This window comes from Lontra canadensis, unplaced genomic scaffold, assembly GCF_010015895.1.
Source record: "Lontra canadensis isolate GAN:19392208 unplaced genomic scaffold, GSC_riverotter_1.0 scaffold137, whole genome shotgun sequence".
In the NCBI taxonomy this organism is placed as follows: Eukaryota; Metazoa; Chordata; class Mammalia; order Carnivora; family Mustelidae; genus Lontra; species Lontra canadensis.
In genome coordinates, this window is record NW_022631131.1 from 2875082 (window position 1) to 2978354 (window position 103273).

The window sequence follows — 103273 nt, forward strand, 5'->3', positions numbered from 1 at the left end:
AAGAGAAGTATTTGCAAACCTTGAACAAGCTGGAAATAGTCTTAAAACAAAAAGGAAATATCATTAAGTTACTATGTCGTTCCTCAGCAAGGGCTGGAAAGAATGTGGGTATGAATGAGTTAGCCTCTGTCTCACACCCAGACACGCATCTGTGCTGGTGTGAAGCACACAGGTCATTCACTCCCAGTCCTTACCCCACCCTGGCTGGCAGTTGCTGGTCTGCCAGAGAATCTTCAGGCCACGCATGTAGCCTGAGCACCACCTCACCCTGGAGCCCCCGAGGGCCCCCGAGCAGAGTACCAGGAACAGGAAGCCAGCGCACCCCAGAGTGAATGATCTCGGGAGCTAGTAGAGTGGCTCAGGGACGCGTTAGTAGTCTGGAGGAGCATGCCAAGGTAGCAACAGCTGCACTGCAGTCCTGTTCACCATTACAATCTGGCTCCACACAGATTGTAAAGAAGAACTCTGAGCTTTGGGATTTTGAAACACAGGTGAGGATAAGGAATGCATTTAGAGGAGAAGGAAAATCTTTTATATACTATGTTATGAGGTGTTAGATATTTTCTCTACATTATTTCCTTATCCTTACAAATAATCCCATGAGGGGCACCTGGGTGGCTCAGCGGGTTAAGCCTCTGCCTTTGGCTCAGGTCATGATCCCAGGGTCCTCAGATCGAGCCCCGCATCAGGTTCTCTGCTCCTTGGGGAACCTGCTTCCTCCTTTCTTTCTCTCTCTGCCTATCTCTCTGACTACTTGTGACCTCTGTCTGTCAAATAAATAGATAAAATCTTAAAAAAAAAACCAAATAACCCCATGAGTGGAATGATCTGAGCCTCTCATCCGTGAGGAAGAAGGCTCCGAGATGAATTGCCAAGGATGTGGTCAATTATTACTACAATGTGGTAGAGCCTGCTTTTAGATCCAGATATGAGTGGTTCCAAAACCCCCTCTTTTTTCCTATACTACACTACCTCCAAAAAGAAAAATTAGGATGTGCATTGTCTGTCAATTGCATTGCAGTCAACGAATGTACTCGCTACTCTCCCAACTTGGGAAGCGCTGAGAGTATTAGGGCCTTAGGAACAGACACTGGAGGGTTTCCGAACACTTGTTTAGTGACTTGTTACAGGATCTTGATTAAAAGGAGACTAAGAGCTTGAAAGACCTGAATCAATTATGCAGCCTTTCTCTGCCAAGTTAATTAGACAGTCCCTAAAATACTGGCTATGGGTCTTGGATCCCTCCGGAAACTGAGAGATGAAGAGGGACCTGTAAAGTGGGTTGCGCAGCTGCTGGGATCTGTGCTATGGAAAGTCACTGATGATCCGGCAATCTGTGCCTAGTTCAAGCTGATCCCACTCTAAGGTGTGTGTCCCCCTATTTTTTTTTCTTCTTCATTGAGCTTCACTTTCTCAGTCTCCCAAAATCCCAGGGTTCACAAATATTCCCTCCACTACACCAATACACTGTACAATAGTATCACCCCAAAGTCCTCAAGCACCCCCAGCCTGTAGGAAGAAATGAAATTACATCTGAATGGCAGCCTGGGCTGGTAGTCCTTAAAGGCAATAAGAACGTAGTGTTCCATTATAGCCACACCACCAATACTATTCACAAAATATCAATTGGGACTTCAGAAAATCAGAAATCTCAAAAAGTGGCCAGCCTCTCCATTTAGGAATGCAATGTGAGTGGGGGGAGAGGAGTTGGGAGCAGGAGAGGCTGGAGAGAAGAAAGAGATCAAACTCACTTGTCGAAAGGGGTGTGTGTGACTACTTAGAACTCATATTACATTAATTAGCTGCAACAACAGATAAACCCCCAAGTTTTACTGGCTTCACTCAGTTGAGGGTCACTCCTTCCTGCTGTGAAATCCAGAATGTGTCATCTTGAACAGCGGACAGCTTTTTTCCAGTTGGTAATTTGAGGACCAGGTGCCTTCCATCTTGATTCACCAATTTCAGTACTTGGCTCCCTGAATTAATTGTCTGTGTGCTTCAGGCTAGCAGGTGGAAGGGAGGAATGCAGGGTTGCATGTGGTGGGGAGGGGGTGATCAGGGGCCTCTCCCCAGAAGTGGTGCTTGTCACTTCTGCTCACATTGGGTTGCCTAGAACTCAGTCACATGGCCATAGCTCACTGCGGGGGAAGCTGGGAACTGTAATGTAAGTTCTCAAGGAGACATGGGTCCGCCTGCTACCCCTAGGGAGGCTGACCTCACTGACTGTGGCCAAGGCTGCATAGTACTCAGACCTTCCACAGAGCCTCCCTTGCAAGATGAGTGTTCTTCCAAACAGCTTTGCAAAAGGAAGACTGAAAACTTCTACATAAAAGCCAGGTCAGTGTTTCTGAGAAGATGAAATAAAAAGAAGGCTCAAAAAATTAAAAAAGAAAGAAAGAAAGAAAGAAAGAAAGAAAGAAAGAAAGAAAGAAAGAAAGAAAGAAAACCTTGAGGATTCTATATAAGGTGGAAGGAAGGAAAAAGTTGTGATACTCAGATATGGGGTTTTTTCTTGCACCTGAATGTGGCTTGAGGCTTATTTACCCAAGGAAATCTCTACTTGTTAGCATTTTGGGCAGCGTGACCGGATGAGGAATTCTTAGTTCTGCAGAGACTGGGGGAGAAGTGAGAGGTTGCCAGTCCCCATTCCTAGACCAGGTTCTAAGCCCTGCAATATTTATATTTGGATCTAAAATCTAGTGAATGGGAATGTGTAAGGAAAAGGTGTGAACTCTGTGTGTGTGTGGAGGAGAGAGCTTGGGATTTCGATCAGGAGGACCTGAATCATTAGGAAGTGAGTGGGGAGTGACTTCTCTCCTTGTGTGTATTGGAGATAAACTCTGAGAGTACTTTTTGCTTTTAAAGGGGATGGAGATAGCATACACATATCTACCAGTTTAAAGATCAATTTATATATACTACTTAAAAATATGTATCTATAAGATCCAATTTCTATATGTGTATGTTTGTAAAATCTGGCACACAGAGGTGCTCATCCCCTTTCCCTCCGCCATTCAAAGTGGCCTCTGTTCTGGGGCACCTGGCTGGCTCAGTCAGAAGAGGATACATGCCACTCATGCTCTTGGGTCATGAGTTCCAGCCTCCCGTGGGGTATAGTTTATTTACTTAAGTAAATAAAACTCAGAAGAATAGAGACCTCTGTTCTTTAGCAGTCTTGATTATTAGGCAGAAGAAACTATTTTACTTGGCTTCAGAGAGCTTATTTGAAGATACGCCATTATTCAATATTAAACACGGATCTGTATAATCCAGAAAGGTCAGCTGCCCATATCAGGGCTTAAGCTTCCAAATACCCTTGCCTCCACCCAGGTCCCACACCCTGGCCCAGCTCAGTCGCCAGAAGTGCATGAATGTCAGGTCATCTCTGCCCATCGGCACTGTCACCCAAGGAAACGCCACACAGCAACGTGGCATGGGGGTGTCCTCCTCCTTGCAGCCCTCCCCACTCTCCACATAGAGCTGCAGGGGCTGCTCTCCAAACCGGTGGTGAGGAGGTTGGCAGGTCCGTCAGCCACCACTTGCCTGTGTTAGGACAAGGAGCTGGATAGAAGGATGATACAACGATGAGCAGGAGGGAAGAGAGTGGGGAAGGCAGGGCCATAAGACATTGTATCTGAAGAGGAAGCCCAGGGTGGCATCTCAGCACCTGTCCTCTTTTCCAGAGCCCCTTCCCACGGGCCTCTTCTGCTCTGGCATTCTCAAGAGCACCGGAAATACAGAACTCACTTCATTTAAAGGAGAAGCATACGCCACTGTCCTTGTAAAGCAGAAGTGCTCACATCAGTGGGGTTTCAAACTGGGGGGGAGGGGGGCGGGGGTACTTGTGAGCTTCCTGCTCTAGCAACAGCTCTTAGCAATGAGGACCCTTGCGTCCCACAACCACAGCATGACTTATCCAAGGTCACACAGTCTGAGGCTTAAATATGGGTGCACTCAGTTATAAGCAAGAATTCCTTTTTGAATAATACTATCATGGATCCTGGAAACGGCAACCATTATGGGGTGCTTGCTGTCTTCCAGACATGGTGCTGAATTATGAACATAATTATCTCGTTGCATTCTCACCCCTGACACTGTGAGGCAGGTACTATTCTTATAAACTGAGCCTCCCAGGGGTTGAGTAACTTGTCCACGGTTGGTCGCACAGCTATGGAGTTGGGATCTGACCCAGGTGGCCAGGCTCCTGAGCACAGACTCCTGCCTGTTACGTGATCAAGATTTGACACAGCACAGAGATCTAGGCAGGAGGACACATGCTTAATATTCTCCTGGGGACCAGATGTTATCCTCTCGAGATGACCTCACCCTCAGTCTCATGCTCCAATTGAAGAACCCAGGGAGAGGCAGAGCTGGGATTTGGAGCAGATCAGTGTTCACGAGGCAGTGCTGGTAAGTAGTTTTTGTTTGGAGCAGGGACTCTTGAATGGGGACAATCCCTTCTAGACGATTGCTGTGCTCTTTAGCACTTTGAGGAGAAATGGTATTGGATTGTGACGTCATTGATCCTCGTTGGACAAAACTTGGTTCCATGCTAGGTTTCCTGACCTCCAGATGGGAATCCTGAGCCCACATAAAGTTGTTGAGCTGACAACTTCATGGCGTTGATGGTTCAGCTGATAATTCCCAGTAGAATAAAATATGGGTAGGTTCTGATTCCCCTTTCTCTTGTGATATTTCCTTGGGGAACTGATACATTTTTGCACGGGCTGTCTGTACGTGCCCTGCTATTGGGAAGAGAAAGACATACATTCCCTTTTGTAGAAATTAATGATAATAATAGCTGCTTTTTTTGTTGTTTTGAGGACTCTTCCAGGAATAGATATGTGTCCGTATGTGTTCATTTAATCTGCCCAGCAGGCCGATGCAATAGGAATTAAAACGCCCACTTTACAGATGAGGAAGTGAGGCTCAGAAAGAGCAATTAATTTTCACAAGGTACACAGCTGCCAAGCAGCAGAGCCAGAGGCAAACTGGATCTGTCACACCCCAGAGTCCTCAGTCTTAAGCGCTGGGCAGTGCTTGCATTGGTCTTAGTGAACAGCCAGAAATAAGGGCCCTATTGCTGTACCTCAACTCTCTTAAAATCACAGTGACAGTTTTTTTCTTTTTTTTTAGATTTTGTGTATTTATTTGAATGAGAGAGAATGTGCAGTTGGGGAGGGGGGTTAAAGGGAGAGAGAGAGAGAGAGTGAGCAGACTCCCAGCTGAACAAGGATCCTGATGCAGGGCTCCATCCCAGGACCCTGAGAGCAAGACCCGAGCTGAAGGCAGATGCTTAACCCACTGAGCCACCCAGGCGCCCCCACAGTGACGCCTATGTGGGTGAGCCCTACCTTTAAGGAATGGGCATCAGAATCTGCTGTAGGAAACAGCTTAGCCCAAAGCGGTTGTGTTCTGTGTATGAAATCTTAGCACCAGGCCTGTTGCTGTGTCCTCACAAACCTATTTATCTGTGTCCCAGAGAGAAGTCAAAGTTATCTTCTAGGCAGTTGGACTGAGCCTGACAGTAATGTGTCCCAGTTAAGTACAGTCTTTGGAGTTTGACCTTAGTTCTGACATATTATTTTGGTATATTACTAAACCTCTCCAGGATTCCATTTCCTCCTCTGTAAAATGGCAGTAATAGTGTCTGTCTGTGTTGGAAACCATGTGCGGGAGCTTGCTGCTTACAATGGCTCCCTTAACATTCCCCCCCAAACACACACCAGGGCCCTCAGCAACTTTGTTTATATTATCAGCAATTGGAAGATCCATTTCTCTCCTGCAGCATTCCAAATTTGCAACTGAGAAAATCTAGCCTTTTTGGATTGATTTTGAACTTAGGGTTCTGGAATGGTCACATTTCCTCCATCCTATAGTTTGAGAAACAGGAAGAACCGTAACTGGGAAACCCTTTGAAGGTTGCTGGTTTTTTCGGGGGTGGGGTGTGGCAGAGTGGCAGCACAGTCAAGTTTAAATGCAAATGGCACTCCCCTTCGTAGGCCTGGGGAAGCCAGATGACATTGGCTTAAAATTCGCTTCTATGAACAGACTATTTTCATTGTTTTATACCAGCCGGGGTACTGTAGAATGTTTACCTCCTCCTCTGTAAGAGGAAGTCCACCTTGCTCACACCCCATTTAGTACCCAGCACTTAGTACCCAGAATTTAGTACCCAGCATGGGACACAATCAGAGATCAATAAGGCTTTTTCCAAGAACTGAATGCAGTTTTTTCATTCATTAATATTTGCCCACGCACACACCCAGGAGATGGCCACATGGAAGGATTCAATGGAAGTTTATCCAGCTTCAACACCGTGCCCTTCCTGCCATTGGTGCCTTTATGGGACTTCCATTCTGGCAACTAAAGGATGCATTTCGTGTCCTGTTCAGACCCATTCTCCATCACATGCTCCAAAACCCCTTCTGCTTTCCCGCTCTTCTCTCTGTCCTCATCCTTTAACCAAAACTCCCATTCATTTATCACTGCCTGTATTATGGGTTCATCTAATAATTACTGAACTCAGCAAATGCTTATCACTGGAAGACAAAAGATACATAAGACCACTCCCTCATCCTCACCATCAGGATATTCTCAGGAGAAAAATGTGAAAATAATAATAGATAATTGTAAATATAATGTACAAAGTGTTATGACCAAACAAGTATAAAGTTACCTCTCCCGGGAGTGGAGGTTGAGGAGGGTTTTGGCAGTGAGGTTTGTGCTGAGCCTGGTGAGATGTGGTGGGGAAAGAAAGGGGAAAAGTGTTCCAAGTTCAAGGAACAGCTTGAGCAGGAGTGTGATGTACCAGGCAAGGGGCATCAATCAAAGCAGTCCAGAGGGCCAGGGCCAAGAGGAAGGGAGGCAGGCTTGGACCCCATTGCCAAGGCTCTGAAAGCCCTGCTTGGCTCTGAGTGACCCCAGGGACAAACAAAGCATGTGTTTAGGACACTGGCAAAACAGGGCCCCCAAAATAAAATCAGGAAAAAAGAACATCTAAAAAGAAACTAGTTTTAATTTCAACATACCTTTGAGTTTTGTTAAAATTTCAAAATTATTTCAAAATAGATTTTTATTTCCAGTTGAAACATTTTTTAAAATTTGGAATTACATGGGGGAGAACATCACTATCATTTTTTCAGCGTTTAGGATCTCTCAAATATCTCTGTCTGGCTCTGACTCTGTTACAGAAATTGGACACCAACCGACTTCAGCACTGGGATAGGCAGGATCAGTTGAAGCAGTATGCGAAATTGCTTTATGAATAGCCTATAACTGGCCCCTTAACCTACCCACAGGTATTAGCAGTTTATGATGTCAGGTTTTTTCCAAAGGACCTCTCACTGGTGGCATTTCAGGAACTGTGACAAAGGAAGCATGATAGGGAGGGTCTCTTTCCATAGCCCTAGAATTAGGAAGCAGGGCCCCTGGTGAAAATCAAGGACTCTACTTTCCAAAGAGAAGTCAGCCCTCTCCCCAGAGGTGTAAGAATCTGCAAACTGGTCCTACCATTCCCAAGTAGCCCAGTCATCCTTATCCCATGTTACCAATAAGACATCTTATGGGACATGATGCTCAAGGCCAGAAGTTACACATGCCTTCCTCTGCCCCCACTGCCTCTGGGGAGGGAGGGAGGGAGGGTGTATTCTTCCAAAAAACCAATGGGAGTATAGGTTTCAGGAAATCATTGGTTTAGCTTAGGAGTGCTTACAAGAAGGAGGAAATGAAATCTCCCTCCCCAGCTGGCTGGTTACAGCCGCCACCCTGTCCCCGCCCTCCCGCCCCTGTGCTGCCTGATGAGAAACATTCTGGAAGAAACTAGCATGTGTGTTGAGAGTTAGGGTTCTCAGAAAAGAAGGTGGGCAAGATGAAGGGAAACTCTAGGCCGTAAAAGGATGTACTTCATATAGGCAAAGACCCCCGCAACCGCCTAAATCAGACCTAGACAGGAGACTAAGAAGGCGGTGGGGGGGCTCCTTCCCAGCAGCCCGTGACCTAGGAGCACCCCTGCTGGCTCTCCTGACTCTCGGTGTCCTCAATACCAGAGCTCTAGGGCCCAGAGCAGGGAGTGGAGAAGTGAGACAGGCGGCTGCGCCCTGGCTAATGCCCAGTTCCTAGGTTGGAATTTCTATAAGGCTGTATCTGTGCCTAGCCGGTGCCTGGCCCAGAGGAGACATTTGCTTGTGTTGCAAAAGGAACACGTGGATCAAGCACATAATAAAAGTTAGTGCCCCTCCACACCCCACTCCACCCTTTTCTCTGCCACTCACGGCTTTCCTGCTTTGGGAGAGTCTTACTCATCTGCCAGAGGAGGGCGTTCCTTTGGCTAGGACTGGCTTGGGCAACAAGGCCTTCCTCAGAAGACCTACGGGGGGGAGTTCTTCAGACATAGTTTCAGGTCAGGGCTCAGGCTCTCATGTGCCTAGTCCCACCCCTGGGCTTGCGTTCTAGCTCAGTGGGCGGGAGAGCATAAATTGCAGCTGTCCTCAGCCTTGCTGCATTTTTACCGAAGACTTCCGACAGCAACATGAAGTTGGGGGGTTTTCTCCTCCTGGCGATGCTCCTCACCCTCAGCTCGGAGGTACAGGAGCTCCAGGCTGCGGTGAGACCACGGCAACTTCTGGGTAAGTCTAGGCAAAAGGCAGCCCTTTCTCTGCATGAAGGAGCTGGAAAGTGGGCTGGCAGGGACTGGTGTGTGCTGGGGGTGGGGTGGGGGGAAGGAAGGCAAGAAGGACAGATCTTCTAGTCCAGGAGCCACCTTGACGGCAGCACCTCTCTCCTTCTGCCTCCACTCTTCCCTCCTCCTTTCCTTGGGTCTTTCTTCCCACTCTTCCCTCTTGCTGCCCCATCAGCCCCCCGCCATCTTCCCCAGCATCTCTCTCCCCCATGGGTTTCTTGGTCTCTTGCTACAAATAGATCAGGTCACAAGAGAACATAGTTTCCTGATCATGCTCTTGGTCTCTTGCTACAAATAGATCAGGTCACAAGAGAACATAGTTTCCTGATCATAGTTTCCTGATCATTCCTGATCTTAATTTCTGCTTTTCCTTTTACCCGCAACATTCTCAAAGGAGCAATCTTAACTCTCTCCCCGAACTTCCCCACAACTCCTTCCTTTGCCTCCTAAAGGTGATTGCCATTCCTGTCCCCGTCAGTCTCCAGAAACTTCGCTCCCAGGATCTGCTGACATCTCTTGACCCTCCTCAACAGCAAAAGTCTGTAACCTCTGCAGCACTTGGCGTTGTTTGCCACTCCATCAGTCCTCAGATTTTTCTTCTCTCCTGGATTATGGTCACTGGAGCTCTTACTTATCCCTAAAGATTCTTGGCTTCAGCTCTTAATCCTCTCTCTGCTGTGCTGTCCTCTCCCACATTAAACCAGTTGCCAAATATCGTCCATTCTTTGTAATTGTCTCTAGTGTGTGCTCCTTCCTTTCCACTCCCCATTGCCACATGGCCCATCTGGCCCTGACTACCCCTTGCTTGGGACAGTGCCGTGTGGTTTCCTGACAGCACTTCCTGACACTGGATTGCTTCTGAGGTTTGCTTACTCACGGAACCCTGGTCAATTCTATACCCTCATGCCACAATAATTTTCTTAAGTGAACTACAGTCCTATCCCTCCCTTGGTCTAGCAAGTGAAACCCAAACTCCTCAGGTCCTCAAGATCTGGCCCCATAACTTTACCCCCCACCTACTTTTCCTGCCTGACTTCCAATTGCCCCCTTCTACTTCCCAAGCCTTGCATTTATTTGCCAGTCTTCCCGTATTCCTTGTATTTCAGCCAAGGAGTGAGGAGACGAGGCACCCAGGGTGCCGTATTTAAGGAGATGTTCACTCTCAGGGCTGTGCAAGTGCCCCTTAAACTTTGTGCTCCTGGAGCCTTGCATGCCTCTTCCTATGCCAGGCCCAGTTACATTTCTCCCCTTGTGAACTCTTACCAGTAATTCTCTTCTCTTCCATCAGACTCTACCACCCCCCTCAATTCTGCCTTTAAAAGATTCCTCTACTTCAAGACTCACCTTTTCTAGTCAATCTAACTGGAAGTGATGTCCTCTCTCCTCTGAACCCCTTTTCCTTTGGATATACCTCTTCTCAGGACACTTGTCCGCACTGCCTTGTTTCTTGTGCCTTCAACACAAGACTTACTTACCTCCATCGTTAGACTCTATGCTGCTTTAAGGTAATGACTCTATATCTTTATATTTTCTGAATAACTTAGCTCTATGCTTTGCACCTTGTAAGAAATCAACAGATTTACGGAATGACCAAACAGCTATGAGTGGAGACAAAGTCTTGAACCTTCTCACCATAAATCAACAACAGTGGATAGAAGCATGGAGGGATCACACTGACTTTCTCTGAGGGCTGCAAGTATATGGAAGACACCCCACCGGGCCCGTTCTTACAGTCTTACAGTGCTAAACAGCATTCTCTTCCTTCCGAGCCTCGTGCTTGGTGCCAGCCCCAGCCCTCTCAGCAGGTGGTGCCAGCCCTCTCAACACAGCATCAGAGAGTCATCTTTTTTTATTATTATTATTTGACAGAGCGAAATCACAAGTAGGCAGAGAGGCAGGCAGAGAGAGAGGGGGGAAGCAGGCTCCCTGCTGAGCAGAGAGCCCGATGTGGGGCTCGATCCCAGGACCCTGAGATCATAACCTGAGCCGAAGGCAGAGGCTTAACCCACTGAGCCACCCAGGCGCCCCCAGAGAGTCACCTTTATGGATCAGGACTGACACTGGAAAATGAACTTCATTTTCCCTGCTCAATCCAAGAGCTCCATTTTACCCATGAGGAAACAAAGGCCCAAAGAAGTCTAGACACAGAAACAGGTAGAGAAACTCCTGATAATCGCTGAGCAGAAGCAAAACCATGGCACATATTCATCCAGAGCTCTGCATACATTTACCTAGAAGCTTCTGTAGGGTCTTCACCAGCTTCTGGGACCTACTTCATTGGTTCTGAAAGACTAACTCTGAGGCTCTGGGAACCTGGGGGTGGGGCTCCACTCAGGCCAGGAGTGACTCCTTGAAATTTGGAGATGTGCTCATCTTGTCAAGATCTACTTCACCATGTGGGATGGCAGAGGGAGCGTGGCCCAGGGGCCAGGCAGGTGTCAGCTGAATTCCACTTCTGTACCTACTAGTGGGCAGTTTACCTCTGTGCACCCCAGCTGTCACACCTGTAAGGTGAGAGTAGTCAGACTCACCGCGCAGGGTGACTGCAAGTCACCACTGATGGCATTTGGTAGGTGTGAGTCTCCTCTTTTCTGCCCATTTCCCTGCAGAGTAGGGAAGTGGGGACATCTGAGGGGACTTCTTTGTACTTCTCTTCCGCAAACACAGTTACGCTCTTCGTTAAAGTGGGCCTTACTTTATTGTGGTCATGTGAATGCATCATTTTAAACTGTAATATATAAGATGTTAATGAGTTGTTGTTCTGTGAGTAACTATTTACAAATTCCCTTTTTATTCAACTGGAAGACAAAAATGGAACGGATTCTTTCAATCGGTCAAGGGCTGTCCTCTCTGACACTTGTGCTTAAAGCAGGGTGGTTTTCAGCCGGTCTGTTCTAATATAGGCACCTGCATTGAGCTCTGCAGCGGTGACTGGGATTGTGACGTAGGGGAGAGCTGCGTCAGCAATGGGTGTGGCCACGTCTGTGCTGCAGTTTAAGGACAGGTAAAAACAGCAGCCCCTCCCTGCTTCCTCAAACCTTGTCCCAGCTAGGCTGGCTGGCTCTGATGGGACTTTCCAGAAGTGGGTGGGATAGAAACCTGTCTCTCTGTGGCCTTTCCCTCTTCACACCCTTCCCAAGAAGTATCTATGACAGGATGGTGCCTTCCAAACCTTTAAAATAATTTTACTCTCCTAGCTCATCATATATCTAGGAGAGAAATCAGATTATTTATTTGAACAAAAAGAACATAAAAACCAGTCACATTATCTCCCATCCCCAAATGATACCTGCTTAATACTCTGGTGCATATTTTAAACACACACACAGACACATAACATATATATTGAAATGAGATAATCGTATGTCTAGTTTGACTTCTTAACTATTTCACTTAGAAATACCTAATGAACAACTTTGAACAACATCAGTCTTCTTTAACAGCCTTGTAGAAGTCCACCATATATACTCATATATTTAGTAACCCCCATTAATACACATTTAATATGTTCATTGTTTATTAATATGGTTATAATGAATATTAAATGTGTGCATATGCCCTTATTAATTTCCTTGGGATAAATTCTAAGAATTATAATTTATGACCAAAGAGTATGTTCATTTTCCGCCTCTGATGCACACTGCCAGACTGACCTATGAGAACCCCTTTCCTGTAGAAATATCTCAGGGTCCTCACATGATCGTTTCTTTATTTTCAATATCCATCAAATGAAAACGCATAATGAGAAGCTACCATGATTCAGCCTTGATTATAAACTAAGCTGTATTCATTAGTCCATATAATAACTAACACAATAGAATCAACATAAACTTTACAAGTAACCCATTTGTGTTCAGAATATAATATCTGTCCAATTCACCCACATCCTTGGGATGCTTTTGGCCTTGTTGGTTCTTTCAGGTGCTTATTGATTCCCGAAACTGAGAACTGTCCCCTCTCGATTGCATTCTGTCATTCCAGGTCCCCAAAACAGCAGGTCTCACGTATAATTTTTTGGTCCATTTTTCAGATGAAGACTCATCTTGAAGGTCATCCTTCCCCAATAATTTCTCAACACTTCCTGTCTTCAAAGATACAACTGGAACTCCTTCACCGGGAAGACAGATGAAAATGGGTGTCTGTGGGTAGAGATTACAAGAGATGTGGGGAAGGGGAAAGAGTCATTTCTTTTAATAAATCATTGTCAACAGTACCCACGCTGTTTGGGTTATTTGGTTAAGGGTGATGATGAGGTGGACAGGGTGGGAGACAGGTAACATTTGCGGAGCACTTGATATGCAACTGTGTTATATTCTCCATAAGCATCATCTAATTTATCCTTACAACCACCTTGTGACTATGCTTATTATTTATATATAAGGATGCTGAGGTTTGGAGAGATTAAGTAATTTGCTCAAAATCACATGGCAGGTAAGTGACAGGGTCTTACCTCTAATCCCATTCCAGCTCCAGAGCCTATGCATTATAGTGAGGTAGTTAGGAATTCTGATTCTGAATTTCAAACCCAGGTCTGCCACATAACTGTGTGACCTTCAGCAAGTGTCCTAACCTTTCTGTGCTTCAGTTTCCTGATCTGTATGACAATATACACGTCATAGAGCTCCAAGGACAAAAGAAGTTAGTTCATGTAAAGTACTTGGCACACAAAACATTCAATTATGTTAACTACAATTGTTATGATTATCAAATAGATGGGATGATGGCATTTAGTACTAATTTTCAAGGAATCTAGAACAGAAGCCTAGGACAATCCTCCTTCCTAGCCTATCCTAGCTCATCTGGATCCTGAAAGCCAGCCCCTCTCTTCTGGTTTTCCCCATTACAAAAGATGGGAGGTAAAAATAGACTTACAATTTTTTGTCCATGTTCTTCATTATTGCAACTGGCCTGGTCTGTGGTCTGATTTCAGCCAATTTACTGCCTGTGTGGGCCTTGACAAACCATTTGAACCCTTTAAATTGTCTTTCTCTAAGCCATTTAAACTTTTTTATCTGTAAAAAGGGAAAATAACAGTATCTACCTCACTTGGATGCTAAGATTTATAGAACATTATAGTTTACAAAGTATCACAAAGATCCCATTTGATTTTCACAACAACCAACCTAAGGGAAATAGGAGGCGCTGAATAGTGAATTTATTCATTCCACCAGTAAGTACTGGGAGGTGTCTACCATGACTCAGGTGCCATGCTAGTGTTAGGGATAAAATAGTGAATCAGACAGACAGAATGTATGCCTTAACAAATCTCACTTCCTAGAGGAAGAAACAGGTAATATAACAATAAAGAAGATTGTTACACATTATGGTCAATGTTCTGAAGGAAGTAAACAAGGATGTGAATTAGAAGGGGTAAGGAGTAAAGTCTACTTCAGTTAGAATGATCCAGACTCTAATGAGATGATAAAAATTAAGTCTTGACAGATTTCCAAAATATGAAAGAGGTGATATTCCAGAGTAAGGGTTCCAGATCACCTTATGCGGAATTTATAAAGGGAAATGGCTGTGAACATGCTTAGCATCTTCAAGGCCCCAAGGTTCTGTAAGTTTAAAAAATACTGAGAGTGAGGAGGAGTAAGGATGTGTGAGGAGATTTTCTTGGGAGAACTTTTGCCAAGCTCTAAGTTCCACAGTTTGGGGGTTATCACCTAAACACAAGACAAGGAAGGGGGCCCTCAAGTCCTCCCTGAGAGTTTGATGTATGTTTTCTTCAGTTAGTGATCACTAAAAGGTAGGAATGTTCATTTCCTTGTAGAAATCATACTGCCATCCGCAAGGGCATATTCCATCAGAGCTTAAAAGACCGGTATTGGCCGTATCTGCACACTTCGCAATTCCTGGGTCATTCAGTCCTGAATATTAATATGGATCATCCATGTTACAACCTAAGATGAGCCACATTGAACCCAGATCCTTTCCAGTCTAGGTCACCACCTCCACTGTGGTGATGACCAGGCTTCATGTGCTTCTAGCCCAGTGTTGGGTATCTCTTGTGCATTCCTTCAAATACTCCTGGCCTTACACTCTTGTTTTAATCATCGCTATGGCAAGCAGTTTCTGTCAGGCATCTACTAGTTTAGTACAAGGTAATCAGAGACTTGCCTTGGACTTGTACCCCAGTACCCCATACCTCTCACTTTTGCCTCAGGGCTTTTTTGTACAACAAGAAACTCCTGCAGGAACCACTACCCATTGACATGCTCAAATGAGAAGCATTGGAGAATTGATACCTGGTGAGGGTAAGGCCTGACAACAGAATTCAAAGGCTGACAGTTATATGCTTCCATCTTCCATTCCTTGACGGGGGTCAGGGGGGTGTCTGAGAACATTCCATAAGGCTTCTCAGAAAATCTTGAGGATTGAGCACTCACCCTTTGCAATGGCCAATTTGATAGTACATAGGTGTACTGATTCTCCTTTCTTCCCTATTCATTCCTGAATAAGTCAGTCACATAAACCTCATCTAAGGCTCTGCTTTGGGAGAAATCAGACTAACACTTCCGTGACTAGGTCTCAACTCCTGATCTTCTGTGAGCAAATGCTTGAATATCACAAACACACACAAATACATAACACACACATACACACATCCCAAGAATAAGCAATAATATACAAACACAATGACATCTAAATTCAAACAAAAAATTAGTATTTCTTCCCCAAACCCAAAGTCTTCAGAAAACAAGCTCTTCTAAAGCATGTCCCCAATTGTTATTGCTAAACACAAGTGTTTTAGTCTCAGGATTAAACGTGTACATTCGTGTGACTTCGAGGTTTTCCTAAGAACCACTGATGAGCATCTGCTCTATATTTGCATAATTCAAAAACCCAAGACATGACCAAATGTAAATTTCATGCCTTCACCTCTTGGGTGACTAAAAACTGTTTACAGCATTTAAAATGGCTATTTTCTTTCCCAGCTTCTTGCTTTTAAGGCTACAGGAAATCTTGGGGTGTCCAATCTCAACCAGGTCACCCGTAGGCAGTTTATATTTTACATGGCTCAGTTTGAACTTCCAAATTTCTTTTCTTGTGTAATGGAGCGCGAGTTTCTCAGAAGGATGCACAGCCAAATGCAAGGAATACTGGGACTTATACCCTCTATTTACAGGGTGGTTTTGTGCCTGGGTAAGAATCAAAGGCTCTCACACGATGTAAGAAGAATCCAAGGATGTCGTAGAACCAGCAGTTTCTGCCGTTGCCACCACCAACAGCCCCTCTCCAACTACAGGCCGCCTGGTGAAACGCTAGTACTAAATAGCCATGTCAACCCTGCCCAGGAACACACTTTCTAGGAGGACAAATAGAGTCCCACTTTTCAGTCAGGACTCAAAGACAAGTGGGAGGTAAAACTACAACAACAGCAAAAACAAAACAAGAAAAACACCAAGTTAATTTCTGACAAATATTCGCAAAACACTCCGAGGACCGACGGGGTCTAAAGAAGTATTTCCGGAACTGGCGCGCGGAGCCGGGAATACCCCGGAAGTGTTTCTCTGTTGTCCTACGTAGGAAAGATGGCGGCGGTACAAGTCGCCGGCTCTGCTGGGCGCGAAGTGCCACGAGAGCCACCTCCAGAGCGCAGCAGTGGATTTCGCTGCTTGTCGGCCAGGCTCTGCGCCCTGCGCCCGGATGACAGCAGCTCCGCCCGGACCGAGATCCACCTGCTGTTCGACCAGCTCATCTCTGAGAACTACAGCGAGGGCGGCGGCGTGGCTCCGGAGGTAGGCGGCGTGCGGGGTGGGGAGGACTCGGGCCGCGCCTATTGGCCCCGGCCCCAGCCTCAGGGACCCAGCTGGTAGCTCCCGCCTGCCGCGCCCGGCTTTTCCCAGCTCCGCTAAGCATTACTTAGCTCTAGGCTCCCAGGCTCCCTCCGACCGCGGCAGTCTCTGCTCTCCTCCAGCTGAAGATCTGCAGTGCTTGGCAAACTCGCATCTTTAAAACCCCACTTGAGGGGCGCCTGAGTGGCTCAGTGGGTTAAGCCTCTGCCTTCGGCTCAGGTCATGGTCTCAGGGTCCTGGGATCGAGCCCCGCATCGGGCTCTCTGCTCAGCAGGGAGCCTGCTTCCCTTCCTCTCTCTCTCTGCCTGCCTCTCTGCCTACTTGTGATCTCTGTCTGTCAAATAACTAAATAAAATCTTAAAAAAAAAAAAACAAAACAAAACCCACTTGATGACTTCTGCTCTGATAACACTGCAGGTGTCATCTCTGGTCGCACCTTCCCGTCGCCCGGCTCCACTCCCTGCGTACAGAACACTTTGCATATAAAATTCACTTCTTCCATTTATTGAAGACCTGGTACTCAGACCATCATGTACGGTACTTTATGGTGTACGGTACTTTATGGTGTACGGTCCGAGGAATCTTACAACGTGGGTAGTATTAGATCTACTTTACTGATAAAAATACTGAGGCACGTAAAGATCCAGTGTCATATTGCTGGCAAAAGGCAGAGGTAGAGTTGGAGCAAAGGCTGTCACATGCTCCCTGCCATTTTATGTTGTTTCCTACTAGCTCTTCCCTATCTGCCTCCTGTTTAGAGTAATAATAATGTTTACACACATCAGGCCTTGGATACTACTTACTGAGCTCCCAGAACTCTTGACCCAGTCATACCACTGCCTCTGGTGCTCATAGGTGCCTCAAATTTGACAGTTCCTAAAAACGAAGTTACATTTTCTCTGGAGACAACTGTATCCACAGCCCATCCCATGCCCCAACTCACGAAAACATGCCCAGTCTGCCAGGTCACACTGGCACAAACACTGGTGCTTCCTCTTTCCTCCCAGATCTTACCCAATGCGGATTCTTCAGATTCCATCTCATATATATTTCTTATTCCCTTTTCTGTGCTCCCACTGCAGTGCCTTAAGCTCTCAGGCAAGATGACTCCTGAACTCTTCCACTGGTCTTCTCAAACTTCTCTTCAGCCTCCTGTCTAGCTCTTCTCCAAACCATTCTTTGTTCTACTACTAGAGTGGTCTTTTCTTTCATGGGAAAAAATCTGATTCGAAAGGCAAAGCTCTGATTTGGGCAGATCTTCCATACATATTGGTAGATGATCAGAGCAGGTTATGGAACAGTTCGTTGCAGTATGACATACAGAGTGAGGAGCGTGTCTAAGAAAATACATGCATTTATAGATGTAAAGAGTTCACAGCAACAAATGGAAGCGTTTACAATGAAATAATAGTGTATGTCCCCAGGGAGCAGAATGGAATTTAGGACCTTTTGCTTTATTATTATAATTTGATATTTTTTCATCAAAAATATGTGCCTTTCCAGTCTCCTGTCACTTCTCCTTTTGTGCCTTGTGTGCAGTCATTTAAAACCTGCTGTTCCTCAGCATCTACTAGTGTTTCACACCTACTGGTATTCTAGGTCTTTGCACACTCCATTCCCGTTGCTTGCTGTGTCTTTCTTTGCTTTGTCTGTCTGGCAGATTTTAGTCATCCTTCAGATCATTCCAGATTATGCTTAATAATCACCTCCGTGAGGGGCACCTGGGTGGCTCAGTTGGTTGCCTTTGGCTCAGGGCATGATCCTGGACTTCCGGGATCAAGTGCCACATTTGGCTCCCTGCTCAGTAAGGAGTCTGCTTCTCCCTCTGACCCCCTCCTCTCATTCTCTCTCAAGTAAATAGATGAAATCTAAAACAAAACAAAACAAAAAAATCCATCTCCCTGGGGCTCCTGAGTGGGGCAGTGGGCTAAGTGTCCTACTCTTGGTTTCCGCTTAGGTCATGATCTCAGGGTCCTGGGATCGAGCCCCACATCAGTCTCCACACTCAGCACAGAATCTTTTTAGGATTCTCAATCCTCCTCTCTCTGCCCCCCCACCCCCACTTGTGCTTTCTCTCTCTCTAAAATAAATCTTTTAAAAAAATCACCTCCATAAGACCTCCCTAATTACCATTTCCCCGTGGAGTTTGCAGTTAATTCTTTCAGCATTTAATTCGCTTTAATTATTTATGAGTATTTCTGTCTTCCTCACCATGAGCTCTTTTTAAAGTTCAGGAACATGTTCATCTTTGGAGCCCAAAGATCTAGTACACTACCTAGCACATAGTAGGTGCTCCAAACCTTTCAATTCAATAAACATCAGTGGATAAATGAATAGTGTGATTTGCAAATAGATTGCCCTCTTTTTTTTTTTTTTTTTTTGGAAGAATTACCTTATTTTACAATAAATTGATCCAGGTGTCATTTCTCATTTTCCCAGTGGCATTGAAAATATGATTTGTTTACTTTCTTTTCTTTTTTAAGATGGGAATGAATGAGTTCTATTTTTTTTATTTAAAAATATTTTTAATTCCCATATAGTTAACATACAGTGTTATATTAATTTCAGGTGTATAATACGGTGATTCAACAATTCCATACATCACCCAGTGCTCTTCACAAGTGCCTTCCTAAATCCCCATCACCTATTTCCCCCATCACCCCACCTGCCTCCCCTCTGGTAACCATCAACTTGTTCTATCTATAGTTAAGAGTCTATTTCTTTGGTTGTCTCTCTCTCTGTCTTTTTTGCCCTTTGCTTGTTTGTTTTGTTTCTTCAGTTCCACAGATGAGTGAAATCATATGGTGTTTGCCTTTCTCTGACTGACATTTCACTTAGCATAATATTCTACAGCTCCATCCACGTCATTGCAAATGCCAAGATTTCATTCTTCTTTATGGCTGAGTAATATTCCACTGTAGATATCTAAACCACATGTTTATCCATTTATCCATGGATGGACACTTGGGCTGCTTCCACATCTTGGCTGTTGTAAATAATGGTGCTATAAACAGCGGTGCATGTATCCTTTTAAATTAGTGTTTTTGTATCCTTTGGGTAAATACCCAGTAGTGCCATTGGGTAGTTCTATTTTTAACTTTTTGAAGAACCTCCATACTGTTTTCGACAGTGTCTGCACCAGTTTGCATTCCCACCAACAGTGCATGAGAGTTCCTTTTTCCACACATCCTTGCCAACATCTCTTGTTTCTTGTGTTTTGTGTTTAGCCATTCTGGCATTCTGATGGGTGTACAGTGATGTCTCATTGTAGTTTTGATTTGCATTTCCCTGATGATGAGTGGTGTTCAGCATCTTTTCATGTGTCTGTTTACTTTTTGGTGTTTTTAACTTCACTGTGTGCTTTTACATTCTGGAGGCCTTCCTTGGTTGTTTAATTGCACTGTCTCTACATATGTGGAGACTCTGGAGTCTTCAGCCTGACCAAAACCACATTGAGTCTTATACTTTTTTTAGGACATCATAGTTCTGTGATGTCATTTAATTTTTTTTTTCTGAGTTTCTACTTGAGATTTCATCTTTCCCCATTTTGAGTGTGAACATTCACTTTCATTTTTCTGTTTGGCTATATTTGGTGGGGGGTGGGGGTTGGTGGGTGGTGGTTCTTCACTTGACTAATAGGCATATTGCCTTTTCATTATCTTTTTTTTTTGGTAGGATGTCTGTACTCTTCTTGTCCAAGCTTGCCGACTGGTACCTTTTAATCAGAATCATCTTGTCAGCAAAGTGTCTCAACTTATCCACCATTTACTTAACAGATTACAGGTAATCATGTATATGACCTTAGAATTCATCATAAACTAAACCTTTGAAATGCTACATTTGTGTTAAGTGTGATAGGCTGATCTTTTGAGAAACTGCAAGAAGCAGTTCCTTACTAAGAATGATATTAAATATAATTCTGACCAAAAAAATTATGCTGCTCAGTTCTAGAAGTTTGTCTATGAGAGGTGTCCCTTTCTGTTTGGTTCAAGAAACCAATAGCACTGAGGCCTCCAGGTCTTAGAATTTTTCATGGAAGATGTATTTGACCAAGATATATCTAAGAAAAAGTTGAAACAATCCCCTGATTCTTTCCTGCCAATATTTATCCCCCTTTCCCAAAGCTACCATTTTTGCAGTCTACTTTGTTTATCATAAAACATAAGAAGTAGCTTGGGAGCAAGAGGACATTAGATGAAAAGACCCCTGTTATTTATATCAAGGTCTGTACTATGGTTCCCCTCTCTCCAGAACCTTCTTAACTTCCTAAATAAATCTCATATCTTTTTAGAAACAGTTCAGAAGTTGCGGCTGTTAGCTACCATAGGATACCACATGAGTACATGGATACAGTTAGCATAAAATTTACAATTAGCATTATGTAATCTAGGATTCTTTTGGCTGCAAGAAACAGAAGAACCAACCTAGAATAGCTAAAAAAATTTTTTTAATTATCTCATGTCACAACCACCAAGGGAGGAACTCCAAGGGGCACTTAATAAGAAGAAACGTATGGCATTTTTTTCATTCACTGTCTATATGGGTTTTCTGTATCTCTTACAGTCAAGATGGCGGCCTCAGTTCCAGGCCTCCCATGTGAAATAAATAAATAACATCCTGCAGAAGCAAAAGAATGATTTGTTTTGTGTTCCTTTGATTTAAGAACGAGGCTTCTTGTCCCCCACACTCTCCATCAGACCTCCCCTGCTATTTGGCTGGAGAGACCTAAGTCATATGAAAACCCCTCTACACCCCTCTGATCAGGGGAATGGTTTACCATGAGTGGCTTAAACCATGGGTCAACCTTGACTGCATATTAGAATCACCTGGAGGGCTTAAGCTCCCTAGATGATTACAATGTGCAGCTCAACTTTTATATCAAAGTTTCTTAATCTTGGCACTATTGATATTTTGGATTGGATGATTCTTAGTTGTGGGCGGCAGTCCTGTGCATTATAGGATTTTAGCAGCATCTCTCTTATCTTCTCCCTTAGAAGCTAGTAGCATCCCCCCAATTGTGAATGTCTATACTCACTGCCATAAAAAAAATCTTATTTCCCTGGGAAATAGGATTGCCCCCAGTAGAGGACCACTGTCTTAGCTAATTGGGATTTACCCTCAGGTCTCATGTGCAAGAGATGAGCCACCAAATAAAATCAGTACTCTGCCAGCAGGAGACAGGAGATGAATGCTGATAGGTAAGCAGTGTCTGCTACGTGTGACTTCCTAAATGAAATGAGCCTATTTTCAAGTTTAGAATTTTTCACACCGATACGGTATCTTCTGAATGTTTACTGGTGTCAGATATATTACCTTTGTAACTTAGGCAGTTGGAAAAATTCCTGATCACATATGGTACCTACAGCCCTTAGCCGACTTCCTAGTTTTTGATGACAGGTTATTTGAGTTATTCATGAATTGATACTTCGATTAACCAGCTTTGTCCCAACAAGATTATAAACTCCTTGAGGACAAAGATATGTCTTCCTGTCCTGTTTCCTCCATCAGAGTGAGCCATAGTAGCTATTTAGCAGACATACATACTCGCAGTGTATTTGTTGAGCATTTACTATGTAGAAGGCAATTTTAGTGGATTGAGTCTTACCCATATAAATGGATTATTAGCTGCCGGTGTCCAGAAAAATTTACAAGGACTTTGCCAGGTTCTCCTTTGTGTGGAGGGAATAAAGGGGGAGGTAATGAGCAAGGCCCTGGGGCAAGGAGAAGGCCTTGTCATGGTCAGACTTGCAGGGTCTTCAGAGCTGATCTATTTGACACCAGAAAGATGGGCACACGTGTTCTGTCTTTCACAGCTTGATTCAGGTGAGCATACATGTCCGAAAGGATAAAGATATTTTTTTACCAGTTAAATCATGCATATTTTTTCCTGTCTTGATAGGTCATTGTGGATGAACGGAACCTGGCTTTCCTGCTGGGGTATGCTATTTCTGCTCTTCAGCAGTGTAGTTCCTGGACACACGTGGAAATCCTTCAAGCCCTGGCAGCTCTGGTTTACTGCAATGGCTCAAAATGTCAAAAGGTAGTTTCAACTGTGTTCTGTCTTTCCTTCAAAAGGTTAGGAACACGGGCTCTGAAGCAACAGGCCCATTCTGAGGTTTTGGTCCTATCATTCATGGTACGTGTGACCTTGAGCAACTCTCAGTCAACCACTCTGAGCCTCGTGTCTTCATGTGTACAGTAGTTCCTCTGAGGATGAAGTGAGACAGTCCTCGTGAAGTGCTTGGCATTCAGTGAATGTCATTACCTTTATTATTAATCTCTGTTACTATTATCATTACCCTTCAGCTCTGTACCCATGACGGAAGAGCTTCAGCAACTACCTAGGCTGGGAGTGGTGATCCCCGCTGGTGTTTTGGGGCACACCTTTGCATGCCCATCTGGAAGATTTACCTAGCAGCTCGTCTTGTGGAACTTAACTGCCTTTTAGTTTAAAAACTGACATCTGTCTAAAGAGTAATATTTTCCTCGGAGCTTTCTTTGACCAACATCAGCTGTTATTTTGTTTTAGTACCTCCCAGACTTGCTGGGCAAGAGCGGGATTTTGATGACGTTGAGTGACTTGGCTCAGCCCGACCCTGAAGTCAGGAGAGCTGCCGTGCACTGTATGGCAAACTTGTGTCTCAGGTATGTGGATGCTCACGGCTCCCAGCTGCGGTAAGACAGGGCTTCTCGTGGGCCCTTTGTGGGTGGTTCAATCAGTCTGAAGCCAGAGCCAACTTAGAAAAATAATCTACTGTGTGATTCTCATGTTCCTTGCTAATAAGATCATCTTATATTGTTTATTTTTTATTTTAATATTGCTTATAGAAAAGATAAAGGAAAAACTAGACTAGGACCTTATCCCTAAAATAGGGTAAAAGAAGTCCATGTGCAGTATGCCAAGGCTTTGTTTTCCGTTGATATAAATTTTAACCATATTAAATCTTTTAGAATAGAGTCATAAGAATTTAAGCTTTGTTGAGGCCTGTGTCAAAGCCAGTTTCTTCTAAGAAATTGGCACCCATCCCGGCCACCCAGTTGTAGATGTCTGCAATGAAAAATGAGGAGCACAGACTCAATACCTATGCCCTTCATCCAAGGGCATAGTCCAACTCCGTTGGTCTGTATTACTGCTATTTTTAATTCTTACTCTTTTGCGAGTCCCGTTTCAAAGGAGACTGAGTTTGCATTGCTTTTTTATATGTGTTTTAGTGTGCCGGGACAGCCATACTTGGAGGAGCCCTACCCAAATATCTGCTTCCAGGCTTTCTTGACCACTTTACAGTCTCCAAAATCATCTGATATGGATGACATCACGTTTTGCATGGTAGGTGGGGCTACCACTGATCTTGTGGATGTTACAGATGTGTCTAGAAGCAGCAATAGAACAGAGGCTGTTACTAAAGAGTATAATTTGGTTGTCAAATTAGTTTTGTCGAGAGATAATAGGCATGCATGGAATGTTTGTAACTTAAAATGGACATCGTATCTTTCCGGTTTAAATTACAAAACAGTTTCTGTTTATTTTGTTTTGCAATTTTAAAGCTTTTTAAAGAAAAATATTTTTTTCTCTCCTGACTATAAAAGCAATACAATTTCAGACTAGTAACTGTCATTTTATTTATTTATTTTTAGTGAGAGAAAGAGAGTGAGAGAGAGAGTACAAGCAAGGGCAGGAGATACAGGGAGAGAGAATCCCAAGCAGGCTTCACATACCCATAATGGAGCATGACTTGGGGCTCGATTCACAACCCCAAGATCATGACCCGAGTAGAAATCGAGAGTTGGATGCCCAACCAACTGAGCCACCCAGGCACCCCTCATAAATATCTTCTAGATGGAAGAGAGTGGATTTCATCAGTATCTGCAATATTATTTCTTTTTTAAAAAAGCTGATAGAAATATGACAATTTGTTAACATTTTTTTTTAAGATTTTATTTATTTATTTGACAGACAGAGATCACAAGTAGGCAGAGAGGCAGGCAGAGAGAGAGGAAGGGAAGCAGGCTCGCTGCTGAGCAGAGAGCCCGATATGGGGCTCGATCCCAGGACCCTGGGATCATGACCTGAGCCAAAGGCAGAGGCTTTAACCCACTGAGCCACCCAGGTGCCCCTGTTAACATGTTTTAAATTGAGTGACACATATCAGAAATTACAGATCTGTGATGATGAAAGTTCTTCATAGTTCCTGCTCAGATATAACCACTTGGAACAGTTTGCTCTGTGAGCCCCCAGATATTATTTCTGTGTGTAAATGAGCATAACTTTATAATTTTCAAGTGGGTCATATTAAATATGCTGTTTTTCAACTTTATCTCCTTTTTTTGTTTTTTAGATTTTTCTTTATTTGACAGACAGAGATCACAAGCAGGCAGAGAGGCAGGCAGAGAGAGAGGAGGAAATAGGCTCCCCACTGTGCAGAGAGCCCGATGTGGGACTCAATCCCAGGACCCTGAGATCATGACCTGAGCCAAACAAAGGCAGAGGCTTAACTCACTGAGCCACCCACACGCCCTTTTACCTCCTTTTTATTTTTTTTATTGTTCTATTTTTTTTAAGATTTTATTTATTTATCAGAGAGAGAGAGAGAGAGAGAGCGTGCACAAGCAGGCAGAGGCAGAGAGAGAAGCAGGCTCCCTGCCAAGCAAGGAGCCGGTTTCGGGACTTGATCCCAGGACCCTGGAATCATGACCTGAGCTGAAGGCAGCAGCTTAACTGACTGAACCACCCAGGCATCCCCCTTTGTCTCCTTTTTAAAGTGAATATTTCTAGGGCAGCTCTTCAGTACCTGTTGATGTACCTCATGCATTCGGACTGCTGTCACTGGGAGACCTTGGCCCAGTTACTGAACTTCTTGAGCTGCCCTGTTCCTTCTGTCTGAAATGGGACAGGTGATGCAATTACCCTGTAGGGCCCTACGAGCAGTCTACGAAACACAGCATTGACAGTGCTTGGCAGACGCCTGCTTTACTTTGGGTGACTTTCCCATGCCACAGAGGGTCAGTTTCTGACCTTCTGAGGATGACACAGAACAGGGGGAAATGGAAGCTTCTTGAGTGTTTCCACTATTTCAGAAAAAGGCTATTGTCCACATTCTCTCTGTGGGGTTAGTAGTTCTTCAGGATGGTATTTCTTAATGAGAATGCTGGTCAGAAGATTAATCTGGATCAGACTTGCTCTCTGGAAACCTGCTCCCCACACATGCCTTTGCTTTTAAGAACTAGTGAGGTTGGTGCATCAGAGAGCTTCCCCGCTTCCCATCTCCGCTGCTACTTTTCCATCCCTATCACCTTCTTCCCACTACACACCTCTTCTTCTTTTTCTTTTTCTCGTGCTCACCATTTGTACATGCTAGCTTATAAACATATAGGATAAGACCATTCCTCCATGAGAGCACTCTATTCTTCTAGAAAATAATTAGTAGTAGTTCATCAGATCTCTCTCCTCTGGATCTTCATTTTTTTTTCTCCTTTTGAATTTTTTTTTCATCATCTAGAGACTTTTTCTCCTCTAGCCTCAGTGGTGCTAGAAAGTTGATCCCTGGATAACTACATTTCCTTTACCTTTAAACTTGTCCCTTCTTTCCCCTAGTTGTTACAAAATGCATTAAAAGGTATACAGTCTCTTCTAAATGGGGGCAAGATGAAACTAACACAGACTGAGGAACTTGGAGCTCTTCTGGCTGTGCTAAAGGTGAGGTGTTGCCTGTTTAAACCCAAGTCCTCATTATGGTGAGTATCTTTCCTCCTTAAACCCCAGGCGTAAGGACCACTTTGCATCATCACTCTAAGGCTAGCTTTAGGTTATTATATTTTAGGAAAGATCATTCAAATGTTCATATATAAGCATACTTAAGAACTGAAAACAATAAAACTTGCCTTAAGTAAATATATCAAAATTCTGCAACTTTACTTACGAATCTTAAGTTAGGAAAGGAATAGGTTATGATCTGTAGATAATTTAGTTTTAGATCATCTCAAACCTGTTTATACTTGAAAGAAGAACCAGGGCTTCCCTTTGGCTCTGGGCCCATGCAGTCGGCAGGCCAGTCAGGATCACATTAGGAGGATGCATCCTTTGGCTTCTGAGCCTGCCGGTCAGTGGGAAGTTCAGATCAGCTTCTCTGGGGACCCACCTTTCAGTTCAGCCAGGAAGTGGCCTCGGTTCAAAGCCATGTGTGATAACTTAGCTTGATAATCATAAAAACATCAAATCCTTCCCTTTCCCGTCACCCAAATAGACAAACAGCTGGGTGTAGACATGCGTAAGTGAAAAAAGAACAATAGATTGGTTAAAAAATTATGGATCAAAGGATTGGATAAAACAGATTGGAAAAATTTTAAAAATTAATAAAAAACATGATTAAATAAACTAAAATCAAGTCTAACCTAATCTGGCCAGGATAGATCTATCCAGATGAGATTAAATGCTTCTGTAACCCCTAAACCACCAAGGTATCAATTTTCTGTCCATTTTAATTTCCTTAATAAGCTTCTAGACATTAATCTGTTCATTGATGTGATCCAGAACATGGTGAATCATTGTTTTATGATTAGTTTTCTGTGTGTGTGTGTCTCCTTAATCATCATTATTAGAAATCTATGTTTCATGGACTCCCGGGACTAAACATAGAGCTGCCCACGGTGTTATACCCGACTCTACTTCCTCAGTACGACGGGCGACCACCTGTCAAACCACAGCAACCTGAATCCAGCACTTCCCGACCAACTCTGGTATGCCTTTGTCTGCTTCAGCTTAAGTTGTGGATTGCCTTTAATTGTTTGTTATATGTGTTTTATATGATTTGCATCACTACTTGTGCCAAAGGCTCACCTTGAATTTGATTTCAGTTTAGGGTTTTTAGCATAGTAAATTTAAATTCATCAGACTGCTGAAAACACCAGTTCAAGTCTCTTGTATTTCTAAGAGTTCTAGACAGCGTAATAGATGTAACAGTGGACGTTCACTTTATACCTGAAGCCGCACATCCTCATTCCCCAAATGCTCAAGACCAAAAGCCAACCAACTTTCTCTATAAAAGGCTGATTGGTAAATATCGTAGGTCTCTCTTGTGACGACCAAGTTTCCCAACCTGTTCATATAGCTGCCGTATCCCTTATACTCCCTTATGTTGAAGAACTGAGGACATATAGATACGTGAGCCAGAGTACTACATCTAGAAACGTATCAGGTGTTAATTACCAAATGCTTATAATGAGAAATTCTTTCACTCATTGACTTACACAATATTAACTGAACATCTGCTACATCCCAGACATTCTGTTAAGCATTAAGGATATAGACTCTGCTTCTTACAGTTTGGAGGAAAAGGGGAAGGTGGATAAACAAGCAACTACAATGCGGTATTGTGATTTCTTTCATCAGAATATTCACAGGGTGCTCTGGGATCGCATCAGAGTACCCAATCCAAATAGAGGGGTAAGAGGGGGCTTTTTATTTATTTATTTTTAAAAAAATTTTATTTATTTATTCGACTGAGAGAGACACAGCAAGAGAGGGAACACAAGCAGGGGGAGTGAGAGAGGGAGAGGCAGGCTTTCTGCAGAGTAGGGAGTCCGATGCGGGGCTTGATCCCAGGACCTTGGGATCATGCCCTGAGCCTAAGGCGGATGCCTAACGACTGACCCACCCAGGCGCCTCTAGAGGGAGCTTTTTAAAAAATGTGGTGGCCAAACTGAGACTTAAGAATGAGTAAAGTACAAAAAGGAAGGAAAGGGTTTTACTCAGAGGCAACAGAAGGTGCATAAGCATAGAGAACGAGAGCGTAGCCCATTTGGTAACTGGTAGGCTAGAATGTCAGGTGCGTGCAGAGGAAGGCTGGGACATGCCGGTAGCAGAGGCCACATCCTAAGAGTCTTATACAGTACGGTAAGGAGTTAGCTTTTATCTTACAGGTGGTAGAGATGAAGACTCACATAGGGGAGTGAGGTGATCAGATGCACGTCTTAGAAAATCGCTATGGTAGCAAGTAAAAGGGTGTGAGTCTGGAGCCACATTAATAATCCGAAATAGAAGGGACGAGGACCTTCCTTCCTCAAAGTCAGGGACCTTGAGAATGCAAAGGGTGGCACATATTCCAAAGACATTTGGAAAAAAGTAGGAGAAAGGGAGAAAACTGGCTTTTACTTCATACCTACAAAGCCCCAGTGCCCTAAAACATGCATTGTATGTGGTGGGCTAACATTTCTCTTCTACATCTGGAGTGGTGCTAGCTACGTGTCTTATCTGGGAGAACGGAGAAAATTGTCACCCAAGTCGTTTTCTGTAATCGCATTCCCTTGCGGTTGAATGCGTTCACAACTGTGCAGGGAAGGTGGCGTTACAGATGAGGAAGGTCGAACTAGTGGAAGGCAAAGTGATTTGCTTAGAGTCACGGGGGTAGAATATAAAGCTGGGCTCCAAGCGTGGCTCTGTTGCACACACTTCCTGCCTTGTTTCCCGTGGTCCAGTGGAGTGTGTGTAAGCCCTTAGCATAGCCCCAGACACCCAGAGTAGGAAGTGCCACTTTCTTCTCTTCTCTTTTCTTCTTTCCTCATACTACATTTTGGGGACATATTTAGTAATTATTAAATGAGAAGGGTACCAGTAGCCATCATATATACGTGTTCATTTGCTCCTACAATCAGAATAAAAAGAAAAAATCAAAAGTCAAATCGAAGAAAATCCAGCAAGAAGAAGAGGAAGAGGAAGAATCCAGTGGTGAAAGAGGGGTAGCCCCCGTCGCTGGCTCAGGCAGAGAGCTCCTGCGTGAGGGGAACACTCCCTCTTCCTCGACCCTGGGAGGCCAGAGTTTGCCCGTAGAGGGAGATGGCGCTGCAGGGAAAGACCTGTTCTCCCCGCCCATCCGTTCTGCCAGCTGGAAAAGGGTCAGCAGTAGTGAGTCTGACTACTCCGACGCAGAGGGAGGCATGCCGAGTAAAATGAGGTAGTAGTATTTTGTTATGTTGTTACGCCTTATAATCTCCATTGCTTGTAAATGTATAACTTTGCTTAAAAAGCTGACTGACAGACGGGATTGAACTTGAAGATTCATTTGTGCGGGCCTTTATACATGTGGTTCCTCTGCCTGGAATTTCCTCTCCCTCTGTCTGTCTCCTTGCCGTGTTAACCACTGCTCCTCTTCAGTACGAGCTCAGCAATCATGTCCTCTGAGAAGCCTTTTCTGATGCCCCCCCCCCCCCGAATTCTGGCTTAGGTCCCTACTTTGTGGGCTTATTCCCGCCTTAGGGTTGATCATGCTGTGTTGCAGTTATCTCCTTAACTGTCTGTCTCTGTCCCTCGTGAGCTTGTGGGGGGCACGGACGGGCTTCATGTCTGTCGGCCTCAGCCCAATGCCTGGCGCGTACTTATGTACTCTGGGTGAGTTTGCTGGATGAATGGATACTCTGCAGTGTTGCATATCTAACACCAGTTTCCTGATGTCAAACTGTTGCCCTTTTATTTTCTGTCTAGTTGTTTTATATTGTCAACTTTTTAACTTGTTATGTAAACAAATTGCTTTAACATGTTTTGATGGAAAAATATTTGTTTTAATATCACGTTGGCATCTTTACCTTAGGGTTTATTCAGAATGTTGAATATCATTTGAGTTGGCTAAAATAAACAGACTTTCATGTCTATATTTTTTTTAAAACTACTAAAAGACTTGGTCTTCCTTCTTTTGGATAGGTCTTACCAAGCCAAAGTTCGCCAAGGAGCATTAGCTTGTTTTCTTTCTACTATAAAATCTATAGAAAAAAAAGTTCTTTATGGCTACTGGTCAGCCTTTGTTCCCGATACACCTGAGCTTGGCAGCCCTCAGTCCGTGTCCTTGATGACTCTTACATTAAAAGATCCTTCTCCGAAGGTAAGAGCATTTAAATTCTCACGTGATGCCAGGAAGAAGAACTTTACACATCTTTATTGTTTTCTCTGCCTTACCTGATCTCATCTGAATACAGCTCTCACTAATACCAACCCAGGTTCCGACTTGCAAACCACTGGACAGGCAGGAGGATAGGAAGTGGCTTATGTGACTAACAGGTTGAGAAAGAGCACAGTGAGGTTGCCTGCTGCCCAGGGCTCGTTTCAAGCCTGAGCACAGTGAGGGTTAGAACTTCAGTGTCCCTTCTGAGCTGCACTGAAGCAGCTGTGCTTTCTTCCCTTTGGTGAAAATGTTGATTGCCATGGTATTTGTAATAAAAAGTAAAAGTGAGAAAATAAGAAAAATAAAAGGGCTTAAACACTCAGTGGAATATTTTGGTCCATAGTGGGGTTATGAAGGATGTGCAAAGCTTAGAAGAATGTTTATGATGAGAAAACTTCTAGGTGACCCTTCAAAAGCTCTTACAGGGTGAAGAAAAATAAATGGGCCTCAGTTATACACACAAAAAGTTGCAAACACCCGATATCTCGAACAGTTAAAAGCAGCAGTAATTTTTCAGATTGACTGAATCAGTAGCAAAGGAGAAGCTGGGAGGAAAATGGGAATGAATGGTGGCAAATAAGTGAGTAAGGAAGCCATTCTAGTATTTGAAAGGAAAACTACCATAAAGGATGAAAATACGGATATTGGAAGAGCCTCCGGCTGAGGAGAGCTGCTGGCAGTAGCCGAGGAGGAGATGGGGCTGTGGAGCAAGTAGCCGGCCAGATGTGCTTCAGAAAGCACAGCCTGTGTGTCTCCAGGCAGCACAGAGCAAATCAGCAGTGCAAATACCATGACTGATGTACAGATGTCTTCTATATAAATTGCTTGGGTGTTAAAAAGGTAGATTATTATCCAGACTTGATCTAAGGAACAAACTATGGGGTATACTTTCTTCTTGGTACATTGAGAATTATTCTGATTTTGAAATTCCATGATGTTCATTTATTTCTCTTTTGGAGAACTGTGAAATGTAGAAACGAATCAAACTCTAAAGTAATAGTTAGCGTACCTAGGAAAGAGAATAAACCCAGTATTTAACTATTACAGACTGGTAGGTTTTCCTTATAAGGCCAACCAAGATACAGATGACCTTGGCTTGGGTATCTCCAGATCTAGAGACCCTGACACTGTGTTCAAATGCCTCCACCCTAAAGGCAGCCAACTTTGGGAATGCAATCAAATAAAAGTAACCTTGACCAACTGTGCAGAATAATCAGTCCTGGGACAAAGCCAAAGAAGGGAACAGCCACGTGCATCGAAACCTCCCTGCTACCCACTCCCAGCAGTGACTTCTTTATCACCTTCCCAGAAAGATTTTGACCAAACAAACATAAAAAAAGGATATGTGGGGTTTAAGAAACAAGGCAGAGGATCATAGGGGAAGAGGAAAAAATGAAACAACATGAAACCAGAGAAGGAGACAAACCATAAGAGAAACAAACTTAAGAGAACTTTCACTTAAACTTAAACAAACTTAAGAGAACATAAGAGAATCAGGAAACAAACTGACGGTTGCTGGAGGCAAGAGGCCTGGGGGGATGCGGTAACAGGGTAAGACATTGGAGGCAGTATGTGTTGTAATGAGCACTGGGTATTATATCAGACTGATGAACCACAGACCTGTAACCCTGAAACAATCTACTATATGTTAATTAATTGAATTTAAATAAATAAATTTAATTAAAAAAAAAAAAGAAAACAGAAGGATTGATTGAGCTACCATAGCAAACATTTCTGCTGCATCTGTAGGTAGCAAGATAGGGAAAGGGCAGTATCATTACCTTTGAACAAGACTGCGTGTCCAAGGAAGTGAAACTGCCCACTGGTGAAACGGAGCACACTGATGCTTATCTGACTGAAAAGTCTTCATCCATCATTGTAAACACTCAGATAATAAAAAGTTAACAAAAGGAGTTCTCTGGAGAGCTGCACCTCTTACAGTTTGCTTGCACATCAGTAATTTCTGATGGAAGTGCTGATCAGAACTGGTCAACAGTTTATTAAATATTGATGTAAGAGTCAGTGATGCAGAACTTGAACAACTCAGTGTCATAAGTAGAATTTTTTAGCAACAAAGATATGTTAAGCGGGGTTTAAAGGAAATTAAATCAGAACTATGAGAAGTATAATTTGATATAGCATCAATTTTTTATACAGAGTTTATATCTCAGTGATATGTTTCAGTGACATTACTTTTGTTTTCATCTGTTGATGGTCATGGATACTTTTTCCCTTATAGGGTACCAAAGTTAATTGAGCTAAAATTTTTTAACTTTTGAACATCAGTTCATTGCTCTCCACAACTTGGTCTTTCATTATAGTTTGTTTGTGAGCTGTTGGAATCACGGTTTTTAATTACTATCTAAAGGAACAGAGGTTTAGCATAACATCTACATTTTTCAGTTCAGACCAGCCATCTACTCAGAGGTTGGCAAAGTATGTTTTTAGATGATGCATGAACTGAGAATAGTTTTATGCTTTAAAATTTTTTTTTATTTTAAATGATATTTCATGACTGTAAATACTAAATGAAATTCAGATTTTATTGTCTATAAGTAAAACTTTATTGGAACACATTCCTATTTAATCTTTAGTGTCTGTGCTGCTATGGCTGGGGGGTTGCAACAGAGACTCTTGGGCCTACAAAGTCTAAACTGTAAAGTGTGTGCTGCTGGGCCTTCGCAGAAAAAGTTTTCCAGCGCCTGATCTAGTTCTTTCTTGGATGAGCAGACTTGTGACGTGTGCATGAGTTCTTTCTCACGAGCGATCTCTCACACACACAGTTTCCTAATACACTGTCATCTTCCTAAATTCAGTGATTGTGTTTAATTCCAAAGACTCATATTGCTCTACTACACATTTATTTTCAAAGCAATAAATTTTCAGTTTTTTTTGTGAGTCCACTCTATATGAGGCATGCAAAAATGATTTATTCATTGTTACCCAGAGATGATACAGTTGCAGATTTTCTGGAAAACCTTTTCACACCAAACTCAGGTATACTTCATGATGAGCAAATACTTAGATTAGAATTATTATTTTTTTTAAGATTTTATTTATTTGAGAGGGAGAGAGAGTGAGAGAGCAAGCACGAGTGGGTGTGGGGGCAGCAGGAGAAGCAGGCTCCCTGCTGAGCAGCGAGCCCAATGTGGGGCTCAGTCCCAGGACCCTGGGATCATGACCTGAGCCAAAGGCAGACACTTAACCAGCTGAACCACCCAGGTGCCCCTAGATTCGAATTATAATGTTGAGTCTCCATTTTAAAATTATCTGACAGTGTTTGGTATTTTGGGGGACTGGCCAAAGAGGGTACAGTATTACATTATTAGTCCTACATTTATCACCTATATTCCATTTCGTTTAAATTGGCTTTCTTTTTATTTCTTTTTTTTTTTTTTTCCTTTCCCTAGTTTCAGTACCAAGTGAAAGTCATATTTAGCATTAGAAACACAAGCTTGCCGCAGTGAATCTTCCAACAAGTGCAGCTGGCCATTGGCAAAAGGGCACATACTTTAATTTCCATCTGTCAGGCTACAGTTAATGGTTTTCCTTTCTTTGATTAACAAAGGCTCACTACAAGCAGTGTTCGTTTCTGTACCTTGAGTGTTTCTGAAAAATTGGATCACGAATGATGCCTGCCAAGTTGAATGTGCAGAGTCTCTAATATCCTGTTTAATTAACTTAGAGCACTCACGGATGCTTCAGGAGAGTATATATAGCAGCATGTTTGATGTAACACGGACTCTAAACTCATGTATTTTATTTCTGCCCCATGAGCTAGTTCACTTTCTTTTCCCTTGGTCTTGTACTCGAATAAACCAGGCCTCTAATTTTTCTTTAAGTTATTCTCATGTTCATGATTTCAGGTTTTTGTACGGTTGTGTAGCTTAGACTCGTTTCTTACTCTAAGAAAACCTAACAGCAGTGTGATGTAAGGCTCTTTTTAAAGTGGAGGTGCAAGGGGCCTAGTTCATGGCTACTTTTAGGACCTGATAGATAATCCCAATGCCTTTATTTTCCTAATTAAAATGATCCACAATACTTCCAAAATTAAAAACAAAAATAGGAAGAAGGGGATTTTTTAAAAAAAGATTTTATTTATTTGACAGACAAAGATCACAAATAGGCAGAGAGGCAGGCAGAGAGAGAGGAGGAAGCTGACTCCCCACTGAGCAGAGAGCCGGATGTGGGGCTCCATCCCAGGACCCTGGGATCATAACCTGAGCTGAAGGCAGAGGCTTTAACCCACTGAGCCACCCAGGTGCCCCAAGAAGGGGATTTGACTCCTGATTATTAACTAACTGATGGGAATCATCCTGAAATTTCAGACACGTGCCTGTGCTCTGCAAGTTCTATCTGCCATCTTGGAAGGCTCAAAGCAGTTTCTTTCTGTTGCTGAAGATACCAGTGACCATCGAAGGGCTTTCACTCCCTTCTCTGTGATGATTGCATCCAGCATTAGAGAATTGCACCGATGTCTTCTGTTAGCGCTGGTGGCCGAGTCGTCCTCACAGACCCTTACTCAAATAATTAAGGTCAGCGTGCCAAGTTATCCATAGGTTCTGGAGGGGTTTTGTCTTGTTTCAATTCTGTATGTTTTACATTGTCCAAAAGTAATTTGACTTAAGAATATAACTAAGTACTAATTTTATTTAATGATATCTTATTTGGAAGTCTAACTGGTGATTTTATTTAAAGCTATACTGTTGTGCCACTTATTTGATCTGACCTACAATTTCTGTATGTCCAAGTAAATGATTTACTAAAAATACTCCTATTTTTAGAATTAGTTGTACCAATGAGAATACAAATGCTATTCCCCTAAAAAAAGAACAAAAAAGAAAAAGACTGATTTTCAAATGACTATGAAGACTTTTCTTTTTTAATTAAATGCTATAAAGTTCGTGTCTGTGCTGTGGCTTAATCAGACCGATTGATGGGCTATTCTTGTATTTTGCAGTGCCTTGCAAATTTAGTATCAAATTCACCATATAACCGTCTGAAACTCAGCCTGTTGACCAAAGTCTGGAACCAGATAAAGCCTTATATTCGCCACAAAGGTTGGTGGTAGTTTAAAGTCAATTGCTTTTTTATATCAATCAAATCTAAATTATTATTTTTAAAAGTAGAGCAGATTTATAGCTCTAAGATATCTCTACTTATTCTCAAGTTTTTGGGGAAACCACTTTGGTTTGCTAGAACTAGAACCCACTTTGGACCCTAAAGCCCCAGTAGTAAGGATGGATGGAGAGTCACATAGACATCATCCTCTTTTTGGAAAGAAAAACTGGAATATAAAACCTAACTTCCTTAGCATTATCTCCTCTGAGGTTTGGATAAAATTCCAGAGCCTCAAATCCCCACTGGCTACAGTCCTATTTCTTGCTGTTTCCTGACTTATTCCCACCCATAATGCACATGTGCTAGAACACTTGCCTAGAGAACAGTTGTTTTTCTTTTGATTGTAAGCTTTAGGATCAGACGCATTCTGGTACGTGAAGTTGTTCAGTGTTGACTTCTAGTACTTGAAGGAGGTGGCAGATGTTTCTGTGACGTCATGGGAGGGCTGGTGGACCTGGAGTCAGGCTGAGGGTCTGCAGCCCCGTCCCACTGCTGCCATCTCAGAATTGCAGCCCTGTCAGAGCCTCCTTTCCCCCGAACAGGAAGAAGTAGACTCACCTCATGAGATTTTTATAAGGCTTAAATGAGATCATGATGTGTAAACTAAGTCCAATTCACTTCTTTCGCCAGTGTGTAAAACGGGACCCAGAAAGATAAATCCTGCCTTGGAGTCTCTCATCACATTAGTGGCAGAAGTAAGACTGAAACAACCCGAGTGCTTGGGCTCAGTGCCCTGCCCGTTCCCCTGCTCCAGCTCTTCTTCATCTGCAGACTGAGGGGACAAGCGTCTGGCTTTGTCCTCCAGCATTTTTACTATTAAAATGGTCAAACCCACAGAAATTTGAAAGAATAGTGCAATGGACATCTGCGTACCTCTCCCTAGACTTAATCATTGGTAACGTTTGTCATGTTGGCTTTGTTTCCGCGCATGTATATCTGTGTATGTGAATATACATGTGTGCGTATAAATATGTATATTTCTGAACCATTTGAAGGTCTGTTACAGGAGTGCCTGGGTGACTCAGTTGGTTAAGTGTCTGCTGGTGGCTCAGGTCATGATCTTAGAGTCCTGGCATCGAACCCCACTTCGGGCTCCCCACTCAGCGGGGATCCTGCTTCTCCCTCTCCCTTTGCCCCTCCTCCTGCACATGTTCTCACTGTCTCAAATAAATAAAAATTTTTAAAAAACAATTTCTAAAAAGTCAATTACAGACATGATATTTCATCCTCAATACCTTAGCACGCATCTTTTAAGAGTAAAGACAGTCTCCTAAAAAACACACCACTATTCTCACACCTAAGAAAATTACATTGATTCCATAGTATCGTCTTATATCTAATCCACCTTCAAATTTCCCCACGTCTCAAAGAATCTTTCCTCGTTTTTTGTGAGAACTTGGGTTCATTCTGGGTTCGTGCACTGCATGTCGTTATCCTGTCACTCTAGTGGCTTCTAATCTAGAGCGGTCCATCAGCCTTTTCTTTCTTTCGCCACGCTGATTTATGGATGAGTCCCAGACAGTTGTCTCCCAGCACGTTTCACATGCTCAGTTTGCCAGATAGTTTTTTTTTTCTGAATTCTTTATATATATACATATATATATATATATATGTATATATATATATATACACACATATATTTTTTTTATTAACATATAATGTATTATTTGCCCCAGGGGTACAGGTCTGTGAATCATCAGGCTTACACAGTTCACAGCACTCACCGTAGCACATACCCTCCCCAGTGTCCATCACCCAACCACCCTACTGCCAGATAGTTTCTTTACAGTGTTGTTGAACTACTGTTTCTGTCCCGTGTAGTTCTCTAAACCGGAAGTTAGGGCTAGAGGTTTAATTAGATGCAGGTTAACCAAGGATGCCCTAATTCTTCATTGCCTGCGGGGGTAATTGTGATCCCACAGTGATAGTGATTCCCGCTAACTTTGACAGATGTGAATGTTCGCGTGTCAAGCCTCACTCTCTTGGGAGCCATCGTGTCCACTCACGCACCTTTACCTGAAGTCCAGTTGCTCTTACAACAGCCCTGTTCTTCCGGACTCAGCAGTAGCAATTCAGTGACTCCCCACCTCGGCACTCCTGATCGGTGCAAGAAAGCCCCCCCAGGACCCTTTCTGGAGGAAGCATCAGTTAGCTCCCCAAGGGGGTCTTCAGAGCCCTGCTGGCTCATCCGACTCTGCATTTCCACTGTTGTGCTGCCCAAGGAGGATTCCTGTTCGGGTAGCGATGCTGGCTCTGCAGGAGGAAGCACTTACGAACCATCCCCCATGCGGCTGGAGGCCTTACAGGTAGGAGGTTCTGGCTCCTTGTTTCTGAAATGGAAGAAATCGTTCTGCCTTCAAAGGGTGATGGGTTGTGGGGAGCAAGTCCATGAAAGTAATGGAAAACCGAGCCACGGGCCAGTGGTGTTACTGGGAGTTGCATTTTAGGTGTGAGAGCTCTGTCGTTTTGTTTTTGGCCGAGGCTGGGAGAAGACTTGGTGTAAATGTCAGATATCTGCCTTTCTGTTGCAAGCCATTTTAGTCACCTCCATTATGTGACAGGTGGGAACGCTAGATTATATAGTAATTCTGAAAGAAATTGTACAGTTCGTCTCTGATTTCTGCAACTTGAAGTAAATGTGCAGTTCTCCGTAACTTCTCTTTCATCTTCCGTCTGCTTAGAGACAACAAAATAATTGCTCCTTCAAAGGAAGAAAACAAGCCTAGGTTAACATACTTCCTTCTTCTGTACTCAGCTGTGATCTTAGACATGAGTGGTTCTGCGCTCTGCTGCTAGTTGTCTGGTTTGATATGAAACATGGAAGCTTCCAACTTTTTCAGCCTTAGCTCCCTCCTTCAGCTGAAGTATTCCACGAGTCCCAGCCTCAGCAAATTGTTCCCAGGCGTAAATAATATCGCCGATCTTAGTGAAACACATTTCATAAATTATAAAGCACCCTGAAATTATATGATACCGTTAATTGATTTCAGTCATAAAATACAGATTGCGGTTGTTCATTTCCTTCAGCATTAGAGTCCTGCCCCGTGTTAGGTGTGAGCGACTTCTGTAATGTTAGAGCACGCATCTGGATATTGCAGCCCCGCACTGCATTCAGGTCTTGGGGGTTATTTGTCCCTTCTCTTTGCAGGTGTTGGCTCATCTGGCCAGAGGTTACTTTTCAATGGCTCAAGTGTACTTGATGGAGCTTGGAGAGGTGATTTGCAAGTGCATGGGGGAAGCAGATGCGTCCATTCAGCTTCATGGAGCAAAGGTAACTTTCATGAAAAGCCACCTGCTTTTTTCTTCTCTTCCTTTATGTTCTTCCCTCTGCTGCATGTCTGTCCATTCTGAGGTTTCTTTTGGAGGGAGGTTTCAGGTAGGGAAAATCATACATTCTTTTATTTGCAGCTCTAATCTAATGCAGAAACCCAAAGAATTCATTTGGTAATAAATTTACCATATATTTCTGGTGATTCTGTTCCTGAAAGCATACTTCTCGCATAGGAGTTGCTGAGAAAGGAGAGAAAATTCAGTTGGAAATGATTTTTCCCCTTGATTTGAGGTCATCTCCAAACAAGTGAGGTTTTCTACCTCCGTAATTCTCATACTGGGCTTTGATCATCTGTTTCCTTTACCTTGGCAGCTTTTGGAAGAGCTGGGCACAGGCTTAATTCAACAGTATAAACCGGACTCTACCGTGCCGTCTGATCAGAGAGCACCAGTCACCGTGGTGAGTACGTCTCAGTTCACGGCTTTGTCTTTTCTTAAAAGTGCTTCAGTCAGTTTTGAGGTTCATTAATGAAGTAAAGTAAATGATATGGCTTCTTCTAGTGTCAAAAACTAGTTTATAATCTGTGGTGACATGATACTACCACGAATAGGATTTATTTGCGCTTTGGTTTCTTTGCAGTTCATTGTGTGGTCACATTATGTGTAACATACAGCCAGCAACTGAAGTAGCATTTCTTCCACATAAAACCTAGTTTGGTTATTCATCCTGCCCAAGAGGCAGACTGGAATGATGGGAAGAGCCAGGCATTTGGAATCAGAAGACAGGAGGTCAAATCGAGGAAGCACCATTCATGGATGTACACGCACAGTTTCCTCATAAGGAGGAATAGTGATCTTTAACTCCTGGGGCTATTGGAAGATTGAAATGTAAAGGTGCTGGCGCATAGTAGGTGCTCAACAGATGTCCATTCCCTTAACTCCCTCACCACCATGCCCCTGTGGTTCCCATTAAAGATCTGAGATCTTAGTTGTTTCTGCTGTCCCCACACTGTGCCAGTGAGGAACATATGACCCTACCAAAAGTGATGGGTTTTTCTCCTGTCCTCCTCAACCTGCCTCTTCTTTTCCCTTTGCAATTTCCATCATCCTTGCAAGAAATTAATACCTAGCCCTAGTTCTTTCCCAAGACTGCCACTAAAGCTGAAATGTCACCATTCACGGGGAGATGAGTTATTTTGCTCAGACAGACCTGAGTTTGCACCCAGTCTTCTCCCCCTGCTTGTCGGTGACTTTTAGGCAAGACTCATCTGTTCACACTTGGGTGTTGTTTCATCTGTATGAAAGGGATACACTTGCTATATTACTAGTCAGTTGCTGGTAGTAAATTATCTAAAACACTTAGCAGCTTAAAACAATATACATTCTCTCACATAGTTTCTTTGGCACAAGAATTGGGAGCGGCTTAGCTCAGGTCTCTCTGAGGTTGCAGTCAGGAAGCCAGCAGGGGCTGCCGTTAACTGAACTTGACAGGGGTTTGAGGATCTTCTTCCATCATGGCTCACTCACATACCTAGCAAGTTAGCGCTGGCTTTTGGCAGTGGGCCTCTTCCCTCCCCACGAGGACCCCTCCAGAGGGCTGCATGAGTGTCCCCTAGATGCAGTGGCTGGCTTCCCCCACAGCAAGAGAATCAAGAGAGAACAAGACAGAAGCTGTGGCATTTTTATGACCTCACTTTGGAAATCTCACACTGTCATTTCCACAGCCCGTTACTGGATACACAGGTCAGCCCCAGCCAGTGTGGGAACGGAGGGCCACCTCCTTAATGTAGGAGGCGAGAATCACTATGGGCCATCTTGGAGGCTGGCAAGCATACCTGTCCGCAGTCTTTCATTTGGGGTGGGAGAGGCCCAGATTGGGTTTCTAGGAGCTGGGATTTAGGGGAGGACAGAACTGGGCTGTGGGATACATGATGGATCTCGGGACTAAATCCGTGGGGCAGAAAGAGGTACCAAGCCACAGACAGATTTGCAAATGACATGAAATCCCTGGGATTTCATGAGCAGGGGAAGGAAGCTGTTCAAGGTACTCTGCGGGTGCCTACCTGGAGAGCTTCAAAGTGAGCTCATTCTTCCTTGTGCTCACAGCAGCCCCCTGCTCAGTTTAAGTCTCCATTACGCACTGGGCATGTGTGAGGGACTTCACACCCAGCATTACGTCTTACTCTTGCCCCGACTCTACCAAGTAGACAGCTTTGCCCTGTTCTTCTGAAGAGGAGCCGACACTTAGGCGGGTTTGGTGACTTGCCCGAGGTTGCAGAGATGGGAAGCGGCCGCTGAAGGATCCAGGTCAGGTCTGCCTCTGGATCCCACGCTGTTTGGACTCCCGCACCGGCCTCTGGGCTCTGGGCTCTGACGCCCACTAGCATGTTACACCATGTCTTCGTGCCTCAGTTTCCTTGTGTGAAAGTGGAGATAATGACACATACTTCATTTAGTTGTGCTGAGGACTGCAGTGTGTAGGCACTGAGAGCAGCGTCTGGCATGTGAGACGCACTGTGGAAGACTCGAGGTGCGGGCAGCTGCTGCTTTTACCACCATTGTCTTCCCCCTCCTCCTCCCGATTGTCTTCTCCGGTCGCCTTACTATAGCAGACCGGTCCCTGGTCAGTAAAGTGGAAGGATGAAGTTGTCATTTTCTGAAGCCCCTTCCATTGCTGTGGAAGGAATAGCGGAAGCCTTAGAGAAAGCCGCTGCTTTATAGAAGGATGTTTCGTTACTGTGGCCCCTTGTGGTAGTGTTCGCGTCGAGCTGGTTCCACTGTTGGCTCTTGGGCCACGGTTTTGACTGTGCCCCTGTTCCAGGTGGTGACGTTCTGGACTATGATGCTGAACGGCCCTCTGCCCAGAGCCCTGCAGAATTCCGAGCACCCGACTCTGCAGGCGAGCGCCTGCGATGCCCTGTCTTCCATCCTGCCCGAAGCCTTCAGCAGCCTGCCGGTAACCGGAGGAGTGTTTCCTCAGCCCCAAGCAGCCCCCTCGAGCATCAGAGCTTTAGTTTGATTCAGATTCTTGTTCATTTTGAGCCAGTATTCATCATGCTCTCGGAGAAAAGGGGGCTCAGTCTTCTTGAGTGTGGAGCGAGGGCGGGGGCAAAATTTAAAATCTTAACATCTCGGGAGAGCGTTTCCTCCCTGCGCTTTAGAGGGTGGGTGGTGGAAGTAGGGGGAGAGGCTCGGAAGTCAGAGACATTTCAGAAAGCGTTCGAAGCCGGAAGTTAGGAAGACCTGGGTATAAGTCCCAGCTCTTCCACTCTCCACCTCTCTGATGATCTTAACTTCTGTAAAACTGATTTTATCATCTATAAAATGGGCACTACGTGAGGAATAACGTGAAGTATGTGACTGTACTTGGCTGGTGCCCACCACAAAGGGTATCTAGGAGGCTCCCCTTCTTTAGTCCCCAGTGACATTTGTGTCTGCTCTTAGCTTTCATGAAGGAGCAGAATACAGTGACCGAGTTCACACAGTGGTAAAGGTTAAAGGTCACAGATGCTCTGTGTGCAGACACTCCCCTGATGGGTCCGAAGTGAACCTCTGCTCTCTGCCAAGGTAGCTTCCAGGTCTCAGTTGTGTTCTGCTCCCAAATATGAACTCAGACACAGACGCGTCACAGTCACCTGTCGAGTACAGTGGTTTCTAGTTCTTTCAGGCTCACTATCCCTTTGCCAACCTTTCTCACTGCAGAGTGACAGGCAGATCCTGTGCCTCACCATGCTGCTCGGGCTGAACGACAGCAAGAACCGATTAGTGAAAGCGGCGACCTCACGGGCCCTTGGAGTCTATGTGCTTTTCCCCTGTCTCAGACAGGTCAGTGTGAGCCCGCACTGCCCTTCAGTGCCTGTGATGGGCCAGCGCGCTCATGGTTTGGGTAGATAGAGAGCTGGACAGTAAAAGACGTAACATTGCTTTAAATCTGGTTTCCTTAATTGTTGCTAAAATATAGTAATGCCTGTACTGCCCAGGGCCCTCAATGCCCAGGTAATGTTTACATTAATGAAAAATTGAAAAAAAAAAAAAAGAAATGGGACATTATCGTGTGATAGTAATAACTTAGAAAGCTGATAAAATTGTTACTAAGAAGGAAATAAATTTCTCTTTCAGTCTTACCCATGACATTTATCTCCCTGAGAAGTGTGTAATGAATAGGGCGTGTTTCCAGAAATGCATTTCATTGTCAACATCATTTCCCAAGGTGGAAATCAGTCTAAGCACAGAATTCATTGATAACTGTCATGGACCAGGTTATAAAATGTTCGACAAGGCAAAATCCGCAGGCTCCTTGGGTGTGCATGGCATATACCAAAATCATGGAAGACCGTCCCCTGGGGTTTGAGTGAGGGTCCAAATTGTAATACAGTAGAGCAGCAAATTGAGTAAATACATGTTGATTTTCAAGTGGAAACTTGTGGTAAATAAATAAATCTTTCTCTGAAAATAAATTTCAGAATTTCAAGGCAGCTGTGTGAGCTTGTAAAATAACTGCAGTGTTTCATTTTATCTTCTAGGATGTCATCTTTGTTGCAGACACAGCAAATGCAATATTGATGTCACTTCAAGACAAATCTCTGAATGTCCGGGCCAAAGCAGCCTGGTCCCTGGGCAACCTGACAGATACTCTGATTGTCAACATGTAGGTGACTCAGCTCATTTCCTGTGCGTGACTTCTGAGGCTGAGGACCCAGGAGGATATCTTTGATCACTACTATTAAAAAAAAAAAAACACCCAACAGTAATTCTCCCATATTGTGTAGTCAGTCTTCCTGTTTTGTTTTTATATTCCTTCAAGTATTAAGAGTAGAAAGTTGTGGAGCAGCTGGGTGGCTCAGTCGGTTAAGCATCTGACTCTTAATTTCACCTCAGGTCTTGAGCTCAGCATCGTGGGATGGAGCTCCATATCAGACTCCATGTGGGTGTGGAGTCTACTTAGGATTCTTTCTCTGCTTAGGATTCTCTCTCTCCCTCTCCCTTTCTCCACACCCCAAAAAAGATCAGCAAGCTGTTCTCTGTGTGTGTGTGTGTGTGTGTGTGTGTCTATTTAATACTGTCTCTGATACAAGTTATGTATCCACATTATGGAAAATACAGAAGTAGAAGTGCAGAACCATAGTAGTTGCTGCACTACTTTTTAAATGTCAAATTTGTAATTTTTTAAAGCAATATTTTCACAGGTTAAAAAAAATCCAAATGATGCTAAGGAGGTGTTCAGTATAAAGCCTTGTTCCTACCTTGCTCCCCTCCCTGGAGGCAGCGGTTGCTCCTCATACGCCAGCGTCCTGCTCTTCATTGCTGAGCGCTCTCTCAGAACGTGTGTGAGCATTCTTCCAGCTTTAGAAATGTGAATTACTATTACACAGTCATCAGTGGGCAGTGGTTATTTAACCACTGCCCTGCTGCTGAACATCTGCATTATTTTAGGCTTTGATATGCAGTGAACATTTTTGTGCATGAAATCTTTATTCTGAGATACACCTTTTGGTCGCGTACCTAGATGTAGACCCACTGAGGCAAAGGGTATAAACTCGAAGTTCTTGATATAATCTGAACAGATTTGTTGAGCTGTTTTCCCAAATTTTTTTTATAGTTGTACTAAGTGAGTGTATGTGTATATGTGTATATTCAACTGGGTTTTGCCTTTCAACATGTTTTGCCTGCTTTGGATGGAATAGGGAGACACCAGACCCCAGCTTCCAGGAAGAGTTCTCTGGTCTCCTGCTCCTAAAGATGTTGCGATCAGCGATAGAAGCATCCAGGGATAAAGACAAGGTAGAATCACAGCACTGGTATTTCTCAGGTAGATACTAGTGTATTATGATCTTGTTCCACCGAATCTGTCCCTGTTCAGAGGAGATTGAGAGAGTACTCAGGGTATGATGTGTTTCTCTCCTGTCTTCCTGTGTCCTGAAAAACATCAGTGCTGTTTGTAATACCACTTGTAATCTGTTTTCGTTCACTTTAATATTAATCTGCCTTTGTTTTGTTTTGTTTTTCCAAAAAAATCTTTGAAGTGGAAGTGGTAAGTCAGAAGGATGAGCAACTCTTGGTTTTGAATAGCTCCTGTTAGACTAGTAAGTTGAAAGCATAGAAATGGGTTTTAGGGTCAGGCAGACATGGTTCAAATCGTGGCTTGCCCTTGACTACCTGGGTGATGTTTGGTGTATTGCTGAACTTCTCCGAAGGTCAGTTTCCTCATCTTGAACATGGAAGTCATGACCTCTACCTCAGCGGCCTCGGAGATGCTTGTGTTGAAGCACCTAGCATAGCACCTGACCCATACCAAGTGCTTAATTGAGCATGCTGATTCTGAAAACCTAGGGAGCCCTGCCTTGGACTAGTTTGTTCAGAATTTCTGGACTTTGGGCCTGGGAATTGGTTTCTGAAAAAGAAAGCTCCCCAGATGATTCTAGTAGGCTGCAAAGGTTGAGACTCTTAAATACAAAAGTATGGGATTGGAATTCTGAAACCTCGCCTCTTCTCCCCTTGCTCCAAGCCAGCTTTGCCATGTTGCCCCTGGGTCTTCCACGCCATCTTTGCAAAACGAGGAAGACACACCTCTCTGAAGTCTAATCTAAAGATGCCGGTGAGGAGCTGTAGAGGACCTCACCTTTCCGGGGGCACAGGCTGTTCACCACACTAGGTCTTTACAGTGTTCCAAGAAGCTACACCTTTATGGTCTGCTTGTCTCATTGGCACTAAGACTTCCTGGGTTTTTTAAAGCTGAAAATAAACTTTCTGTAACGTCTCTTTGGCAAAGCAGATTTCTAATGCTTTTTCTTTTCTTTTTTTTTTTTTTACATTTTTTTCTAGGTAAAAAGCAATGCAGTCCGGGCCCTTGGAAATTTGCTTCATTTTTTGCAGCCATCTCATATAGAAAAGCCCAGGTTTGCTGAAATCATTGAGGAGGCCATCCAGGCCCTAATTTCTACTGTTCTAATTGAGGCTGCCATGAAAGTCCGGTGGAATGCCTGTTATGCAATGGGGAATGTATTTAAAAATCCTGCTCTTCCGTTAGGTAAGAAGGTCTCCCTCTTCTCTCTGGTGGAGGGCCCTAGGACAACACACACCAGCCTGTATTGTTATTTATGATGTTCCTTACATTGGTACTTATCACAGTATCAGGAAAAAATGGAAATGTTCTGAACACCCAAGTTTAGGGGAATGGTTGAGATAAATCATAGTATATATATTCAAAGGGTTTTTTTTTTTTATATTTTATTTATTTGAGATAGAGCACAAGCAAAGAGGAAGGGGAGATGGGGAGAGAGATGCAGACTCCCCGCTGACCCACTGCACAGGGAGTCCAACTCAGGGCTCAATCCCAGGACCCCAAGATCATGACCTGAGCCAAAGGCAGACACTTAACCGACTGAGCCACCCAGGCGCCCCTCAAAGGGATCTTTTAGAATTATGTTTACAAAATGTTCTTGATAATCTGGGAAAGTATGATGTTAAGCAAATTAAAACAGGTTATGAAATTGTTTCAATAGCATGATCTCAATAAATGGGTAGAAAAAGGACTGGGCGGGGGGGCGCCTGGGTGGCTCAGTGGGTTAAAGCCTCTGCCTTCGGCTCAGGTCATGATCTCAGGGTCCTGGGATCGAGTCCCGCATCAGGCTCTCTGCTCAGAGGGGAGCCTGCTTCCCCCTCTCTCTCTGCCTGCCTCTCTGCCTACTTGTGATCTCTGTCTGTCAAAGAAATAAGTAAAATATTTTTAAAAAAAAAGAAAGAAAAAGAAAAAGGACTGGGTAGAAATTAGTCTAATTAGTGATAGTGGTTGCCTCTGGAGGGGATGATGAGTAGAATTTTTTTTCTGCTTTCACTTTCTAAATTTTTTACAAGAGCATATGTTGTTTTAACAACAGGGGTAAAAAAGAAGGAAAAAAAGTGGCATGGAAGAAAGGGTAAAAATCAGAAATCCCATGTGAGCCCTTGGCTGCGGCATAGAAGGAGGGCATCTAAGGAGTGACCTGCCATGTACCGAGCTAGAGAATTGGCGGCTAACAGCTGCTTAGGCGTGTGGGTTGTAGCTTCCACATTCCCATTCACTTTCCTTACCAGCATTTGCCTTATACACTTGTCTTTGTGACGAGGTTTGAAACAAGATGTGTTACTGAGGAGGTCAATCCATTCTGGACCAGCAGAGCATGCATCATGTTAGGGAAATCTGGCTCTGCTCCCCTTTATTACCAAGAACTCCCACCCAGAGAGTGCCTGGCTGGCACAGTCAGAAGAACATGTGACTCTTGATTTCAGGATTGTGAGTTCAAGCTCCACATTGGGTGTAGAGATTACTTAAATAAATAAATAAACTTACTTAAGGGAGCTAATGGAGAAGTAGCTTCTCGGCTTTTCCATGGAGGAAATAGGCTCGGGTGACCTGTGGAGTTAGAGCTCATTAAGGTAGATGTCTGCTTGCCTGTCTTCAAAGGCAATGAAGAAGTTGGGAGGAGCTAGGAGAGTTAGGGAAGATGAAATCTATTCTGCTGCCCATCTCGAGGAAAAAGAACACCCTCACAATGGAGTGGGGGAGTGGAGAGTGGTATGGTAGCTCTGAGGAGGAAGAAAGCAGGCTAACTTCCTGAGACTATCAGGAAGGGAGAGAAGACAGAAATCGGGGCAATATCTTCTCAAAATTAAGACAGTTGTACCTTTGGTTAATCTGAGTATTCTGTTCCCCAGTCACTGCCTAGATAGTATTTTCTTTCTCTATGCAATAAAATGCATGACTCGGCTATGTCCAGAGCCGTGCCTGGATGCTAATCTGGGTGATAAAATACTCTTTTGTCAGCATGAACAAGGATGTGCATACAGTTGTGCAGTGTGTGCACTGCTCAGAAGCACCTGACTGAGAGAACAAATAGGGCTATAATTCAGTCTGTACTCCACCCACCAATCCCTCAGGACAGTCTCTTCCCAGAGAAGAAGCCTCTGTTGTGGTTGCCAGAGTCCCCATTTGAAGTAGCAAGTAGCAGAGGCCCTGAGCATGCAGCAGGTTGTTTAGGGAAATGGGAAGTTTGGGAGTCAATACTCAGCACCTTTCCCAGAATCCCACAGTTATCCCATTGGTTACCCTGTGGTTATCCCAGTAATGCCACTGGTTACCCTAATCCTCTATGGTTAGTGTGAGAATTAAGTGAAAACATAGTGATTAGCTTGAGCACTAGTGTGTGTGCTTCCTCTGCCCCTCTCCCTCTCCCCCGTTTATGTCTAAGCCTTCGTTGGTTTCAGTGCCAGTGGGTTCTTTCTAGGAACAGCCCCATGGACCTCCCAGGCCTACAATGCCCTGACATCGGTTGTAACATCATGCAAGAATTTCAAAGTGCGCATCAGATCCGCCACTGCCCTTTCCATCCCGAGCAAGAGAGAGCACTATGGCTCTGTTGACCAGTATGCTCAGATCTGGAACGCATTGGTCACTGCCTTACAGAAGAGTGAAGACACCACAGACTTTCTGGAATTCAAGTACTGTGCCAGCCTACGGACCCAGATCTGCCAGGCACTCATTCACCTCCTGAGCTTGGCCAGCGCCTCCGACCTGCCCTGCATCCGAGAAACTCTTGAATTGAATGGGGACATGGTGCAGTCATTTATCCTACAGTTTCTAAAATCAGGAGCAGAGGGAGAGGACCCTGGAGCACCCCACAGCTCGCATGAAAGAGGCCAGCTGGTCAGAAGGGCCCTGGAGCACGTAAGCAGTATCCAGGCACTGACCAGCGACACAGCCAAAAGGGCCATCATGGGCTTTTTAGAAGATCTCCTCACCATTTATTTTGACTCGTCTGGATCCCAAGAAGTGATCCCAGAATTAGCAAGTCGGGGAATAGTCTGCCGCACTTCTAAGTGTTAGGTGGTAATAGAAAGACATAGGCTTGCCTACTAGATATGCAGGATTTAATTTTAGGGGCAGAAACAACCTGTTCACCTTTATTTAGAATAGGTTAGCATCTCTTGAAATTTTTCCTTGAAGGGCTCAGCCACCTCAGAGAGTGGTTCCATGGCACGGGCCACGGTACAGGCTGCTGGAGCCTCTGACCTGTGCGGCGGGAGCCCGGAGACAGGGTTGAATGCGGATGGAGCAGGTCGGGTGGTCATGAAGGGCATTTAGCCTCACAAGGTAGAAACAAAAAACAAAGGAATTTAGAGATTAGGATGTTGTGTCTTGTGTCTCCGGGAATTGTTTTGCTTTTATAATAAACTAATGAAAAAGAGCGTGCCCACAGTCTCCTCTGTTTTCAGATCAAGTTGCACTTCTAGAAAGCTTCCCACAGAGCTTGCGTTCAGCCAGTTTGCACTGGTGGAGCTGCTTCAGTTGCGAAAATACTGGGAAGTTCCTTCCAGGTTGGTAAATAGCTACTGCACTGAGCTCCCCAGTACCAAGCCTGGAAGCCTCTCCACATCTCCCCATAACCCACTCACGGACATGTTGACCCCCAGCACGCAGAGGCTGCCAGCTAGGCCCGTGTCTGTCTCACCCTGGCCGTAACACCTACTTCTGTCTCCGCTCTCTGGTGTCCTTGTGGGGGGGGGGGTGTCCCCCATCCTCACCTGATGGTGCTTTTGCCACCTTTGAATTTGTGCCTTAAAAAAAAACTATTTAATTTAATTTAGGTGGTTAGAAAGAAAGGTTTTTAAATAATATTTTGATCATGTCTAAGCAGTTACAAAAGTCACTTCTCACCGAAGAATTATTTACATTTAAATTTTGCATTCATCTCTTTGCCTCCAACAGTTTGTAAGAATTGATTTCAGGTAGGAATTTAGATACACAAAAGAACCAATTAAAATGTCTCCATACTTACATTTGATCTGGGATAAATAAGAATTAAGACACATAGAATGGGGTTTGGCAATACCTTATTTAACTATTGTTACTTAACACATGGCATGCATGTGTCCTCCATGTTTCTCCTTTGCCCCTAAGTTGCTCTTTTCCCTCTACTGTGTTGCTGGTTGCTCAGGAAGTACTACCCAAGCAGTGTGGGGAACAGAGGAGTCCAGTACCTAAAGGCCTGCATTTCCTTTGGTAGAATACCAATTGATTTCCAAAGAAATAGACCACAGGTACAGTAAAAACATCCCATAGAATGTTCTTTAAATTAGCTTTCCTTTGGGGATGATTCTGGACACGAATTGTTCCGGAGGCATGGGGCCCAAGTTGAACCTCTGCTGCTCTGGTGCTGATCTGATGATGACTTTCAGAACCTCCCTCTTTCTCTTGAAGGGATACATTCTTAGTAGCAGTTCATTTACCTGTCACTTTCATAAAAGCAAAAATGTGGCATGGATAGCCACTGTTTGGAGGACTCTCACTGGTGAGTTTCTTGATAAAATATCTGTAAAAAGACTTTGCATGGTTTGATTTGATGATATGTTCTTTGTTTATCTTGAATAAAATCTCATTAAAAAAAAAAAAAACAAAAAAAAAACCTTTCACTTCCATAAAGGTTTCCCAGTCTCCAGATGTTAGTGTGTCCATAGGCAGGGAAAGACCAGGGGTCCGCTGCTAGAAACTCAGGACATCCAGGGTACAGATCCTGGTCTGGATGGGCTGCTGACTTTTCCTTCTCACTGTGGCACTGCAGGGGTACCCCAGGGGCCAGAAGGCCCTCAGATGCTCAGGGTCCCAGGAAAGCTGCCGTCCAGAAGGGAAGCCATGCGGAAGATGCAGAGTTAGAACTGAGTCTGATGCGGAAATAATAGAAAGTCCAGCTCCAATTCCAAATTTTCATTCAGACTGCCAAGTTCTGAACTATCTTTTGATATTTAAAGAAAATTGGAGAAAGGTTCATCCATGTACAGATGGCTAGAGTCTTTTTATAACAAACTGACCGCATTAGGACACCTCACTTAACTTTTGAACATTTTCTGTGACCACTAAAAGAAACTCATGAGTTTCTACCCACTTTTAGAACTTGAGGAAGGCGCACGTTGTAACCTCTTCTGTGGTACTTGTTAACGGGAAAGCAGGTGTCCTATGGTGATTACAGGGCGGCAGAAACCTTCCATGGAATACCTGGGCAAGGGCTTCCTTGATTTTGACATTTGTGCATGAATGCAGACCCTGAGCGGGAACCTCACTGTCTTTCCAACGTGAGAGCGCTGAGTTCTAGCTCCTCTAGTTCTAGTTCATTTGGCCTTCACTTCATTGATACAGTGCAGTGGTCAAGAGCCTAGGCTTAGATCCTGGCTTGCTTTCTATGGACCTCTTGTGCCTTAGTTTTCTAAGGGGAGAAAATGTAAAATGGGGATAATAGTACCTGCCTCAAAAGGATGTTCTAATGATTAAATGAGTTAATGCATAGAAAATTTTTAGAATAGCTTCTGGTACTCAGTAAATGTCAAATATGTATTTTCCTTGAATTTTCAGAGCACTAGGCAGAAATACTGTCAACACACCATGAATTTTCGTGATGACAAATAGCTGGGTTCTCCCAACTGCTCCTTCAGGTGAGGTGTTACCTGGGCTGCTTCGGGAAGCGGAATCCAGCCCTGCGGGAGAGGCACTGCTCCGGGACTTTGGTAGCTGGCCACATGCAGCTCTGCATCCTGCCCTGAGGTCCCCACAGGCCAGGGAAGAGACCAGACCAGAACTGTGGTAGGCCAGAGACTCAACAGGACAGCATTAACCCCTTCCCTAGTTCTGCCTCATGACCCATCCCTGAGGGCCAGTGAGAAATTACAGATCAGTTTCCACAAGCTTTGGAACTACACCTGAGCTTTAAAGGACAACACTGAAATTTAATAACCACATCCAGGGGCAAGTTACTTGACCTCTCCTCTGTAAACTGGGGATAGGAGTACCTCCAGAGTGTCAGGGGTAAGTCACGTGAAGTAACTGGCTTACTTCATATGAAGTAAAGTAAAGCCTCTGGCTTGGAGCTGGCCCAGAGCAGGTGCTCAGTAAGAAATGGTGTCCGGTTACACTTTTCTTTGATGTCTTTCCTGGGCTTGAATGTCTGTCTCATTAGAGAGAGATCACTGGAGTGGGATCTTGGGGAAGAAGCATCTGTCTGCTTTTAGTAAAGCTTAAGTCTTAGGTTGAGACAAAAGGCATCCTCAGCTCCAGTGGACAAGGACATGATATTAGAGTTGGGGCCAAAGTCTCAGACACTGAGCACTCACTTGCCTTTCCTGTCCAGCACACGAAGGACACAGCCACCAGCAACAGCAGCTCATGGCACAGATGTGGCCTGTGGGTGCGGGGAGGAGGGGACTGGTACAACCCCACTGCAGGCAGAATTCAAAGCAGCAGCAGCTTGGATCATTTGCAGAAGCCTTTCCTTGTGAATTACTGCTCCGCAGTTGGTTCTGTGACCAACTAGGATTTACTGTGAAAATGCAGGCGTTTTTGGGATGAGTTCTATTAACAAAATGTTATCACGTTAACATGCCAAATAGGAAAACCCAATAGTCATTTTTATGGAGGCTCAAAGAGCATTTGATAAAGTTCAGTGTTTTTTGTGATCAGGGTTCTTTTTATTTATTTATTTTTTTAAAGATTTTATTTATTTGACAGAGATCACAAGTAGGCAGAGAGGCAGGCAGAGAGAGAGAAAGGAGGAAGCAGGCTCCCCACGGAGCAGGGAGCCCGATGCGATGCGGGGCTCCATCCCAGGACCCTGGGACCATGACCCAAGCGGAAGGCAGAGGATTTAACCCACTGAGCCACCCAGGCGCCCCCAAAGTTCTTTTTAAAAACTAAAAAAGATACTTCCGTTAACATCATAAAATATACCTATCTTATCAGTGGCTTTCCTTAAAAAGTCAGAATCAAGATGAGTAAGTTGGTCATTATGAATTGTGACCTAAAGCTATACAAGATTTAATGGCCAAGGAGGTGGTTAAACCAGCAATAGAAATTTCCAAGAAATTTTTTCAAAGAGAGTTTCTGAATTATTATTTGTAGAAACCAGTCTGAGAGACTGAATTCACAAATCACTATTTGCCAAAAGTCAAGAAAATGAACTCCGAAAATAATAGAACTAATAAAAGTTCTTAAATTCTTAAGGTAGCTGTTTACAAATATGCCCAACTCAACGGCTCTTGTGTATGTCAGCAATAACAGATGCAATTTTTTTATGTCAAAAAGATTCCATTCACAATAGTAACAAAATAAAATACTTAGGGATAAATTTAAACAAAGCCAATTAAGAAAAAAATTAATTTATTAATAAATAAGTTTAAACAAAGCGAATATTTTGTAAAAAAAAATTAAAAATCTTCGATGGTCACAAAACAAGAAATTAGGAAGAGAAGGTGTACCATGTTCTAGATGGAAAGACTCAATATTATAAAAAGATCACCTCTCTTCAGATCTACAAATTTAAATTTCCATCAAAATAAGATTTCTTTAAACGACAAAATGATTCTAAATTTCATCTAGAAAAGTGAACGCAAAAATTCAAACCAAGGAATCAGGCTTTTAGCCACCACACTGTGGGAGAAAAGAGAATTTCTCCCTAAATTAGTGTGCCCCAGGGAAGGACTTTTCCAACCTTTGTAAATCCACACCCCTGTCTATTAAAGGCAAATCTATCTCTCCTTCTGGTCCTACCCATCCTGGTTCTGTCTCCTCCCCCACATGCAGTTGTCATGAAGGGAAGGAGTAAACAGGAACATGAGGGAGGGACAGGAGAACTCAGAGCACCACCAAACTGGCCCTGAGTTTGCCATTTCCCCTCTCTGGTCTCTCCTGGCCTGGACTCCTAGCAGACAGAGACCTGGACCTGCAGAGCAGATGCAGACGGAAAGACAGAAGCTCTCTATCTCCTGCTTTAGGAAAGGCAAAGAGGGCCACGTAGGTTAGAGAGTAGGGAAATCCTGTTTGTAGCTTCCCTCCTCCCTCACACCAGCCCTTTGGCAAGCCCACTGGGGCAGGGACTCTGGCAGCTAGGCGGGCGCCCAAAACTACAGGGAGGGAGCTCTTCTCTTGGTCCAGAGGAAGTATCGTCCCACAGCAAGTGATGACCATTGCTTTCTTTCTCTCTCTGGGTTTTCTTATTTGACCTCTTAATATGATAATATTTAAATATTTTTAATATGATAATATTTCTATTATTATTAATAGAAAACTGACACCAAAGGGAAATTTGAAACTTTGGAAATGAAAGAGCAACAGAAATGGGAACTATTTGGATAAATATAATTGATTATTTTCCCCATCTTGAGTCCATTATAACATGTATAATGTAAGTTTCACTTCCATAACATTGATTGGGTTTTAGCAAATATAGATGTAGTACATATGAAAATTATAAAAGGTAGGGTATAGGGATCTGTATGGTAGTAAGATTTCTATACTTCACTGGAAGCAATAAAATGTTAATCCTAAACAGACTATGAAAAGTGAAGTGTTTTGTAATGCCTAAAGAATCCACATTTAAAAATCACACAAAGATATAGCTAAAAAAAAAAAACTCACTAGGTAATCAGTTACTTAAAATGGAATACAAAGAAATATTCAGCTAATTCAGAAGTCAAAAACGGGAATAAAAAACATAGGGAACAAATAGAAAACAAATAATAAAACAGTAGCCCTATTTCTAAACATGTCAATAATTAAATTCATAAGACCTAAATTATGCTAGTTAAAAGAGATTGTCAGGATGTTAAAAAAAAAAAAAAAAGAAACACGAAGAAAAGCCCCTTAAGACCTAACTATTCACTATGTATAAAAAAACCATTTTAGGGGCGCCTGGGTGGCTCAGTGGGTTAAGCCGCTGCCTTCGGCTCAGGTCGTGATCTCGGAGTCCTGGGATCGAGCCCCGCATCGGGCTCTCTGCTCAGCGGGGAGCCTGCTTCCTCCTCTCTCTCTGCCTGCCTCTCTGCCTGCTTATGATCTCTCTATCAAATAAATAAATAAAATCTTTAAAAAAAAACATTTTAAAGAAATAGTGTAGTTTAAAAATAAAAGGACAAAAAGAAAAATATACCATGCAGATATTAATCAAAGGAAAGCTGGAGTAGCTATATTAATCAGATAAAATGGACCTCAGAGCAAGGATATTTACCAGCAATAAAGAAGGACACTAGAGGGGCACCTGGGTGGCTCAGTGGGCTAAGCCTCTGCCTTCAGCTCAGGTCATAATCTCAGGGCCCTGGGATGGAGCCCCACATCGGGCTCTCTGCTTGGCAGGGAGCCTGCTTCCCCCTATCTCTCTGTCTGCCTCTCTGCCTGCTTGTGATCTCTCTCTCTGTCAAATAAATAAATAAAACCTTAAAAAAAAAAAGGACACTAGAATGATAGGGTCAACACAAAAAGAAGACATAGGAATCCTAAATGGCATATACCTAACAACAAATACTCAAACTATGGGAAGCCAAAACTGGTAGAATTGCAAAGGGAGATGGCGAATCAGCATACAATTACAGTTGGAAACTTCAACACTTACTCCTTCCTCAATAACCAATAATAGAATAAATAGAACATATTCTGGACCATAAATTGAATCTCAACAAATTTCAAGAAATTGAAATCATCCACAGTATGATCTCTGACCACAAAGGAATTAAGCCAGAAATTGATAACTGGGGAAAAAAATCTCTAAATATTTGGACATGAACATACTTCTAAGTAAACCCTGGGTCGAAGGGGAAGTCCCAGACAATATTAGAAAATTAGAAAATAGCCTAAACTGAACAAAAATAAAAATACAACACGTCAAAATGCAGCTAGGGCTTTGATGGAAATTTGTAGCATGAGAAATTGGAAAGAAAGTTCTCAAATCAATAATCTCAATTTCAAATTTAAGCTCTAGAAAAACAAGAGAAACCTAAAGCAAGCAGAAGAAAGAAAATTATGCTGAGCGAAGGGAGCCCCTCTCAAGAAGTTACAAACTGTATGATGCCATTTACATGGAATTAGGGAAAAGGCAAAACCCTAGTTAGGAAAAGCAAATCAGTGTTTGCTAAAGATTGGGATGAAGGAAGCATTGAACTGCAAGGAAGCATGAAGGAGTGTTTGGGGGTTGATGGAACCGTTTGGAATCCTTATTGTGGTGGTTACATAAATCTATATGGAACTCACAGAACATGCACTCCCTCAAAAGTCTATAATAATAATTTTTAAAGACCTCTGTCTCTCTCTCAATGTCTTTCTCAGTGTACAGACTGTGTCCGTTTACTATTAGGTACTCATAGCCGACAGGGCGCCAGGTATAGTAGCACTAAATATATTTTTTAAACGGATAAAAACCATTCATTCAGGGATGCCCGGGTGGCTCAGTTGGTTAAGCGTCTGCCTTCAGCTCGGGTCATGATCCCAGGGTCCTGGAATCGAGTCCCATATTGGGCTCCCTGCTCAGCCGGGAGCCTGCTTCTCCTTCCCTCTCTGTATGCTGCTCTCCCTGCTTGTGCTCACTCGTTCTTTCTCTCTCTCTGACAAATAAATAAATAAATAAATAATCTTTAAAAAAAAAAAAGCCATTCATTCAGAAATGACTCATTGTACTCAAAAGATGGGGTCCAACATGCCTAATTGTAATGGTAATTGTTAACAATTTTTGGCTGCTTTTAATTTGAAACAGCAGAAAAGATTCTAGACGGGTTATCCTACTGCATTTATAACTTAGACCATCTTAGGCCTCTTATATACAAGAATACATTCTGTAGCTATTTTTATTACTTAAACATTTCCATTCTTTTTGGTTCTTTAATTCACGTGGCCAACGTTCTTAAAAGTACAAGCAGCCTCGCCCTTTTACAGGTAAGTTATGGCAATGCGGCAGAACGGCCAGCAGATGGAGACAGAACACACAAAGTCTTTCACACTCTGCCCTAGCCCCCGGATTTCAGAGAGCTCTAAGCGCAAACCTGGTTGAATTGAAATCACCTGCGGAAATTTAAAAACAACAGAATCTGAGTTATTGGTCTGAGGTGCCGTCGTGCCCTGAGCAGGTTTAAAATCTGCATGAGTGATTATAATTACAGCGAAATTCGAGACCGACTACGTTAAGCACGTAAGCACGAGCAACACCACGAGCAACACCAGCGGGCGAGTTTCAGTCACCTGGAGAACAGGTGAAAACCAGAGACTGGGCTGTTGTAGCCTTCACTCCTTTGAGAACCAGTGCATATGGAAATGGTGACGTGGGAAACTTAGTAGAGTGAAATACAGAATCAGAACCGGCTCTGATAATCGTCTCATACTAGCTTCCAATATGTCAGTAACTTCAAGGCATCAAATGTTTTAAGAAAATCGTATAGGAGATAAATCTAAATTGAAAAAAACACTAACTGTGGACTTCATTTTTGCGCCCCCGTCAGCTGGGACCATCTTGTGGGACACGGGAAGAGGTCTCTCCTGTCCAGAGAAGCGCAAGTTTCGGTCAGGTTCCAGCTGCATTAATAGTCCTATCTGGTCATTTCGTGGCGGGGCCTTAGGAAAACGCTGAGCTCCTTGGGCAACTGGATTTCCAGCCTTCCTGAGGTACGCTCCCCAGATTTGTTTCCACTTTCTCTCACCCGAGTGTTTACACTATTTTAATATTAGAGCCAGCATAGATTAACTTTCTATGTAACGTTTATCTCTTTTCCATGTTATAAAAGCAATGAGTCTTCACAGCAGAATTTTCACGAAAATCCCCAGTTGGTATGTGTAAGTAAAAATGACTTGCGGTGACGGCTATTATCATTTTGGCATGTTTCTGGTCCCACTGCTGGCGATCCGCGCAGGTGTGTGAGTGCACATCCACGTGGACTCACGTGACACTCCTCCATGTATGTTGTGGGAAATCAGTCTCCAAAACTGGGCTCATAACCTATGTCCTTTTTGGTAGTCTGCTGTTTTACTTAATAACCTCTCGTAAGCATTAAATGTGCTCCTAAAACATGATTTTATTTTTTTTAAGATTTCATTTATTTATTTGACAGAGAGAGAGATCACAAGAAGGCTGAGAGGCAGGCGGGTGGTGGGGGGAGCAGGCTCCCCGCTGAGCAGAGAGCCCGATGTAGCTCGATCCTAGGACCTGGAGATCATGACCTGAGCCGAAGGCAGAGGCTTAACCCACTGAGCCACCCAGGCGCCCCTAAAACATGATTTTAATGACTCGAAAGCTGGCCATAGGATAGCAATATGTCTCATTTTAACCAGTTCTCTCTTTCTGGACATGGTTTTCCAATCGTTTATTGATTTACATGCGACTCTTGAATGGAGGTTAAATCTTACGTGGATGTGTGATGTGAGGCAGAGATGTACCTTGATGTTTTCCCGATCGCCTCTGCAGGACTGCTTTTCATAATCAAACCATCCTTCCTCTGGGTTTGACGTGCCTCCTTGCTCAGATCCTCCCTGCTTCTATTCCTTCAGGGCTGTGGTAGGCTTCCCGGGCTCCTCCCTGCTCTGCCCCTCTCTCCTGGTGCCAGTCAGTGTATTGACAGCCAAGATGGCCAGTGGGGTGGGGGTCACTTTGGGAATGAGACTGAGGCTAGAACAGGGACAAGCTTCAGGGCTCCGCCTTTCCAGGAGGATCTCATTAGCTTCATCACTCGTTAGCCCCATCACTCTACCCACACGGCCGTCAGTCCCCTCTGACCATGGGTCCCTAAGCCCAGGCCCTTAGGGACTATGACAATAGCCTCCAAAGAGGGCCCTCCCAGCACTAGCAGGTCTGGAGGGCTTCTCACTTTCTCACTGGCTGCTCGGCTCATCCTCCACACAGCTGCTCACGAAGTTCTTCCCATGGCTTGCCCGCCCCCTCCCCAGCCCAACCCCTGAGTGGGCTCCAGCCATGCGGGCTTAGGCAAGTGCAGGCCTTTGGTCAGTCCCCATGCTCCCTCCCAGCCCTTCAGGGTCTGCCCAGGAAGCTCCCATACCCGCTTCGGGTCCCAGCAGACACACCATTTCCTCTGGTCCGCCTTCCCTGAGCACCAGTGACATGGGACGCTTGCTGTGCTCAGCTCACAGGGTTGTTACAGGAGGCAATGAAATGATCACGCCCCTAGCAGAGCACCGAGCACTAACTGGACGTAAATGAACGCTAGCTGTGGTTACAGTGTTTATTATGATCTTATCCTATTGCCGCAATTGCCCTTCTGCTTGGCCGTCTTCCTACCAGACTGTGAGCAACCCGAGGTTTAGCATCGTGTCTTATCCACCTTTCTATCTCCCCCACCAAGCCCTGAGCCAGGCACAAGAGCAGGCACTAAGCAAGTGCCTGTGTGAATGAAGTGTGAAATAACCCTATTTCACAGATGAGCAAACTGAGTACCACAGAGGGAAAAATGACTTACCCCAAATGACACTGCCCGTAAGGGGCAGAATGGGAATTGAATTCAGGTCTTGCAAACGCCTTGGTCCAGTGCTGTGTCCCTCTCCATTGCTGTTCCCTTGAGGCCAGATAAGGAAAATACAGGGAGGAGTGATACAGAGAGGAGTGATTTCCAGCTTGTTATTTTTTTTGCTGTGTTTGATTCTGGTCTTCCCAACCGTGGTTTTCCTGATAATTCAGGCCCTTACGGAAAGACGTTCATACAGCCTTGCTGTCGGGAGGGCAGGATGGGACGTTAGAGCTGACAGCGGCCCTTTGGGATCAGCCAGCCCACCCTCCTCACCTCCTCACCTCAAGGCAAACCAAGACCCTGAGAGGGAAGTCAGTCACCCACAGTCACACAGCAGAGCTGGACTCCCTCTACAGTGCTCCTCATCTGCCAGAAGTGAAATGGCGTCCACACGGCTGAGCAGCAGAAAGGAGCTGGGTTATTTACAGGGCAAGGGAGGGCTTCCATGGAAGCCTCCAGCACAAGAAGTGAAGCCCTCCAAGAGGCCCTCCCAAGATGCACAGCCATGCCAGGCAGAAGGAGAGGAGAGCTCAGCAGGAAAGAGGGCACACGGCCAAGGCCCCATCCAGAGGGCCACTTATAGTCTCTGCCCTGTCAACTGCTAATGGGCCCCCCCTTTTTATAGCTTCTTCAAGAGCAGGACAATTACCTCCCCCAGTGGGAAGATTTATGGCTAACGGAGGGATGAGGGACATTCCACTCCACTCCAGCCCTTTGAAAGTGGATTTACATGATTTATGTCTAGGTTGGGCCCTTTGCCTTTAGCTGCAGAAGGACGTTCACTCCCAGTCCCCCCTTTCCTGCCAACACCTGCTGGCACTGGGCCCACAGCGAGGGAATGAAGCTAGGTAGGTCCAGGAGGGGAAAGGCAGTGGGCGTGGCCACAGCGGGACGCACGCGGTGACCCTCACTGGTCGGGGAGGCGTGGTGGGCACAGCCAACTGGCTGCCCCAGGATTTGTGCTGGGATTCGGAAGAGAATGGTCAGGCAATGGAGAGGGTCGCTCACGTTCCCCCGGAGACCAGTAGGCCTTCTCTCTCTCATTCATCACCCTTCCCCACCCACCCGACAAACCCACCTACTGTGTGGCAGGCACCTGCAGCTGGAGGATACAGACATGGATCACATACTCGCCCTCGGCAGGAGAGGCTCCCGGACAGGCCCGGACACACAGTGGTACAGTCCGTGTGGAGGAGGGGGCCCAGCCACCCCCCAGGGAGAGCAGAGAGCAGCCAGTGGAGAGGGACTGGTGTGTCCAAAGGCATGGAGTTGGGGGCCACATGAGTCAGGGAGGGTAGGAGGCAGGACTGGGTGGCAGTCGGATGGAGGTTCCAGAAACCTGTGTGTCTCCTGGGGACTTGGGATTTTGTTGGGGGCCACAAGGAGCTATAAGGGACTTTCAGGAAGAGTGTGGTGACACCACCAGATTTGCACTAAGGTGGTAGCTTGAAGCAGGGGTTAGACAGAGACGCTGTGGCTCTCACAGTTGGCTGTGCTTGTGACCACCTGGGAGCTGTAGAGAGGCTGATGCCTGGGTCCACCACCCAGAGAGGCTGCTGTAATGGGACTGAGGTGTAGTCTGGACATTGGGACGTTGAACTTCCTTCTCCCTGTGAGTCTGGTGTACAGCGAGGGTGACCCACTGGAGAGAGATCCCAGGTAGCAGGTACTGTGGTTCTCCGGGCGCGAAGTGGCCAGGCAGTTTCTGGAGATGCAGGAGGGAGAACCACAGCCCATGGCTCACAAAAACTTGATCTGAATGTCCATCGACTGATGAATGGATAAATAAGATGAAATTCGTGCAATGGAGCATTATTCAGTAAAAAGAGGAATGAAATACTAATACGTACTACAACATGAAGGAACCTCGAAAATATTATGCTAACTGAGAAGATCACGAAAGACCACATATTGCTGATTTCATTCGTACGACACGTCCAGAATAGGCACACGTATCAGACAGAAAGTAGATTATTGGCTGCCTAGGGCTGGCGTGCAGGGGAGACTAGGAGCTGATGGCTAAGCGCTATGGGGTTTTGTGGGGGGAGAGGTAAGGAAAATGTTCTAAAATTGATGGTGTCCCATGGTAGATACCCACCTGATTAGGAAAAGCTACTGAAAAAGCTACCGAAAAGTGGATGAATTGTATAGTATGCGGGTTATACCTCAGTAAAGCTGTCAGAGGGAGAAAGGGAAGGCCCAAGCATGATCCTCGGTTTCTCGATGAGATTGTGGCCTCATGACTCAGGTCACAGGCACGGGGAGAGGAGCAAGTCGGGGCCAGTATGATGTGGATATAGTCACTCATTCAGCAAATGTGTTTTGAGCACCAGGCAGTGGGGTACAACAGTGAACAAAACCAATATGCCTTCTCTGTGGATCTTCCCCAGGGGAAGAGGAAGTAATACAGTAACTGACTTTGTGTGGGGTGGGGACGCCTCTAACACGGGAGGAGCACGGAGATCCCTGGGCCGGGCTGCAGCTTCAGATGAGACTCTGCGAAGGTGACCTTCAATGGAAAGTAGGGGCAAGGCTCCAAGGACCAGGAGGTGAAACAGGGAGCAGGGGCAGAACCGGGAGGGCCTTGTCCTTCCGCACCCACTCGAGGAAGACGGGCAGCCTTGGGAGGGTCGTGAGCGGAGGGTGGCCATGAGCCTACCTCCCTTGTATAAGACTCCCTCTGCTTCTGGTTTCTCTGCCTCCACCCTTCCGACCAACGGCTGCGGCAGGGTAATTCCTTGTTACGGAGACTATTCTCTGCCTGTGGGACATTTAGCAGCATCCCTGACCTCTACCTAGGACTCTCTGGGCATCTGTTTCCTTCCCTCTAAGTGAGTCAGTGGGGCCTGGCCTGGTTAGCTCTTTCAGGAGGAAAGTGTGGGTTTGTAGAGGAAGCATGGGCTTTCCAGTGTGTTGGGGGCTCTTCCATTCCTAGGCTGTGTCACCTAGGAAAAATTACCTGGCTTCTCTGAGCTTTACTTTACTCACCTGTACCTTGAAAAGGAAAAAATACATATGGCATATATAAATGTGCAATGTCTGGCATCTACTAGAGGTACAGCACACTTGGGGTCCCTTCCCTACTCGAAGGGTGGTGCGGGGATTAGAAAGCCCCTTCTTGGTAAGGCCCCCCTGGCCGTCCGGATCCAAAATGTGAGCCCCTACTGTTCCATCCCCCACCTTGCTCATGTCCCCTTTTCTTCCTTATTGCTGATCACTATCTAACATTTTTCTTATCTGGTTTATCATCTCCCTCCCGCACTAGCATGACTGTGCCTCCAGGTAGGGGGTTTCTGTCTGGACAGTTTCCTAATACACACCGGAAGCCTAGAACAATGCCGGCGTGTGAATTTTTGTTGAATGCGTGGAATGGAAGAGCTCTGGCTATGATGCTGTTGTGTTACCAGGTTTCATCTCTTCCACACCTCTGAGGCCAGTGAAGTGCACACACTGTAGGCCTGCAGCTGCTCGAGAGCAGAGCCCCAGCAGGAAACGGTCCTAGCCGAGGCCACAAGGGAGACAGGAATCAAGGGAAGAGCCTATCATGGGAGGCAGGGAGCAGTTAACACAATCAAGAGGTGCTGGTAATAAGGCAGGAGTCTTCTGGGCTCTTCCACACCACAGCACAACAGAGTAATGCTCCTTTCTTGCTCTCCACCTTACACTGGCACAAGAGATGAATCCTCTACCCTCGTAAACCAGCTGAGTTCGTAAGAAAGCGATCCATGAAGTGTTAATAGCAGGGCCCCTGGAATTCACCCCATCTGTCTTCCACTGATCTCAGCTTTCTGGATTCCCCGCTTCCTTGGTTTCTTAAGACTGCATCAGTTTCCATCAACTTGGGCTCCAGGACCAATGCACGCAGCATGGGATCCTCTTCCCAAGCTCTGAGCTTGGTTTCGCATTCACCCTCTAGTTTCGTGCACCCAGCATTTAGCTTAAAGGCACCCTGATTCCTACCCTCTGCGCCCCAGGGGACAGTGGAACTAAACCCAGGCTTAAGGTCAGGTGGCCTTGGGTTCAAATCACAAGGCCAGGAATCACCAGCTGGGCCACCCTGATCAACTTATCTGAGCCTCAGTTTCCTCATTTGTACATTACAAGGACAAACATTATCTTGCACAGTTGTTGTCAGCAGTGATTCTCGAAGTGTGTTCTTCAGAACATCCATCTGATGAGATGTGTGAGAAAGGGTTTTGCCGTCAGGTGAGCCTGGCAAATACTGACTATCCCATCCCCATCTGGGGGATTCGTGAGTAACGTTAGATCTAACGGCAAAACCTGAAGCTCTGAAAGAATCCGTTTAACTTTGAACCACACAGGCTTTTCTAAGCAACAGAATCCTTTTTTGCAAGGCACACATACTAGCCTCCTGCAGAGCCAGCAATCTCTGTAATGCACTTTGGGGAGAGCTGTTTTGGAAGCTTCCATGAGATGCTAAGCACATGGCCCCCAGCACAGCTGGGGCACACACACAGGGGACACCAAGAAAGTATGAGCCCCGCCATCTGCTCTCTTCCCCCGAAAGTCAGCAATGTTTTTTCAAACCTTGCCAAGCTCAGCTACAAAAGAGCATTTTAGGCTGTTGCAACAAGTCATTTTCCAGAAAACCGCTGTTAATTCTTTTACACAAAGGGAGAAACACATAAGTTAATGATGTGTGTACTTTTGAAGCTGAAATACGAGCACTCAGAAGCCTAGATATGAAGAACGCTCGCTCCTGGATTCCTGGGGAGTGACTGGTAATACCTGTACCAGTAGGAGGTGGCGAAGTTGGGTAACTTGCCCAAAGTGGCAGAGGCTGAGCTCTTCCCAGGAACAGCCCCACCTTGCACACGCAAACCAGAGTGCGTCCCACTGAACATGGGTTCAGATCTAAGTACTTCTGGGCCCTACTAAAAAGTCTGGCTTTATCCCAAAAGCCTTCAAAATCTTCCCACCTAGGAATGCCATTTCTGGGGTTATTCTAAGGAAACCATCCAAAATGCAGACACACTGATATTCGTAAAGACACTCCTTGCAACACTTTCATGCCCAAAACTAGAAACAACCCAGCTGCCCAATAGTTGGGGAATGGTTAAATCCAGTGTGGGGCTTTTCCATGTTAAATACCTGACAGCCATTTAAAACAATGCGTATAAAGAGTTTTGAGTGATGTTGAGATATGCTTATACTATAATACTAGGGAAATAAAATTGGCTACAGAAATAAAATACACACATGATAATAATAGCTGAGAAAGAAAAATGAGTGCACTGAGAAAGAAAAATTTACCAGTGTGTTAGGCATGGTTATTTCTGAGCAGATAATGAATGAATGAATGAATGAATGAATTCTCATTCTAGTCTACAGGTTTTTCTATATTTTCTCCTTTTGTTCTACATGTTTTCCTATATTTCCAAGTTTTATACAGTAGTGATCAGGAAAAGGCAAAAATTTATTTAAAAAGAAAAAAATTGGGGCGGCTGGGTGGCTCAGTAAGTTAAGTCTCTGCCTTTTGGCTCAGGTCATGATCTCAGGGTCCTGGGATCGAGCCCCACATTGGGCTCTCTGCTTGGCAGGGAACCTGCCTCCCCCTTTCTCTCTGCCTGCTTGTGATCTCTCTCTCTGTCAAATAAATAAATAAAATCTTAAAAATTTTTTTTTAAAAGAAAAGAAAAAGAAAAAAAGAGGGACGCCTGGGTGGCTCAGTTGGTTAAACATCTGACTCTTGATCTCAGGTTGGGTCTTGATCTCAGGGTCTTGAGTTTGGGCCCCAACTCGGCTCCATGCTGGGCATGGAGCCTACTTAGAGAGAATGAGAGAGAGAGAGAGAGAGAGAGACCTGAAGCTGAGTTACTTACTAGATCTAAATGAAGCACTATTATAATGTCCAGAGAACCAACCCCCAATCTTATGTTGGGGGATGCCATCCACCAGTGTTTCTCAAATCCTAGGAAGCGTCTGCTCTATGTTGTCATAAAGGGCATGACTTTATACATTATCATTTAATATTTAAAGAGAAATCAACTCAATATTTTTAACTTAAATGCATCTATTTTAAGATAAATTTTTCACTACTTTACATGGGAACATAGTATCCCTTTCCATTAATTATCCACAAAAATAAATGCAATAAAGCAAAACAACATCACCAAATTCTAGACTGGCAAAGCTTTCTGAGCTTCAGCCTTGTTTCTTCTCCATTTAATAAAAAGTGGGGGCTGGGGGAGAATGTTACCAGAGAGGAAAGGACAGATTAGCAAAGGTTTGAATGTTATTAAAATGCCCTAGCCCAACAACAGACCCCTTAAAGGAATCAGAAAGATTAAGAGATAAGTAATTCAACATGATTTTCACACTAGAAGTTTTGATTCATGTTTAATGATTTGCTCACGTACCACCCAAGCTCTCTACTCTACTCCATGCTGGGGGCACGTGCTGTACAATATTCTAGAATGGTGGGTGGGTGGGGAGGTCTCCTGTGTCTGTGGTCACTCGCCCAGCTGGTTTTCGACTCAAGGGCAGGTGTTTCTACCATCAACGCCTTTCCTTTCCTCCTACCATTCCAAAGTCCTGCTCTTTGGTGTTTCCATCAAAGACCTTGGTGTTTCCTTCCTAAACCTTGCTAATGCTATGCCGGTTTTGATCTGAAACAGGCCAGGCCAGTTAAAGAGGGCAAAAAGACACCAGCAGGGCCAGGGAGTGGTGGAGGACAGAATAAAGCTTAGTGAACTTAAATTCACTCATTCTACAGACCGGAAATCAAAGGCCCGACAGGGGCTGATGAGCAGTTACAGGACTGGGATACCATCCAGGCACCTGAATCCCAGTCCAATGCCACCTTTCCATTATACTCCCCCTTAAGTTTGCTCAGAACCAGGAGAGGTTTGCCTACTCTGCAATCTCTTTCCAGCTGCAGGATCAGAAGCTATAATCAGAGACCAATAAAGAAGAGAAGAGGTCTTCCGGCAAGCGTTTCTCTTCGGGTCCCTTCAATGCTAGTGACCCCACTCCTCTCCAACTGACACCCAGCTGTGGGTTTGCTTGGTTCAAGGAAGAATCACGGATCTGCGACCTTCACTAAAAGGTCGGAACCTTAGATCACTCATCTGACCTCCATCTAAAGAGACTCTCCATTTGCTAGCGTTTCTGGTCAAACCACCTCATTTTATAGAAAAGGCTGAGTCCCAGGGAGGGAACATAACTCTCTTGAGATCACCCAGCTAGTAGGCAACAGTGCTGAGAGTGGCACGTGAGCCTTCTAGGTCTAAGGCCAGTGTTCATTAAAAAAAAAAAAAAAAAAAGTTTAAAAAATAAAATCCACTTGTAAACTCGGGCAAGAGGAGCTTTAGTGCAAATAGGACCCTCAATAACATTCATTTATTCAATCCATTCATTCGACAAATACTGATCGAATGGGCCATGCCAATATACATTGACCAGGGATCTATAGTATAACTACCCAGCAGCCCTAAGGGGCTTCCTGAGATTCAAGGGCGTGAGTTTGAAGTGTGAGCCTCCAGCATGATGGCGTGTTCTTCTAGAACCTGGTTCAGCTATGTGGGGTCAGGCGTGAAGTGAGCTACGTCAGATCAAACCAAGGCCGTGGCTTTGTCAAAGGAGGTTGACGAGGGGAAGGGCTCAGAGAGAGTTGGGGGCATGCAAGGAAGGGGTTAAGGCAATAAACATAGGATTTGAAGGCGAATTTTATTTTAAAAAAATTTTTTTTCTTAACGTCACAAAATGAGTTTTGAAAGGCTGTGATGCTGGTTCAGGTTGACACGGCGATATTGTCATCTTTGTTCCGAAGCTGTCTCGAGGGTGTTTTGCCTGGGCTCACCACCTTGTTAGATGGGGGAGGTTCTAGTCGATTTCAGTTGTCGTTTGAGCCCGTGCTCGACCGAGAGCTTCAGGACCTTCCTTCCTCCGGAAGGAGCCTTCTGAGACCAATCCAGGGGTCAGTCCAAAGCTCAGGAGCTGCAACTCACCTTATAAAGCCCTTTTATAGCATTGCTTGCATAAGTAAATAGTCGACTTCCTAATTCTGGACAGGACATATTTGTTCTCAAGGCTGCCTGTGTCCGGGGCACCCACTGGGGAGCTGGAAAACCCAACCATTCCTCTCCTGAAGTTGTTTGGAAATAGCTAGGGTGGTTTGCACACTTCAACCACAAAAAACAACCGTGCACTGAAGCCGCAATCCAAGCCCAGCTCGGTTTTGTATTCTCTGTGTCCCCAACCTCATCACAATACTTCCCGAGAGTCTGGCCTCCTTTCCACTCATTGTGGGTGCCCATGCAGGTTTTCATTGATGTCAGCAGTGGTAATGATTAAGTGGAAACACCCCACCCCATTCAAACGTCTCCCGTTCCCGGCAGATCCCCATTGTGAGCGAAAGTGCCGTGTGCCGGCCAGCATTTCTCCCAGAGCTTCAGCCAGAGTGCAAGTGAGGTGAACCCGGAGAAAATAAGGCCTTCTGACTCCAATTATGCCACCACCCTCTCAGCACTCCTGATGTCGGCCTCTGCCCCACCTGGAAGTGGCCCAGCCTTGGAAGAGCCAAGAACAGATATTCCCCTACCAAGGACGACAAATGTAGAAGTGTATGCGTTAACCAAAGTCCATCAGGATGCACACTTCGGATGTGTGCTCTTTACTGCATGTCAACTCTAACGCAGCAGAAAACTTTCTGATAAAGCAGAATTCTAGATCACATTCTAACTAGTGTAGGATTTAGGGCTGGAGGAGAGCAAGGGTGCCATTACCCACTTTAAGATCGCGATTTTCTGGGTTGCATTTGACAAGAGGACATCAACACAGGGAAGAATGGGTGCCCATTGTTGTTCCAAAAAAAAAAAAAAAAAAGACAATAAAAGGTCAGTAAGACACCCCACCCCCTGTTACTCGCTCTCACATTCTCAATCCCTCCAAGAGATTTAAAAAAGAAAAGCCCAGGAAATTCCAAGCATGACTACCTCCCCAGATAAGGCAGAAATGGAAGAAAACCAAACTTTTTAAAGTAAGCATTTTGATCTTCATGCAAACATGGAGTTAATCTCGGGACAGCTAAGCACAATTACACAGATGAATTCATTGTGTGAAATGGTCATTGAGCGTAGAGAATGTTAGTGGCCGTTCAGAGTCCAAGCTCTGTAGGGGTCATACCTGAATCTGCTGAGTTGAGCACATGGAAACCTCGGTGTGCATTCAGGCTTGACCATTCTTTTTAATTTATTTCAGAGTTGCTCTCAGGGTGGCTTCGGGAAATGCAAATCGAGTGTCCATAGTGGTGTCTGAGGACGTGCAGGGTTTTGATTTGTGTTAAACTGCAACTATAAATAAAAATCTTTGGGCCTGTATTTACATATGTTAAAGCTGTTCTTAAGATAATAGGGTGATTTTTATAATCCCTTACTCTTTAAATCGGCTTTTATTCATACAGAGAGGACGCAAGCGTTAGGCCAGATGTGTCTAGCTAGGTTCTGGCTCCGGTTCTGTCTCAAATTCTCCAGGAGTCCTGGGGTACTTCCTTCGTGGACTGTGGGCCTCCCCACCTGTCCGCTGAAGTGTTCGGACCAGGCGGTCTGGCTCTCAGTTCTAAGGCTGCAACTCAGTGGAGTTTGGAAACACCACTTTACCTCCAGGATTTTATTCTAAGCAACTTGGATCTATTTCTACAATATAAACTGCATATTATTCTACAGCCTGATTGGCCTCCCAGACCCACCAACTTAGGGCCACAGTTGGAAAGAACTCAGGTCTTTGCTTTAAACACCTGTCCCTGTATCTGTAGGAGTTTCACAAAAGAACTGATGAAGGCCTTTGTTCGGAGCTGTCCCTTCCTCGTCCCCAGAAGCACAGTAACTAGGAGACAAGAGAAGGAAAGGTGGCCCGGACCACGCAGGGGCCACGCAGGAGCAGCCCTCAGCTAGAGATGTCTGTGCCGACTTCCTAAGTTTGAATCAGAGCTGGGCCCTAGCGTGCTGGTGGAGCTTGGGCCTTTGGAAAATAAGTTGGAGTAAAACCAACGCTAGGTATGTCCCACAGCATCCCCCGATCTTTCATCTTTGGGAAAGGGACTCCCCTTTCCAGTATTCTCCAATGCTTGAGCTGCCAACACATCTGTCTGCCAAAGTCAGGGCTCGTGTGCAAAGCACCACATCTGTACTCAAATGCACTTGAATTTGGGGATCATGTCTGCTGCAGGTCCTCTGGGGAGGGGAGGCAGGGCTGGGAGGCAAGGAAAGGAGCTGGCAGCTGGCGCAGGCAGAAATTATGCTGAGTCTGAGAGAAGGTAGCCTGGCTCGGAGCTTAAGGCACATCATCGGAAGAGCCTGGCTTCACTTCTCTCAAGCTGTATGACTCCAGGCAGGAAATTCTCCTGTTTCCTCACCTGTGAGATGGGGAGAGTCGTACCTCCTGAAAGCACCACCGCTGAGGGGCCTGGAGGAGAGCCCCTCCCCCACCCCTTTCCTTAGCAGGCTCTCCATTGAGAGATGCCACCCTTCGCCGAGCAGCCATTAGCCCATCTTGTCCTCACAACTGAAAGCGTGAAAGATACGGTGTCCAAGGTAGGATGTCACTCGGACACCCAACCTTCCCCTACCCCAGACCGATTACTACCACCCCTTGTGAAACAGCCACGTGGCATGTGGCTCACTGTGCCCTCTCTGGTGTCTGTTGGGTGACTTCCGTCTTCCCTTACTTCCGTTCCCGGTGTCCTCTCCTATAGATAACACTTACCCCTAACCCTCGGAAGCAGGGAGAGCATCATCCCGCATCTGAAAGAGGAGGGGCCACGCTGGCTGTGGCAAGATTCCGTGTCTTCAGCCCTACCTGCCACCTTCTCGCTGTCTCCATACACGCAGCCACCCAGTTAGCTCACACCACCCTCCTGCTGGACGCCGTGGGCCATCAGCAGAAGCAGCAGGGGTCAACCTGGCTCTGCCACCCACTGCCAACCCAGTTTCTCTCTCTGAGCCTCAGTTTCCCCATTGGCAGAAAGAAGGATCAGGACACGGTGCCTCTAAAGGGCCACTCCAGCTCAGATCCTCTGCGGCTTGCGTGAGACCAGAGTTTTCTTCCACCAGAGAATGCTGCTTTGTCCTAGCTCCCAAATGTAACAAGCGCCCTTCCACCCCTTCCAGGTAGTTCGGATTTTCTTCAAAAAGGTCTCATTTTCCCAGGTTTCTGAGGCCTCCTGCCACTCAGAAGCCGAAATTATCCCAGTGTCAGCAGCTAAAAACAAATCAGATCAAAAAACATCCCTGTGCCTCATCTGAACATAATTTCTGCTTTGAACCTTATGCCAAGTCTAGAGCTTATCAGCCAGAGTGTGTGTGATTACCATATGAAAGAACACTCTTGGATCATATTTAAAAGAATCCTCTTTTCAATTTAGATAAGAAAAACACCCAGTCCTCCAGAAACTACATATAAATTCCTCTCTAAATGTCCAAACAGATTTATGCCCGTAGAAGACATAATTATCTCCTTCTAGGATAAAGGACTCTTCCAGCTATAAGGGAGAGCCAAGAAGCCAGAACGTTCTGCTAGAGACTGCAGCAGGGCCACAACAGAAGGGTGTCCAAGTTGTTCACTGTGCAAGAGTGCTCCACTGCTGGAGGGTTGGGGGAGATGGAGGGGAGAGGGTGACTTAAATCCAGCCTGTACTTCACCAGCCAAGCCTGGTTCTTGTGCGAGATTATGTCAGTTCAAAGCGAGGTGCGTGTATCTTTTTATAATCCAACAAAGGCCTTTGCCAGAGTGCCCGTTATAGGGTTTCTGAGCCGCTTCTCTATTCCTTTAGAACACTCACATTATACTCTGCAATAACACGTGTGTAGGTGATGGGATTTGCCTCTGTCTGCCAACTAGCCTATAAGCTACGTGAGGGTAGGCTGTGTTGGGTTTTGTTCTTCTATCCTTAGGACAGTGTTTGGGGCACAAGGCAGGAGCAATGAATGGACAGAAATAATCTGAGTTGAAGGGCCTGGGTCTTACATTTCTGCATCCTTTCCTGCCAGACCTAGGGGGTAACTGGGCCCAGTGGCATGTGGTCTCCATGACCTAAGCCCTGTGTGCAGACCCAGGGGACACAGACTAGATGAGAGCTACCCAGCCCTGGCCTGGCATCTAACACACACTCGTGAGGATTAATAAAACACAACTTCCCAAGCCTTGTCGCAAGAAAGTCAGGCATCTAGGATTTATATATATATATTCAGGATTTATATTTTTAACAAGGTCCTCCAAGTGATGCTAAGTTGCCTGTCAGGGTTGGGAACCCACAGATGTTGCTGCAATAGATGTAAGGAACTTTAGACGCCAAAGAGAAGGACCCCGGGGTCCAGCCTGAAGTTTCCTGGTAGGCTTTCAGCGGAAATGATGCCTCAGCTGGGTCTTGGCAAATAGGAACTAGGTTCTGGAGAGGAGGGTGTTCCGGGTGGAGGGAACACACGGACAAAGAAACAGGAGACTGTGGGGACTGAATCAAAATGACAAGGACTGGGCTCCTGGTAGGCAATCAAGCATAAGTCACTCACGTTTCAGCCGCGCTCCCAGAACGCTTCTGGGTGGGAAGCCTGCCTTTCAGCAACCCCCATTTTTGATCTGGCTTCTTTCCTATTTTGGTTCCATTTGCCTTCTCGCTTTCTTTTACCTTCTTTCTCTAGCGAGACCGCGGTCTCATGGACTAGCCTCCAGAACCCTGTGCCACCAGGGCCATATTGCCAGGACCTTCCTTGACCAACGGGCTTGACTTCAGAATGCCAAAGTGTCCCGGCTAGAAACACGAGCTTGCTGCGTCTGGTGGAACGGCAGCACCCACAGATGCCGCGTGCGCCCCATGCAGCAGGAAAGGGTGTTTTCACTTGTTGCAAAAGCAATGTCTAGAGTATGAAGTCCAGGCCCCAGAGGAGTCTGCACATCATGATTCCTTTCAATCTTCTTTGGGCCCAGAATAGGGTTGGTCATGTTGGGAACAACAGAGGGGATGCAGGTGGGATGGGAGGGTTGGTCCTCAGAGACCCACCTTCGCTGGAGGGGTGCGGTCCCCGAGCGAGGCTCTGGAGACTGCGGAACCACCGCTCACCCCACACCTTGCTCAGGGCTCCCAGCTAGCCTTCCGCCCCTGTCCATCACCTTCTATCTCCTTACTTGTCCCCTTCCTCTCCTCCTGTCCCACACGGCTTAGCCGATGGGCCTGGACTGCGCTGGCAGGCTGATACTCCCTCCTAATTGGACTTTTCACTCCGGACGTTTCCCATAAGCTCAGCTGTTGTTTTGACGGGTCTCCTTTTTTTTTTTTTTTCTTTTTTTGAGATTTTATTTATTTATTTGACAGAGAGATTGAGAGCACAGTAGGGAGAACAGCAGGGAGAGGGAGAAGCTGTCTCGCTGGGTAGGGAGCCTGATGCAGGACTCGATCCCTGAGATCATGATGTGAGCCTAAGGCAGACGCTTAACTGACTAAGCCACCCAGGTGCCCCTGGACAGGTCTTCTAAGACGAGCGAATCTGCTCAGAGAGGAAAGTCCCTGGCACAGTGTCTCTCTCTGTTTTGTCCAGCCGGCCTCTGGGAAGCCCTGCACAGCTGAAGCCCTTAGCCTCCACACTGAGCTGCAGACTGGGCCTCTTCTGCGCAATGCCCCGTGCCACAGTTCAGTGCCACCCCACCAAAGCCTGAACTATCTTGTCTGCTGTCCGGTTATAAATTAATCTCCTGTCATCAGTGATTAACTTAGTCGAGCCACAGGAGTTGTTGAACCAAAACAGCCCCTTGGGGTGAGTCTCCACCATCGTGTGGCGTGTGGAGCTGCCTGTGACCCTCATCCCTCTGGCCCCTGTGCTGTGTCAGCAGGGGACCAGGGATAGCCAGGGACAGGGGTCCTGCTTTGGGCACTGCCATCCTGGGGTACTCACTGCATTCCTCAGCATGGAGGTCCTCATGGAAAGCTTCTGGGTTTTGTTTTCTTCTGGTGTTTGCAAAGGAAGCTTTAAAAATGGGGTTGGGCAGGGCTGCGGTCTGGGGGTATCTGTCATGTGACTCCAGCCATCTGAGACCCATATGGAAGAGAAGGGATTCCGACTGAGGAATGTGCTGGGTGTTGAGGAGACAAGGGATCTCTCTAGTCTCCTCCTATGTTGTAGCAGGAAGAAGCCTTGGAGGTCACTGGTCCAACTTCCAGATTCTATGGACATTCAGAAAGAGGGCTTGTCTCTCCCAAGGGCACACCATAGAACCAAGGGGAGAGACAGGACAAATGTCCAGTTGTGTTTATATATCGGATAAAAGCTTTCTTCACCACTGTGGGACAGGGAACATACAACTCTTTGGGAAAGGGGCCCGGGGATCCTTCCATATGCCGCTTTTATCACTTCAAGGCCTCAAAAGTAAAGCTTCTCTCTCTCTTCTTCTGAGTAATCCTGGCCAATTTGGTCTCACTTCTTAGCCGTGGGGCTTCTCACAGAAGTTTCAAAGTGATGCCTTTATTCACCTGTAACCCATAACCCCAGTCTAACCATGAGAAACAAGCAAAAACAGACAAACCCCAGCTGAGGAACATTTTACAAAGAACCTGACCAGTACCCCTCAAAACTCTCAAGGTCATCCAAAACAAGGGAAATCTGAGAGAGTGTCACAGATCAGAGGAGCCTCGTGAGACATGGCGGTTAAAGTCTCTGTGGGAGCCTGGAACAAGAAAAGGCCACTGGGGGAAAACCAGTGAAATCTGAGTGAAGGATAGAGTTTAGCTGATGTTCTGTAACAATCTTGGGTCCTTCACTAGAACGAATGCACCTTCGTGTGGAAGACGGTCACAGTAGGGGAAACTGGGCGACAGGGAGCCAGGAATTCTGGACTATCTTCATAACTTCTCAGCAAAACTAAATCTGTTTTAAAGTAAAGCTTTCATTTAAAAAAAATTGGTGCTCTTCATTTATCTCAGGCTGGAGCCTTTATCAGATGCTTAATAACAGCGCCTGTCACACGGTGACTCAGAAGCATCTGAGAGAGGAAAGCAGCAACAAGGGAAGGAAGGAGGAATGGAGAAGAGAGGCAAGAAGAAAGAGGAAGAGGGAAAGGGGGACGTGGAGGCACGAGATGAAAAAGGAAACATAGCCGTCCAGCCAGTGATGACCAATGAAACAGAATGTGCAATATTCGTATCAGGGGTTTGTTGGCCATAGAAAGGATTGAAACACTGATCTGTGCCACAGGGCGGACAAACCTTGGTCTCACGATGCTAAGTAGAAGAAATCAGACATGAAAGACCACGTATGGCATGATTCCATTTACGTGTCATGTCTCGAAAAGACAAACCCACAGTATAGAAAGTAGATCGGTGCCTGCCAGGGACTGGGGACAGAGGGAATGGGGAGTGATGGCTAATGGGGATGGGCTTCCTTTTGGGGCACGATGAAAATGTTCTGCGATTACACAGTGGTGAGTTTTGCACACCTTGCGAATATACCAAACGGTTAAAATTGCCCACTTTCAAAGGGCGCATTTTGTGGTGTGTGAATTACATAAGAAATTAAAAAATAAGTTGAAAATGTTAAGAAGGAAATATAACCTAATCTGTACTTTCATGGAGCTCGTGGTGTACTGGACACTTTAGTCCCCGTGATCGTAAGCTGTTTCCCTTGTCTGTAAGCTTCCTGGGGGTAGGAGCCACGGAGAGCTGCCCATTTTATCCCCAGCACCCAGCACAGAGCCCTGCCCCTAACAGACTCTCAAGAAGTGCTTGCCGAATGAAAGAGTGAGTGTTTTCTGTCCTCTGACAGCGGGGGGCCTGGGGGACGGTCACAAAGGAGAGGCTAAAGGTATTCAGGAAAATCTAGCGTGCTCAGAAAAACCACAGGCTGTGAAATGGACAAGATGTACCATTCCCTGACACCGTACGGATTTTCAAAGCGCTCCCTAAAGAGGCATCCACGCCCTCCTGGGTCCCCAAGCAAAGGCTAGCAAAGGCTTACCTCCTTCCTGCCTGCTGCCTGCTCCACGTGCCTTGGGATCACTTCTCCTTGGACACTCACACACTCCCTGGGGAAGTTTGACCTGTCTAGACCCACCCTGCGCAACCCAAGGAGCTCGTAGTCTAGAGAAAGGGATGTGTCTGCACCCACCCCACAGCCCACCGCCTCTGACACAGTGTGCAGAGCAGAACAGAGGCCTGAGCGAGAGGAGCTGGGAGCCTGGAGGGAGCAATTCACGGACCCCCAGCAGAGAGAGGTCACCGACAGCTTTGCAGAGGAGGGAGGGAGACATCATTTCAGCCCGAGGGGCCTTGAGGTGTGAGGAATGGATTGATTCCGAAATACAGATTTTGTGTTGGTAATATCTCCGGTCCCCATTTCACAAATGGTGGTTTGTTTTCTTGTTCATCCTCCACAGATCCTTAAGGATAGCTTAGAATATCATCACCAGAGCCCCAATAAGACCCAAGGCGACTCAGCTCCTCAAAGGTATGTGTCCTAAAAAAATGAAAACTGCTTTTGGACTCCTTGAGCCAGCCAGAAGGAAGTGAGTAATCTTTAAAACCTGCTTCCAAGTACCTCAAAACGCTGGGCAAGGGTGGCTGGAGACTGAGGGTCATTGACGTGGGAGGGACTTGGAAGTGACCTCTCCATCCCAAGAGGGGCTGAGAGGGGAAAGACACCTGCAGAACCGTGCATTGTAGCCTTGGCACAATATCAGAGAAGGAAGAACAAAGGCTTTGCCCTCAGACAAAGCTGGCTGTGAAAAACAGCCCTGCTACTTCCCAGCTGTGTCATCTGAGGAAACACAGGTTCTGAGCCTCGGTTTCCTTGTGTGGAACGTGGGGATACGGTCCCCAGCCCGCTGGGTTGCTTTGAGAGTTTAAAAAAAAAGATAATGCATGTAAAGCATCCTGGTTAATATCCGACAAGTAAGAGACTTTCGACAAATTGCAGGAAATTTTTATCATTTTTATTACAATTACTGTTATAATTAGAGAGCTACCTTGTCAATTTGGAGGGTGCTTGAAAATAAATTTCTTCACAGAACTCCCTCTTGGTTTATTCTAAAATCTATTCAAAGAACAAATTGAGCTTTTATTCTGGGCTAAATTGCAAATGGAGTTTCTGTATCATATCATAATGAGTTTTTGTGATGAGATCACAGAACCACAGAAACAAAACTGGAGACAGAGAAGCTCCTGTGCCTTTTAAACTTCTCTGTAAAACAAGACAAAACAAAGCGGAGAGGCCGCTGTGGATATACTGAGGAGGAGAGATTTTTGTCCCCAGAATATCCCAGCTTTAAAGGGAAATCTGATTTCCAGGTCCCTCTCTTACTAAGTCCTCAGGGCTGTATAATGTGCTACTTGAAAGCAAGCCCATGCAGATGCATAACTCCTGTGATTTGAATAGAACAAGAAGAGGAAGTAGAGGAGGAGGAAAGGAAGGGGAAGGGGGGAGGTGAAAGCAGGAAGGCAGAGGCATTGATATTTTGAAAAACACCCCAGGTGATTCCAGCGTGCACCCAGAGGCTCACAGGATGGTACCAGCTCCCTTTGGCACTCAACCGCAAACCCCTGGGTAAACAGCAAACAGGAAATACTTGTTCCCTAGTTGGGTTTAATAAGATTGCACCAGGTTGACCTATATCATACTAGATACTGCTGGCAGCCACGTGCTTATTATAAAACAATCACTAGGAATCTAGGAGCCCCAGCAGATCAAGGACAAGGCTGCATATTCGCATTTATGTGTTAAAGGAGAAGCCCAAGGTCTCAGGCAGTAGGCGGGTGAGCGTTGCCCTTTAAACAAGGGATGACTTACAATGAACTTCAGATATCTGGTGGACACTTTGGGCTGTTGATTGGATCATCCCAAGAAGTACGTAAAAAGAAAAAAATTTAAAGAAACTTAAAGATGAAAGCTGAGTTGCTTCTTTTCAACTTTGTCCCATTGCTGTTTTCAAGCGATTTCCTGGTTTCCGCCTTGTTCATGTGGCCACTAGATGGCGGACAGTGCAAAACATTAGCCCTTTAGTGGGGCTGCATTGATCACACTGCCACGGGAATCACAGGTCCGTTGACGAATTCAGTAAACAAAAATGGAAGGCTCCCAATTAAACTCAAATTTCAGACAAACACGTATTTTGTGGGACACCACACTTACACTAAAAAATTACTTGTTGTTTATCTGAAATTCAGATTTAAATGGGTCTCCTGAATTTTATTTGGCAGTCTTAATCAAAGGAGACTTTCCAGAATAAATAGGGAATCCAGTGGCTCTCAGCTTTTTCGGATACCAGAATTTTTGGTGGCATACTTGAAGGAATCAAAAGATTCAAAGCAACAGGAAACAAGCCAGCAATTATTACAACACAATCACGAGAATTACAGCATAGCAGTGTGTTCAGGGTCCAAATTCGGTGAATAAAAATGGCAGACTCCCAGTTAAACTTGAATTTCAAACAAACACGTATTTCATGGGACAACACACTTACACTAAAAAATTACTTGTTTATCTGGAATTCAAATTAAAACGGGTGTCCTGAATTTTAACCCTGACAGTTAACCCTTTACTCCCGCATTTGCCCCATGCCACTGTGCGCATCCAGCTGTCCCTGCCCTGATCACATCCCAAGTAATCAAGGCAAGTGCTGGAAGACTCCAGCAATCCCTCTTGCTTTCTTGGTAATGGCTTGAGTGTAACCTTGCCCTATGCCTCCTTGTACTTAAAGTAAGTTGGACTTGCATTACTTTGAGAAATACAGTCTCAGTGTTCAATCTGACAGAGAATGGCATAGATAGGCATTTGTAAGGAAAACTAAATGTTACATGTCGAACAAAACTTGGTGACTTACATGTGCTGTGCCTCTTTCCAAGCTGACATCCCCTGGCCAGCCTCATGTTTACTCCCTCATGGAGAAGAAAAAGCAGAAACACCTGCATCCTGAGCTCTTTCTTGACATGAATTGGCCAACCTCTCTAGGTGACCATGAGCTTTCTACAGGAAGGGACCATCCTTGGAGCTTCCTGCAGAGAAACGCTGAAGGTGAACCTGAAGTTCAGGGCGCTGTTCTTAAATCAGTGTTGTACTCTACACACTTTCTAGACAGATTGGTTGCCCCAGTTCTGTAATCCAAGTTGTGGTGCATCTGGTCTACCTCTAGGAAAACTGGGTCCCTGAGAAGGAGAAGACAGAAAGGAAAGGGAAAAGCAAAAGTTAGCAGTAGTTTGTAAACGTTAACATTAAAGACGACCCAGCTAGAGCCCACTCTGATAAATAACTCTTCTCTATGTGGGGCGAGAGGAAGGCCTGATGGTCAGAAATCTGTCTCAGACCTACTGTTAGGATCTTGATTCTTTCTCCAGCAGAATGAGTGCTTGCAGGAGGAGATTGATGGGAAAGCACAATCCAGTCTCTGTTTTCTGCCCACCCCAACTCTTCTCTAGATCTGTGTCTTTCTAACAGCTTTATTGAGCTACAATTTACACATTTGAAGTGTACAAATCAGTGGTTTGGGGTGTATTCACAGTGTTGTGCAACCAAGAGTGCAGTGAATTTTACAACATTTTCATCACCCCCAAAAGAAACCCTGCACCCGCCGGGGCCACTCCCTGTTGCTCCCAGCAGTCACCCCCAGCCCTAAGCAGCCGCTAACCTGCTTTGTGTCTCTATAAATTGGCCTCCTCAGACATTTCATAAACATGGAATCTTATGGGGCGCCTGGGTGGCTCAGTGGGTTAAGCCTCTGCCTTCGGCTCAGGTCATGATCTCACGGTCCTGGGATCGAGCCCCGCATCGGGCTCTCTGCTCTGCGGGGAGCCTGCTTCCTCCTCTCTCTCTGTCTGCCTCTCTGCCTGCTTGTGATCTCTGTCTGTCAAATAAGTAAATAAATAATCTTTCAAAAAAGAAAAAAAAAAGTGGACTCTTGTGATATGTGGTTTTTTGTGTCTGCCTTTATCCACTGAGTATAAGGTCAGGATTCATCCGCGTGTCAGCTCTTCATTCTTTTCTCTGCTGATGTTCCATGTAGGGGCATACCACATTTCATGTACCTGTTTATCAGTTTGTGGATGTTTGAGTTGTTTTCAGATTTTGGCTGTTATGAATAAGGCTGCTTCAATCTTCATGTACCTGTTCACAGTCCCTTCTGTGACTCTGCTCCAGGTCTTACAAACACATTGAGAAGGGTCAACTCTCTTGCCACAGTAGCCCCACGGGGATGCTGCCTCCACCATAAGAAGAAAAGGGAAGTATTACTTTAACTGAGGGAAAGGAGAAACACTGAGTGTGGGAGTGCTGGGGACCTCTTCTGTGTAGACTTTTTTTTTTTTTTAAGATTTTATTTATTTATTTGAGAGAGGGAACACAAGCAGGGGTAGGGTTAGGGATGGGGCAGAGGGAGAAGCAGACTCCCCACTGAGGAGCTCGATGCGGGGCTCAATCCCAGAACTCCCAGATCGTGACCTGAGCTGAAGGCAGATGCTTAACTGAGCCACCCAGGCACCCCTCTTCTGGGAAGATTCTTAACAAGGTACACAAGATCTTGGACTCTGAGGAATTCAGAGAAGATTATAAGTTTTTCCATCTGCAGAATGGGTACATAATCCTTTTGCCTCCTCCAGGCAGTCTATAACTAACACATCCACGTCTAAGAAAATTTAGGTCCTAAAGCAACACCATGTTTGGATAGTTTGGTAAGAATGGTCAGACAATGGCATGTTTGGGAAATTTTTGCCCTCTGAGATATCCTGAATTCCTCAGGTCAACACATGGATGAACACGAAAAAGAAAAGAGCCTGCATTTTTCAGATTTTCCCCACCACCACCCTCAAGGCATAATGGTCTTAAGAGAGGGAGCTGAGCCTTCCTCCTTGGGAGGGAAGGGGAGGAATCAAGATTGATTGAAGTGAGTCATCCTTGCTCCCCTGCTGAGAGACTCCTGTCCTGGGAACTCTGAGCATCTGCACAGATTCATTCCACACAACTCACTGGGCACTGTCTGTGTGGCTGGTGCCACAGATCAAAATACCACATGGTTTTGCAAGTGAGGAAACTGAGACTCAGAGTTCCCGAGTACCGCTGAGGTTTCCCCCAAGTCCGACCACACAGAAGCCATCAGAGAAACTTCAGCAATGATTAAAATGCATCCCCAGGGCACCTGGGTGGCTCAGTTGGTAAAGCTCCAACTCTTAATCTCAGCTTAGGTTTCGCTTTCAGGGTCATGAGTTCAAGCCCCATGTTGGGCTCCATGCTAGGGCATGGAGACTATATTAAAAAAAAAAAAAGTGCAGTCCCTACTTTCAAGGTTATAAGCTAGTGAGGAGAACAGATAAACAAGTAAAAAATGAAGAAGAGGCAGATTAGTACTGGAGGTGAGAAGCATAAAGAAATCATGGGGTAAAACCAAGGGCACTGCAGCCAGTGATGGGTGGGAGAGCACAAGGTTTTCCCAAGAAGATGAAGTTTGAAACACAAGAAAGAATCTTCCAGGGAAAGGAGGGGAAGAAGGGTTTCCTTACAGAGAGAGAGCAGTAGCTACAAAGGCTTCACTATGGCAGAGAGCTCTAAGAAGTCTGTAACAAGATCAGCGACTGGAGGAGTGGGTATGAGTGGCCATCCAGAGTGGTGACAGATGGGCAGATGTCACTGACAAAGGGCCTTTCATATCACACTGAAAGTTGGGTTTTATCCTGACACGTATGGAGAGCTATTGAAGGATCTTAACCTGAAGGGGGAAGTAATCTAAAATTTTACCAAGTTTACTTGAGCAACATTGTAGAAAATGGATTGGAAGGAGCACAAGTAAAAACTAAAAATACTCAAAAACCTCTTCCAGACCTGTTCCATTCTGAACCACTTGTTGTCCGGGAGAGGCATGGCTCTCAGCGGCGCTTGGCTTCACCGTCCTCCTGGGTAGGCTCCTACTTCCTCTGTCCTCACCCCACTGGCGTAGACCGTCATGTAAAAACCGTGAGGAAAGTGCTTCATAGGTAAAAATTTCTGAGTTCTTGTAAGTCTGAAATGTCTTCATTCTGCATTCACTCTCAATGGAAAGAATTCCAGGTTGAACAACAGTTTCCCTCAGAACTTTCTAGGCATGGCTTGGTCGTCTTGTGGTCTGGTTGTCTTTCCTTCGATCTCACATTCGAGAATTATCTTGTGCTTCACGTCCTCTCGAACATCATCCTTCAGCCCCACCAGCCACCTTCTTGTTCCTTGACCATGTCAGGCTTGCACCTCCCTGCCCCTTATCTCTTCCGGAAATTTTCTTCCCCAACTCCGCCCATGGCTGGCGTCATTTCTCTCAGATCTGAGCTCAAGTGTCCGCTCTCAGAGAGGCCTCCCCTTAGCAACCTAGCTAAACTAGCAAATACTAGATGTGCAAAAAATATGTATCAAATTCATTAAAAATAATTAGTTATTTCTAACTAGGTTTCTATGGGACTATTTCAGAAAGGAGGTAGTATTTGGAGTGGGCCAAATACATAATCTAATTTATTTTTGATTAGCTGTCTGTATGGAAAAAAATAGAATCTCAAATCCGTACCTCATATAATACCTGGAAATATATTCCGATTTATTTAAATGCCTTATACATCTGAATGTAAGAGAAAAACTCATAAATACTCTAGAATAAAACAAAATGTCTTCATCACCTTGGAGGACTGCAGATTCTTGAATAGGACAAAAAAAGTACTAATCACTAAAACAAGACAGTAAACTGGGGCACCTGGGTAGTGCAGTCGGCTAAACATCTTTCAGCTCAGGTCCTGATCTCAGGGTTGTGAGATCGAGCCCCACACTCAGAGGGAAGTCTGCTTAAGACTTTCTCTCCCTCTCCCTCTGCCCTGTTTCCTAGCTCTCTCGCTCTCTTTCCCTCAAATAAATAAATAAACCTTTTAAAATTAAAAAAAATAATAAAAAACAGTAAACCAGGCTAGATTAAAATTGAAAACTTCTCTTCATCAAAAGATATCATAAATAGAGTGAAAAAGGCAAGTGAGAAAAGATATTTGTAATATATGATACATAAAGACTCATTTTCCAGAATGAAGAACCTTCACAATTAGTAAGAAAAAAGGAAGATAACACAATAGAAAAGTGGGCAAAAGATTTGAACAGACACTGCCCAAAAGAAGATCTCCAAGCAGCCAATCAACGTATGAAAATAGTGCTCAAGTTCACTATCTCCCAGAGAATGCCAATTAAAAGCCCCATGTCATACCAGGCAAAACTAATCTCTGAGTTTAAAGTCAAGGTATTAGTTTTCATGGCTTTCTACTGGGGTTTGGTGGGGAGGGAGGGACTGGGCAGCAGTGGGACAGGGCACGAAGGGGATTTCTGGAGGGTCGTTTTTTAGCTTTTGCTCTAGGTGCTGACCATTCAGGTTTATTCACTTTGTGAAAATGCATCAGTGTGTACAGTTAGGATTTGCACACTTCTCTGTATGCATGTTATATTTCAATTAAGTGTTTGCCAAAATAATTACTATTGTGGTGATTAAGTAAGGTGATAAATTACTCAGTTCAGTGACTATTATGGGGCAAACACCCATTAAATGTTAATTTAGATTTCATAGTGTAGTGACCAGTGACCATGATGAGCCAAAGTGAGACACTCATTTAGCAGTACAAAAAGTAAATTTAAAAAACTGGGTCATGGGGTGCCTGGGTGGCTCAGTCAGTTAAGTGCCCAACCCTTGGTTTCGGCTCAGCTCGTGATCTGAGGGTCTGAGGGTTGTGGGATGGAGCCCCAGTGTCAGACTCCATGCTCAGCATGGAGCCTGCTTAAGATTCTCTCTCTCCCCTTCACCCCCAACTTTAAAAGAAAAAAAGCTTGGTCATACCCAGTAAATGGCGATCATCAAAAACAACAAACAAACAAAGAAAACCAAAAAGTAAGTGTTGGCAAGGATGTGAAGAAATTGAAAAGCTTGTACAACAGGGATAGTAGCGTGAAAGGGTGCAGCCACCGTGGAAAATGGATGGCAGATCCTCAAAAACTTTATCACAGAATTAGCAAATGAGCCAGCAATTTCACTTCTGAGTGTATACTTGAAAGCATTGAAAATGGGAACTTGAACAGAAATTTGTACACCGAAATGCAAAACCGCATGGTTCACAGGCGCCAAAAGCTGGAAACAACGCAGATGCCCACCAGGGGATAAATGGATAAACACAGAATGTGGTATGTGCGCACAACTGAACAGTATTCTGCCTTCAAAAGGAATGAAATTCGGACCCATGCTGAGCCTGAATGAATCTTGAAGACTCTGAGATAGGCAAGACATAAAAGGACAAATGTTATTACCAAAAAACCTAAATCTTTCCCCCACTGCTCAGCAACATTATCTTTGTCATAAATTAATACATTAAGTGACCTATATACACCTGTCTATTTCCAGACTCTTCCTTTAGTGTCTTTGTCTATCTTTGAGTCCAAACCATACCGCGAAGCCTTCCATCATGTTATATGGTGGTGTGACCCTTCTAGCTCTGTTCTTTGATGTTGTCTTGGCTACTTTTTTTTTTAATTAACATACAATGTATTATTTGCCCCACAGGTACAGGTCTGTGTATCTTCAGCCTTCCACATTTCACAGCACTCAGTGTATCACATACCCTCCCCAATGTCCATAACCCAACCATCCTCTCCCTCCCCACCTCCACCCAGCAAGCCTCAGTTTGTTTCCTGAGATTAAGAGTCTCTTATGGTTTGTCTGCCTCCTGACCCCATCTTGTTTCATTTTTTCCTTCCCTACCTCCCATGACCCCCTGCCCCGCCTCTCAAATTCCTCATATCAGAGAGATCATATGATAATTGTCTTTCTCTGATTGACTTATTTCGCTCAGCATAATACCCTCTAGTTCCATCCATGCTGTTGCAAATGGCAAGATTTCATTTCTTTTGATGGTTGCATAGTATTCCATTGTATATATATACCACCTCTTCTTTACCCATTCATCTGTCGATGGACATCTAGGTTCTTTCCATAGTTTGGCTATTGCGGACATTGCTGCTATAAACATTCAGGTGCATGTGTCCCTTCAGATCACTACACTTGTATCTTTAGGGTAAATAATTAGTAGTTCGATTGCTGGGTCGTAGGGTGGCTCTATTTTCAACTTTTTGAGGAACCTCCATCCTGTTTTCCAGAGTGGCTGCACCAGCTTGCATTCCCACCAATAGTGTAGGAGGGTTCCCCTTTCTCTGTATCCTCGTGTCTTGGCTATTCTTGGCTCTTTTTATTTCCTTATATATTTTAGACTCACTCTGCTTATCAACTTCCAATTTTTTAAAGATTTTATTTATTTGAGAGAGAGAGAAAATGAGTAGGGGAGGGGCAGATGGAGAGGAAGAACCAGGTTCCCCACTGAGCAGGGAGCCCAATAGGTGGGGCTCAATCTCCGGACCCTGGGATCATGACCACAGCCAAAGGCAGACACTTAACCACTGAGTCACCCAGGTGCCCCTCAACTTCTATTTTTTAAAAAATGCTGGGAGTTTGATTAGGATTACATGAAATCTACTGATCCATTAGAGGAGAATAGCCACCCTTTGAATTAGGAGCTATCATTATTCCCATTATCGAGATGAGAACACTGAGGTTTGTAGAGTCTATAACTGGTCTGAGGTCAGATGGCCAGGGTTCAAATCCAGTGCTGCGCTATCATATGTCTGACTTCAGAGCCTTTGTGTTGGACCATCTTCCAAGTAGAATGAAATATTCCTACGACTTCTGTCACTACCTGGACATCAAGCCTCCAGAACAGAGATTATGCCATCCATGTTGGTACCTAAATAGTACCTCTAGCTCCTAAATGGTATCCAGGACCATATTTACTGCTCAGTAAATATCTATTACATGATTCGTTACATCAGCGAATGAGTAAGGGAATGAAGCACCAGCTCCTGAGAGCACAATTACATGCTAACAGCGAAATGTATTTGTATTTGCCCCTTAGACACAAACACCTGAAATAAACAAGCAAAGCTAACATCTAAAGCTAACATCAACTAAAACAAAATTTTGTTTTGTTACATTTTAACCCCTAAGCGCCCAAGTCTTACCACAATAAATCAGATCCAGTGTGGAATTCTGTCCCTGAAGGTGACATCAAGGGCAAATGTAGGCTGGGAACGCTCATCGTCATCCTTAACATCCACCTAAGTGCTGTAGGTTTCCTCCAGACCTTCATCCAGCATGTTCCCAGCTCTGAATTGCAGGGACAGCTACAGAGCCATGTGCGCAGCATTGCTGGGTGCAAGGGGAGTGTGTTGGATTCTGACCGCTCTGCATCCACTTCTTCCAAATAGCAACCTTGTTTCTTTGATTGGAGTGATCTCTTCTACACCAAGCATAGTCTGGTGGGGCCTCCCTACCCCCAGGTGGGCAACTGACCCAAGCCTGACAGGTCTGATGCTCCTTGCCTGGGAACTGGATCTTGGGGAGAGAGCAAACAAGTAGGGCATTGAGTGCAGCACTGCCCGGGAAGCAAGGGGATCCTGGTTGATGTCCTCAAGCATAATTCAGCCTGAGTTCCCAGGAGTCTTCCAACAAATTTCTTTTCTGCTGAAGTGTTTGAGTCACAACCAAATGATTCTTAACCGACACAGAATCTAATACCATTAGTGCGATGTTACAAGGCTAAGCTGAGAGATTTGGGTGAAGGAAAGAATTAATATGAGAATTTAGTAGTTCTTTTTTTATGTTAGAGTAAACAGTGAGTTAACCTGCTGCCTGTGAAGCCTTGAGACTCACACTGTGTGCTTCCGGAGGCTCTAACATTAAAAGATATTGTAAGAAAATTTCAAATTTTGGAGGGTGAGCTGGTAACTTCTTCAGGGTCTTCCAAGAACAATTAGATTAAACTGAACCTGATCCATCCAAAAGTAAGAGAGGGGGAAAAATACAGATTTGCTAAGAGTTGTCTTTTTGCTGATGGTCTGCTGTTAAATTGTCTGAGAGTCCAGGACGATCTCAATTCTGTGCCCTCAAATCGAAGTTGGCAGAAGAAAGTTACTTAGAAGAAGAAAGTTAGAAGAAGTTCCATAGTGGGAACAGAGACACCAAGCAGGAAGTAAGATTCAGGCCTGGGGGAGACCCTTCTCAGGCCCCTCCTGCAGGTTCCTCCAACAAAGAAGTCAACACGCTCCTTGGGGGTATGCAACAGAAGGTAGCCAGAAGTCACAAATAACAGCTGCTAGTGGTCCACTAGGACCATGGAACCAGCCTGCCTGGGTGTACATCACTGCTCCGTCATTTGGGAGCAGATTCTTTACTGCTCCACGACCAATGTTTGCAAAGGGGAGAAAGTTCCTGTCACATAGGGCTGCTGTGAGGTTTAAGTGAGTTACTGTCCACATAAAGCCTTTAGAACAGTGCCCACCCCATAGTAAGCAATCAGTACATGTTGATCCTATTATTTTTGTTGTTACTGTGAGGAAAGGGGTAGTTCTGTGAGTCATCCCCACCTAGCCTGCTATTTTAGATTATTCTCAAGTAGAGGCCAAGATAGAAACTAAAGGATGGCCAGCACACCTGGGCTGGTTACAAGGCCATAGCTGTCCTGAGGCAGTTTCTAGTTCAAAGACTAGGACATGGTAAGATCCCAGACTCTTGTTAAGATCCATGGCATTAGGGGCACCTGGGTGGTTCAGTGGGTTAAGCCTCTGCTTTGGGCTCTGGTCATGATCCCAGGGTCCTGGGATTGAGCCCCACATCCGGGATCTCTGCTCAGCAGGGAGCCTGCTTCCCTCCTCTCTCTCTCTGCCTGATTCTCTGTCTACTTGTGAGCTCTCTCTGTCAAATAAATAAATAAAATCTTTAAAAAAAAAAAAAAGATCCATGGCATCAGCCAGAAGGAAATAAACCTTCCATTGGAAAGGATTACATTCACTTTTTAAGGGCATCATTTTGCCAGAGAACCCTCAAACCTAGTCCCAATGGTCTACGATAATGATTTCTACTCCAGAGCTCACAGCAGCAGGATGAGAGCTGAGAAAACTATGCAACCCTCAAAAGGGCGTCCTCCTCCATGCACTTGTCAGATGGTCTGTGGAGGACAACATAGAAGGGATTGTCCCAAAGAGACAAGCGGGGGCCGCAGAGGGCAAAGGGGAAAGGGAAACCTTCTGGAGGACAGCATCGGGAAGGACAGGTACTTGCTGCAGAGGAAGGATGTCCGTGTGATTCTGCAAGTGTCCTCTTCTCCCTCCATTACTGTTAACCGAGTGCATCAGTTGGGATTGAATTTACCATTTAGCCTCACTGGACCTTATAGGACCACAGCGGGTCCCCACATGAGGACCGCAAACCTCCCAGAGAACCAGACTATTTCCTCTTAGGGAGAAGAGGTTGACTGTGTTCATATAGAGAGTGGAGATTTTTGAAGGTATATTGTGGGGATACAAGCGAGTGTGGATATTTAAAGGGGGATGGGCTGTACTAGTTGGATGTTTGTGTGACTTGGCATTGGCTCACTCTTCTTCTGATAAAGTGACCCCTCCAGATGCTGTTTGGTCGGTGTCTTGATCCTGCCTCCATCCAGGTCTAGGGCTGGTCCTTGATTCTCTTCCGCCCGTCAGCAGAGCTGATCCCCTGGCTATGTAAAGAGAGCTAATGAAATCGGACACATATACTGAATTTAGAAAAAGAAGAGATCCTCCCGCCTCTCCCTCCATCTCTCTTTAACAGGAGTTGGGGAGAGGACTACCTTCCTCTGGATGGCATCTTGTCCAGATGTGACACCGACAGTCACTATAGGGGCTGGGGAGGAGCTGGCCTTGGTGACATTGAATCTGGTCCTCACCTGAATCCATCCTTTTTAATTACATAAATCAACTGTGGTTTAAGCCAGTTCGAGGTAGGTTTTCTGTCACTTCCAGCATGAGGAGTTGTAACAAGTACACAAATGGGACTGGTGCTTTTACGGTGCTTTTATCTTTTAGTAATAAGAGCTGTTACCTGTCAGGAGCGGTAGGGCTTACAAAGCATTTGGACAGCCGGTTCTCTTGACGGGTCACCTCCCCCTCGGGGCAGGCAGACAGAGCCTTAGCCCCCTCCTGTACTAGATGAGGAGACTTGGGTGGAGGGAGCCTACCTTGCCCAAAGACGCCCAGCCAGGGGTTACACAGAAGCCGTCACAAAACAGAGCAAAACAAAAGAGATATAGTCCCATGGCCTCCGCGGATTTCTGAAACCCATGGCAGCTCCTGGGTTTCAGATCCCGGGCTCCACAGTTGCTTCTGCGGGAGGGGAAGGGACTCCATTTGAGATATCTCTGGTGCAGTCAAGCGGGAGGTCATTTTCCCGTGTGGTTTCATTGATTTTTATGAGGAGGAAGTCTGTGATCGTAGTTGGAAATATTTATGCTTTAAGGAGAGAAACTTTGGGGACTCATTCGTGTCTGTAGGCCAGTCACTCCCAAGGACCTTCTTAATTTAGCGGTTCCTCCCCTCCACCCCCTCTCCTGCTGTCCATCTTCCAGGATGGCACTGAGCAGCCGAAGGTACTTATGAGACTGGAGCTCCAGAGCCCACGTGGAGGAGTAAATTACAAGCCAGTGCATCTCCAGGATGGGCAGCCTCCCTCATCCTGGCAGTACTTCAAAGCTTCCTGAAAAATCCTCAAGAACAGCCAGTCTCAGCAGGGCTCCGTGCAACCCTCTGATGACTCTGTCCGGGTCGTCTCCAAGATGTGCCAGCTCTCACTCATTTTGTGTCTACACCCCTCTCCGGCAGTTAGCTACGCCTGTGGGCAGAGAGGACACTGAGGCACACCGAGGCCAAGCTTGTAAATTTAACAGGAGCTGATGTCGGTCTGGGGTTTCATCTACCTGTGCTACACGCCTGAAGGGCCAAGACTGTGTCTTGTCCATCTTGGTATTCCTCATCTCTAGCACAAATATGGCAATAGCTAGAACCCAGTACCTTTTTGTGGAGAGAGTGGATAATTTTGCTGTCCTGGTCTTTGATGCCAAATTTGATTAAAGTCCAGTTTGCATTTCCAATTCATTTAGACCCCCGAGAACAAAGAATTTCAGATGCTCATAAACACTGGAGAGTGTCCAAACTGATTCCTCAGTAATTTCTAGGCACCCAGATAGAAACATATGACATTAGTAAAAACTGCTTTGTAATTCACAAAGCCCTTGTGTGGATATTCTGCCGCTAATAGACAACACCGCATGATACTAGCCTCACTGTGCCCATCTCAGAGATGAAGAAACTGACACCCAGAGAAATGCGGTCATTTGCCAAAGTCCCTCAGTTAAGTAACAAAAACAGGACCCAAACCCAGGTCTTTTCATTCTTTTTTTTTTTTTTTTAAGATTTTATTTATTTGAGAGAGAGATCACGAGCGGGGGGGAGGGGCAGAGGGAGACACAAACTCCCCACTGAGCCAGGAACTGGATGCGGGACTCAATCCCAGGACCCCGGGATCATGACCTGAGCCAAAGGCTCAACCAACTGAGCCACCCAGACATCCAGGTCTTTTCATTCTGAGCCCAGAATTCTTCTCACCCCAGGGGTATATTTTTGTCCCTGACTTCTGGGGCAGGGGCACTGGAGAGGCTTCTGGAGAAGAAGATGGCATGGAGGACAAGAAATCTCTGACTTTGCCTGAGGTATTGGAGCAGGAAGATGAGAGTTGTCCATGCTTCTCCCATTTCCTGAGCACCTGCTCTGCACATATGTGCTCCCAGGGGAGCTGAAGCTTCCAGGCCCCCCTTACACAGACCTCTCCAACAGCCCTGCGTAGTGGGTACCTTCAGTTCACCACACAGAAACACTTGAAGCCCTGAGCTCCTATATTAAATCTGATGGAGGTTTTCCACATTTGACAACAACGCTTAAAAAATGCCTGACGTGTTGAATACTGAGTTGTGAAGCTGAGTAATAAGCTCTCGGGAATGAGAGCCGGATTTTACTCAGCCGTGCTAAGGAAAGACCAAATTCTCTGTCTCTTCTGACTAGGGAAAACCTTTTTTTTTTTTTTTTAAGATTTTCTTAAAAAAAAAAAGATTTTATACAAGATTTATTTATTTATTTTAGAGAGAGAGAGACCACAAGCAAGGGAAAGGAAAGAGAGAGAGGGAGAAGCAGACTTCCTGCTGAGAAGGGAACCCCATGTAGGGTTCAACCCCAGAACCCTGGGATCATGACCTGAGCCGAAGTCAGACGCTTAACCAACTGAGCCACCCAGGTACTCCTAAAGATTTTATTCTCTCTCTCTCTTTTTTTTTTTAAAGATTTATTTATTTATTTATTTGACAGAGAGAGATCACAAGTAGGCAGAGAGGCAGGCAGAGAGAGGGGGAAGCAGGCTCCATGCTGAGCAGAGAGTCCGACGTGAGGCTCGATCCCAGGACCCTGGGATTATGACCTGAGCTGAAGGCAGAGACTTTAACCCACTGAGCCACCCAGGCGCCCCGGAAATGGGACATCTATGGAAGCTTAGGCCAGCCCCTCCACATGTCCCAAGGGACCCCCATGCTGGGCTGCTCCCTTGCATGGATACACCAGCTTTCTAGATGCAGACTTGACGGTGACTCGGGGATGCAGGCGCTGCCCCACAAGGTCTGTTGGAGGATCCAGAGTCCCACCCAAAGTGAGGGACATTATAGGAAAGATGCCAAGACACGCATTTGCAGACTCGTTGGGTGGCCCTATCTGCAAGTCTTCTCAGCACCCTCCCATTTCCTCCCGGTCAAATCATGCGTTCCCAGTAGGGAGCGCCTCCCTTCGCAGGGTCCTCACAACCACGCTTGCTAAGAGTGAGCAGAGTGGGAATCTGTTTCTGGGAGACGGCCTCTTCTGATTTCAAACAAGTACAGTTCCTCGTCCATCCAAAAGAAAAAAAAATCTTCAAGCACTTTTTTGAGCTGGAAGTCTACTTGATTGGTCATTGGCATTCCCAGGATAGGGGGTTTTCAGTGCTACAATGGGGACAACCCTGTGCAAATGGGAGAGTTGGTCACATTTAAAAAAGCAGGAAGCCAGATAAATCCAGATGATTTTTTAAAATAAAAAATTACTGATTTTTTAAAATAAAAAATTAATTAATTAACAACCCTAGGGGCTCAGTTGGTTAAGCGTCTATCTTTGGCTCAGGTCGTGATCCCAGGGTCCTGAGATGGAGTTCTGCATCAGTCTCCCTGCTCAGCGGGGAGCCTGCCTCTCCCTCTCCTGTGTCTGCTGCTCCCCCTGCTTGAGCTCCCACTGCCTTTCTCTCTCTCACTGTGTCAAATAAATAAACTCTTAAAAATAAACAAAGAAAATTTAAAAATAAAAAATATCAAATTAATGACAGTATTTATCACTCACCTTCAAAAGAGTTCTATCGTAACAATAAATAAAGCCCTCTGTACTGAATTTCTTCAGGAAAGCCCAGCACTCGTTCAGTAGGAGCAAGTGGAAGGGAAAGGGAAAAACAGAGTTCTGTTCCCTAAACTTATCCTCTTTGCCTTAAAGTTCAGTTCTGTTAGCAGCACTTGCAAATGGTAACTCACCTGAAGAACTGTGCTTTTCTAAAAGACAAGGAGAGAGGTTAAGTTGTCCTGTGAATGAGTTAAGTTGTCCTCTCTCTTGCCAGAGACCTACTCAATTTCAAATGCTAGGAAGGGTCTTCCAGGACATCTATGACGATCAGCCTACAAAATCCATCGTGTAAGAAAAGTAACTCTTTTTCTTTTAAGTGCTTACCTTCATTTTTCTCAGGACTCTCCATTGTATCTCCATTGTATCCATTGGTCATGGGAATCCCATCTTAGCCAATTCTGGAGTCCTCGAATCGAGGTTGGGTCTGAATTCAGGACTGGGGGGACCTAATGTAGCAAAGAGGTGCAGGGCAAGGGTGGGCCATCGGCTAGTCCTAAGAGCCAATACTCACTGTGCTAGGCCAGACACTAAGTGCCTTATGTGTCCCCTCTCTTGATCTCAGATCAGTACTGACCTGCACCATTTTTAACCCCATTTTATACACGAGGCACAGAGAAGAGAAGAGACTCACCCAAGTACTAAAAGACTCACCCAAGTACTAAGAGGCAGAGGTTTAGAAACTCAAGAGCCTGGTTCTAAAGGCGGCCCACCTAAGGTCATTCACTTGACAACTATTGATCGATCCCCTCTTACCTGACCCGGGCCCACAGTTTGGAGCAGTGAATTAAGCAGACAGAGACACCACCACCCCCTCGCCCTCAAGGAGTTTCCCATCCTGGTCTCTAGGCCCCATTGCCTCTTTGTGGCCGTCATGGGACCTCCACCTGCCATGCTGGTCCCCCAGGCAGCCTTTCTCCTGGTTCCTATTCTAGAAGACTCTACAGCCCAGGGGCCCTCTTTTGACTTCCATGCTCCTCCTTGGGAGATGGACATTCCCTGTGCAGGCCAAAGGGGACCTTCGCAGGGCTTAGACCTGTGCAACCTCCAGCTGCTCTCGAACCCAGGGCCTTGCCCCGGGAATAACTCAGCAGGGCCGTGGCAGACACCTCTGGCATGCACACCAGCTGTTGATCCCACAGCTCACGGACATCTGGCCCAAAGAAGGAATGGGGTCTTGTTCCCCATTTCTCAGGGCAGTCTAGCATTCCCCTCCCTCTCTGCTTTCTGTGGGCAGGAAAACCGGCTCTAACTCACGCGGTGTGTCTTGTGTCTGAGTGACTTCACAGCCGCAGATTTTTGCATTTCCAACAGGGCCCTGTGTCACTGACTGCAAATGGCAGTGGGGTCAGACAGGGACTACCAGAAATCTCAGGAGAATAAAACCAGTGAATGCTGCACGACATCTGCCTGTCGTAATTTCAGCAGCTCAGGTCCTGTAAGTAAGTCCTTGTTGTGTATAACTACTGTTTATGATAGCTCTGACCACACACCTCTTTGTGCCTCAGTTTACTCTCTTGTAAAGTCAGAATAAAAGTAGTACCCACTGCATTGTGGCTGGGAAGAATGAAATGAGTTAAAAGGATTCCAAGTGCTCTGAATGGTTTCTGGCAAAGAGTAAGTTCTGTGTAAAACGTTAGTCATAATTATCATCGTAATATCTTGTCGTGCTTGTCTTTCCCTTTACAAACATTATAGGGTGAGGATATATTTTAAAACTTCATATCTGTATCCTTAGCACATGCCAGGGCCTGGCACATATGCAGTATATGCTGAAATTTTAATTGAATGAACAAACTCAGTGTTTAGTGCTCTCTTTAAATATCAGATTTGAGGGGGGCCTGGGTGGCTCAGTGGGTTTAAGCCTCTGCCTTCAGCTAAGGTCATGATCCCAGGGTCCTGGGATCGGGCCCTGCACTGGGCTCTCTGCTCAGCAGGGAGCCTGCTTCCTCCTCTCTCCCTGCCTGCCTCTCTGTCTACTTGTGATCTCTGTCAAATAAGAAAATAAAATCTTTTTTTAAAAAAATCAGATTTGATGTGGTGAAGTCACTTGATTTCTCCCTGCCTTCCACCATCCCATGTAGGAGATTCTATTTTTTTTAAAGATTGTATTTATTTAACAGAGGAAGAACAAGAGCATAAGCAGGGGGAGAGGGAGAAGGAGAAGCAGGCTTCCTGCTGAGCAGGGAGCCTGACATGGGGCTCCACCCCAGGACCCCGGGATCATGACCTGAGCTGAAGGCAGACACTTAACGACTGAGGCCCCCAGGCTCCCTGAGATTCTATTTCTTAGAGGATCAGAGCTGGAGAAGACCCGAGAGACCCTGTGGTCTAAGCTCAGTTTACAGAGAGCCCCAGGAAGGGGAAGGGAAGTACCTGTTGTCACTCAGTTAGTAGCAAAGGAAGGATTTATAAACCAATAGACAGGAGGAGTTTAAGCACATCTTGTGTGTGGCCATTCTCTGAGAATTAGAGCTCTTCCCTTCCTTGTACTTGTTACGCACTGACAACACGTCAGGGATGCTCACGCTGGTCTAGGGCTCAGGGGCGCCGGGCTGGCTCAGTCAGTAGAGCATGCAACTCTCGGTCTTGGAGTCATGAGTTTGAGCCCCACATTGGGTATGGAGCCTTCTTTAAAAAAATAAAATATTAAAAAAAAAAAAGTACAGGCCTCGGTGCTACACTGGTCAGGATTCAAATCCCAAGGGCACCATTTGGTCATGTGCTCTTAGCTAAATGAAGCCCCAGTTTCCCTGGTTTCTAACGGCGACAGTAATAGGGAGACTGCCGGAGTACTGTGAGGGTGAGCTGAGTTGATGTGTTCATGTCTCTAGCCCATCGGAGACATGCTAGTTTCCTCCCTGCCTTCCCCACCTCCTGTTCTGATAGCAAACCAGAGAAAGAGAAGACAGGGCCCTTTTTCCAGGAGGCAAAGCTTTCGCTGTGTATCTTTCCAAAAATGAAGGAGATGGAGGAGAGATGAGCTGAAGGGAACATCAGTGCAGGTGGAAAGTTCATAGGGGACGTTTGACGGAAGAGACGATCCTAGTCTGACAGGAGAGAAATAAAGGATATTGCCAGAGGGCAGCACAAAGCTTTTCTCAGAGACCACTGGTATAATGTAGCCCTCCCTCCCTCTCTCTGGCTTCCCCAGATTTGCTTATTCACGGCCCTTACACCGCTGTCTCACTCATTCGTCTTTCTGTAACTGTCTGCGTCCCCTGCCAGGAATTCGCGCTCCAGAACGGAGCCTTCGTCTGCTTTATGCTGGGCGCGCCTGTTCCTAGAACAATGTCTAGCACACAACAGTTGTTCAGAAAATATTTGTTGAATGAATAAGGAGTGACAAGTCACAAAGGTGGGAACCGAACTATCTTGGGAAGAAAGGAATGATCTGACCGGAAAGGGTCTATGTTTAAACTGTTGAGAAATACCGTGGACGGTAACAAGGTCCTCAGGGCTGAGTTGCGATCCCTTCCCAAGGCAGAAGGTGGCCTGGGCTGTGGGGCTGGCGGAGGAGCTTTCTCTCTGGAAGGCCCACATTCCTGACCTTTGGCCGGCTCCTCTCACTCTCGTACCAGCTGGCGAGCCTAGAGAGATACCTCCCCCCACCCAAGACTTCAGGGGCCTTTAGGTCAGCCCTTTACACAGGGGTCATCTGTAGTCGCTGCATTTGACTTTGTGACGTGTTGGCCTAGTGAGGGCAAAGTGTTGGAAAGCCCGGCTGCCCAGAACCCACAAGGAACATAACTGAATCACCAAGCATCTTGTTTGTGTTGGGGGGAGGGTGGGGGTGAGGTAAACGCTAGGAGCCTTCACCCATAAAACTGTCTGCCGTATTGAAAACATGCTTCATAAAAACTCCCCGGGGACCAGGAATGTACCCTTCTAATGTGGGATGTGACTGAAAACATCTCGAAAACTGGATAGACCGCAGGTGGCCTAGGTTCGCTGGTGTGCAGCAGGGGGCGCACTTGCTCCAAATGACAGTAGTTAAACATTGACTCCCTTAGAACCTGAAGACCAGCAACCTGTGTTTACAGCTCGGCACCGACACCACTGACACGGGGCCCTCCTGACGCTGAATAGTTAACAGGTGGCTTACTCAAACAGTTTGAAGGAAACATTTTCCTTGTTGGCATCCTATTGAACGAAACTGGTTCTCTTTTTACAAAAACGTTTTCACCTCTATCAGTTCTCACCACGTAAGACTAGCTGGCCTCCTACAGAGCGTGTCTATCAAAGGATCAACATTTGGTGCGCCCCGAGAATCCCTGTGCTAGAAGAATGCCCAGCTGTCCGAAATGAGGGAGCCCAAGTCCCAGCCACTGGCTTGAAGAAAATCTAGACAGTACTTCTGGATCAAGCCCAGTCCTCCCAAGAACTGACTTCATGAGGGCTGCAAAGAAAATTGTTTGGGAAACTGGTCCTGGCTGCCCTTGGAAGTCATCCACAGGCACTGGAAGAAGGAAGCCGCACCCTGAGGAAATCCCCAAAAAGAGGGTGCATGAAAGCTTCCGAATGTCAGCTGGGGTAGGGACAGTCACCCTGTTTAGGGACTGGGCAGCAGCTTTGCATTTCTAAGAGCACAGAACTTACACAGGAAGGAATGAACAAAGGGTGCCCTCCTTACCTCCAACCCTTCACCCTCTCCTAAGCAACAAGCCCCCAAGGCTGGCTCAGCTTCACCAGATCCTGCTTGGATGGCCTTGGGATGCCCAAGTCACCACACGAGTCAGGAAGGTACCAAGACTGCTGGGGACATGCAGATACTTTGCTCTTTTCTGGAGTCTTGGACCTTCACGGTTCCCGACAAGCTTGCGCCTAGTTCTTCTAGCAAAGGAGGACAGTGAACTCCCAAGAAGTTCTGGGGTTCCTCATGGCTCAAGGACTTTGAGACCCCGCGTCCAGGCCACCTCGGTGTCTTAGGACAAAGCAAAGGGAGCAGCCAGTAGGTCCCTTCTGGCCTCTCACCCCCCTCTTCCTCCCTCCACACGACTCCAGAGGATGGAGGTGCCAGAGAGAGGCTGGGAAACAAAGGTGGCTTTCACCCAGAGCCTGCTGCAAAGGGACAACCGTGGCGGGGTCTGCAGCCCTGAAGCAGGGTCCCGTCCTGTGACTCTGAGCTCAAAAATGTGTGAAATTTCTTTTTGCTGGGTATTCTACATCAAGCGGAACCTGTTCTCAGAGAAACATTCCATTTCACAGACCCTAATGGCTTTCCTCTGTGCTGTTGCATTAATGAGGCTCCAGCTCGTTCTAATCAGAAGGAAGCCATGCAGATAATTGCCTGAATTTTTAATTCAGGGTTATGATAGGGGAATCAAAGTCACACTGCAGTTGCTGAGGCTGCCTCTAGTTCCAGGCCATTGACTTTTGCAATTTTCTTTGATTTCCCCCCCTCCGTCTCTTTCTCCCCGCCCCCACTTCTCTCTCTCCTCTCTGAGGCTTGGTGGAGACTGACAGTTTCGGGGTAGGGTGGGGTGGAGGAATAGGGATGGCCCTTGGGGTCTCCTGTACAGTCTCTCCTCCTCTGCCTTCACTTTTTAAATCCCCACCCCCACCCCCATGGAAAAGCGGAGGACGCAGCCTGCACCTGTCACCCCAGGGCCGGTTCTGGAAGAGTCAACAGCCAGCCTCCCCGCTCAGGGTCTCCATGCCCATAAGCAAAGACAGGAAATTTGCCCCAGGAGAGGATCTCCCTTGGCAATTTACTTCTCATTTCATTTCAGTTCTTTGGGGCAGGGGAGAGAAAGGGAAAGGCAAAAGGGGAAGAAATCAGGTCACCAGAGCACCTCAGCGTCTTCCAATCCCTGCCAAGGTGATTTGCTCTAGACTGATGCTGGGACCAAGGGCAGGAGAGAAGCTGGAGGAATCCAAGGGTTTTTACTAAATGACCTTACCACCACCCCCCAACCTAACCAACACTGAGTGCTAGAATTTCAGAGAACCAACAGAACTCTGAGAAGGGACAGGTGGTGGAAAGAAGTGAATTCAAACTGGTTGTATTATGGGCCACCAACCAGGAGATGAACAGGAACCCAGAGGCTGGTACAGAGGGAGGACCCCTGATGCTGGCCAGTTTTTCCAGTCTCCTGGACCTTGGAGTGCCAGAGAATTGGCCAGGGCGAGAGTCAGCCTTTCTGGCTTCGCTTCAACCACGCAAGCTGGCTTTTCCAGGCGAGCGACTGTTCCTACAAGGAGAGGCTCTTCTCCCAGCACTTCCCGTGCTATCGACGACGGCAACACTAGAGGCATGAGTTTACACTTTAAGCCAGTAGTCTTCGCAGAGGGAGTCTTCCCCTTCCAGACTGGACGGCTGAATCGCTGGGCCCCAGTCCCATGGCCTCTAAGAGCAGAACCTACTTGCTCCCCTCTGATGCTACAGAGGGTCAGGACTCCTACTTTCGGGAGAAAGAGAAGGTCCTTGCGCCGCAACCGAGCATCTTCTAGCCGCAAAAGGCTTGATGGCACCGTTCCGCTTCCTCCTGCCCAGCGCCTTGTGAAGAAGAGGTGGGACTGCCTTCACTTTACAGATCCAGAAAATCAGGTTCACGGGAGGCAAGCAGAAATCGTGCCCCCAGCTGCACCTCACCTTGCAGCGGGAGCTTTCTTCTGTAGGACCCCGAAGTGTCTTGAGAGATGCCTTCTGGGCTTGGTGATGTTCTAGCTAAGGCAGGCTTTCCAACCACTGGCTGCAGCTTTCCGAAATTATAAGGAGTGGTTGTCTTTATCATGCTGGTGGAATTTGCCCTCCATGGGGTTCTTGTTTCCTCAATAAAATTTCACCGCATGCTTGAATAGGACCTCTCTCCCAAGAATGCCATCCAAACATGGAGGGATAAAGGGGAGAAGACTGAGCTCCTTAAGAACATTCCATCTCTTTCCAACCAGTGGACCTCATCTTGGCTCTGTGATAGTTTAATATACCACAGAGTATCTCTAAGGATGTCTGCGAACTTCTCTTGAACTAATGCAAAATCACTCTCCATTTCTTCTAATTACGTGAACATACAAACAAAAAAGATGTATGCTTCAGAACCCCTGTAGGCTGAGTTAGGATCTTGTTTATTCAACCAGTCAGCAAATGTTTAATGAGCACCTACTATGTGTCAGGCACTGAGGTCACTGAGATGAAAGATTGAGCGAGGCCTGCCCTCCTGGAGGCCATAGTGTATGGGGTAGATGGATGATTAAAGGATTCCCATGCCATGTAGGGGCTGCGGCAGAGGGAATTACAGTATCTTGAACTAATGAACACTAAAAGGGAATCCTGAAATTGAGCTAATAAGATGATGGTGAAACTCCAACAAAATAGAAAAATCATGAGTCCTTTTTCCTGAGCCTCAAATGTAGATCCGTTCAGAGACAAAGGACCCCCTTCTAAACTTTGGTCCTTTCCCATCTCAAGAACCATCTTTCCCTTAGCGCCCTGGAGACCCAGGCCACCCCCCAGGTTCTGTGCATTCCAGCTCCAACCCTGTGAACTTGGGAGTTAATGATTAAACTGGGCATGGGTGCCATGGCTTCCTTGGGGTAAACCGGGCTGCTCAGCCCAGGAAGCTACCAAGCTCCTGGCTTTGCCCCAGCCCAGGATAGGCCAGAGAGACAGATCCAGTCCCCACACTTGGATGTAGCTCATTTTCAAAGTTGGCTGTGGTCTCAACACACAGTCACTAAGCCTCCTGTTACAAACTTTAGGCACTGTGGTATAGTAGAAAGGGGAGTGGAAAAGGAGATGGGGGTCTTGGGTACGAATCCTGGTTCTGTTGACTAATCAGCTGAGTGAACTTGAGACAGTCTCCTTACCTTTCCTGGGTTTCAAGTTCCTCCTCCATAACGGAAGAAGGTTGGACCATACAGTGCCACGTGCTTTCCCACTTGCATGCTTTGGCATGTGGTTCCTTTGCCTGGTACACCCTTCCTGTCCACCTTGCCTTCCTACTCATCCTTCAGCTGAAGCCTCACCAAACTCAGGCTGAGGTGGAGGCTGAGCCCCTCTCTTTAGTTCCCTTTGTCTAGACACTTAGCCTATTCTCACAGCTTTGTTTTCCCCCTCCCCCTACCCCAAGGAGACCCTGAACTTCCTGAAGACAGAAGCCGTAGTTTATCTATTTTTGTATCCCCCACACATCGCATAATGTCTGACATCAAGTGTGTGTTCAGAAATTTCAGCTTCCACCCAATTAGAGTCATTGTGATTTGTGAACTTCTTTCTGCCATTTTGCTTAATGTTTTCTTTTTTATCTTTTTGTTTTTTCTCTCTCTCCCCTTCCCCCTCCCTTTCTTTTTTCATTCTACTAAGTTGACTGTATTTTCTTTGTTTGAAGGCTTTACATTTTATTTTCCTTCTTTTTAGTGGGAACCCTTAAAATCATAACATAAATTCTTGTCTTAATAACTATAAAATTAATAATACCTCTGATCTCTTTCCCCAGAGTATAAAAACTTTAGAACACTTTAACTTGTCCCTATTGTGTCTTAGTACTTTAGTTTCATTTTATTTTTAGACCCACCAAATTACTTTATTTTTTAATTTGTTTGAATTCTGGCTCCTCCACATACTAGTCATGTGACCATGAGCTAACAAAGGAGTCTTTTTTTTTTCAATTTTATTTATTTGACAGAGATCATAAGTAGGCAGAGAGGCAGGCAGAGAGAGAGAGGAGGAAGCAGGCTCCCTACTGAGCAGAGAGTCTGACGCGGGGCTTGATCCCAGGACCCTGGGATCATGACCTGAGCCGAAGGCAGAGGCTTTAACCAACTGAGCCACCCAGGTGCCCCCAGACCCAGCAAATTACTTAAAAAAAAAACTTTATGACCAGGGATTATTAAAATATAGTAGTATGCATGTGTATATATATACATATATATATATATATGTATATATATACACACACACACACACACACACACACATACATATATATATATTTAATTTAATTTATCTCATCTTGGTTCTTGCAACACCATTCCTTCCATCTGGGCTCAGGTCTCTTCTTCTTGAAGCATGTCCTTTAGTAACCCTCTCAGTGAGAGTTTGTTACAGATAAACTCTGTGTTTGCCTGAAAATACCATTATTTTGCCATCCCCCCCAAATAGTACTTTAGCTGGGTCATATTAATTTCTGTATTGATGGTTATTCTTCCTGCGTCCTTTGCAGACTATTTCCACTGTGTTCTGGCCCCTTTGGTAGCTGATGAAAGGTCTTGTTTCAATCTGTTTCCTGTATAGGAAATGTGTTCGTATTTAACTCTGGTAGCTTCTGGCCTTTTGGGTTTTTTGTGTTTTGTTTTGCTTTGGTCTGTATTATTTCTGCAGCCTCATTAATCTGATGTGTCTAAGCATATAGTTGTTTGGTCTGTCTTGCACAGGACTCAGAAAACTCCTTTAACCTGAGCAGTCATATCTCTTCAAAGTTGGAAGTCAGGATCTCTTTAAATATTGCCATTTCTACATTTGCTCCAGACACTGTTCAAAATCTCTATTAAAAGTATGTTGGGGGCGCCTGGGTGGTTCGGGGGGTTAAAGCCTCTGCCTTCAGCTCGGGTCATGATCTCAGGGTCCTGGGCTGGAGCCCTGCATCAGGCTTTCTGCTCAGCGGGGAGCCTGCTCCCCCTGCCGCCTGCCCCTCTGTCTACTTGTGATATCTGTCTGTCAAGTAAATAAATAAAAATCTTTTTTTAAAAAGTTAAATAAATTTAAAAATAAAATTAAAAAAAAAAGTATGTTGGGGCTTTTTTTTTTTCCCCCCGATCAGGCTCTGCAGGGAGGTGGGCACCCAGGTCGTCTCACCCTGGACAAACACCGCTTCCCAGTCAATGTAGATGACGATGTGGCCAAAGTGTTGGGGGCGCCTGGGTGGCTCAGTTGTTAAGCTTCTGCCTTTGGCTCAGGTCATGGTCCTGGGATCGAGCCCTGCATTGGGCTCTCTGCTCAGTGGGAGCCTATTTCTCCCTCTCCCACTCCCCCAGTTTGTGTTTCCTCTCTCGCCGTGTCTCTCTCTGTCAAATAAATAAAAATAAAATCTTTTAAAAATAAAAAAAAAAAAGAAGTATGTTGGAACTTTCTGTTCTCTGTTTCATGTCTCCTAGCTTCCTTCCATGATGTGTATCTCTTTATTTATCCACTTTTCATTTCGGGTGACTTCCTGAGATCCATACTGTGTATCACTAGTTCTCTCTTTGTTTGTAGCTATTCTATCATCCAGCCAAAGGTATTTTTTATTTTTGAAAATTCCACTTTTTTAGATTAATTGATTCATTTTTAGCATCCCATTCTTGACCTTTAACCACAATAAATATTTTAAACCCACATATCTTACATTTGCTTTTAGAATGTCCTATTATCTGCAATTTTTGTGGATACTAATGTTCCTACTTCTTGTAGGAACCTACTCTCCTTCATGACACTCAGTTTCTTAGCACAGTTGGTAACTTTCATCACAGGGTCATCTTTGGAAGGGATTATGTTTTGGGCCATTTCATATATACCTCCTCTAGGATTCTGGTGATTTGACTGGTTTAAACTGGTTCTTACACTTCCTCACCTGGATATTACAAACTGAGACTCCACACTGACATATGACACAGTCTATTTTTTGTGGTATCTCTTCCCCCACCTACTGTCCCAGGAGGGTATTAAGGCTCCTTGTATATTCCCTAGGTCGGGAGCAGTTTTCCAGTTCCCATTTGTGAACAGGGGAACTCTTAGAATCTACCCCACCTCCTCACCTCTCTCTGTCCTCAGAGTTTCTCTTCTGTGCCCTTTTAGTATCGAAACATAGCTTCCGACACCTCGCACCAGTCTCAGAATCTGAGACCCCTGTCAGCCCTCAGGGTCTCAGGGCTTATTGGGCCCTCACACTTTGAATCTTCCTCTTTATTACTTTCTTACAAACTCAACAATGTATTTGGAGAAATATTTTTTTTTTGTTCTACTTAATCCAGATTGTCTGTGACTTTTTAGAGAAACAATCACATGTTAGCCTATCTCATTAGCCAGAAGTCTCCAGAAATTTCTTTATGATGAATGAACGAATGAATGAATGATATCCAAGGTTGCTTCAGGTCGAAAGTCTGTCCTTTGAAGTGTAGTCAGAGGAGAAGTTTAACACCAGAGAGAGAAATCCAAGTGCCCTGTGCACCTTTCCAGATCTCTCCGTGGAAATAGAGGGCACCCTGACTCCAGCAAACACATGTTTTGGCACATAAACTAAGGTTTGTTCCCAGTTACATTGGGTGACAATGGACAGAAAATTTGCCTAAGTTTTTTTGTTCTTCAAAATGGAAGCAATTCGGGTCACCTGGATGGCTCAGTCTGTTAAGCATCTGCCTTGGGTTCAGGTCATGATACCAGGGTCCCAGGATCAAGTCCTACATTTGGGTCCTTGCTTCCCCCTCTGCCTGAAGCTCCCCCTGCTTGTGCCCTCTCTCTCTCTCTCTCTGACAACTAAATCAAATCTTAGAAAAAGAAGAAAGAAAGAAAGAAAGAAAGAAAGAAAGAAAGAAAGAAAGAAAGAAAGAAAGAAAGAAAGAGGAAGGGAAGGGAGGAGAGGAGAGGAGAGGAGAGGAGAAGAGAAGAGAAGAGAAGAGAAAGAAGAGAAGAAAAGGAAAGAAAAAGGGAAGACCCAGACTCTCAAAGCTCAGATAAGAAACTACGGTCAAGAAACTATAGACAAGGGGCGCCTGGGTGGCTCAGTGGATTAAGCCGCTGTCTTCGGCTCAGGTCATGATCTCAGGGTCCTGGGATCGAGTCCCGCATCGGGCTCTCTGCTCAGCGGAGAGCCTGCTTCCCTCTCTCTCTCTCTCTCTCTGCCTGCCTCTCTGTCTACTTGA

General features: G+C 45.3%; 1 protein-coding gene across 2 annotated transcripts; it reads left to right on the forward strand.

Annotated features, from left to right (window-relative positions):
* Positions 1-1839: 1839 nt before the first annotated feature.
* Positions 1840-49019, forward strand: HEATR6 (HEAT repeat containing 6). 2 transcript variants are annotated; one of them, XM_032843219.1, is made up of 21 exons: positions 1840-1845; positions 16188-16422; positions 20155-20262; positions 22379-22519; positions 23009-23124; positions 23692-23806; positions 26072-26173; positions 27076-27213; positions 29128-29426; positions 30170-30347; positions 34736-34942; positions 35368-35467; positions 37479-37834; positions 38677-38799; positions 39172-39258; positions 41620-41754; positions 42501-42623; positions 43322-43446; positions 44483-44579; positions 45621-45825; positions 48062-49019. In XM_032843219.1, exons 2-21 carry the CDS (start codon positions 16216-16218, stop codon positions 48658-48660), a joined length of 3561 nt encoding a protein of 1186 aa, XP_032699110.1. In that variant the 5' UTR covers positions 1840-1845; positions 16188-16215; the 3' UTR covers positions 48661-49019. The 2 variants fall into 2 exon arrangements, with proteins under 2 accessions (XP_032699110.1, XP_032699111.1); XM_032843220.1 differs by lacking the exons at positions 1840-1845; positions 16188-16422 and adding an exon at positions 21602-21677 and having other exon boundaries at positions 20159-20262; positions 48026-49019.
* Positions 49020-103273: the final 54254 nt, after the last annotated feature.

Bases quoted from the DNA above. Each gene is read 5' to 3' on its own strand.
- HEATR6 (XM_032843219.1), top strand. From the start codon at position 16,216: ATGGCGGCGGTACAAGTCGCCGGCTCTGCTGGGCGCGAAGTGCCACGA. The intron at 30,348-34,735 runs GTAAGAGCATTT...CTGAAATTTCAG, and splicing joins TAAAAGATCCTTCTCCGAAG to ACACGTGCCTGTGCTCTGCA. The intron at 45,826-48,061 runs GTAAGAAGGTCT...GGTTCTTTCTAG, and splicing joins AAATCCTGCTCTTCCGTTAG to GAACAGCCCCATGGACCTCC.